Source organism: Excalfactoria chinensis, chromosome 1 (assembly GCF_039878825.1).
Source record: "Excalfactoria chinensis isolate bCotChi1 chromosome 1, bCotChi1.hap2, whole genome shotgun sequence".
NCBI classification, from domain to species: domain Eukaryota; kingdom Metazoa; phylum Chordata; class Aves; order Galliformes; family Phasianidae; genus Excalfactoria; species Excalfactoria chinensis.
The window spans coordinates 66,655,013-66,772,359 of NC_092825.1; the positions used below are offsets into that span (position 1 = coordinate 66,655,013).

The 117,347-nt window shown below is 44.7% G+C and overlaps 2 protein-coding genes and 1 pseudogene across 18 annotated transcripts; 2 read left to right on the top strand and 1 right to left on the bottom strand.

Annotated features, from left to right (window-relative positions):
- The first annotated feature begins 1,302 nt into the window (after nt 1-1,302).
- Nucleotides 1,303-79,662, top strand: PRR5 (proline rich 5). Of its 17 annotated transcripts, none has more exons than XM_072346046.1 (11): nt 1,305-1,617; nt 1,779-1,856; nt 21,534-21,670; nt 34,824-35,086; nt 44,378-44,458; nt 50,773-50,821; nt 51,482-51,539; nt 53,747-53,838; nt 56,009-56,149; nt 75,385-75,523; nt 78,534-79,659. In XM_072346046.1, the coding sequence occupies exons 4-11, from the start codon at nt 34,956-34,958 to the stop codon at nt 79,079-79,081; spliced, it is 1,239 nt and encodes a 412-aa protein (XP_072202147.1). In that variant the 5' UTR covers nt 1,305-1,617; nt 1,779-1,856; nt 21,534-21,670; nt 34,824-34,955; the 3' UTR covers nt 79,082-79,659. The 17 variants fall into 17 exon arrangements, with proteins under 17 accessions (XP_072202249.1, XP_072202147.1, XP_072202139.1 ...); XM_072346038.1 differs by having other exon boundaries at nt 1,305-1,495; XM_072346073.1 differs by having other exon boundaries at nt 1,306-1,617; nt 34,973-35,086; nt 78,534-79,658.
- Nucleotides 79,663-91,218: 11,556 nt separating this feature from the next.
- On the bottom strand, nt 91,219-94,116 carry LOC140250804 (PHD finger protein 7-like). Its single transcript, XM_072333874.1, has 8 exons — nt 94,032-94,116; nt 93,800-93,891; nt 93,610-93,708; nt 93,239-93,363; nt 92,686-93,051; nt 92,397-92,507; nt 92,124-92,245; nt 91,219-91,958 (listed from the first exon to the last, which is right to left on the bottom strand). The coding sequence occupies exons 1-8, from the start codon at nt 94,114-94,116 to the stop codon at nt 91,219-91,221; spliced, it is 1,740 nt and encodes a 579-aa protein (XP_072189975.1).
- An 11,594-nt stretch (nt 94,117-105,710) lies between these two features.
- On the top strand, nt 105,711-108,121 carry LOC140250886 (uncharacterized; annotated as a pseudogene).
- Nucleotides 108,122-117,347: the final 9,226 nt, after the last annotated feature.

Consider the following 117,347-nt stretch of genomic DNA (forward strand, 5'->3'; position numbering starts at 1 on the left):
ATGCAGATACATGTTCCCAACCCCCAAACAAAATAAAAACCCAACAACCTGAGGTATTGGTTATTCACAGTTCTGGAACAATCACCCAGTTCAGGCTCCTTTGCATGTCAATTAACTGAATTAACTGTTGGTGGATTTTTGTTTTGTTTTGTTTTAAATCCTTTGGTTTACATTTCTACAATGGAAACAACTGATGAAACTGATGCAAGCATCTCTTCCAAGGCTTTCGGTTTGCCCTACAGACTTCTGTATGAAGCAAATAAATAAATAAACCTGTGGTATTGAAGGAAAAAAAGCATCAGCTCTGGGGAGAAAAACTGCTTCACGATCCCCATGGACATGTCATAGCCTTCATAGTCTTCATTCTATGATTCTATGATTCTATGATTCTTTCTCCCCAGGTTCAGAAGGGCAATGTTACCTTACCCAGATTTCTGTGGTTGGTTAAGCTAATGAGAAACCATGGCTTCCTTCCACGCATGAATACAGTTCTGCACGCTACATGATTCTTGCACAACTTTGCTATGGCCTCAGTTGTCCATTCAGTTCACTACATCAAGCCACTGACGTCCAGAAATTGGGCAGCAGAACATGTGAGCAGCTCCTCCCGAGAGGAGGAAGAGCAGGCAGCATGAAGCTGATGGAGCCGTGACATGGGCTGTAAGCATGGCCACCCTGACACCCTTTGGGTCTGTTGCATGGCACAGTCATTCCCTGTGCAGTTGAGCTGCAGGCGGTGTGAAGCAGAGGTGTGCCCGCCAGCTCCCCGAAACGAGCTGGCATCTGATGCAGTGAAACCGGGGCTGGGATCGATTTGTGTAACACCTGCTTTGGTTTAAACCCCGTTAACTCAGATCAAAATTACCAACGGCAGACCAAGCAAAACCTCAAGCTGTGACCCGGATCCTCAGGGCACACTCCAGCCTGGCAGCGTTTTGCTCTCCCTGCTTCGGGCGCATCCTCCCGCACAGCCTCGTCCGGCGCTTCTGCACACGCGAGTCCGTGGGGCGCGGCTCATCCCGCATCTTCCCTGCAGGGGTTCAGCGTTCGTTCCTTTTGCCATTTCAGTCCTGCCTACAGCTGCCTGTGGCAGAAGGGGTGTCTACCCTGCGGGCGGCAGCTGCCCCGCAGTCCGGCTCGGCGGCTTGAGGAGCTCAGCCCCGGCTGTTCCCCGGTTCCACGGGGTATCGCACCGGGGCATCCTCGGCACCGGACGGGCGGTGGGGCGGGAAGGGGCGGCCGATGAACGACAGCAGGGCCCCGCGGGCGCTGCGGCATCGGGGACGGCGAGGCGGGGCCGCGGTCGGGGCGTGGCGGATTTGGGTTGCGGGGGGTTTAGGGCTTTTTCTAATCCCCCCTCCCAGCGGTGAGGCGGCTGCCTCGCTTCCGCGGTTCTCTCCGCCCCGCTCCGCCCTCGCGGCCGCGCATTGTGCGGCGCGGCGCGGCCCGCACTGAGCGGCCACGGGAGCGCAGCCGCTGCTCGCGGCGGAGCACGGTGAGCGCGGAGGGTCTGGGTCTGACTCCGAGTCCGGATCTGTCCCTGTTCCTTCCCGGGGGACGGCCCCGGTCCCAGCGGGGGGAGCGGGGTATCCCCTCGATGTTGGGGCTCTCAGCGAGGTGGGTCAGCTCCGGGCTTTGTTCGTTCCATTGGAAGCAGAGCCACGTTTCCCCCTAGCGTGGTGCTTCTGTTAGTTCCAGACCTCGGGCACGCAGTTCTTGCACACCGCGGGGTTTTTGGGTTAGTGTTTGTGCAGACGCTCATCTCCTTTCTCTTGCAGTCTGAAATAGCTGTCTCAGGTAACGAGGCTCTAAATGTGATTCCTGTGGGTTGGCTGCTGTGAGCCTTATTCACGCAAGTAAGATCTGTATGCATGAGTAAGATTTTTTTTTACAGAATGATTTTGCATGTTTCCATCCCGAAGCGTGTAATCATCTCTGATAGCTTCTGCAGAAGATGGGCTCGCGTGTTTCAGTTTCAGTATGTGTGTGTGTGCGCGTGTGCAGGTGCTGATAATTTTGGCAGCTTATTGCTGATGGTTGATAAAGGTCCGGTGCCTCCTTTCTCTACAAGAATACATTAAGTTGGATGCAATCTAGCGCTTAATATTGGAGAGGCAACAAGAGCAGGCAGCCTGAGGAAGAGGATCAGGGAGATGATTTAGCTTTTCTACTGCTTCTAATTCCCAGCAAGTGTTCTTTTGAGCGTTTCATTTCAAATCACAGGAAATAATCCATTTTTGCATTTATCAGCATGCTGATTAATTATCAAAACCTGCATTTAAAACAGAATGTTGATGCTTCATTTAAAGTAAGTGATTTCTGTTTCGCTATGTCTCACACATCTATTAGCTGTTCAGAAAGAATAGTTGGTGATGATAAAGCAGCCTTCTTACAGTTTGAATAATAGAAGTTGTTCTGTATAGGTCAGCTGTGAAAGAAAGCAGTCTTGGCATCTAGGACATAGGTGGATTTATGACGGTGGTGCTGCCTTGCAGAACTGTTCCTTGGTCGTAACTTCCCCCTTAGCCAAAGAATAACTCCTCTAAAGCTTAGTTCTAGGAGTCAAATGAATTTTACTCTGGTTGTTTTATTCCATGTTAGTCTGTTAATGTGTTCCTAGAAACACGTATTGACAGAGATTTCATACTTGTAACACACGCTATTGATCGAGTGACTTAATGCTTCATTTTTCTTACTAATAATCTGACTAGGGGAAAACTGTGGAAGGAGTGTGGAATTAAGACGTGTTCCCAGACAGTGTGCAGCAAACAGGCAGTGCAAAGCAGTGTAAGAGGAATATCTGAAAGAACTCAATGCCCAGGATGGAGCTGGATTTTTAGCACTCCTGTGCTCCAGAATAAACTGTTCTATTCTCGATGCTTTCTCTAGTCTCTAGTTCACAAGCTGTTGTATTTAGAGCTCTTCAGAAGATCTTGATGGAAACATATTTGTGTCAACCAGGAGTGCAGGTCAAGTTCTGAGTCTTCAGAAAAAACAAAAACTTAATGTAAAAACCACCAGGATTAATGAACGACTCCATAAACACGCACGATAAAATGCAAGATCTGTAAGAGAAGTCAAAGATGGAATTAATCTTTTAGGATAAACAATAGGTAATGGCTAAAAATAGCGTTTCCTGTTTCAGCAATAGAGTTAAATATTGTAGTGGATATTAGCTGAAACAAGGAATATTGGTTCAGCACCGAAGGCTCCAATAATTTGTGCCAGCTGACACGCAGGCCTACTTCTTTGTTTTCCTTTAAAGCATCATTCTTGCGTGTGTATTTGATGATAAACCACAAAAGCAAAGCAAAAATTGTTCTCCAAGGGGAAGATTGGAGCTTATTTATTTAGTTAGTTAGTTAGTTTGGCTGTACAATAGTGTTATTATAATTTCTGAAGTGTATTCTGATCTCTCATAACTCAGTGTGGGATGGCTGAGTTGTGTTCGACTTGTACCTAGATTAACCCTGTAAATGGGAAGGAGCATCCTCACACCAAGAGGAGAAAGGTTAGATATGGTTCTGGTCATCTAATGGTGTTTAAAGTTCTTTAGCCATGACCATAGAGTCTGAAAGAACTGTTGAATTACGAGACCTGGTAATTGGCTGCCTATGTCTGTGGTCCAGGACTCAGTGACACTGAACAAAAGAAGAGAGGAAAATGACTAATGCTTGTTCAGAAACCTGTCCTCCTGCTACCATTTGCTTTCCCCATGGTTTCTTAGGACAAGAATGGTGAGTTTGGGGTGTGGAAAAAGGAGTGATTAATTAGCTCGTGCATATCTAGCCCTGAGAAGATGGGAACTACTACGAAGCTTATGAATTATCTGAATTAAGTATTACTCAAATTGTGCGTTTCAAGCTGTTGGTGATATTGAAGTGTTGCGTAAACTGTGGTTTAGGTCTGTTTCAGCAGAAAGGCCGATGAAAGTCTTTTAGTAGGGAAAAATATAATAGGTAAAGATTTTTTCTGTTTGAGTATTTATTTTAGTGGCTGTGATATATGCATATATGGGAGGAAGAAGAGGGAGCTGAGTTAGAAGCTGTGGTGTAAGGTAAAATTCTGATATTCTTTTATGCCACCTTGCAAATACATTTGCATTAAACATTTTCAGGCAAGCTAAACTGTAGGACCGGTGCAGAATGCTAAACAAAACCTGACCTCTAAATCAGAAAATGCCATATAACGATCCTGGCCATTCCCATGCTCAGACATTTGAGTTTAAGATTGTTACTTGTAACGATTATTGATCTGAAACAGAGATATGTTTGAGGGGGGCAGGGGGAAAATGAAACATCCATTTTATTCCAAGCTATTTTCATTTCAAAGATGTTTACATTCTGTCACATTATCCTGTGACTGCTTGAAGGCTCTCAGGAACCCAAACCCCTTCCTGCCTATCAGCTAGCCACAGTATATGCCTTTGTGTTGGCTGGGCTGAAATTCTGTCCGCCTTAAAAGCAGTTTGGGGCTCAGCACTGGACTGAAAGATACTAGGTATCATGTGTATGCTCTTCATACTGCTTGAGCGAGCAGGCAAAGCTGCAGCTCTTTTTGGAAACCCGGTGTGGATGAGAATAAAGTACATTTGTGCTCACTGCTAGTGTAACGTAAATGCCAGTATGATGACAATCAGGAAAGGGACATGAAAGACTTCAGAAGAGCTTGGTGCATCTTACCTGCAAACATGTAAAACTTCAGTGCCTGCAGCTGCTGGATGTGAACCTTCCTTCAGTGTTGGCAGACGAGCAGCGAAGAATGAGTAGTCTGGGGAGTGGAACAGGGCAATAAAATGAACAAGGCTAGTGTGTGCAGTGGGTGTGTGAAGGCATACTGAAAGTCACGGGGCTAAAACAGATGAAGGGCTGTGGCAGTAAAACAGCAATGTAAGGTGGTGCATTTGGGGTGTTCTCGTTGCACATAAAAGAGTAATGTGGGTGCTTTGGGTGCAGTGGGCTCTCTGGGTTAAACAGAAAGACTCCTGTGTTTTGGAAGCTTGGGAGGGAAGGGAAAAAACTGACCAGGAAACAGAGGAAATGCTTAGTGTTGATTTAAGGTGTAGATACCTCATAGAGCATCATTTAGCCTTTGCAAGGCTTCCCAGGTGGCCAAGAAGGCCAATAGCATCCTGGCTTGTATCAGAACTAGTGTGGCCAGCAGGAGCAGGGAAGTAATTGTCCATCTGTACTCAGCACTGGTGAGGCCACACCTTTAATACTGTGTCAGTTTTGGACCCCTCAGTGCAGGAAAGACATTGAGGCCCTGGAATGTGTTCAGAGGAGGGCTACAAAACTGGTGAGAGGTCTGGAGGAGCAGCTGAGGGAACTGGGTCTGTTCAGTCTGGAGAAGAGGAGGCTCGGGGGAGATGTTACTGCTCTCTGTAACTACCTGAAAGGAGGATGTGATGAGGTGGGGGTCAGCCTCTTCTCCTGCATAACTAGTGACAGGACTAGAGGGAATGGTCTCAAGTTGTGTCAGGGGAGATATGGATTGGATGTTAGGAAAAATTTGTTCTTCAAAATAGTGAAGTCACTGTCCTAGAATGTGTTCAAGGAATGGTTAGATTTTGTACTAAGAAATGTGATTTAGTGGGAAATTACGGGTGGCACGTGGACTGTTGGACTGGATGATCCTGGACATTCTTTTCCAACCTTGGTGATTCTGTGATTCTATATAGTCTTCCTTAAAAAAATCCTGGTAGTGCTGTTGGTTTGGGTATTTTTAGAGCTTATAGAGAGCCCAGGAAGTTGTTCTGCGGGGCTGGCAGCTCAGTAGTATGATCTCCCTGGCTGAGCCTTGCCTGGGGATTGGGATGGAGATGTCAGAAATGAGAGTGTGCAGCTAAGAGACCTACTGCTCTGCTTAGAGCCCGCTCCTAGATCACCCATGCGGCCTACTGAGAGGGACAGGCCGCTCCACCAACCTAGGCAAGGCACTGTGGGGAGGGACGGGAACTGGATGTACTGATAGACCCTGTGCCATCTTTAGCTCATAGGAGCCTGCAGTCCAGGAAATATAGGAATGCATGTCTTGCTGGCAGCTGAAATGTATGCCATTACTTTGTAAAACAAATGCTGTAGCATATGTTAGGCCTTGCTGATCACACCGCAAGGAAAGCTAGTAGGGGGAAGGAGGTGGGGGGCAGTTTCTGGTGGTGCACACAGCAGGTCAGGCTAGAAATGTTGCTTTGTTTACACTGATTTTGCTATTTTGTGTTCTTGGATCTGTGTTATTTTCTCTTGAGGAAAATCTGTAAAGTAAAAGACTCGGGGCATTTTCCTGCTTTAAAAAAAAAAAAAAAAAGGATATTATTGGAATGTAGTTACCTCTTTGCTGAGTCCTGTAATAGACACAACATTGTGTGCTTGCTGAAGTGTGAAAAGCAACTTCAAAGGGGCTATTCTAGAATCTTGGGCAATGCACAAACAGATCAGAAGGGCTGAGGGCTGTGATCCGAAACACACTGCAGTCAGGGGAGGGATGGCTGCTTTGGATGAACGCCAGGGATTTTTCAGTCCAAGATCTTATTTTTGCTTGCTTGAATTTAATCAGTTTATTTGGGTTTAAGGTGTTATTTAGAAGATGGTTCCAAGAATATGAAAGGATTGTGATTTTGAACAGAAACCTAATGAATTTTGTCGTACTACTGTATGGAAGTTGTTATTCTGTTCCTCTCTTCAGATATGTAGCTGATCTGTTAATGGACAGAGAAAACTGAATGGCCAACTAGCATAATAACGTACCACTCTCAGGTGGTTTGGTGTCTTTAAGATGTAATCTTTTCTCCACTGCATTTCTTGTCCATCCTGGAATAGTCTAGGGTTGTATAAATTAGATGTGCTCTTACTGCAAGTCACAAATGCTCCGAGATGGTATGTTGCTGCAGGATAGGGAGAAGTGTTTCTATTCTGATTCATGCTGGCTGCTTTAAAAATTGGAGATCATTTGACTGTGTTCACCGTGAATGGTTTATTGGAATGTAGGCAGAGTGAAAAACAAACAAATGGCATTTACAGAACTGGCTTACAGATGACCCTCCTTTAATTATGTGTAACTTGAGTCCCAGACTTTGCTCATTGGGAGACTTCGAACCAGTTCTTTGCTTCCTGCACTGTCCATTTGAAGTGGAAAGTAAGAAGAAATGAAATTATTACTATTATTATTTTTTTAAATTTATTTTTTGTCTTGGTTTCAAAGGAAATCAGGCGGCTTAGAAAAGTTGAACATTCTTCCAGAAAGTGCATTAATCCAGCTTGGATGTGCTTATCCAACCCCTGTATGAAGCAGTACTGCTGTTTTTACTACTGTTTCAATTTTTCTTGCCATAAAATGTCCTTTCAAGGACCTCTCGAGAAAGACTAAAGACTTCTCTTCCTTTGATTACCTCCTTGTATCTGATTTAGAAAAAACACCATCAAACTGGCTGAATGTGGCAATTTTTGTCGATTCCAATGAATAAATTAATTTCACGTACATTTCTAAGAGAAACATCCACTGTTGCCAGCATTATTGTCTGCATTACTTTATATATGTGATTTGGATTTATAGTGTTAATTTGCTATTAAAATATGGGCATTACTGATTGCATACAGAGAGCGTTGATTCACTCTTAATTGCTCCACTGGTTGGCAACAAGGCATTGTGCTTGTGCAGGAATGGAGGTGTTATCAGAACTGAACACTTGTCAAAGGCCATTAGGACTTTTTGGTTTGGTTTTTAAGTTATCTCTGAAGTACTCAGCAAAAGCCACTGACAGTGGGTTATCAGACTAAGTAGATGTCTGGGTTGGCTGGCTATAACAAAAGCTAATCCTAAATAAGGCAGTATTCCTGGCCTAAGTTTTCCTTCGGTGTATCCTATCAGTGAGGCCTATTCAGAATGCCAGGAAAAAGACATTCTTGTGGTAATTTTGGCACCCTTGGAGATAGGAAGTTATGGAAAATTTGAAAGTGAGTCTGTTTTCATAAAATATCCAAGCTGGTTTTGTGTAAGTGAAACACTTGGAAAGTTCAGATATGAAGCCAGAGGTTGGCTCTCGTGTGTGAAATTTACTTGTGTGGATCAAATTTGGCATTACAGCATGCTTCAAATTTAATTCTGTAATGTGCAATTCTAGCATCGGTCAGGTTTTGTTTTGCTTTGTTTTTTTTCTTTCCATTTTATTCTACATTGCTTTTGTTCATTCATCACTATTAAGCAATTTCCTGGGGCCGCTCAGGCTTAAGGGTGTGTTTGCATGACTACCAGAATTGTCTGTGGTTATACAGACGGGGCAGAAAGTATTAAACAGGGCTGTAAGATATTTTTTCCCTGTCTACAGCACTGTATACACTTTGTTACAGTCATGATGGGTTTCTCAACATATTCCAGAAAATGTAATGTGAAGAATGGTCCCTGTAAGGAAAGAGATGGAAGATAGGATGTTTTTAGGACCAAGTTTTTAACATTGGCAACACGCTGCTGGCACTGCTGCTTTTTACTCTATTTGCTGGGAAAATAAGTATCCGAAAGAATATCTATTAGCTGATTTCAATTCTATTTTCCGTTCATAGAGTTTTTAACGTTGTTTAAGGAGAGATGCAGCTGAATTGCAGAGCTATTATTCTCCCCCTGAATGCACTGGGGTCTCTCCTGAGGTCCTGCGAAGGCTTTCTGATCCCTCACATTTTAATCCTGTCCCTTGTAATTATTTTTTGGCTTATGAGGAGTCCTGTACATACTAATTCTGGAAGTCTTCATCATGCTTATTTAACAAATGCTTCCAATCCCTGTTTATCTGTTTTTGTATCTATTATTTATTGGCATTTTCTTATTGAGTCTTTAAACCCTTGGTTTCAGGAGCTAGGACCACCCTGCGTTAGGCAGTATACAAACAGGAGGCAAATTCTCAGCTGACACTTCAGCAGCATTTAGCTATCCTAGAGAGTGAATATCCACCACTGTTGCAAAAACAAGCTTTGTGTCCTATGGATATTGAGGGCTGCAAGGAGTTAGGTTTTACAAAGCCCTCATTTCATCTGTGTGCTTAGGCAGAAACATGATGCTTTTTCTCACTTCTCTCTGCTTTGCATTTCCTCATTCACATAAAGGGGCTGACAAATGCTGAGGCAAAGTGAATGCTTTAGGCAAAGCTTGCCCCTCCTATTGTCTTTCCTATTTGCTTGCTTGTTTTGACAGCTTCTCTATTCAGTATTAAACAACAGGAGAAGGGAATCACTGCTAAAAATAAAGATACTCTATTTTCACCTAATCCTGTGAAAAAGAACATTCTGTTTCCTGCATGAATGGTCAAACTGTGAGATTCCTTGCTGGACCTAACTTTTGTAATGGCAAGAAAAACGATGAAAGCCTACTGAAATTAGGAACTGTGGCACTGAAGAATGCGCTCTATGTATAATACTTAGTACCCTCTGAAGACTTGAGGTGGGACCATGATTTTCTTGGCATTTGGGTTTAAAGCAGAGCTTGGGGGTGTCAGAGGGCAGTTAGCTGAACCCAGGCTCTTCCCAAAACATTTTTTGTTTTCCCCTTGATTTTCTATATGGGCCCTCACCTGCATGTCTGGACAGACCTTGGCATCTTCTGTCCTTTCATTCCCATTGCCAGCAGGTGCCAGGAAGGGTGGACATGGCTTAGACACATGTAAAGGGATGTACCCTTTAATGCTTCTTGCTTTGGACTCTTTAAAGAAATGCAGGTAATGAGACAGATGACATATGTATCTATTGGGATTCCTAGTCTTTCAATTTGAGCTTTCCAGAGACTGGCTAGATACATCTGGCTGAGCCCTGAAGAGTGGCGTTTATCCATGTCTTCTACTGAGCTATATTTACATACAATGGGGCTAGATTACCTGTGGTTTGATCTTTGAGTGCAACCCAGCTCTACTGCTGTATGATATATATAAAGGCTAGAGGTGTGGCGTGCTGTGGTTTAGGGTGGCCACAGTGATGAGAAGTGCTTTTGGAGGGACCTAAGGGCAATTTTTGCCACCACTTTGGCTGGCTCCTGCCGCTCTGGGCGTGTGTTTCGAGATCTCAGATACAAACCAAATCATTTGCTTACATTCTCTCTCTCATCCTTTTTGTTTCTAATAAAGTTCTCTGCATCTGCTGGGCTGCGCGCAGTCTCCTGCCTGCCTCTGCAAATGAGGCAATAATAGAGCAGATTTATTAAGATGATAGATTAAAGAACAGGAAATAACAGTGGATTTAGTGGAATTTGAAGACAGTTTTGACCTCTGAGGAATACTGTGGTGTGCTCAAATAAAGTCTGGATGGTGCCAGTGGTCAGGGTGGCCAGAGTCATAGGGGAGATTTGAAGTTAGTTAAGAGCAAATCGCTTAGATTTTAAAAACAACTGGTTGTTTTGCTGATTCTGCAGCAAAGCCCCTATCTTCTCAGCATGGAAAGGGAAATAAAACACCTTTAGCCTGATGCAGATCCTTTCCAGGCAGCAGTCTGTTTAGTTGTGAATTTACAACTTCTTTGCTTACTGCGGAAAAGGAACCCAAATGTTTTGTTGTGCTCTGGGGCTGGCAGATGCAGATGTGTCTTGGTGCTGGTGGCTTGCTCTGTAGCACTGAGCAGAATGTGATGAGGCAGGACTTATGTATGCTGTTGTGCTAGCAGCTGGGCTGAAGTCTGGGAAGCATTTGAGAAAGAGTTTGTCAGAGCAAGTGCTGAGAAGGTGAGTAACACTCACACGTGTAGAGTAGCTAAAGGTATTGATTCTTTTTGCACTGCTTTCCTGGTATAAATTGTGTCCAGGGCAGCACTGTGTACCCTTTCCTTGGGGCATTTGTATGCAAACACTGCTGTCTTGTGCTGTAACTAATGCCTGCAGCACTGACAGTTAACTCTTGTGCTGTCCTAATTCCTATCCTGTCCTCTTTCTCACCTTCTCCAATTACTTTTCAATTTTGTCTATTTCAGAGCTGTAAATTACTACAGTAAACCTGTGACTCTCAGGAGATATGTTTATCTGTGGCTGATGTTACTGAATTACTGAGTGGAAATGTGTAGAGGTGTAGAAGATGAGACCATTTGTATTGGTGAGGTCTTTAGAGCCGAAGGTTGGCTCAGTGCGAAACAAGCGGGGTCCGCTGGTCTTTTCTGGTGCCTGGCAAAAGCCTTTTTTCTCACTTTTTGTTTGAAAATGCAGGGATACAGGGAAGATTTTTTCCTTTCTAATTCCATGTTGTCTAGCTTGCTGCCATGAGATGATGTGGAAACTCTTCTGCTACTCTAATTACCCACGATCGGTTGTGCCTAGAACATATCCTGGGAGAACATATGCTTCTGTTTTTTTGCCTCTGCTAAAACAATCTCTTTTTGTGCTGCCTTCCCACATCACCTAACTCAGGGAGATTTTGCTCTACGGCTGAGACCCCCACAGTTTAATGCCAAACATTAATTATACGACTTATAAATACGACTACTCGTACGCTGTTTTTTGAATGCTTAGGAGCCTGCTTGATAAAACTTGGAGGAAAAGAAATGCCCAACTAGTAGTTAATTTTTACTGAGCTGCAAGTGCCTGAGATTTTCCCTGAACCAAATGCAATGCCTCAGCTTGCACCAATCTCCTGAATAGCTTTTAAGTTTGGGGTTTGTGTTCCTTGGGGGGTTTTCCCTGACACTTTCCTTGCCTGTTAACCCCTGGCAGCTTTCCAGCATTGTTCTCTGAAAGGGTAGAGCAGCGCTTTCACTGCTAATTCAGCAGAGATTGAGTGATAGCACTAGTAGAGGCTCGGGACTGCAGCTGGAGCAGCTTCAGGTTGCAGTTCCTTCCCATTAACATACGTATTCATTGCTTATTGAAGAGAACTGCTGCCAGTGCTGTAAGAGCCATGGTTGAGCTGTGCTGTTGGATCTGAGATCTGAATTGTGTTGCTGTTCAACGACTTGTGATACTGTATCTCCTCTTGTTTTCGTGGAAGCATGAAAGTAACCAGCTAAAACTCATCTCCAACTGGGCCACCTTTTGCTGAAGAAGCATTTGTTCTGGATGTAAGTGACTCCTGCTGCTTGCACAGGGTTGTTACCTGGTTACGAAGGAGTTGTGGAAAGGTGTGAGCACTCAGTGTTATATTCAGGTTTGTACCTTTGCAATCTTGGTGCAACTCTTGAGTGGTACGAGGAAGCCTCTGCTGGATTACTCAGGGGAGGTACACTGTGTGGTCAGACGTGTCCAAGCCTGCTATAGACAGTTTAAATACAGAGCCCCTCTTTTCCCCACACAGTTGCTGTTGTTCCTCTGTCATGAGTTATTCATGCACGTGCCTGTATTGCTGGAGAGGATGGTACTCTCCAACCCAGTTCAGCTATGGGTGCTCTTCTGCCCTGCTCTCCAGCTTTGCTGGAGCTGGTGCCTGCTTAAACCCTGCTACCTGCATCTGCCAGGGGACGCGCTTGCCTCTTGCTCCCCCCTTGCAGTCATAGTGTCTGAGCAGGAGCTTGGATGGATTTCAGTACCTGCATTTCACACCAGTGTAGCAATTGTGCAGGGGCAGAACTGGAGTGATGCTGTGAACCTGATGAATGCATTCGTTGGCAAAATGTTCATTTTCTCAACGCTCAGCGTTGGTTTTCTAACAGCTCTTTCCTTCTGCTTCGTGAAAAGCTAATGTTTGGGAGCTTCATTTGTTTTGTATTTCTACCACATATTTTGGTACACAGTCTGAAAGTTCATGAAGCTTTGTGCAGGTAGGTAGGCAGCATGTCTTCCTTGGCTGGAAACAAATTCATCCATCCATTCATGTGTAAAAATCTTAACTGTCATGGAAATTTTGGTAAGAATGTGACACTGCAATCAAGGGTCAAATCTCTCTGGAACACATTATGGCAAATTAAAGAGGGGTTTTTGTTTGTTTGTTTATGTTACTCTGGGTGATGGTATCTTTCTCTTTTGAAGTTGTGTAAAACTTGAGCCTTGTTAGGAGCCCGCTGGTTGTCTGGGACAACTCATTGCTTTTATGGAATGGAAGAGAATGGGGAAAACTTCTTGCTTTTTTCTCTCTTTTTTATTCATTTTTTTTGGTGTTTGGTTTTCTTTTTTATTAGCACTCAAAAGGCTGTTACATTCATATGCCCTTAACAGCAGTGGACAAAGCAGTGCTGTGATGGTTGACCAAAGTGATGCTGTATCTTAGCTGTGGAGTGACAGAAGGCAAACAGTGCTACAACTGCTCCTGCAGTTACTTTGTGGTGATAGTCCCTAAGCCACTTATGAACAGGACTATACAGTGTTAGGCTTTATTTAAGTACACAAAAATACATACTCAAAAAGTACATGTATACATGCACATATATATGTATATGCATTCCCAGTTAATAGAAAGTAGGAGGTCTGGTGAGGAGGCTGTTCACAAGTAGCACTGGTGGGAATGCTGTAGCTCCCTTTGATTGTCTGATGTGTTCCCATTGTTGACTGATATGGTCTATGTCTTAACGAACAAGTATGCTTTAAATTAGTCTCTGATGAGCCACCAGCCATCCTGCAGGAATGACTTACAGACTGTGCTCTCTTTGGCTGACAGTCTGGGTTTCCTTCCTGGATTCTGTGGGGTTGGTGAGCCAAAGGGACATCCCACCAGCCTGCTGTTCACCCGCCAGCCCTGCCTGTGCTGGAGCAGCTGTGCAGCAGCAGTTGCCATCTGTCTGAGTGAGGACAGATTGCTCATGCAGAGAATCAGGAAGTAATTATAAAGCGAATCTCATTTGCTCTTTGAACATGTGGCGGTCCGACAAGCTGTCCCTCCCCCTCTTCCCCCCACACACAGGAAAGGGAAGCAAATGATAGGAGTGAAATGCAAGAGAGGAAAGGTACAAACTGCTGTTTTCATCATCCATCCGCCTAGAGCTGCTCAGCTGATCTGCTGCTGGCAGATTGCACTCTCCTCATCCAGTGGAGATGGCCATGGGGGCTGTGCAGACAGCTCCAGGCCCTGGAGGCTGAGGTTGATAAACAGCCTGCTCAGATTGCACTGAACCCAAAGGCACAACTTCTGGTTGCTCTGAATCCTTCAGTATCCTCTTCTACCCCTCATTCTGGGATTTGCCCAGAATTTGGGAGCCAAATGTTCTTCCACTACAGGTGCCAGAAAGGATCAAATCTTGTGCCTCTGAATACATCATAATCAGTTTTGGAGCATTAAGAGGTTGTCTAGAAGTATAGGGGAATTGCCAGCTGTAGTTGCAGTGAGACCACTTTTGTCCTAGGCATGTGGAAGAAGCACTCCTTGTCTTTCATTGAATCATAGAATCACAAGGTTGGAAAGGACCTACAAGATGATCTAGTCCAACCATCCTCCCATTGCTATTGCTACCACATGACAACTGAGTGCAGTGAGGTCTCCCCTGAGACTCCTCTTCTTGAGACTGAATAATCCCAGCTCCCTCAACTGCTCCTCCTAAGACTTGTGCTCCAGACCCCTCACCAGTTTCATTGCCCTTCTCCGGACATGTTCCTAGTCCTTTGTGAAGCTGTATTTTGTATTTACTACTGTGGAGACAGGCACATGTGGCCTTCAAGGTGGTGAATACTTAGGAACTAAACAAAAATACTCAGGGTGTGTTTGTGCTTCTGAGAATGGCTTTGGATACATTCCTTGACATCTCAGATGTGAGGAGTCCACCTCTCTTCCCTGGAGCCACACACTCTTCAGTGAGGTCTCAAAAAACCCTGGCTCCTGACCCAGTGTTTTTTGGTGGCAATAAAAAGTACCTCATGTACCCAATGTAGAAAAAGTAAAATCAGCACAACACTATTTCTGGTTTTCCTCACATGGTGTTACTAATGATCACTGAGTCACTGGCAAGTGTCCCTTCCTGAGCCTGAGCACCTCTCAGGCAGTTGTTAATGCCCAAGAATATCATCTCCACACTGTAATCATTAGTGAAAACAGTTATATTTATTAGGGGCTCTGTGTGCCTGTTCCCTCACTGTCTGAAGAGGTGATGTTGGGGGAACATTACAGCTCCCTTATATTTGCTTTAAATTATCAAAGGCACGAAATTATGACTGCTTTCAATCTAGGTGAATTTTATGATGGTCCTGTAACTGTACTTTTGTTTCTCTTTTTGATGTCATTTCCCACAAAGACCTTCCCTCTATACCACACCCTGTCCTGACACAGCTGCAGCACATCCAGCCTCTGGCTAGTTTCAGGAGGAAGGATAAAGCCATCTGAGATCCAATCTATCTCCTCCTGATGCTATTTTACACTCTGCTATCCAGGTATATTGTCCTCACTAGTAGAAAACTTAGTTCGTATCATTTTCTCCATCTGTTCTCCAAGGCTTTTTGGGGTCTCAGGTATGCATTCTGAGCGCAGCAGCAAGTGTAGACTGCAGAGCTCTGCTCTCCTTATATGGGTTTTGGTCAAGAAGCTTTTGACTAAACATCTGCTTGTTGTGTGTTGATAGAAGTCTACTGAACATATAGTAGAAACATCAGAGGAAATTTAAGTCACTGCCTTCAGCTATTTGTTACCCTTCTTCAAAATCAGCAAGGCTCGTAGAGCAGAAAGCATCTCCCTATTGCATCTGGCAGCACTACCGGTGCCTCACTTTCCTTGGCAGCAGACCTGCAACGGTAGAGCTTTGCACAGAAAGAGACCCACATGACATGTCCCCTCTGCAATCTCTGCTTTGGTAGAGGAGGGGAAGGGATGATAGTGTTCTGATGTCTTAAACTTCTCTTTCCAGATGAAAAACATTTTTAATGCATGTATTGTTGAGTATGCATGACTGTGGGGTACTATCCATGCAAATACAGGACTCTTTTTTCCAGCAGTCTGGAGAAGTTCCTGTTAATGTCGATGGCCCATAGAGCATACTCAGCAGGGACTATGGATTTGTGAAAAGAGAGAAGTAAAGTTGTCAAGGGCGATCACAGGTTGTGACCTTGTCATTCTTTTTTTTTTCCTGTGCAGATTCAGTATTATTACTGCATTGAAAGTGGCTTTTGGCTCTGTTTTGCTCTCAGATGCCTCTCTCTGCCTCTCGTTTTGCTTCTTCCAAAGCTTGCTCATTGCCAGAAGCCATGAGATGGATGAGAAGGCAGTGATTTGTTCCTCTTAGCTGCTCATGACTCTCAGTTGCCTGGGATCTATCAGCCCCTTAATCCCTCCGTAGAGGCCTGCTGTTGTTCTCATAGGAAGCTGCTTTTTGCTGTGGTTGTTTTTTGCACGTGCTTCAGGAGCAGCTGCTATAAATGTGCTCTGGCACTTCTGCAGCTGGAGGCTGAGCATGGGGTTTGCAGGGGTGCCATGGTGAGGTGGGCTGTGGGCAGAATGGCTTATGAATAGCTGAGGGAAATGAAAATGTCCTTCTTTTGCTTTTCCACCTCACTATAGTGTTTAGGAATGAGGATGGAGGTGAATAAAGAATGCTTTACTAAAAAGCAGACGCAGCTGAAGCAGTGTGCCTCTGTACTTTGAGGAGAATGTTGGACCTTGCCTGAATTTGCTCAGTTTTCAGATAAAGGGGTAAATGAGGTGATGGTCCCTATTGGTGAGATTACCCCAAGTGACTGAGTCAGCAGGTACTCAAGTGAAATCCTTCCCGAACATTCTCTTGCATACACTCAACTGCATCATTTCTCAGTAAAACCATTCCAATGCTGTGTCAGAAATTCATGACTTTTGAGTGCTTTAATGGAAGCAGAGGAAAGATCTTTCTGTTTCACCTTAGAAAGCTGAAGGGAGCTCACTGTGTTTAGCTATGTGGTGTTTCCCACAAGAACTCCACCCTGAGCTACCTGAAGCTTATTTTTTTGTATTAGAATCATGGGACACTGAATTTCTGATGGGAGCTCTATAAACGGGCTACTGATGAAACCTAAGCAGTAGTACAACAAATAGGAACATAGATGGAAAAGATTCACATGAATAGGATTTTCCAGTCTTTTTCTGCAGACACTGTTAAGTATTTTGCTATAGAGGTCACTAAAAGCAAAACCAGAGCAGTACAGAAGGGTTTAGAAATGGCAGTCTGCAGGGACATTTATGATCTTGAGGAGCACTGCTGTTGGGTTGTGGGGTTTTTTTGCACTGTCTTGTCAAGTGGCAGTCACCTCTTCACAAATGTGATGCTGTTTTACCTCTGTGATGCAACTCTCACTGGCAGCGTGAGAACACTGGCAGTGGTGCAGCTGCGTTTTCAGCTCCACTTATGAAATGTTTTTGCTTAAGTAACATCGATGAAACATTTGCGTTATTGGGTAACAAATCAAGGGATTTACTGCACAGCTCAATTTCAGCAGTCTGGCTCTTTTCCTGTGGAATTGGTCCCATTTGTAACAGACAGAACCCCATGAAAACACCACTTGGGTCTGTGCTGTTTGTGCTTAAGGTTTAATGGCTGGCAAACAAGGAATGAAAGAGGTTTTAATTAGGAGTTTTGAGGATAGAGAACGTTGTAATCTAAGGAAAGAGAGGACATCTTTTGGTGTTTTTGGACTAGGTTAATTCTATTGATAGCCCCTTAAATTTTGTTCTTGCTCTGTGGTACACATTCTAGTTTTTTCTTTGTCCCTGTGGAATAAAATTTGACACATTTTGGTGCAGAGCTTTCTACGACTTTTCCTCCATCTTCTTGTAAAGGTAACACCACTCCGAGGGTTTTGAGGAGTAGTTATTCCTTTTGGGTTTCTGTCTTTGTAAGCTTGATGTCCTCGGAGATGCACAAGCAGATTGTCACTAGTGCAGCTGAAAACTCGGAGAGATACATGGAACAGAAACAGATGGCCAGCAGAAAGATTTCAGCTACAAGAAGTCAGTATTAAAAACAATCATTATTTGTCTGGGGTACAGCATTGCCCCAGGGAAAGTCAACAAGGGTTTTCCTGTTGATTTCTGTAGCCAGAATTCATCATAATTCAGCCTTCTGTTATAATTTGAATTTGTGGCTTGAATTCTAGCTCGATTAAAGTGACATTTTTTTTTCCCTTTAAAAAATTAATCTTGAATTAAAGTACAGAGGAAGTACGGATATCTTTTATCTCTGGCAAAAAGAAATACACACATAATTTTAACCTACAAATCCTGCATTAGTCTGAAAAAAAAAACAGTGAGTGAGGGTGCCTGGGTAGCAGCTATAGCATATGTTGAACCGTGCAGTTTAGATGCTTGGAACCAGCTGTATGCTGGTTTGTTAAATAGCCAAGGAAGGGAATGTTGAGAGCACAAATGCCACTTGCTTCATAGTCTGAAATGCTACTTATCCACCACCAAGAAAAACCCACACATGGATAAAGTGGAGAGTACAAACTGTATTTTTATATCAGTGCCTTCTTGCTTCATTCCATGCACTTATTTCCGCACTTCTGGTCGATTTAGCTGAGCTTACAGACCTGAAGCAGTGACCCAACCTTTGCATTTCCAGCCACCAGTTACTGAAATGTTGGGGGTTATTTGACAGTCACTCATAGCTGAGTTGAATGACGTGCACAGTAATATCACAAATTGGTCCGTGACTGATTCCTCTGACTGCGGCTGGCTATGCAGGGGCATCACTGGGCAACTGCGGCAGCTCAACTGAAACAGGGATTTACTGCAGCCCCTGTTGTCAGTCCTGAGTAGGAGCCGGCATTCCGTTGGCCGAACAAGTTCCTGTTGTTGGAAAAGAATGAGTTTCACCCACACTCCCAAATAAGCTAGCCATGTGGATAAGGAGGGCAGTTACATTAGTCTGTGTCTGTACTGCACCTGTGAGCGTGCTCTGGGATCTGCACTCCCCTGGGCTCAAGTTTCCTTCTGTGCTGACTGGGAGATCTCAGGCCCTGCTGCTAAGTGATGGCTGTGTCTGCAAAAGTGTCTAGGGTCATCCACAGTGATTTTTATTGCTGCTTTCCCTGTAGCAAGGCGTGAGGGCCTGTAAGTGGTGCTGTGCCTTAGAAAACAAAAATGATTCTAAAACTCACCTCTGGGAAGTGCTGGATTTCATGCATGGTGTCAATGCTTGGTTACAAAAGGCTGTATGGATTCCTGATCAGCTCTACTGGCCCAGACTATACACTGATTGCTCCAACGGTGTGAGAAATACACTTAGTTACAATGACCTACTTCCATACTACAGCATTGTGGGCTGATCTGCCTATCTATTTGGTTGTTTGTTTGTTTATTTTCCTCATACATTCTCATTTTCCATTTCCTCCAAACCTACAAACGGGTGGAAATGTACAGGATATTAGATGTGAGAACGGTAAATATAATTCACAGGTTTGAAAAGAAGTGATGCTTCATATAAGGATTGGCTGAGCTTTGATCATCAAAGTGAGATCAATTGCAGTAAAAATGGCTGAGGATCCTTGCCCTGAAGTACTCCCTCCCCCATAATCCTAAAAAACTGCAGTGTGGTTTTGGTTTGTTATTCCAGCTAATCAAATTACCACAGGTTATAGGCAAAGTGGAAGATGTTCTTACTTGCTGGCATTGAAGTGTCAAAGCAGAATCTCCATGCACAAGAGTATTTTCATACCCATAAGCATCTAATCTGCGAGCCAAATAGCTCTTATTGCATTTTGTGTCCAGTCTCAGTGGGAATTCTCATATACTTTAAATTAGAAAGGAGATAAATAAATATATATATATATACGTGTGTGTGTGTGTGTGTATCCAAATTGTCTTTAAATCAGGGTGGAAATAAAACCAAAATCCATGGCAACACCTATTATTGTAGGTAGGTGCTTTGATGACATCCACTTTCAGCAGAGCTGAGCTGTTTATGGCTTTGAAGGACCTCTGTGTCCTGACCACTCTGGCAGTTTTGGCAGGTGCTCCTAGTACAAAGCCAGCTGTACCAAGAAAATTCTGCCCTGATACAGCTCCCTTTGCTTACAGCGTTTTTTCATGTATTTGGACAACACCTGTCTATGTTTGCAGGAGTTTTGTTGGCATAGGATGTTCATAAGCAGTGTATGGTGTTCTTACCTTTTTTAGGCATTTACTTGAAATATCTCACATGAAATATGTTCATTATTTGTCATCTTTAATATGTATGAGCGTTGCTGAAAAGGCTGGTTTCTCTGCCTTGTCCCGCACGTACTCAGAATGCCACTTCCTGGCTCTGTAGCCTACAAGCTTAGATAATTTCTCCTGTTCTGCAAACTGTGTACTGAGCTGCTTGAGTGTGCACTCCTTAACACATTGCAGTGTAAAACCTCTGGCTTTGTGCACAGTTATTTAAACTAATGCCTCTGACTTGGACTAAAACAAGTGGTAAAAGAGTGAAGCACACCCCTAGAGCAGACAGAAGGTAGGAATATAAAGTGATTAAGGATTAAGGATGGGTGGATGGTGATAGGACAAGGGAGATTGGTTTTAAGATGAGACAGGGGAGATTTAGGTTAGATATTAGGAGGAAGTTTTTCACACAGAGGGTGGTGACGCACTGGAACAGGTTGCCCAAGGAGACTGTGGATGCCCCATCCCTGGAGGCATTCAAGGCCAGGCTGGATGTGGCTCTGAGCAGCCTGGTCTGGTGGTTGGCGACCCTGCACATAGCAGGGGGTTTAAAACTAGATGATCATTGTGGTCCTTTTCAACCAAGGCCGTTCTATGATTCTATAATTATTTAGTTCTTTCAAAGACACAAAAGATTAGAGTACAACTTTTTTAAACACAGAAGTTAGTTACAAAGTGTGTATGCGATGCTAGAAAACTAAAGCTGGGCTGTTTTGTGCCCAAGATAAACCAAGTTGAGAAGGAATTCTGTATGTTATGGCTAGTTACATTTAGCAGCGTGGTGGAACTGGTATAAGTGACTATGCTACACACAAGGTGCTGAAGAACCAAACTCAGAATGTGTGTGTGTGTGTGTTCTGTGTCTGTGTATATGTGATTTTTTTAAATTATTTTTTTTAGTATTTTTGATATATATTGGCCAGTGATTTTAAAAAAAAGTAATAAATATAATAATTATGAAGGTGGTTGTGTTGGGATAGAAGTCATATAAGAATAAGTTCTGTGCTGCAGGAAGACTAGGGTTGTTTATTATGTTTGTAGGCATCTCAGAGAGGCACTTCAAGACCAGCTGTGGGCAGGCAGTGACATTACAACCTTTATTTGAAGCCATAAAGAGAAAATTTCCATTATTTTTAAATGAGGCATTCAAGACTTTTCTGGGTCTTACAGGACAGCTGCTCTCCAAAGGTGATCACTGAAGACTATGAAGCTTATTTCAAACCTTCCTTTTGTTTTGGGACACAGATCTGCTTGCTGTGTGCGTGCTGATGGAAAGTGTCTTGTTCACTTCAGTGATAAGCGCAGCTCTTAGTGCTGGTGTCAACGAGTTGGTTCCATCTTAAAGAATATGAATCATGGAAAGGAAAATCAAAGAAACGTTTACTTGTATCAGTGATGATATGTGTAGCAGCTGAGTATTGCAGTTGTTTCACTTCTGTGCGTAGCGCAGTTGTTTCACTTCTGTTTGCATTGTGTGTGAGGTTATTAGTGCACGATGGAGTAACAATTCCTAGAATAACAGCGCGTGCAATGCTACTTTTTGTTCATCTCTTTATTGCAGAGCTGCCTATTTTACAAGGGGATGAATTTTTTAACCAAATTCTGTCATCTGTCAAGAGTTTTCATGTGATTCTTGGAAACCTGCTACAGAGTCTTCACTATCAGTTATTCAGTCCTGTTTTCTTCTCCCTTCAGCAGGTAAGCAAAAGATCCTGCAGTGCTCTCTGCGATGGGAAAATGTTTCCAGTTTTGGGTACCTAGAGAGTTCCTTTTGTTGGACAGAGTAGGGTTAGCATCTCCCTTCCAATATGTCATGCAGATCCTACTGTGTTTCATTGCTATTCAGATCAACTTGTATGACGATGCAATTCTCTGTGATTTTCAACATCAGCTTGTGTCTGTCAATCTGTCCCATCTAGCTTTAGTGCAGCTTAAAAAATGACTTGCATGAACTTTCTGTTGTGAATCTGCTTATGTAAAGCTGAATAAGGGCTATGAGCAAGAAGTATAGGAAATTGTTTTAATTTCTGCTCTCTGAGAGGAGCCTCTAAATAATTCCTTGGGAAGAAAACCTTGAAATAGAGAGTCAGCACTGGTGGTGCAAAAGCTCCAGTGTTCCCCACCACGGCAACCATGAGCTGAATGAGTCAGATCCTGCTCACCAAGAGCACAGCCAGACAACCATTGCAGAAGCAGATTACACCACCCCAGCTGCCTGTGCACTGAAGTGTGCAAGGAATTCCCAAATGACCTATATGTGATTGATAGTTATATACAGATAGATACATATATGTAAGTGTGGGTGGGGTGAGAAGCAGCACCAAACAGCTGAGTAGTAGTAATAGTATCTTAAACAGCTGCAGCTGTTTCTGCAGAGGTGCTTGGGCACAGCCATCTCAGATTCCTGAATGATCAGAGCTAGAATTGGGTTTGCATTTGAGGGTCAAAGTTTTTGGATCGGGAGGGAAGACATTTTACAGATTTATTGAAATACCTTTCAGTAAAATCAGTCATGAATGGAGAGCGTGTATGGGAGTGTGTGTGTGTGTGTTTATGTGAAAGGAAAGTAAATGTTCTTAATCTGTCCTTGAGGTTGTTCTGTTTTTCTTTAATATTATCATCACATATGGCAACTTTTATTTTTTCAAAGTAACTTTTAAGTTTTCTTGGAAAGCAATTACCAGTTTCTTCCTGCAAAAAAGTTTTCTTTCCGATCATATTTAGGAAGTCATTTCCTCTTAGATAATTATTTAGTTTATCACTGAGCTGCAGGAGTTAAACTGCCATTACTTCAGGTTTTTGTTGTTTGGGTTGTTGTTTCCCCCCCCCCCCCCCCCCCCCCCCTTAATGTGATTATTAAGCCAAGAAGTCTTTTCTAAAGGGTTTGCTCTTTAAAACTTCAATTTTGATTTACTGGGCAGTAGCGCACACTTTCTTCCAAATTTCTGTCAACTCCTAAAGGGTGGGAATGTCTACTCCATACAACTCCATTACCGTGGAGTAAGAGTAGATTTTGCTACATTGGTTACCTTGTCTTAATCCGGGCTACCAGGGTAGCATGGTAATGATGCATCCTGCAGCTCTGCTGGGAACTTGTGCTGTAGTCAATGTACCCCCACTGTAGAATTTAGCTTCATTGTAAACTGGACACAGATGATAAGGCATTCATGGCCAGGCTGGATGTGGCTCTGGGCAGCCTGGTCTGGTGGTTGGCTACTCTGCAAATAGCAGGGTGGTTGAAACCAAATGATCATTGTGGTCCCTCTCAATGCAGGCCATTCTATGATTCTGTGATAAAAGGGAGATAAATCATTTTCCCTCATGTTGCATCTGTTTTCCAAGGATTTCCAGGCTGTTTTTATATATTCCTCGAGAAGAAAGTTAGGGGCACAAGTAGCAGAGAGGGCAACTTGGCAGCTGTGATGGATCTCAGGCCATGAAAAATGTGCATGTGGGCATTACTCTGAATTCCTATGGAAGTGCTAAGAGAAGTATCAGAGTATTCCTTGGTTATAACCTATGCCCATGGTATTTCAAGTGTGCTCAGGAAATTTCTGCCCCAGCACTTTGCAGCCTTCTCAAAAGCAAGTACCCACTTCTGCTGTGTACTAAGTTAGTAATCTACCAACTGATCTGCTATTAAACATGAGTTTTCCCATAAGCATCTCCAAATATTGCTACTAGGAGGATTCAGTCATTGCAAACAGAACTAAACATTGACCTCACGCTTAACTGACATGTAATTAATAAAATGCAGCAAAGGCTCCATCTTTGGTTTGTTCACTGTTAAACTTCTTTTTCTTGCTGTTGTAAATATCTGCATCTCAGAACAAACAATTGCACGTGCATGTGGCTTCTGTTCCTAGTAGAGAAATTGGGTGTTGTTTTTTTTTTCTGCTGTAAACTTGTTTATGAAACACTGTGCAGTCTGTAACCTTACTGTGATGGACAGGTTGATTGGAGTTCCCACCATGCAAGGCAATAATAGACATAGTGCCTCGAGCAACTCACCAGCACCCTGAGAGAATGTTTGCTAACTGAAGTGCCAGTACTTCATGAAAAAACCGTGCCTGCCTACTGTAAACCCAGTATTTTATAACCACTTAGTTTTTTTCACTGCAAAAGCCGTAACTTCTCACTTGCTGGCAGTATACTAGACTTTAAGTGATGCATACGGCTTTACGTGTAGCATTGTACTCCAATTTGATATTTCAACAGCGTGTATATTTTCACAGCTGTATTTATTACTTACTCTTGTGGTATAATTTAAATATCTTAGGATTCTGGTTCTGTTGTTGCAGAGACCATAGGAAGCACATATGTAACGTTTCAGGACCCCATTAGTTTACATCTGCGAGCCATGGCCATTGTAAATGTTTGTGCATTCGTTTAACTTTCTGAATGTGTCCAGTCCTATAGGAGTCAGTGGAAGTATCCCATGCTTCAAATCCAGCACGTGCAGAAGTCTTGACATGACAGGCCTAATTAGAAACAACAAGGTGATGTATTTGCTGTGCTTAGAAGGAGAGAGAAACCAGTCCTTTCATAATTAGTATAATGAGAAGTTCCTAGTAAAGTTGTAGCTTCGTTTGCACCTTTTATTTTTCCCCCTTTTTCAATAAAAAGAGGAAAATCTGGTATTATTTTCATTTATTGTTTAATTCCTGTCCACTCCCCAAGCAGGTGTTTTGCTCAGATTAATTCTTCCCTAAAAATCTCAGCTGATTCCCTCTCCAGAAGATGCTCTTTAATAGCAAAACTGGGTGTCCTTTCTGTCCTGTCTGTCCCAAGAAGGCTTATTTACTTGACCCTTTCCTTTGTGTCTTGTTATGCCTTTGATCAGTCCCAACAGAAGACTCTCCTGGAAATACTCCTAATTTAGTATCTCTCTTTTTGAAACACCAGCTGAGCCTGTGAATACAAGATAGCTCCCAAAGGTATGTTCATCCAGGGTTGGAGCATGTACTTGAGGAAGTGAAGCGTTCGTCAGATGGGTGCCAAATTATTTACACTAGTTTCATAATCAATGAGGCAGTAAGAGATGGGAGTGAAATTCATCTCCTCTAATTTTATATATTTACAACTTGGAATACCATATCTGTACTTGAATGATTCACATTACCTTCTCTTTGCAGTCAGGGGAGAGAACAGGCATGTCCTACCTCAGTAGTTTCAAATAGCTTGGTAGGATGTGTAGACATAGTAAAGTGCAGATAAATGCGCAGATATTCAATCTATTGATATACCTATCTAACCGTATCTAAAATAAAAGCATCACCTATGTAACAGCTGTAATCTTACATTTATTACCTTTAGTTCTGCTTTAAGTAAATAGAGAAGAAAATAGTAAGTTTCATTCCTCCTTTTTTTTTCCCCCATATCCACATAGATGCAACTCAGACTACCTCAGTGGAGGGCAGGTCGCCTCACTGAGATTTTAATAATATTCCAAAAGATAAAAAATGAGGGTTGTCAAAATCAGTCATAAAAAATAATGATTTCAGCTTGTAAATTATTATTATTATTTTATTTTATTTCTTTAGGAATTTGTTGTTGTTGTTGAGCTGAGTTGAGACTTCAGCTGTTTCAGCATTTGGCTTTGATGAGATAGCAGTTCTTAATAAAATAGTAGAAATATGTAGATAAATGCAAGTGGGTATTTGTCATGGTTTCATTAAACGTCTTAACTAGGATTTAACACAGCAGCTGTTAACAGAAGTTTAGGCCCTCTCCTAAGGAAAGTTGCACAGCATTAAGGATTCATCTTTCAGGCATTTAGAACCCTGTACCTTTTTTCATTACCATTGAGTTCTTTAAATAGTGTTGCAAGGCATTTTGCCTTTCCAGAAATTCTTTAAAACATTTGAACCAAGACAGTTTTCTGTTGGAAAGCATGGCTGGGAAGCAGTGTGTTACAGTAAAATGAACACAGAAGAATGCTGTCTTATTCCTGCAGAATAAGTTCAGATATGTTTACGTTTCAAATGACACAGTAAATTCATGTACTAAACAAAGCAAGAAAACTCATGTGGAGTCAGTGAACCAAAAACCTGGCTTTGAAGAGCTGTTTATGTCAGTCAGAGCTAAAAGTTCGATTCTGGATGCTCTCATTCCTCTAGTTATTCAGCTGAAAAAAAAATGGAGCTAATCGCTAAATGACCAATAAAGGTGACACATAACACACACAAACATATGCATGCATTCATCTCCTTCTTAACCTGTGTGTTAGTTCTTAACGTGTGTATTAGCTGAGGGCTGTTATAGATTGATATTATGTATGAAGTAATCCAGCCTTCCTTTCTCTGTCCTCTGTTCTTCCAGTCTCCAAAACTAGCCGGCTCCTAGTGCTGCATAGACAAATAAATACTACAGAAAGACAACCTTGTTTGTTGGGTGTTTTATTTTCTTATCTTGAGTTCATCAACCAAATTGGTTAAAAATGGATGCAAAGTGCATCCTTACACATTTTCTAATTACACTCAGCTGTGATTACAATCCCACCTACCCAGCAGGAGCAAAATACATTTTTTGCTTAATTTTTTTTCTTCTTGGTTTCATTGGTGATTTGCTCCCTAGAAGGGAGTGCCCCTTTTAAGGAGGGGAGAACTCAGTGGTTTCATGACCTTTTATTTCTACAGCAGAAATGGGTGAACTCACTTGGAATAAATACGAACCGAGCCAAAACGTTGCGCAGGACAAAATTAAATCCAAATCTGACCTTTTCTGAGTTTCAGAATGAAAAGAAAAAGCGGAGGGGAAAGGTTGCCTCCATTTATCTCCCGTCTGGTGTCCTACAGTTTGCAAGTACCAAAATAAAACAGCAGGGACTAAACCTTTATGGATGTGTGTTGTGGCAGAAAACAGATGAAGAACAAAAATTGAAGGTTTGCTGACACTGAGCTTGCTCCTGCGGCCTTTGTGCAGGCAGAGCTGCCAGGGCTTTCTCTGGAGGATATGATGAAGGTGATTGAGGAGCCTGTGTGGCCACTGTTGAGGCTTCCTGGCAGGTCAAAGTCTGTTGCCCTGATGGTGAGTGGGCTGGAACAAGAAAAGCAGTACTTAAAAAAAGCATCACAGTATTCTGCCTTCCAAGTTCAGTGCTGAGATGCGGGGAATAGGGCAAAAGCGAGATGTAGCGAAGGGGGCGTTCATTGGATTGGGGCGTGCAATTTCTGTGCCCTCCAAAAATGGAGTGACATATAGAAGCATCGAGCACAGCTGCCATCCCAGCTGCTTTGCTTTTTGCCTTACTACCCCTTTCCAGGAGCCGGGCAAAGCATTAATTGCCTCTGGTCAACTGTAAACATGATCAAGGGGTGACATTCAGTCAGGAGGCCACACTCTGTTTCACAGTGGGCTACACAGGCAGCCTTGCTGTGAGGGTCATGGTGGGCCAGGATCCTGGCTGCTATTCTGTAATGCTGCCTATCCTGCACAGCATGCTGCTGCCTGGCAGAGGGCACTGGCCTGCAGTTTTATACATATGCATCTGGGCCCATTGAGTTGCAGTGCTTTGGGATGCACTGCTGAGGAGATGTCCCAGCCTGACAGCATTGTTCCTTTGGGTCTGCTGGTGTTGTCAGGCTGAAGCTTGGCAGGCAGATTTGTGATCTTGGGCTAACATAAGAGAGCTTGTTTCATAAGAGTGAAGGTGGGCTGAGGCTGCTGTTTCTCAGTGAGGCAAAACTCTGTGCATTCTCCTTTTGTCTTCCCCTCTGCAATTGATGTTTCTTGCCTTGAAAACGTCAGCTTGGTGGCATTTGGTGCCTGACTACTTCCAAAGACCAAAATATCTTAAAAGGAAGTGAGACGCAGGTTTGAGTGTGGAGCTGACCACAGCTCCATTCATTAGAGGTCTTCAGTTTATCCTTCTTTCCATTGATGTACCCAAAATGAAGCATTTGTCACAGGAAGAGACTGAAGCAACTGCTGGCTGCAAGCCCAGGACCATTTGGCCTAGGATTTTCTGCATGAAGGAGCGGTGCATCATAGGAGTGTGTCCCAGGGCTTTCAGAACTGGGATCCCAGCTATCTGGCAAAGTGTCTGAGAGCAGTGCTTGAAATAAGTCCTTCCAGCTTTCTGTTTAGGAGTTGGGATCTCAGTCTGTGTGGGCTTCCAAGCTGTTGGCCCTATAGCAGCAAGCCTGATGGCTCAGGCATTTATGTGATGAAGGCCTTTTGTATCCTTGCTGTTTCCATGGCCAAGTATCTCAGTCTGCAGGGGCTGTTTCAGCGTGTGTATATGAAAAGAAGGCACAAGGTCACTATTTTTAAGTTCCTCGTGAAAGCTCTACCGCACTAAACAGTACAGAGTCCACTGTTCAGCCAAATGTTACAATTTTCTGCTATCTCTAAAAACTGGCAGATTTTCATTTAAAAAATACACTCTTGTGATCCCAAGGGAGAAGGATCAATTTTCTCTAAGAATCCTCTGTACCGAAGACTAGGCTTTTGTGACTTTTACAGGGCTGTGAGTTTTGTTCCAGAGATCTATGGCACCATTAAAGTAACAGCCACACAGTACCACTGGAGTCAGAGATCCTCTGCATTTGCAGAGTTGTCTCTTGCACTGCTTAGTGCTGGAGTGACCTTCCTAACTTATGCACAGGAGGTGGCAGTAATCTCAAGGCATGCTTCATGCTTCCAGCTATGCTTGCATTCTCATACACTAATAGTGAAGCCAGGATATCACTTGTAACTAACTGCCGGCCAGCAGTGCAGTTTATTAGGAACTCAGCTAGTTACCGGAGTGCGTTCTTTATCTTGGTGACCTTCCAAGACAATCAGAGACCTCTTGGAAGACCTTGAATAAAAAAATGTTTGGGTAGAAGAAAAATAGCCCTGCACAGCACACAGTTCTGATCTCCCAGGGTTCACAGATTTGGAAGGTACTGTACCATATATAACTGTAAATGACAGCACTGAGATACTGTAGCTGCTGGATCAAGGTCATGGCGTTCTGGGATCCAATTAAAATTATGCAAGATAAGCAATTTAGGAAGGAATTCACATAGAGTCCAGGAAGAAAAATTGTCATGTGCGTTATGAGCTCAGTTACTTTGTAAGATTAATTTTTCACTATCTCATGATCTGGTAATAAAAGCATAAAGTATTTTAAACACTTGATTTGCTTATTGATCAGAACTCTGAAGACCTCAGTTTCTAAATCAAAATTACAAGGCTGACTGCATTTAATGGTCAAGTTGTGTGCTTGCCTTGGAGTTCATATCAGTTGTATGATGTATGCTGTTTGCAATGAGTTGTGACTGGTGAGTAGGCAACAGTGAAACCTGACATGGGCACATATGCTCTTTGGAAGCCCACCTCATGCCTGGAGGAGATGTGAATGGAACACCATACTGGCACAGGTCCTGTAATCGAGAGCATCTGACCATTGTGCTCGTTTAGATTGCAACATTACCTTTAGTTCCCTGAACCTACATGATAGTTTAGATGATTTAGAATAATATGAACTGGAGGAACTGCCTGCTTATGGGAATCTTGATATTTTAGAAGAGGGTGTAGTGGGCCTGTTCCAGTTGTCTCCTAATTCCACTCTCCTGAAGGACTAAGATAAAAGATGTAGCTATTTTCTGTATTTTAAGAACTGATTATGTCGTTGTGCTTAGTAAACTGAAAAATTCTGCTGTCAAAGGGGGAGGGATCTTGTGGATGCGCTAAGCAAAGGTGTTCATCTAAGTATTGATAGATTCTTGATCCACCTGAAGACTCATTTGCAAGGACTGTGTTAGCACCATTTCAGTCTCCCTTTATTTTTTTTTCCTGTCTGTATTCAAACTTTTCCTGATGCGTTAGCCAACCAAGAAAGCAGGGACCGTGGCAACAAAGGATGATGGAGAAACAGGAAGGGAACAAGCTAGGGACAGTCAGTGAGCGGGTTATGTCTAGCAGACATTGACCGTTGTGTGGGAGGACATGGATGTTTGCTGTAGTTCAGATAGTCCTTTGCTCGCAGTGGAGGTCTCTGATTCTGCTAAGAAAGTCTCCTAAGATCATTCTTGCTGCTCAAGCTGCAAAGGGAATGCTTAGAAAGTTGGCCCTGATCTGCTGTGGTTTGTAGTGATTGTGGTTGTCCTTAGCTGGAGTAAGCTGGTTTATCCCCAAGGCAAGCAGTTCCTGTGGGTTGGCTCTGAAGTTCTGTAGGGTGAACTGCACTTCCAGGTGTTAGTGCAGAAGTGGCAAGAAGGACAGGTCACCCTTTTCTAGCAGAAGCCAAAAAGGCTCTTCCTTCTCCTGCTTGCTTAGGGAGGAGATACTGTTGTCCAGCATTTCTTCTTTCTAACAGTGTAACATACAAAGAAACCTTGTTTGTGCATGCCCCATGTGCAGCTGGAGGAGCAGCACTTCAGAAGGGTGGCACTGGTGGTTGCAGGATGCAGCAGTTCAGGAGGGCACAGGAGGTGTTTCAGAGGCTTAGGGGGCCCAGTAAGGCCAGGTGCCCCCTATAAATCAGTGCTTGGCTGTGATGAGGGCAGAAGTAAAAGAAACAGCCAGAAAAGCTGAGGATGTCCTATGACCAGTCTTAAAAATGCCAGGAAGAAACTGCCCTTGAGAGTTCCTTTATCTTCAGGGGCTGCAAAATGAGTGGGATGGAGGGGGTAGGGTGTAAATAGACCCTAGGTGGTTTTATACTTTCTTTATTCTCTTTATTCTTTGTATTCTGACCATAAAGAAGCTTTATGTGCCTACTGTAGCAAAGGAACTGATGAGTCATAAGGTTCGTTTTCCCTTCCACTCTTCTTTCTTTTCCTGACAGCCTCATCTCCCTCTGCCTTTCCGTGCTGTGCCTTTAAGAAGGGTGATTTTTCCAAAGCCTAATTCCTGAGCTTTGGCATGTGCTGAGGCATGCCCCAAGTTTTGTGGTGTGCTTTATGAAGAACTGCAGTGGGGAGCTTTTTAACTCCTTGCTGCCATAGGTGCGCTTTTCCTCCTTGTTCTTTGCTTGCAGAGTTTGCACTGTTCAGTATTTCTCTGAAGATTTCTGTTCTCTTCCCCCAAAGAGATGGGGAAATATATATATATATATATATATATATATATATATATATTCTCCAGTTAAAATTTGTATTTCCTCAGTTGCTTTTTACGTGCCAAGGCTGTGCTGAATAGAGCTGACATGGCAGATTCTCTTCCTCATTATGACCCCACGCTTGTGCCGTTGCTTCTGCAGTGCTAACCTGTCAGCAGAACAGCTGACCCACAGTGGTCACAGCATTGGCAACTTTATTAAGGACTTCAGATATATTGTGGATTTCCTAGTGTCCCTGCTCACGAACATTATTTATTGCTTTCTTTCCCTTCTCATCCCAGTACATAAGAAACTTGTGAGAAGCCAGCAAGATTGTACTGTAAAGACTGGTATAGTATTAAGTAAATAGGTTTGTTTTTCTTTTTTTAGGCAATTTTCTTATTTTTTCTTTTTGAAGCTGCATTTGGGGAGGTCTGCCTGGAAATTTGCTGACAGTTTCAAGGGGCAGCAGTGCTGTTTTTCAGCCCCAGCTCCCAACAGGATTGATTCAGGCATTACAGGCACATCAGCAGTAACTGGAGAGTTATGCTGGGTCATTATACGTATACAATATATATTGGTGTCTCTGTGCGTTGAGACCTGCAGGCAGCAGGCAGTGTCAGACAAGCAGTGATGTTGCCCTGCAGGGTTCCTGGCTTCATCTCAGGCAGTGTGGAGACTGGGGCATGTACCACAGTCATGGTATGTGGTGTGGACCCCATGGAGTGTGGGCCCCCATACGAAAGAAAGCAGCTCTGAGTAGAGACAGGCTTGGTTTGATGCTGGGGGAAAGGGTGGGAGCAGGTGCTGCCACTGGGTCTTCCTGCTGCACTGAGGCTTTGTTTAAATCACTTAACCTTTGAGCCACAGGCTTCTTGCAAGTAAAATGGCATTAGCACAGGGTACTGTGTGCAGGGATCAACTAAATTAATGGAATAGAGCTTTAGAGCTCTCCAAGTGTGCTGAGCCAAGTTGCTCTGTTTAAGAAGTTTGTTATCAAGCCCATGGAAGGACCCTGCCTGCCAGCCTCTGCCCCCCAGCCACCGTGGTCAGGGCTCTCAGCCCTCTTGGTGGCCAATAGGGAGCACTCCCTGCCATTCATTCCCTCAGTTGCTGGGCTGCGACAACTTCACAAGTAACTCCAGAGGAGCAGCTGCACTACAGACCCCATTGAGGAGTTCCATCCTGCATCACACTCTGGCCACCCTGGCCCAGCAGCATCCCCTGGGAACTTTGCTGGAACAAGTGCTTTAAGCCTCAGGCTCCATTGGCATCTCTGCTGCCTGCCTGCTCTCTGGGTGGCCCTGCAGTTCACCTCACCTTTCTCCTCTTCACTGGGAATACTAAAGTGCGAATCCTGTGTTCAGTCTTAGTTACCCAGAGCTCTTCAGGCTGAATTAATGAATGCCATGAAGTCAAAGATGTGCCAGGACGTACAGCACAATGTAAATGTGAAGTATTGCTTTGTAATTATGGGCGAGGTAACTGTTGGGAGTGATTAATTTTATCATAAGTCAACATTTGATCAGATGGAGTCATAGAAAGGAGCAGGAAGCATAGACCAGGCCTGCCCTCTGCTACCACCATCAGAAACGTTTCAGGAAACTGGAATGCTGCTTTTCCTTTGTGCTGTGTGCTTGCTAGATGCTGAGTCTAGTGCTGGCTAAAGATGGGGTAGCATGAAAACAGTCTGACTGCTGAGCAGCATTTCAACATACAGAGAGAAAAAGATTTATTTTTGTTTTTACAGGACAATGGGAGACAGGAGATGTTTAGGTTAGACATTAGGAGGAAGTTTCTCACACAGAGGGTGGTGATGCACTGGAACAGGTTGCCCAAGGAGGCTGTGGATGCCCCATCCCTGGATGCAGTCAAGGCCAGGCTGGATGTGGCTCTGGGCAGCCTGGTCTGGTGGCTGGCGACCCTGCGCGTAGCAGGGGGATTGAAACTAGATGATCATTGTGGTCCTTTTCAACCCAGGCCATTCTGTGATTCTATGAGGATTCTATGATTTTTCTTCTCTTGGGACTTGGTGCTTTATGAGTTAAAAGATTCCAGAGGTTTAATAACATTAATAACGTAATAACATTCGCAAAGGCTTCACAGCACGTGAGCAGCCCAAAAGCAACCAAGCTAGGTGGAAAATGAAATTAGATAGAATCCTATTGCCACTGGTTTGTCTAACTAGTTGTGTCCCTTAAAGGCGTAGGTGCACTTTTATCTGAAGCTTCACCTGAAGCTCAGGCTGAGTCATGCTCCCCTGTTCTTGCTGGTTGTGTTGTCCACAGAAATTGGGTGCCCTTCATCCTCTGTGAACAAAGCTATGTTCTGCCGTGCCTATTTTTGGTGTCTGATTTGTCTCATTCCTCAGAACACAGCAGTATATTGTTGTGTTTGTTTCCCTTAGTGGCTGTGTACATAGTAGATTGTTGTTTGTTTGTCTGAGGGATACACACATCTGGAAGAGACCAGGAACAGCAGTGCCTTTGTCCGTAAGTCAGATTTGGAGCTTCAGGTCCCTTCCAAAGTGCAATGTTACATATTGTCTGCTGCAGTGTCCGTTTGTGTACTCAGATTTTTGGGTTGGAAAGGGCAATGAGGATTAGCACTGACCCAAACAGTGGATAAGACTACTGCTACTAAAACTCATGCAAGGTAAAAAAGATATTTCAATAACTGATGCAGAGAGGGCAGATCTCATGATAAAATAAATAAATAAATAAATAAAATCAGTTCTCCTGTAATATCAGCCTTGAGATACTATTTGAGCACAAAGAAATCCACTTATAGCCTGGATCTAGACAATAAGTAATCACAGATGAAAACAGAAAAGGAGAAAGTAACTTCTTCTGTACTGCAGCCCCCTTCTCTGCAAGGGAGCAATTGCAGCTCTCACCAGATGCTTTGCAGCAACAGGGGGGGTCTTTGCACTGCAACTCACTCTGCTGCAGCCTGCTTACTTTTTCTGAGGGAGATATCACAGTCCTGTTGGCTCCTTCCCTTGGGCACAGAGCAGAAACTGGAGTGAGCGGCAGCAAACTGAGCGTGGTGGGATCTTGTAGCAGCACAGCCTCAGCCTCAGTGCTGTGCTCCGAGAAGTTTCTCCTTTGCAGATAAGGCACCTGGGGCTTCTATAGGAAGGTGCTGTGCCCCAAGTCATCCAGCTGCTACCTTATTCTATGAAGAGACAGAAAGACCAGGCATCAGACTCACCAAAAACTCCTCAAAAGAGCAAAACCACGCTTCCAGTTTCCATCCTGCAGCTGTTCTGCGTGTGACCGCTCTTGGTGCCGCGGTACTGTATGTATGTCTGTATGAGTGAGGCAGCGAGAGCGCATGAGTGCAGTGTTGTAACATGGCACAGGCAGTTATGAAACTTTCCAATAAACTCTCAGTGTGTCAGTATTGGTCGCTTGGGTGTTGTTTTTTTTTCACTTTCTTTTTTTTTTTTTTCCTTCTGTTTGTGTGTGTGTGTCTGTTGCCCTCCAGTTTCATTTCCATCACGAAAGCAGAGAGGCGGGCTGAGCAGTGCTGGCAGGGCTGGGCCCCAGGGGAGCGCAGGTCCCGGGGCAGGTGGAGCGCCCCAGGGCTCTGGGTCCTGGCTCTGGGGTGGGAACAGCCCTGTGCTGGGGGCCGTGGGCTATAGGGGCCCCTTCAAAGTGCCTAAGCCGCAGCCGGGAGCTCGGCTTTTGTTTTTTAAAAGGACTGGAGAAATTATTAACCACAGTTCATGACGTCAGAGTTGATCTGATTAAAGGTTTGTTTTCTTGCTGGCAGAGGTGTGCTCCGTAGAGACTGGTTCTCTCTTCTTTTTTTTTTAAGTTTCTTTTTTGAACAGCAAACGGAGGGAACTGCTCGCATTGCTGCTGCTGCTGCTGCTGCTCCAGCTGCGCGTGTGTGTGTGTAAACAGGATGGTGTATCTGTAGCTGCCACGCACAAACACACATTTGACCATGAGGACTCTTCGCAGGTTGAAGTTCATGAGTTCGCCCAGCCTCAGTGATCTGGGCAAGAGAGAGCAGGCAGCCTTGGATGAGCGGGGGACCCAGCAGCGACGGGCCTGCTCCAACGCTACCTGGAACAGGTAAGCTCCTGCACCGTGTCCTGCCATCCCTGTGCTGCCCCGTGCTGTGCCAAGAAGGCACAGGCAGCCTGGCTTGCTGGCACCCTGCATGGGTGAGAGCTGGCTGGGCTCTGCCTTGGTGTATTCCATGGGTGTGCACTCCAGCAAAAGACCAGAGCAGCTTGTATTCACCTTGCTGTTAGACTTTCTCTGCAGGCTGATAGCAAGCAGTGCTTCCTGCAGATGGCTCAGCCCCTCTGTTGTGATGGGCAAGGACTCCTTGCAGAGGATCCGACTGCATATAGGTCCTTGAGTCCATCTGGATATTCTCATTCAAAGAGGATTTGGTTTATTTTACTCAAAATTAATATATGCAATTACTAGAATTCATATATGTATATACATATATATATATACACACACACATTCATATATATATAAACAATTGTATATATACATTATATATAATATATATATATATACAGTTGTTAGAAATCATACATACGTTATTTTTATCCACGTGACTGTATTGCTGATGGCTGATGCAGTACGCAGTTTGTTCACTTCAGTGCAAAAAGCTGTTTGTGTTTGTTTCTCTTTGCATGTGTGTTCATGCACGTGCGTTTTGGGCACGTTGTGTTCTTATATGTTTGAATTTTATGGCTGTTTGGTAAAGACCTTGCAAACATTTGATCATGAATGAGCCACTGAGCGTAGAGATTCGATGAATGAAGAATGGAGATGAGTGTAAGTCTCTAAGTCCTGAGGCCTGTGTCTCTGCATGGGAAGTTTCACTCACGTTTTATAATTGTCTGGAGGTCACGGAAGAAAAATGTTGGGGAACCATAGACACATTTTTAAAGGTATTTTAGTTTTGAGCAATTATGATAAGACTTTAAAATATCATGTCTCCCATCCCTGTCACCCATCACTGTGTCTTATGACAAACGTGAGCGCTGAAACTCTACTGGTGACAGAAGAGGCTGGGTACCTGCCCAGAAAAATGTGCTGTTTGAATGTCGCAGAGATGCTTCCTGTGTCCTGATGGTGGTGGTACTTGGGGAGGAGTCAGCAGGGAGGGGAGGTGTAAGTGGAGGTGTCTGTGAGCCGCCATGCCACTACTCTGTGTGAACCCTGCCTGGCCTTGCTTTCTACTGGGGCTGCCTTTCCCCATGCACTGGTGGCTGTGCCATGTGTTCCCACCATTTGGTGGCATGGGCCTTAAGATACCTGGTGCTGCCCTGCTAACCAAGCAGGCATCTCCGTGCCTGCACTAGCAACTCTCTGCAAGCTGTGCAGATGGTGAGCAGGTTGTGCTGCAGGGATGAAGGGAAGGCCCTTTATTTCTGATGCAACAGCACACCCCAACAAAGAGCTAGCATGAACAAACTGCATGTGCTGCTGTGTTCTTTGCAGTACTGAGCACGAGATCTTGCTGATCAAGGAAGTCAGGACACACCAGAAGAGTTCGCCCCTCTCGCCAGTCCTGGCTGTGCTATATTTAAATGCACTGTCTGTTCTTGTTTTCTTGGGAGCAGCTGTGCCTGGGCGTGCCATGCGGGTATCTGCTTTGGAGAAAGGCACCATACCCAGTGCATCAGAATGGTTTTAGGGAGGGGGAATGCACAGCCTCATGGCAGGCCCTGCCTCTGCGTGGGGCTGGTGGTGTCGTGCTTTGAGATGGAGCAAGTCCAAACTGCAGTCACACTGGTGGGACCTTCTGTGGCATGGTGGGCCATCTCTGCCAAGCACCTGCAGTCCCTCTTCGGCCATCAGACTTTGTGTGATTGCAGCCTGGCTGCCCAGAGACATCTCCTTTGCTGCCTCAGAGCCCAGAGACTGCTGCCTTCTGAAGTCTAATGACAGGGCTTGCAGAGGGGAATGCAGTGCCTGTTGAGGGCAAGGACAGTTTCTTCCTCCGTAATACCTTTCCATCACCTCCAAATGGAAATGCTGTAAAAATTCTTGGCACTGTTGGATCATGAGAAATTGGGGATGAGCTGCAAATCAGGCTTTGTATCACAGCTTCTTCCGAGCCTGTGTTCCCACGAACCGCAGAAGATCAGTGCATCAGCTCACAGGTCGCATGTTAACTAGCAACCCGCAGCAACATAGTGGAACAATGCAGTTTCATTACAGCTCACAGAATTTGCATCGAATTAAAATAGCTCAGATTTTTTCACTAGAATTGTCTGCAATTCCTTCCCCCACTCCCCGCCCTCTTCTGCTTCAGGCAAAAGCTGAGGGCTGAGTGCTGACTAAACCAATCGGACCAAGAAACCCAGGGTTTGTAATCCTGAGCTTGCTAATGGGGCAAATAAAATGCAGCAAGTTTTTCTTTCTGAGCAAGCCAGCACAGACTGCCCAGATAGGGCTGTTGCTGTCCAGGCTCCAAGGTGGAAGAACCTCCAGTGGAAGGTGCTTCTGTCTTCTTGCTGTGTGAAAATGGGGAAGTCAAGGGGAGTGTAAAGGAGTAGGAGGTGGTGATGGAAAGGCAAAGAGCACAAACATGAGATGCCTGTTATGGCAGTGATGCCAGCAGTAAAGCCAAGCAGACATGCAGAATCAGAGTTTTATAGTTTGGGGTAATTTTTATAGGGTTGTAATGTGTGCAGTAACTTCCTGTAAAGTAATTTTTACAGTCACAGGAACCATATTTCATCTCCTAATTAAATGTGAGTGGTTTTTTTTTTTTTTCAGATCACAGTGAGGCTTCTCTAGTGGAAAAAACATTCCAGGCCTATTCCATATTCAATAGATATAGTTTGTATGGTAATAAGTACTTCTATTGGGAAAACTTCCTTCCTCCAGTATTTAGTATTTATTTAGAAATATTTTGAAATATTCCTGCCTGTATGAGGACGACTGGCTTCTTTTTCCTGTCCCTTCAGTGGGAGTCCTCTGGAGAGCACTTGCTTACATGGGTGAGAGCCAGAGGCAAGCTGCAGGGTGGGGAAAGGGACAGGGGACTTCCCATCTGGCCGAGCCCCTGGCACACTAGAGCAGCATGCCCAGCCTTAACTACTGCTCTAGGAAGTGGTGGTGGACACTGCTTCCCAGAGCTCTCCAGACTCATCTGTACTTGTTTGAATGCAGGGATGGTCGGAAGCCAGAATCTCTATAATCTTACACTCCATAAAGTATGAAATCTTGGGACGCCTCAGGGAAGTCCCTTCACCTGTCTTTCTCAACTTTTTCATACTTCGGAGCAGTATTTAGAGTTGGTGAAGTCGGGGAACTAATGTCTCCAAAACTCTTTGAAGACTGTTTTGCAGAACCAGCTTACTTTCAGTTGTGTGATCCAGTGAATAATTACAGCCTATCCCACTTTGCAGATTGCTTTACCTTGGCTAGAAATTTGAGAGACATCAGTGGGCTAGCAGATGCAATGTTACTTTGACAAGGACAAAGCCTGTGGAGTTCCAGCTGGACTGAAGCTGTTCTGAAAGTGGGATTGTCCAGGTTGAATTAAGCTAATTCAGAAAAATGAGTGTATCTTCTGGAGCTGGGGTGTCCTCAAGGAGTTTTATCAGGTTAATTATTGCAAATCAGCTATTCCATATACTGTCCAAAGGAAAAGGAGCCCTCAGTCATTTATTCCCTTTCAAAGACATTTCCATTTAACTCTTTGGTGCTAGCAGAGAGTGATTATTTATGTCATATTGTTTATAATCATTGATTTCACCTAAAGAAATTTGCAAACCCTGAATAAAAAATGCAGTGATATTTTCACACGTTCTGCTTGCATATGAAGCTAATGACTGCTTTAGAGAACAAAAATCACCTGTATGCTTTGCACAAGTAATATGTTGGGCCACACCACGTGCTTTGCCAGGTGGTCCCAACCTGAGGCTGTGATCTGGTTGGACCAAACAGGCAGTCACATTTTGCAGTTGTTTCTCAGCTCTGCAGGCAAACTGCTTCTGATCTGATAGAGTCAAATAATCACAGAATTGTAGGGGCTGGAAAGAACCTCTGGAGATCATTTAGTCCACTCCCTCTGCTAAAGCAGGTTCGGTACAGTAGGTTACATAGGAAAGTGTCCAGGATGGTTTTGAGTATCTCCAGAGAAAGAGACTCCATGTCACCCTCAAAGTAATTTTTCCTCACATTCAGATGGAACTTCATGAGTTCCAGTTCATGTCCATTGCTCTTTATTCTCTTGCTGGGCCATGCTAACTAGAGACTGGCCCATCCATTTGACTCCCACCTTTTAGATATTTATAAATATTGGTAAGATCTCAGTCTCCTCCTGACTGAACAGAGCCAGGGCTCTCAGTCTTTCCTCCTGGAGATGCTCCAGACTCCTAATGTTCTTTGTGACCCTCTGTGAGACACTCTCTCAAAATTCCCTGTCTCTGTTGAACCGGGGAGCCCAAAGCTGGACACAGTATTTCAGATGTAGACTCACCAGGGTAGAGTAGAAGGAAAGGATCATCTCCCTTGCCCCGCTCGTCACACTCTATTTAATGCATATTAGGATACCATTGACCTCCTTAACCACAGGGGCACACTGGTGGCTCCTGGTCAACCTGTTGTCCACCAGTACATCCAGGTCCTTCTCCGCAGAGCTTTCCAGCAGGTCTGTTCCTATGCTGTTGTGATGTGTGCAGTTATTCCTCCTGAGGTCTAGACTCTACACCTGCTCTGGTTGAACCTCACCAGATTCCTCTGCACCCAATTCTCCAGCATGTCCAGGTCTCACTGAATGGCAGCACAGCCTTCTAGTGTGTCAGCCACTCATTCCAGATTCATAACCAGCAAACCTGCTGAGCATGCACTCCATCCCTTCATCCAGGTCATTGATGAAGATAATTGAAGAAGACCAGGCTGAGTACCAACCCTTGGGAAGCACTGCTTGCCACAGGCCTCCAAACAGACTCTGTGCCACTGATTTCAACCCTCTGAGCTATGTTGGTTAGCTTGTTCTCAGTCCACCTCACTGTCCGCTCATCTATCCCACGCTTTTGAAGCTTCCTTATGAGGTTATTATGGGAGACAGAAAACAGTGTTTTGATCGCTGGTTTTTCCTTTTTGGATTCTTAAAAATGGCAGGGGTATTTCAGGGCTGGAGTAGCTATCAGTGGGGCAAAAGGCAGTGGTGTTGTCTGGGTGCTCAGCTAGTGACTCAGACAATGTGTATGTGTTGGTGATAGTGAGCTGCATGGGCAAGGGCTTTCTATCAGCTAAAAATCAGAAAAATAAGCCCCACCCTCCCTGCGTTGGCACTCATACTATTAGGGTGGTTGAGAGTGTCAACAGTTTGTCAAGCACAAAGGGATTTACATCTTCCATATCCCTCCATGTTAACGTAAACAGTGGGGAAGCCAGGGCTGTGTGCTGTGTGCTGCAGCTCTAGTTTTGCTGCTGCTGCCTTCTCTGCAGGGTCAGGCAAATCTGGAATGAGTGACCTCTCCAAGGAGCTGAAATTTTTTAGTGTACTGGGTTGATATTTTTCTGCTGTGAAAACCTGTCACAGCTCTACAAAGCTCTAAAGTTTTTGTAGACTTTCATTTTCTACTCAACAGTGATCTCCACAGTTCTCTCTGATCCAGATTATCACTCTTGGGCTCAGCCTACTGTGGGTATTCACCTCTTCCTTGCTCACACACTGGCTGATGCCTTCTCCCAGACTTCCTCCTGTTCCACTGCTGGTTTCTCAAAATGATTTCTTCTTGTGGTTACCAGCCGTAGTCTTCACCCCAAAAATGGCTCATTTCTTGTGTTTGTACGGAAAGGTGCTTGCAAAATGTGTCTCAGTGCATGGACACTAATCCACATTAAATAGCACATGTTAAATAACAGCCATATCAGTTTGCCCCAGGTCCTGCTAGTTGAGGGGCTGGCATATGAATTAATACTATACTCTCAAAAAGTGCAATAATCCCATAACCCAGAGATTTGTGTTTTCTTGCAGTATGGTGGCGTGTTTCACGTGCTTACTGCTCGGGTGCACAGTGCCTTCCAGTCCCCTTCTCTACTAGAAGATACTGATTGGGTTCTGCTAGAAACTGCTCATTTCCTTAAACTGGAGAAAGCACAGTAATGCAGGACTAGGAGGTTGCATGGGCAGTTATGTGGAAAACGCGTCCATCAGTACAACACAGCAAACCAGAAACATTCCTAACCTTGGACTTAAAATCATATGGGGTCTTGTCTTGATTGGAGATTCCAGCCTTATTTGGTACCGAGTATGGGTAACTTGGGAACAGATCCATTGGTTTCTTTTTGGCTCCATTTTGTCTTCTGTGCTGCACACATTTACATGCACTGCAGCTCCAGGGAAGGTGTTCACAGTAATATCAGTGCATGAGTACACCCATTATTAACTTTCATGATGTAAAAGAGTTAAAGAAGGCAGTTTACAAAGCATTTCCAATTTAGCATAACCATTAAAATGTAAGTTTAATTATGTACATCATGACTTAAACCTCAATGGAGGTTGGTTGCAGGCACAAGTGATCCACCCACCTCAAGCATCTTGCAGAACTCTTGTGTGTAAGCAGCAGCTCAGGCTTTCTTTTCACCAAAAGGTTGTATTGATCTGACTAAACCCTTTTAAACAATCACTCATTAAGGAAACCATAGCATTACTTTAAGCACAGTTGGATTTGCTGGCTTTTTTTTTCATTAGCTTACGTTTACCGAGAGGATTTATGATGGCTTTTTATTACTCTGACACCAGCTTACGCCATCAATAGCATTCCTCTTTTTCTGACTCCTCTGTATTATGCTGAGCAAACATTGAGGGGCAGACCACAGTGGTGTGCCCACACTGTAAGTGCATCCCTGCATCCTGCATGAATGCATTGCTGGCTGAGATGGGAAGGCAGGGCAGCAGGGCCAAGACTTGTCCTGTGGGTTAGGCAGCCATCCCTCACTGCAAGGAGGATCCCAGGGAGATGGAAGTGTCATCACTAGGATGTTTATAGGTGCTTGCAACTCATAGTTCTCATTAAAAAACCTTTCTTTGTGTTATTTCTCTGAGGGATTATGATGGACCTGCTAGGCTGGAAAGAGCAAACCTCCCCCTCGTTTAGAAAAGTGCCAGAGAGAAAGCGAGAGCATACTGGCTTCTAGGAGAGAGGTTTAGTCTTTCCTCTCTGCAGAAGGATGGCAGGAACTGCAAAGTTCATTTCCAAATCAGAAGAGCGTGTAAAGACTGCTTGTTTTATTCACTACATTAATTGTGCTTCGCATATTACTCATAATATTAAAATACCCAAGTCACCTCACTATATACTGGAGACATTTAGCTGCCAATTTTCAGATAGTTGTAAATGGAATGTGATTGCTTGAGCCAGCCAAAATAAACTGGGTTAGATTATCATGTATGTCTGTGTCTGTGCACATAAGTGCATGGGGGAAAGGGTGACCACTGCGTGTATGGGTGTGCTTAGCACCAAGGGAAAGAAGACAATAGCAATTCCTATTTGTATCTGCTTGTGCATTTCTCCACAGTGTGTTGTATCCTTCAGCTGCCACTTTTGATGTCCTTTACCCACAGATGAATGCGACTGAGCTTCTCTTTGCTGTTTCATGTTGTTGGGTCTGCAGTTCTATCTGCCAGCTCACTGCTCTGCTTCCAGCAAGGGCTTGTTTTATTGTGGACCTGAGGAAGTTTGATGTGGGTCTCTGAGATTCTCACAAACCCTCTGCGTCTTCTTCCAAGCAGCAAATACTACAAGCCTTGCTATGACACTGCAGTGATCCCTTGGCCTTGCAGGACACTGTTGAATGCGCCTGGAAATCCTCCTGAGATCATCTGCCAGTGAGAATCAGGTTGTCTCTGTCTGGAGACCTTCTGAAGAGAACTCACTTCATCTCTTTGTCACTAGATAGGGCAGTCCCAAATCCTCATACATCCTGGCTAGACAAATCTGTGTGCCTGTCAAGTAAAGGCTAAATTCAACCTTAATGAGATTGCTTGAAGGTGGTCCTTCCATCCCAGCTGAAACCTAAAAGCCCTTAGTATTTTGAGGATTTTAGCTCCACGCTTAAATGTGGCAAAAACTGCCAAGCATCTACAAGAGTGGGGATTAGCTAACAGATGGGAAGATGGTATCAGTGTTCTTTTCTTTAGGAATCAAAGATGAAGTCTGCTGTGAAGCAGTATAAGATGGAATTGGGATGGGAAAGGGAAGGAGACTTCTACCTTCCTTCTGCTAGTACTGGAACAGGTTTGGTCTCATCTTTCACTAGCATTTCTTTACCTTTGCCCTCAGACCTCAGCTCAGTGATTTAGTCTGATGTGTCATCACACTAATTGCATTCTGAGTGTTTCAGGAGCATCTCAGAGCTTCATCTGAAGCACTTGAACTCATTTCAGTAACCTTTCGAGGTGTGGTCTTGTTAAATTCATGGGTTTGGTAAGCATCTCTGCCAAACATGTGGATTGCTCTGTAAAATGTGCAACGCTTTGCAGGGGTTTGCCATTCAGCATCTTAGTATTTGTGGGGATGGTGGCCATGTGCTCCACTTACAGACAGTGCTGGATATGTGGCTCTCTGTTGAGCTAGAGAATTCTGACGCTCTCAATCATAGCTTCACTTGTGGCTGATTGCAGAAGAAAATCACCACCACTAAGAAACATCTGCTTCGGAACAGTTACATACATCAATGAAAATGAAAAGGGAGCATTGCTGTAGGACAGATGGTTAGCATGTAGTTCCGTTTGTTGCTGTCTGCCTCAGAAACTCTCCACCTGCTGTTCTTTTTATGCAGCCTTGGTTTTCCTTTAGCTGGAGCAAGAGCACAAATGTTTGAGAACCAAAACTGTGTTCTGTAACCGCTACTACTGTAAATGTTGCCCCTTTTCTATCACTCCATTCTTGAAAATGAACGAGAGATAGATTAAATTGCCTCAAAATTTATAGTTGTGTAGTGTCTCTGCCTTTTATGTTTTTTAAAGAGCTAATCATTTTTGAGATTCCAATAACCCTGCTCTAATAAATGAATGCTTTATTCATGAATTAAGCTTCAGGTTCAGTGTCCAGACTTGACAAATGCTTGTTTGTTAGAAAAAAAATCAAGTAATCATAACTCAGATGCTGACAATGCTGGAAGCTGATTTCAGGTGTGTAACTATTAAGGTTGTGACACTGAAAAAGATCAAAAAGAGATGCTTTTCAAAAATGTCATTTGTTTTCTAGAGAATAATTCATTTTAAGGCATCTGAGATATAACCGGCAGTCATCTATTACTTTTAAAAATGGTACCATGGTATCTAGGCAGAATAGTTTGCCTTATTGTGGAAGCGATACCTTTCTGAAACGTGATTGGGTGCTAATGACTCCTCCTGTCCTCTTTCAGTATCCACAATGGAGTAATAGCCGTGTTCCAGCGTAAGGGTCTCCCCGATCATGAACTTTACAACCTCAATGAAGGAGTCAGGTAAGTGACTCAGCTCTTCACAAGGTGTTATTAGCTGGCACGCACAGTACGGTTTGCTAGGACTTGCAGTTGAAATCTTCTACAGAAATATTGTGGGTTGTTTTTTTGTCTTGTTTTGTTGTTTGTTTGTTTTTTTTCCCAGTAGTCATTTCAGTCAGTACAATCCATTGAGGACTGGTGAATAGATGTGCTGATGTACAGCACCTTGATGGGTAGAGACAGCTGGGTTCCTCCTTCTGCAGAGGGCAGGCTGGTTTATGGGGAGAATGGATCATTTCAGAGTCTTGTTATGTTGGTTTGAAACTAAGGAAAAAACAGGATCCCATCCTGAGTGCATAGCAATGCAGCTCTGTACCACTGCAATTGTGCTGTTGGTGCTAAGCCTATCTCTAAGGTGCTTCCTTTGCATCCATGGAGGATGTAAAACCTCCAAGGACTTGATGCAACAGGACAAGAAAAGACATTGTGCCTGGGAGTTCCTCCATGCTATCTTTTCATCTTTATCTGCTGTCTTTTCAGCAGAGCGACATGAGTAACACAACTTAGGGCTCCTGTTTCTCCCTCATGCTGTGCTGATACTGTTTGCAATAGACTAAATACAGACCAGTGAAGTGTATAATGTTGTAGGTTGTTGGGTTTTATTTTGTATAAAGAAAAGGTGAAAATCGCATCATTTTAGTCATTTAAGTTTTTGTTACAAAGAAAAATCTACCAACCCATTAGCTAATAACATGGATTTACAGCATCTATTATTATTTACAAAACTCAGTCTCACTGACAAGAGCAAGGTAGGGCATTTCCTTTTAGAAACGTGTCCCATTGCTTTGAAGAGTAAGCAGTGGAAAACAAGCTGCATTTACAAAAGACAGACAGCTTATTGTATTCCCTCTCTGCCTTCAGATAAATCCTCAGTGACTCCCTATCATTCAATAATTATTCCTGCTCTGTCTGTGCACCATGGTGTGACAGTATCTATAGAATATCCAGAAAATGCTGGCCCAGTATGGATAATTGTGGGAATATCTTCAGAGAAGTCCGGGCAGATTACACTTGGCCAATGAGCTCTCACTTTTTTCCTCTTTCTTTGTCTTTCTGAAATTAAAATAAACTTATTCTTCAGTTATTTCTTATTTCACTGGGGAGAAAATGACATGCAAAGAATAGATTTTGTAGGATGGCTGTCAGTTAGCATGATCCATCAATCATTTTGAGTTGGTTATTGGAATAATGGTTGATCATTACTGTAAGTGAGGCTAGGATTCTCCAGCTTCATCTGAATGACAGAAGATGGTTGTTCTGGGCTGAGATTTCCCGGTCCATTGCACTTGCCTCGGGATGCTTGTCTGCTGGTGAGGAACAGAAGAGAAAAAGGAAATTATCCGCTGATGAGACAAGTATAATCTTGCATGGACCAATAAACAGAAGTAAAATAGCTGTTACCTGTTGAACAGTACCCAGATTTTGCATTCATTCACCTGAGTGTAGGCCCTGTGATACTTGCTAATACAGCTGTGTTTAATTGCAACATTGGAGGCAACAGAACAGGCAAACTGACTACAAACAGTATTTTTCCCCCTGTTTGTGATGGATTATGCTGCTGCATGACAGGCCCATTTCCTTTGTTAGCATAAGAATAATGCTGCTGCATTGTCATCTTGGCTGATCATTCAGTTTTGCTCTGTTTTGGGAGGAACTGTGTCTGGTGACTCACAACTGAACTGATGGACAAAATATAATGGAATTTAACCAATCTAGAAAGGTGCTGCCATAAACAAGACATCAGCAGCATCACTTGCGATGTGAGTGAATGTGTGATGGTCTGCAGCATGGCTTTTGTGGCTGGTTCGCATAGTTGTGTCCCTGCCACAGGTATTTGATTCCCAGCAGATAAAATCCAGCCCCGAGAGAGAATCATGTTCAGTAAATGTATGACCTTCTCCTTATAGCCTGGAAAGGAAGAGCAGGTTACTTAAAGGAGCCCCAGCCTAGAGGTTGTTCCCTCTCACCTTCTACTTGATTTGAACATCCTTTTAATTCACTGTCAAATTCCACCCTTTCTTTCACTGATTGATTGGACTTCTTGGTGAAGCTTCTCGGTGTGTGTCCTGCATGCAGTTCATTCATATGGCATTCTGAGATGAGAAAACAGCAAATGGACTAAGAGTGCAGAAAGCTTTGTCTATAGAAGAAAGCATGGTAGTGGTATTTTTTGAGCCTGTTTGTGTATAAGTCCAGATGTGGCCTCTTTCTTGAAGCTGCACTCCTGCTGGCTTCTTCATTTTATTGCTGATCACAGTTATTTACTTTGTGGGACCTCCTGACTTGCAACTCAAACCTTTCTCTTCAATTAAGTTTAGCTCAAGCCGTAACAAAGAAACTACCAACTTCACAAATACAAAAGGAATCTGGGTTACTATTATTGGTATTTAATTCAAAATGCTTTATTTTGGTTAATACTAGTATTCAGTGTAAAGATATCTAGTTCATAAATATGACCTCAAAACTGGGACAAGTCTGTGTTTGCCTTAAGACAGTTTTAGATGCATTTGCCTAAGAAGTACATAAACAAAATGAAACACATCACCCTTACTTCCATGGAGAAAAATTTGAGTATGGAAGTGTTTGGGTTATCATTAACCTAATGTCCATAAACTTCTTCAACATTTACTGAATGGTAAAATAAGTTTTTGTTTTGACACTTTAATTGGAGCAGATTCTGGAATATTTTCATAGTTAAACCTTGAATACCCAATTGACTCACAGACTAAGTGTTAGTATTTGAGCGCTTTCATCACACCTGTGTTGTTTGTGCACCTTCATTTTGACTCGGGAGTGTCACAGTGTCCAATTACCATGTATCATGTACCTGGGCAAATACTTACATACAGCTTCCTAGCCTGAATACACATGTAGAGGCTTTGTACTCTGATTATTTATGTGCTGATTGCTTAGTAAGGGTCAATGGGTACGAGTCTGTACAGTCTCACTTACTAAAGTAAGGGAAATGCAGAGAAAGCACAATATCCTGTGTTAATACACATTTATAGCTCCCTTTTTTTGAGTTTCAAGATAATGGTTTGATGCAAACAGCACATTTTGGTGGTGTTTCCTCTTTTGTAGCAAAAGTTCAAATCCAGTAAAATCACATCCTTATACTTGCTTCTTATAGTCTAATTGCTATGAAAGTTGTAATCATTTATAATACTGTCTTAGACTGAGTAGTGTTTCAAGAGAATCTCAAAATGAATCAAGGAAGCAGCAACAGGAAGATAAAAAAAAAGACAGGAGCTATTTTAGTGTATTTTATGCACATTTTTACTATCGTATTAATTTATGAAGTCATTAAACAGGCAATGAAAGTCTGGTAATAATGATATACAAGCATCATAAAACTGCTTAATGACTGTCAGCAAAATCAGATGCACTTGAATTCTTCTGTCTGGTCAGTGATCTCTTATAGCTTTAATCAGTTTTTTTACCTGGATTCCACCATGACATCCACTTATCTAGATAAATTTACTCAGCAGTCTGAATTTTCCAGATTCTGACAGATGACGATCTAATTGATTTTTGTTAAAGGAAATTAAATTAAGATTGAAGAATAAAGAGCAAGCAATATCTTCTGTCCAGTTTTGTTGTGGATCTCTTAGATGAATGTGGTGCTGAGAACTTCAAAGAGCAGTGCTCTGTTGTGGCCTGAGGGCCTCACTGTTTCACTAGAAATTAATTAAGCAGTGTGAAGTGTCTGTATTATTAGGGATTCAAAGGGCAAGATGCATTAATTGTGCTGTCAGTTTTTCTACCCTGTAACCAGAGGTGTTAATGTAACTGTGCTGCTGATTAGTGTGAAGCAGTCCAGTGCATAGAATCACAGAATCATAAAATCACCAAGTTTGGAAAAGACCTACAAGGTCAGCCAGTACAAATGCCCACATATCACCAATATTTCTCACTAAACCATGTCCCTCGGTACAATATCTGAACATTCCTTTAACACCTCCAGCACCATCAGCTGCATTTAATTCCATTCACCACCACTCTCTGGGCCCAGCCCTCCAGCCAGTTCTTTACCCAGCAGAGTGTACATGCCCAAGCCATGGGCTTGTCAAAAGCCTTGCTGAAGTCTAGGTAAACCACATCAACAGCCTTTCCCTCATCTACCAGACGGGTCACTCGATATAGAAGGACGTCAAGTTGGTCAAGCAGGACCTGCCCTTCATGAATCCATACTGGCTAGGCCTAATCGCCCTGTTGTTCTGCACATGCCATGTGATCTCCCTCAAGATGATCTGCTCCATAACCTTCCTTGGCACTGAGATCACACTGGCAGGCCTGTAGTTCCCTGGATCTATTTTGATGATTCTTGTAGATGGGAGTCACACTGACAAGTCTCCAATCCTCTGAGACCTCTCCAACTGACCAGGAACACTGATAGATGGTGGAAGCTGGCTTGCCTATCACCTGTGCCAGTTTCCTCAGCACCCTCTGGTGGATCCCACCTCACCCCATGGACTTTTGGCAGTCCAGGTGGAGTAGCAGGTCTCAAATTGTTTAAAGACAGATGTAAGGAAGGCATTGAGAACCTCAGCCTTTTCCTTATGCTCAGTGTTTTTTTTTCCCCCCGCAGCATCCAGTAATGGATGGAAATTCTTTTTAGATCCTCTTGCTGTTAAAAAAAAAAAGTTTTTCTCTTTTAAACATGATTCTATGATCTAATTAACCACAAGCTTTTTGTTCAGTTCATTCACAGCTGAAAATTGGAAATGGGGTGGGATTTTGTTTTATCAGAGGGCCAGTTATCAGATAAGTAGAACATCATTTTGTATTTCCTGCTCTAAATGCCAAGAATTATCAGTAGAACCTAAAGAATAAAAGGGAGAAAGTATTTGCATATCACCTGTTAAAGACTATGAGGAAACTTGGACTAGACTTCAAAGAGCTGCTAGCTTGAGGAAAGGGTAGAAATTTAAGCAGAATCCGTCAGCATGAAGTACCAGTTCTTTCTTGAAACAGCAGCACAAAGATATACATTGGAATAAATTGTCACTAGAATAGTAGAATTTAAAGCCACAACTTTATTGTTATTCTAACATAAAATTGTTATTAGTTATAATAATTTAATTACTTATTTCTTTACTAAAGATGTAACCCAAAGGGATGGATGATAACTTGCTACCAGATGTGTAGTTTACGTAACTACACAAGTGATCAAAGCATTGAGTTGCCAGGCTGATGTGGGTCTTTAGATTTTGAGTTGAATTTTACCTCATTTCTTCTGGATACCTGAGGTGGTCACACAAAGGCAGATTTCCATAAGAGGTCAAGTCAAGGCCAGACTGGCAAGTGCTCAGAAATTCCAGCTGGAGTCAAACTCTAAAGTGGTCTGACCTCTTGCTTGTGCATCTGAACAGTGACATAAGTGCAAAGAAGTGCTAAATGTCTAGCATTGAGTATGTGAGACTTAAACAATATACAACTCTTCAGCTTTGTGGTGACTTCTGTCTGGATGGAAATGTTGGGCTCGTGGGTCTGGAATTTGTTTATGGTAGTTTTGTTTTGTTTTGTTTTGTTTTGTTTTGTTTTGTTTTGTTTTGTTTTGTTTTGTTTTGTTTTTTAATGTGAATTTGGTTTGCTCCGTGAGATGAGTTTGTAGGTTTTAGTGCAGAGGACTCCTGCAACACAGAGTTGAACTGTTACATTTCTACCTGCTTTTTTTGCTGAAACTACATGAAACTTCAGCTAAATGGATCCTGACTTGGAAGATCATGACCCCTTTCAGAAAACTCGCCATATTTCATACTTGCAACAAAACCTGTAGATCATCTTGTCTCAGGTTTCTCTCTGACATTTTGTCATGGCGCTTTTTGGAGAGTTACACAGAACAGATTATCTGGCTGTGAGCACACCTCAGCTCTGTTATGTGCCTGTTTGTTGGCTCAGCCACATTGACAGAAATCCAAGACTTCTCCCACACTTGCAATGTCAGATGCCAGTCCAACCCTGGTACAGAAGGAGAACAGCTCAGGCATTTTAAAAAAGGGTTAGATGTGGGATGGAATGCATCCTCTTTCAGTTTCTTTTCATATGCGTTCATGCAGTGAACCATCTAAAAGAACAGCAGGTGTTTTGCACCTCACAGAAATGCTGGTTAAGCGTCTTAGTATTGTTGGCCCTGTTTGTTAGAATTTTAGTTAAGCATCATTGACAGGCTGTATGAAAATATTTTGTTATTAGTATCTTCCCCTTTTCCATGCAGCATGCAGCTAATACAGTTTGTTGATTACAGAGGTCCTTTTCTTATTCTTTTCATACAGGCAGTTATTGAAAACAGAACTGGGATCCTTCTTCACCGAATATTTACAGGTAGGTGTGTGCTTTCTTTCATTTAAATCAGATTATTTTTTTTCTGTACTACTGAGCAAAATCCTTTCACCTGCTCTAAATGCCAATATGGAGTCACTTGAAACCATTTAGAGATTTCCATTGACTTCTTTGTTGATATTTATGAGTAAGTGAGATCTGGGGTTCATATACACATTAGATAGTGAAAGCCCCGGTGCCTGTAGTAGCCTTGTGCAGTCAGTGTTTTTGTACGGCACTACCATCTTTCAGCAGATTTCAGACATTCACTCGTAACTTAAAATTTAAATTCCTGAATAAAGCAACTAATTTCATTGTAAGTATGGTTCCTAGGAAAGACAGTTAGTAATAAGTACCTATTGTGTATTGAAGCAGTATTCTTTTACAAGACAATATATGCAGTGTGAGTCAGCCACTTGAATTCAAGGAGCACTTTGCACTGCACAAAGTGGGTGCTGCGTCCTGCAAGCAGTAGGAGATTGGAGCGTTATTTGAAATGCGTCCCAAGCGAGTTGGACATGGCAGGAAAAGTCCTCCTGTATTTGATCATCAAAATGAAACCTTGTCTACTGTCAGAAATTAAGAAAAATCAAATTATGAAATATGGTGGCTAGAGGGAAGTATACAGTTGAGTAACTTTAGTCTCTATTTTATTCTTTACAGAATCAGCTGCTCACAAAAGGCATGGTGATCCTAAGAGACAAGATCCGGTTTTATGAAGGTATCTTGAATTTTAGTATAGCTATCTATGTCTGTCAGAGGAGTTTTAGCAATGCATCCTGAAGGCAGCTCAGTTCTTTCTGCAAATTCCCTTGTACTGTGAATTAAGAGGATTTAGTCTATTCCTCCTGTATGTTGTTTTGACGTACGATGGTATTCCCGTTGACCTTCATCAGGGAGAAGTGACCACCCAGAGCAGCTAGAGAGCAAAGAATTAATACCTCAGATGTAGGCACTTCCTTCTCCAATTATTGTCTACTCAACATTAAAGAAAAGAGGAAAGACAGAAAGATGTATTTTAATAAACAAAAATCTAAACTTTGGGATGCAAATAAGTTGAAGCACCTGTCAAAATGCAGAGCAGTGCTGTGGGTTGCTTTAAGAGTTGTTTTGGATTCATGCTTACATAAATGAGGTCAGACGCTGTCTCTTTTTCACTGTCAAGGCTCCATTTATCTGCCTGCACCTTCTGGAGGTGTCACCTTGTGGAAGTAAACATCAAGGTGGTTTCTTTTATGTTTGGAACAGTCAAGTCCAAATTTAAAATAGATGAGTACAGAGGCAGGGGATGAATTTGTGAGTAAAAAACAATTTCTGCTTTATTTATTTATTTATTTATTTATTTTCATTTGTGTCTATGCAATTCTAGAGAAACGTGTCCATTAGAATTAGTTCCCACTGATACAATTGTATTTTTCGCCCAATGGACATTTTTGGGTCCACTCATTCTCTTTCCTTTCAGTGTAAGCACTGCAATGAAAACCTGAGCCAGAGTAGTTTTTGAATGAATCTATGTGAATACAGAAAGAAAGGTACCTTCTCAATGTGCTAGGGGCAGTGCATAGGAAAAACACAGCCAGGGCTTGGTTTGTCCTGTCAGCTTTCAACCAATGCTTCCTTTGATGACCACCTTCATTTCATGTCCTGTGCTATTCTGCAGCTTTTAGATGTGTTATTCAATATGCTGTTTTGTCTTAGAAATCGGCTAGGCATTACAGCATCAAAAAGTGACATGATTTTGGAATATTTCCAAGGATTATTCAATATGTAAATTGTCTGAAGATCTTTGAAGAGTCTTTTTGAAGAAATGTGGCTTTCCTCAAGCAAAGCTGCAGTCATAATATCACTTAATATAAATATACTGTTTTACCAGTCGCCTGGAGACATCCATTTCCGTTTGTTTCAGCTATCTGTAAATCTTAAATGTGACCTTTCATTACTGGCAGCACAGTTGATGGGATTGAGATGGTGCTATAGGATCCAACTTTTCTGATAAAAAGACTATGGCCCAGAACACAACAGAAGGAGAACAAATTTCACATTACAGTACTCCGACTCTTCTGAGGAGAACACTGAGTTCTTCAGTTATATGAAATAACAGCTTGGAGAGCACAAATAGAGCTGTAAGGCTTTCAAGGTCTTTGTAGCTGCTTTGTAAATCACAAAGAAAGTCATTTTTAAGGATCAAATTGGCAAATTAGATGCAGAGAGCGACCGAACTCCAATCCCTTGTTCTGAAGGTTTTACTAGCTTGAAAATAAAAAAATAATACCACTGATGTTTGATGTCTGTGCTGAGAAAAAAAATAAAGTGGAATGTAAGACCACTAAGTGGATTTCAAATATAGGAGTGTTTTTATTAAATACAAAATTTCAGCAAGCTGGAATTTTTTTATATATATATATTTTAATTTTTTTTTATCTTTTTCTTTTTAATTTGGTGAATCATTTTGTGTTTTTCTCTTTAAAATATGATCAGAACTGCTGGTAACTATTAAGTTGACCAAACACATGCTTGGAAAAAATACATGGAAATGTCAAGTCACTAAAGGATATGGGAAGGTAGCTGCAGTTCAGGAATCTAATTCAGAGGCAGAGATCTTTCAGGCAGAAACTTTTATGTTACCTTATTTATTGAGTTTCTGGTCAACGTGTGTTTCTAGAGCTGGAATCTGGTTTTCCTAGCATCAGAGATGCAACGCTGCAGAGTCCATCCCATAGTTGGTGACCCTGTGCCTCTCTCAAAATACCTGCCACAAATCTGGGAGCCCAAATATTGAATTATTTGATGTTTTGAAAGGATTACAAATCCTTTGCTACTGAAAGTATCTGATAAATGATTCGTCTTCATATAGAGCTAGCAGAGTCACGTTTTCAGTTAGCTGATTAAAACCAAAACAGTTGAGTAATTTGTTTCATGTTTTTGCAGGGCAGAAACTGCTGGATACCTTAGCTGAAACCTGGGATTTTTTCTTCAGTGATGTCCTGCCCATGCTTCAGGCTATTTTCTATCCTGTGCAGGTGAAAAATTACACTGTTACTATAGAATCTTGAAAAACCAGAAAAAGCAACCCTACTTGTTCATCAACAGATTGATGCAATCCTAAACTCTCTCTCCTCAGGCCAACCTTCCATTACAGCTGTTCTGTATAGACAAGTTATGCAAATAAGTCACTTATGCAAACAGAGATTTGAAGTGCTCGGGTGAGAACGATGAAGGGGAACTTTGAAAATAGGTATACAGTACAGGTAGCATGACTTGTCCTCATGTCAGCTCACACTAGAAGTCCACAAAGGGCATGAACGATAAACTAAAATACACACACAGGGAAATAAGTGGAGCTATGTGGACTTCAATACACACATTTCCTCCTCTGCCATAAGAATATCTGTGAAGTACCTCCACTTTTGAGAAGGAGGTCAAATTCTATACTACTTAAAATGGAAAAGAGTAGTCAGTAAAATTAGACAAGTTAACCTGAGCTAAGAGTTTGACTCCAGTAATTTAAAATCCATGTTAGGTACTTGGTCTGATTTGAATGAAGGCTCAAACTTCTGACTTAATGATGGTCAAAAGAGTGCTTTTACTGATGTCCTAGGGGAATGTGTCCCAGATAGTTATAAGTGACTTTCTAGAGTTACTCTTGGATACCTATAGATTTTATTTGGGAGTTCAGTGCCTAAACATATTTGGGAAGGTTTAGGAAGCTTTCTTTAATTTTGCCGAATGGACATGATGCCTAAAGTGATTGTGCAGAGGTCATCAGTATTACCATTTTGCAATTGACTGAGTTAATTGCAGGCGTGAAATATGAATTCAGTGGGGGAGTTGCAACTTTACAGCAAATTTGATTCTGAAAGAGAAGTGCTCTGAAATCGTGTATAGTGCTAGTTCACAGACTTGTGTCTACCCAGCAGAGAGTTTAAAGTGGTTGAGAGAAGCTGATATTAAAATCTGTTAGAACAGCGTGGTTTTACATAGTGACACATAAGCTAAATCCAAAGTGCTTAGGAACCTAGTAGTATAGGTAGGTTCTCAACCTGATTTTGAAAAGTGCTTAACTAAATTAGAACTCAGATGTATTTGAAGATGGCACCAAACAACTCTTTTCAGTGTTGTATTCTTGAGACGTTTGAGAATAATCTCCCAATGCAAAACTTTTCATTTTTCAAAAGGAAATAATAACTTTAATTTTCAAAGAAGCCTGAACGGGATAAAAGCCCTAGGTCCCAGGTAATTTCAAATAGATCTAGGTTCCAAAAACCTAGCTGATGTTTATGTGCTCTTGGTAATTCTATTCACTGGGAATTTAAGCAGCTTTGGGGACTGTCTTTACATTAGTATAAATACTTACACAAAATAAAAAGGTATGGAGGAGTCAGCCTTTGTTCTAAGTTAAGCTATGTCAATACTAACTGAAAACCAGACTTTTCAGAAGGTTTGGTATTTGAGTGGCAGCACTCAAAACTACAGGCAAGATTATTTATGTACAGCTACATATGTCCAAGGAAAAAGTCCTAATCCCAGCAACTGAAACAGTTTTACAACTTCTCATTGGGCATAAAAGATGTGTTGTTAATCTTTGTGGGCAAAGCTAGCATCACATTTTTCAGATCAGATTTTTCTAAGCAAGGTGTGATTCTTGTACTGTAAAAAAGGTATCTTGGAAAATGCAATATGAGACTTCAGCTCAGTTCTTGCCTTATATTGAAAACTCCAAAACTGAAGAGAACATTTGGACCCACAGGTGGGTCAATTTGGACCCACAGTCAGGAATTATACCATAAATTGAAGAGAGTACCCAGCCACTACTCAAAATCTTGAGAAATACTGGAAATCCAGCCCTGCTTTTTCCATCCCTAATTTCTTTTATTTAACATACCATATGTTTCCTTGATGTTAAAGTACAATATGTTATTATATATCTTGCACTCAGGTAAGATTTCCACACCTCCTCCCCCATATCTCATGATCTTCATATATAGCTGTACTCATTCATTGTCTGCAGCATTCAGAACTTCTGAATCAAATTCACTGTGCAGATTTGTGGGCTGCTCCGTGTCCTTTGTTGTATTTCCTCTGCTTTCCACTCAGGCATACCATTCTTGTAATCCTTCAGAAGTGGAGGAAAGACATGGAAACTTGTTTTCACAACATTCATTATTCATTTTTCTTTCTTTCTGTTCCAAGGGGAAGGAACCCTCAGTTCGGCAGCTGGCTCTTCTGCACTTTAGGAATATAATTACCCTCAACATTAAACTAGAAGATGCATTATCACGTTCCAGAGCAAGAGTTCCACCTTCTATTATTCAAATGCTGCTAATACTCCAGGTACATCAATTATTTCTCTGACTGTTTTCTTTATCTGTCTTTCCTTACTGTATTGCTCAAGACTGCTTTAGTGGCTTCTGCTTTTAATCCTTCACTGAAATGTTCTTTCCCAAAATTCCATAGCTTCTATGTAATTAAATTTAGTCTTGATCATATCTGGAACTGCAGAGTCTCAGATTGCATGCCTAAAATTCAGGGGCTCCAAGAATACAGAGTGGTTTTGAAACCATAAGGCTTAAAATAAGAAGTTTTGCAAGAAGGCCAGCGTATGTAGTAATAACATGACTTTAATGAAGTGCAATGTGTTACTGCATTAGCTGTTCTGGATAAGAAGATTCACATCTGGAGTAGGCAACAAAACAAATACACAATTTACAATCATATTTGGTCACTAGAATGAAATTTAATCGGAACTGTGAATACAGTAACATGAAGACCTAATACTGGCACTTGCCTTCTGTGTTAAAAGGTTTTTAGTAGTGAATAGAAACACAAGGAGGAATTCAGGTCAAAAGGCAAGTGTATAAAATATATTTTCTTAATTAAAGAAAGGCATGGCCTTGTGTTGAGAAGGAGGGCAAGACAGAGAGGGAGACCCAGGAGTGGATTTCCTATGGAATGGGAGAATTTTATATTTTCTTGACTGGTTATTTTTTTAATAAACAAATAGATTTACAGCAAACAAAAGGATATGGTTTCTCACACTTAGAATTATTCTTTGCTTTTCACCGCTATGAATTAGTACTGCATCCGGAATGGTTTTAAAGGGCTTGATAACCTAAAGGCTAATGATGAAAACGGAGCAAGAAGGACGATGATCTTCACTTAGTCAAGAAATGGTGTTTCACTCAGCTGATTACAGAGTGCATTTGTTGAGGTGTATAATGGTGTTTTAACTTAGTTTTCTCAACAAAAGGTATTTACACGATAGGACAGCCTGGTTGCCGCTTACTACCTCTCTCACCAAATGTTTATTGAAACTACAGGCTGATTGTGACACACTGACATTGATATCAGAGATATTAAGATTCCTATGAGTTCCTTGGAAATTAATGTCTGGAGAGAGGAGTGGAACCTCAGGGAAAAAATGGAGTATGAGCTTAACTGCATAATGAGACTTCAAAGAATTCACATAATTAAACTGTGAACCCAACTGTGTTAATAGACACCAGAGACTCCACATGAGAGAATACCATTATGAAAATCTTAATCGCAGGAAGGTTTTCTACCAAGCCTCCTCTCTTAGACGTAAGGTAAACTGCCCATTGGAAACCAGCTTCAGAGGTGTTATTACTGACAGATCTGCTAGCTTTGTTGTGGTTTCTTCTTTAAAGGATCCGCATTAGCTATGGGCACGATCCTGCTTCAAATGAATTCCATGGTGAGCTAGGAAATGAACAACATCCTGATTCAGAAAGTTCTTGCGGAGTCCCTTGTGAGGATCAGTGCTACAATAAACTGTTGACAAATCTGCTTCCTTCAACAACCAAAAGAGTTAACAAGCTGGATGCCTGGTGAAAGGACAGATCCATTCCCATTGCAAAAATATTGGTGGAAATCAATAAAAAAATGAGAGGGGATTTGCCCCTGGGTGTTCATTTCTGCATGTGTTACCTACAGTTTTGTGGTGGGGATGGTGAAAGTTCTTTATTGGCAATGGCTCTGCCAAACCTGTGGTTTAAAATCTAATGGAAATTGCAGGAAAAGATCAGAAGAAGATCTGGGAAAGAGCTATTTACATGCTTAGCCGTGTTGGTCAATAATTGAACTTCAGAGCAAAGACTTTTTCCCAAGTGCAAAGTCACATTAAACAAAAGCAGTTTTTATATGCTTATGACATAATAATGGAATTTCCTCGAGATAGATTAACTCAATATGTGAACATGGCTGGAAGCGAGAGAACACTTCAGCTGCCCAAAAAGTACATGGTGATCTTGTGTGTATAAATATCTCAGACTGAGAGAAAATGCTTTGGTGTAGGCATTGTTTAATCCCTATTCTGTCTGCTATCTATATCACTTTCATAAGAAACCCGGTGATACTGCAGCAGATTCCCATGGCTGGAAGATAATTCTAGTGGTGTTGGCCCTGGACAAAGTGTTGAACTTGTCATGAAATTTCCCCATTTCTGTCCCTGACTGTGTTCTGCTGTTATGTTACCTAATTAAAGAGTAGATCATACTCTTCAGGACAGAAGCAGTAATGTCAGCTGAAGTTCACAGTTTGACAAATGCACGTGCTTACATATACCAGTCTGGCCTGTTAGACTCAATTGAAAAAGCAGAGGTTTGGTAACTAGTACAGGGTCCATCTAATACTGCTCATGCATTATCTTGTCACAGTGTAAAGGCAGAACTCTGTCAGTCTGGCAGAAGCCGCTCTCCTTATGGAGAGAGAAAGAAGCTTTTTAAAGAGGAAATAGAAGCAGCAGCAATCTTTGAACTTTATTCAGGAGGCAGGTTGCTGATCAAGCAAAGCCCAGTGAGCAATCCTTTTATCTGAACGTGGTTTGCTTCATTGGTTTCAGCACGTGAGCAACTTTGTTGGCCTCTATGTGGTTACTGACCTATTGCAAGTTACACATGTTCCTTGCTTGCTCAGCTGGCCCCACTCTAGCAAGGAGATTAAAGCAGTCTCTGATGAAGACCTCCTGGATAAAAGGTACTGAGATGAAGTTGATCCCCCTGCTTCATTGTTTGAGTGATTGTTTTGCCTTCTTTACATCAAATCTTACATCGTATCCAGAGTGAACTGTTTGCTGGAAACATGTCTACCAGCTATGCATTTAATACTGTAGTATGGAAGAAGCGCCTTGTACCACTGACACTTTCTGCTGCCAGCATGGCCTGACCCAGTTACAAAGCATGAACTGAAATGATAATCCTCTGTGGCCACTTAAGCTAAAGCGCCTCCAGGATGTACCCTATTTATCTGGTAGAACCTTCAAGAACAGATTTGTGATCGAGGGAAGTAAAAGAACTAAAAACTGCTTTTGAGCAGTTTTTTGCATACATATGCAAAAATATATATATATATTTTTTTGCATACATATGCACTGGAGTTCATGTCAATAGACTGTGTTACCAGTCTCACCTCAGTGACCTTTCTTTTTGGGTGGAATTAGAAAGGTGGAGAAAGAGGCGTAAACAGAGCAAGAGATCAGAAAAGGATTTTCTCCTGTATATTATGTGAATCAAAGAGAGCAAAAATACCACCAGAGTATTTCACCAGAGGGAAAACAATCTGCTTTATTTCCCAAAACCCGTACTGTCAAAGAAGACGTTTGCTACTGAAACTGGAACATCTCATCTCCAGGTATCTTTCTCGAGATGAGAAGGTCAGAAGTGGAGAATTAGAGTGTTTACCTGCATCTCTTGGTTGACATCAGGATTATTTGAGCTCACGGAATGTCTCTAGGTCACCCAAGAGATATTTCAAAACTATAGAAAAGCATAGCATAACAATTCATGCTGAGGGATGAGGCCTCACTGAACATAAGATCTAAAGAGAAAAATAAAACCTGTGGTTTCCTTTTTGGCTTCTCTGAGCTTCATTTGAAATGCCTTGTTCGTTTGCTCTCTGTAAAAGGAGACAGTCTAAATACTTAAAATCACCCACTGGGACCTGTTTGTTATCTCTAGAGTGTTCTAAACATACATGCAACTCCTCACACTTAAAAAGGGGTGGAAAAGCACATTGCAAGACCTGAAAGTAGATACAAAGACTGCTGTTTTTCCATCTCAGCAACCACACAGCAAACCAGAGACAGCACAGTGGTTAAAAACAAAATACCCTTTTCTATTGGAAAACTGCAGGGGTCTGACTGTAGGAAAAGTAGAATTTCTAAAAGACCGTGGTGTCTGTAAATGGGAGTCAAGTCACTGTGGCCATTGGATTTTGAATTCAGTGATAGCTTTTGGGAGCTTGTCCTACCACATCTTTTGGACCTGAAGCATAGGGTGAACAAAGAGCTGTGGGTGTGTGATTTATGCATACCTTTACTTTCTTTGTTTCTTAGTTTCAGCTGGGACAAAATTGTTTTCTTCAGAGTGTCTGGTATGATGTTTTGTTTTTATCCTCAGAGAAAGACAATGTTAATAACACACCGATGTTTAGAGTTACTGCTAGGCAGTGGTGTACAGAGCCAAAGCCATTCATAGTGAAGAGCCCAAGATGCTGGGAGGGAATAGTATTAGGACAGCTGACTTAAACTGGCCAAGGGATATTCCTTACATGACATCGTCATGTATGAGTGAATATATAACAAGTGATGCACAAGCAATTGCTCACTATCCTCTCACTGATGCTCTGTTCACCCCCTAAGCAGTGGAAGAGAGTGAAATGAACTCTCACTCCCTTCAAAACTCCTTCTGCATGATGTCACATGGTATGGAATATCCCTTTGGCCAGTTTAAGCCATCTGTCCTAATACCGTTCCCTTCCAGCTCCTTGGGCCCTTCACTGTGAATGGTGAGTGGTATAAGATGCATATATATGTGTATATATGTATGTGTGTATATATCTATATACACACAGTCTTAACTATTATCCTTTTCCTTTTCTCTTAATAAGCAGTTCTATCTCACCCCACAAGTTCTACATTGTGTATTTCAATTCTCTCCCCCATCTCACTGGGAAGAGGGAGAGGAGTAATCAAATGACTGGGTGGTGCTCAGCCACCTGCTGGGTTAAACCACAACATTTCTCTACTTTCCCCTTAATTTCTGGTTTATAAGACAAAAATAAAAACAAGAGGAAAGCTATAAATAAATATATTGCAGACCCTACAGAATCAACAGACAGAAAACCCCTGCTCCCCCAAGGTAGTGCAAGAATGTGTCTTCCTCCTTCCCAGTGAAAAAATGCTTTGTCTGTGTTGTTTGCATCAACCTCACAGACATGTTTCCTTTATATTGATATAAAGGAAACTGAGATTTCTAAGCAATGTTCTCTGTCTTATTCTGTTGAGTCTGTTGTTTCTGAAAGGGCAGTTTGTAGCAATGAAATTGTCGGGAGTTTGTTATGTTGGAATGAGTTTGTATGACCATGATTTTTTTCAAGGCATACCATTCATTTTTGGTAGGAAAAAGATTCTTTTGAAAGCAGATCTTGGTGTTTTTGCTAGTGAGGAGTACTTTTCATGTTTGATTTTGCTTTTCTTCATACGATTTTTATTGCTGTGTTAGTTTGCAGATGCTGGGATATATTTCTACATGGAAGCAGTAAAAATGCTGCAGTTATTTCATCTGTGTCTTGGAGTATTAGTTCAAGCAGGTTTGGACGTGCTGTGCTGTGGTGGCTGGGATGAGGAGCTGGGAGTATTGATGGAAGAGTTCTAAAAAAAAACATCAGCAGCAGCCTCAGTGTGACGCAGAGGAACCAAAAAGGTCTAAATGTGTGTTATAGTACTGCTGACACTTCTGTGGGCACCGTGGTGCAAAGACAGGAGTGCCAAGTAAACCATGTGTCATGTCAGTGAAAAGTGATTCCCCTGCCATAGATAGGGAATACAGCAATGTAAGTGACAAGGCCATGAGCCAGGGACAGTTGAGGGCTATCCTTTTTCTAGCTGTAGATTTGTAGTTAAAGAGAGAAACCACATCAGAAGCATATTTCCCTTCTAATGCTTTTAGCTCAGTTTCCACCTTGCGCTTAGTTTGAGGCTTGCCACAGTGCTGCTTTCTTTAGGTGAAGAGGCAGGGAGGTGGGCATGGATGCTTCTGAGCACGCCATAAGTTTGTCTTACAATGGTCTTCTGCAACCATAGTTGCAGCTCAGTAATTGCTTCCACACAGCAGACTTGGAAAGGTGAGTGCTCATGTGGATCTTCCTTATTACCACAGTGGTGAAAGTCCAGGGCAATAAGTGAAAAGAACAGATTGCATGTTGAAACTGAGCGCTCACTAAAACTAGCTGTCAACACTTGACAGCACTACGTGTTGCCATTTTTCTCACTGTAAGCAGTGGGGAAAAAAAAGGAAAGCAGCACAAAGTGTTCTGTTGGCTTGCTGCATATGAACTCGTCTCATGAATACCATGGCATAATCCTTCAAACGTGCATCTTGTCCATCATCTTAACAGAAAGGCAGTGTAAGTCAGTTCAAGACAACATGACTATAGCCTTGCCTTTACTGATTAAACACAATTATTCTGTTGGAAGGCAATTTGCATTGTGCAAACTCCCTTTGGGTGTGTGCTCATGATGCATTTTGAAAGTACCTTGCTTTATGTAAAATGTCACTTCTGTGAGGAATGCCAAAGGCACGGCTCTGAAGCTGTCTGCCCTGAGCTAGACTGTTCCCATCCTTCCAGAGTTGCAGTGACTGCCTGCACCCTGTCTTGCACTGTGGCATTATCCTAAGATGGAGATGCAACTGCTCAAGCCAGGTTGGTACATGTTTAACCTAAGCTACACCCAGCAGTCCTTACTAAAATACATTTATGCCCTGGAGTTGGCCTCCATTGATGAGCCCAGCCTATTAAAACCAGTGCAAGTTTATTTGTAAGCAAATCATGAACTGATAAAATAGAGTTAAATTGGTAAAATCATTTTTAACTTGAATTAGAACATCCCTGCAAGCTCCATAATTTTATCAAGTGAGAGGTAGAATGCTTTACCTAATTGCGTTAGTTCATACAAATGCCTTTTGTAGACTGACTCAGGCTAGTGGACTAAACACAGTATAAAAGACAGTATAGAAATTTTTACCATTGACAACTGAGCAGGGAGTGTTCCCACGGTGCAGGAATCCTTTGAGGCATGGTGCTTTAGTAGTGCAATTCATGGCTTGTCTACAGGGGGAATGTAAGAAAGTTTAGCTGCCTTTTAAAGAAGATTAATTAAACCTCATTAAAACCCCGTATGGATACTAATTCTGAGAATTAAATAACTAGGAAGAATGGCAAGATAAATGAATGACACTTTAATTCTAGTTCAGCGGCCAGTGCACAACTTATCTAAACAGGTTCCTGTTCTCAGTGACTATTTCTTCACTTTCCTGAGTGCCTCCAGGTAGACAAACAAGCAGCTGGTTCCCAGAAGCATCAGTCACTTCCCAGCCCTCACAGCCATTGAGCTGTGAGCTGCCCAATGACACCAGACCTTATGTGGCACCTGCCAGCTGCAGCAGTGGTGACACTAGGCGCTATGTGAAGGAGGACAGCGGGATCTCCATGCACATGGTGTTTTCAGGCAGGTCACAAAGCCAACTGATGCTTTGGGCAAGGCCTCTGCGGGTAGCATCTCTTGTTTGGATTCACCTGGCACTTCTCACAACGAGGTCTGCTTATGTTGCATTCCCCACAGCAGAAAAGCTGACCGCACAGCGTTGTTCTGTAGCATTGTGTATGTGGACTTGGTCACTGGTTTTCAGGGACAACTCTTCAACAGTTTCCAGTTAGATCTGTGAGTACTAGGCTATCTATACATGACCTCCTGACTCTTTTCTTCCCCTGACCCCATCCTGTTTTCCCATAGAAGAGAGAAAGTCAGAGAGGGAAATAACTGGCAGTGTAGAGGCCAGCTGGAAGCTTGTCCTTGCAGGAAGCTCTTTCTCTGACCTCAGTTTTCCTCTCCCATCTTTAATCATGATGTTAAACTGGACCAGGCTCTGGGAGCAGCCTATTGCAGTGTGCCAGGACACACAGCAAGACCCATTAGGTGTTTAAGACTGATGAACATCTCTTGGTGATGCCCAAAATGCTGCCCTCCCAGAGGCAGCAGCGAGTCACAGGAAGGCAGTAGAAATACAGGCACAGTGAAGTGAGCAGCCAGGTGGTTTGGGGGCAGATAGCTTGGCCAGCACTCCCAGTTCGAGACACAGCTGTCCCCCAGTGGCAGTGTGGGAGCAGTCTGCCTGAACCAGTGTGAATGGCAGTATGGTGGAAAAATCCCACATATGTAATTAAAGAGTGAAAAAAAAAAATCATTTCCTGTGTGAACTGTTTGGAAGCAGTTCTGACAGCTGCTTGCTTTCCTTCAGGAATGATTTCTCCTGGGGTTTCGTTGTTTGCCTGTTTCTTCAACTATGCTACAGGATTTTATAGTTATGGGAAGCTATAATTTTCCATTTAAACCGACAGGGTGCGTAAAACAAATTGCACAGATTTTCCTCGCCTCTAAAATCTCCCTAGAAGATGCTGTGCAAAAGGCAAAGAGTTGTGAACGATATGGAAGCTCCTGCACTGAAATGCTACCCAAGCCTGTCCCTGGGCCTACTCTTGCCCCTTGTGTGGTAGCTAAAGCCAGTAGTCCATGGGACAGTGTGTTGCAGGCTGGTGACATGGAGGCTTGTATGGGGGGTAATAGGTTTGTGGTGTATTTCTTCCAAACTAAAGGGCTGTGCGTTGTAATCTGCAGAAGATAGAGGAGTGGCTGAGTGAGTCTCCTGGAGTTGTCCTCTCTCTCATGGCAAGTGGGGAGTGTGAAATATCCTCCGTCAGGAGTTTTGCAGCCTTACCCTGAGCTCTGTTGTGGCTGCAGAAGTAACAACTGCATGGCACAGCGATACGCGTACTGTGAAATTCATTAACTTGCCACTACCCAGTAATTACAAGCAATTAAAAGGCAAACAGTTAATCATGTGACTATGCAGGCTTTGGATTATGCTCTTTGATTGAAATCTCGCTGTTGCCAGCCATCTGTTGTTGCCAGTGAGCTGCCTACTCCTTGCCACAAATCTTCCTGGGGTGCAGGGTGGGATGGTCCTGCCTGGGGTCAGGCAGCTGGTCACTGTGGGGAGGCCCCAGTACTTAGCAGCTTTGCTGAGGCTGTGAGTGAGCTGGTTGGCCTTTGAAGCACAGTTTTAGTGAGACTTGACCATTTGTCTGAAACAGGATGGGAACTGCAGTGAGAAGAGGCGTGAGGAGGGGAGGCTGCCTTGCCCGCCTCTCCCTCCAGAACTGCTGCTTTTTAGTGTTTTCTAATCCAAGTGCAGTTTTGGAAAATGCAAGCACACTGGAATTGAGCAGACACTGGCCAAAGAGTCACAGCTTAACCTGGCTCAAGTCTGTTAGGAAGATACTTTGCAAAATACAGCTGTTGAGCTTGGAGTAGCTCTCACGTAACACCGGTTTACTTTCTATTGCTTGTAAAGCTGAGAGCTGTCAGCTTCTGCTGCTACGGTACATCTCCAAGCTTCTCACCAATATGGATAGGTGGAGCCTTCTTGTGTAGGGCACTGAATAAACACGATGGAAATATGCTCTCTGCAATAAAGATTGCACAGACTGATAGGAGACGGGAAATATATGGATGGGCAAATGGATAACATAACAAAACAAGGAGTCACACCTACTTGTACTGATCTATGGCACATAATTCCTTGTTGTCCTTAGTGATCCAAATGTCATATAGAGAGGGTAATGAGGTCACTGTCCTCTGTAGGCTGTAGGTCGCCTTTTGAGTTCCGAGAATGAAGATAAATCTCTCATTCCTCCTTGTATCACTCATGAGCCTTTCTTGTGGTTTCGTTGTTCAGCTACAAAGAACAAAAGCCTTGAAGAAGCAATGGGGTATTTCCACTTTTTCTCCTAGTGTCTGAATCACACGAGACTGGCTATTTAGGCAGCAAGAAACTAATGCAGCTTGACTGAAGCCCCCGTTTTTCTAGAGGCAAAACTGAGCAGCAGTGTGGTCTGAAAAGTTGTATAATACGATTATGTATTTTTCAGAATTGCTAACATTTAAAACAGAAGCAAGTAGAAGGATTGTTCCAGCAGGCAGCTGCGCGTGGTTATGCAGATTAACTTCCAGCATCAGACAGCTTTGAAGACAAATGGCTTTCGTTTAAGTAGCAGGGCTGTATCTTCAAGAGGTACATCAGAGGTTCAATTGACGTCAACCACACTTTTTTTTCCCCCCACATTAATCTACCGCAGTTATTGCGAGAGCTGCTTTGTCACTGATGTGCTGCAACGTGGAGTCGTCAGTGTGACAGGTGGCTAGGATAACGAAAGGATGGGCAGCCTGCCTGGCCGCTTAGGATAGATAGGGCTTCTGGAGGATGCTGCCTCCTGGTTCCTGAGGGTGAGTTGGTGGGCATGGAAATTGTTACCATCAGAAATAACAAACATGGAAAAAAACCCTCAGAAGACACAGTTGACTTGTTCTCCATTAATTCTATTCTTGAGTCCCCTGGAAAGGTTGAAGTGTCAGGGAGGGTGCTGAGGGATGAATACCCATTAATGATTTAAGAGAGGAGAGTGGCTGTGAAAGGCAGCATCGGAAACCCTCACAGGTAGGTAACAGCAGTCAAGTTAGTGTGTGCAGAGCTTCAAAAGCATTTCTTAGATGTCTCTTTAAAAGAGGCTGGATGCACTGAGGGAGGGCTCTACCATCTTTTTGTCTGTTCAAGTCCCCACCAGAAAATAAATGCGTGATGGATTTTCTTATAATAAATGTTCAATGAGGAGAAACTCAGAGACAAGACTCTGTAAAAGACTTGAATGTTTGGAGTTAAAAGTAGTGAATTCCCCAGCAAGGTGAGATGAGCTTAACGCGTACAGTTCAGAGAGAACTTTAGGAGGGAACCTGGAAGAAATGAGAGGTTTCACTCCCTTGGCCATTGAATGTCACATCTCATTATTCAGTGATGCACAGGGTGATCTCTGCGTGGGGCTGCACTTGCTGTTCTGTGCATGCCTGTGTTTGCCTCTGAGTCTTATGTGGCAGTGCCACAGCATCTGGAAACGCAGACAAACTAACTCCAGCTCGAGTTTATTCCATAAAGAGCTCTTCAGAGACACTCGCTTATGCATAGATTCATTTGATGTGTTGTCAAAGTCACATTAATTAGCTTATTTGACTGGAATGATTGCATTTCTTATCAGTGCCCAGAGGAGACACTTAGCTGGGAATCAAACGACCTCCAGCCCTAAAACTATGATAGTCGAAATACATAATATTATTATTCTTTGCTGGATCTTTTTTAGCAGACTGGCTGCTCAGCTTCTGCAGGATGCTAACCCAAAGTCTCAAAGTGACTTCCTTACTTCTAATCATTTTATATCACTTGCTTATCTTCAGTCTTTATCTTCTGCTTTGGTTGCTTTTGGGTTGTTCTCTTTCTTTGCAATTTCATATAACATTTTCAAGAAAAGCAGTGTATTAGGTTGCTGTGGGTCAGAGGAAGACTAGCCTCTTCTCAGTGTTTGATCCTTTCTGGAAAGAAAAATCCCACTGCTATCTGTGTACAGATGAACCACTGGAAAAACTCTGAGCTGCCTAACACAAACCACTGTCTGCTGCTTTGTCTCCCTTATCTTTTGTCTATGTCTGAGTGCCACCACTGAAAGGAAGAGAGAGACAGCGCTGCTTCTCACGCTGACAGTGACAGAACTTGGCACTTGCTGGAGATTAAAGTGAATATGACAAGATCTTTATTTCTGAGGCAGTCAGAGGGATCTGAAGTGCTGACTTCTGTCAATGCTGCATTGGCAAGCCGTTCTGCCTCTCCCTTTGCGAGCACTGTTGCTATGAGAAAAGCGAGAGGCAGAGATAAGATCAGATGTGTTTAACCCTTGAAATATTTGAGGATTTACCAGGGTGCCAGTGATTGAAGCTAGAGCAGTGTGAGGAGGAAATGATTTGAGGCAATACTGACAGGGACTCGTAGGCATACGACCATCACTTGTGTGGATGTATCCTTTCAGCACATGTGAAAAAGCTACTGCTGCTCAGAAATGGACATGTCATGTGTGGAGCATGGCCTTTAGTGGTTGTAAAACAGTATGAAACCATGAAAATAATGGGGGCTGTTCTGATTCTGGATGATTCATGCACAAGACCAATTTTTCACATTACTTCCAGGCACCTGGTATACTTGGTTGGGCACACATACTACTGAAAACAAATTATCCTGTGTTAGACATGAATTATTGGCCTCCTCCCCAGGGGTGAGGGCTGTATCAGAGAGGGGAAGCAGTTTTCTTTTAGCTCGCTCTCATCTGCAGAAATGGGCTCTCTATTTTTCCCAGTCCAGCAGCCTTTGGGCTGCTGCAGAGGAACCCCCTTGGAAAGGAGCACACATAGAATCATAGAATCCTAAAATCGCAAGGTTGGAAAGGACATAGTTCAGGTGGATCAGGTTCAGCATTGTCAACGCAGATTCAAAGCAGAATGTAGTCTCTGCTTGAAGCAGTTTTGATCCTTTTTTGTGTCTGTTTCCTAAGGGCTAAAACTGTCTAATTTATCTGCTTGGCATGCAAGTAGCATGAATCATTGGGGAAACCCAGGAGGAAGTAACTGGAATTTTTGGTCCAGGCTGGCAAATGCAGATGAGTAGGACAGCAGAAGAGCTCAGCATTGCACTCGTGCAACCACTCAAGAAAAGCGCTTTGCAAAAGTGCTGAAGAAAGCCATTCTCACCCCTGCTCAGAGGATTCACTAGTTAATCTGTTTTTTTCCTTTATTTTTAGAAACTATAATCCTATCAATTATTCACCATCTCAATTTCAGTGGTTAAATAGTATCTAGCACAGATTCTTTTTGCTTAGGAGCTTCTGCAAATTGCCATACAGTGGGTTTTTATGTCACTGCTTCCTAGAAGCATCGGTATTTTCTACAAGAAAGGCCTTCATGCACACACTGTTTCCTTTTTTGCTCTTCCATGCACTTCACACACTGTCACTGTTAGTGACAAAATGTTGAATTTAGTGAACTTTTGGTCTGACACTGAGCGGTAAATTCTATGTACTGCATTGCCCTTAGTGTCAAGACTGGGGAAGCTGAGAAGAATCAGTTATCACATTTGATACTGCAGGAGCTTACTCATGAGTTTGCCTTTATTCCATGTGTCAGTGAAGGCAGATGCTGTTTCATGAATACAATTCCATTTGTATAGCACAGGGGAATCCTCTCTGTGGGGCTGATTCTCTGTGCATAAGGTGGGCAGTTGAAAGCACAGTGTATCCAGCTTAGGGCATCCTGATTCTGATGGGAGCCCCAGGCAGTTGTGAGAACAAGGTGAGGGAGTTTTTCAGTAGAGTGTTGTGCAAGTTAGATGATGGAGGAGGTGCGAGGTGGATGGGCTGATATGGTGCTCCACTATGCAGTAAGAACAGCTGTGCACAGGAGGACAGCCCAGCGGCCTGCAGTCCGCACGCCCCACCTGCAGTGATTTCATGCCTGCTCTGAATCATGATTGCTTCTGTGTTGCTTCAAATCTGAGAAGGCTATATATGGCTCCATGAAAAGTGTTACGCTCAAGCATGGTGAGAAGCAGTCATGGCCTGTGAGGGCACTTTTTCACTCATGTCTTAGTAGCAAGGCTCCTGCTATTTCACTGACGGAAATAAGAGGCAGATCTTGCTGTCATGTGGTCACCCGGGTGTACACTGCAGTCTGTGCACTCTTACCACTTCTCCACAAGCAGGACTGGCTGAGTAATACATGTTTTCACTGTAGATACTGTTCTGTGTCTGCCTTGTGGTATGACTTGTGACTTTTAATTGCAGCTTTCCTTGGGAGTATCTGGCCAACTATTACTACCCAATATTTGTCAGGTTTCATGCATGTCAGTCATCCTGATGTGGCCTTTTGCCAGTGAAAGAGAGAAATGCATTTCTTAGTGCATTTTTCTTTCCTCCAAAGTATCTGCTGGGCTTTAGCAGAAAAGTGCAACATTTCTTAGCCATTTTCCTGTGTGGTTGAGACAGGGTGGTTTACGAGGCTGGGACCTCATTTTGTATTTGGGCCTGATGCCGTGAGCACCTCCGGTCGCATGTTTCCTTCCATGCAGGACAAGGGCAGGGCTGTTTTTTATTGGTAGGGGTAAGGATGCCCCAGCAGATCCAGGTTGAGGATGCCCCAGCAGCATAATTCTCAGGGAATGTTGTTTGGCCATAAGCTGAGACATGTACAGTTCCTGCTACAGCTTCCTCCCCAGGAGCTTCACTCTTGTGGATCATCAAGACACCAAGAGTAATGATTGCTATGATTACTTAACCCAGAAGTCTGGTTTTTGCTTCATTTCTGGAGTCCAGAAGTCAGTAAAGTAGGATCTGGCTTGTGGCTGTTTTTACTTTGTGTCCCCTGCAGTAGTGCTGCTGCCCAGCAGTTTGCCCAGCAGTTTAATTACAAGGCAATCTCCCACACCACTATTTAGTCATGTAAATGTGCTGATCAGCTGAAACATTAAATCTGAACTTAAGAGTACTATAGTCGTGTAATCAATGACAAGCGTACACTTGACCATATCTACATTTGCATGCTGGGCTGAGGTAGTCAGCCCATTAGGTCAGCATTATGTCCAGTTGTTAGGATACACTTAGACACTGGAAGTATATTTTCATGTATAATTTGTTAGGTAAATGGTCCTATAATACTCTGTGCTAAAGAGAGAAATGAAAAGCAACTGACTGAGACCTCCATTTCTGGGTGTTCCTAGCTGTGGAAATTATTAGTCAGAACTGGAAACTGTAAAGGACCTGTCTCCTTTCAAAAGTTCTGAGCAAAACTCTTCAGTTTCTGTTGGTTACTTAGAAGTGGTTTGGTGTTCATGGTTGTTTGTGCATGTTTTCACACACAGATGAGTGAGGAGTTACGTGGGCCAAGTTTCAGTAGTCCAGTACTGAAGCAGCCTGCAGTCAAGATGAATACCAAGGTCTCTGCAGAGAAGCCCAGCAGATGGTGGGGAGCTTGTGCAGGGTCTGAAAAGGGAGCTAAGGATGAATGTGGGGTTTTAGGAGGGTGTGGAGGCAATAGGATGAAACTAAGGGTTGAATCGAGAGGAGCTGGGTATGAGAGAGTGATGGCCATGTGGAAATCCAGCTAAGATACCAAAGTGGAATAACATGAGCCAAGCATCAACAAAAAAAAACCATCCAGGAGAATCTGGAGGCAGCCAGCAGCTAGCTTTGTTCCTACCATCTTGGCATGCATGAGACATTCCTTTCAGGTGTGCCAGATAAGCAGAGGACATGACAGCTTTCGCAGTAGCATTTTTGACTCGAGTTATTCTAATGTATATATTCAGTTCTCTGATCTGTTACCTTGCCTGCCATCAAGAGGGTGATGCACGGCAGGATTTTTAGGATAAGCCATTTCTGAGCCAAAATAATTTGTCAACCCCCAAGATTTCAAGAAAGTTGGATGACGTGATGAATAGACCACACTTCTGCTTGTGGTTGCTCTGCCCAATAGAAGTAATTGAGAAGAAAATTAAATCTTTGTTCTGCTTATTGCTGTGCCAGCAGTGATGTGTGAGCAGGCTGCAATTCATGGAGCAGCAGTGCAGAAATTCCCACAACCTGCTCTTTGGCTTCTAGTCCTAAGGGGCTGTATGTCATTATCAGTCTTCCTTATCAATAGGAGAGATTTGTTACCACTTTCTGCCAATAAACAGCACAGATTTTGGCATCGCTTTGAACCTTAATACCATTAAAAAGGGGACATGCGGCTTTGCATCCAGCTGTTGGGGTGAGAAGTGATAGACACAAAAGCTTCTCCCTTTCTGATGCACATCAGGTATCTCAAACCAGCTCTTTTCCAAAAGAAGTCCTGCATCTGCTTACAGGAATATGGGAAGCCTAAAATTGTACTCTTGTTTTTAAAAATGAGGCTGAGTTTACTGTATTAGTTTACTAAACCCCACACCGTTCTTCTGAATGTTTATTAGCAGTGCCAAGGTAAGTTTATCACCTATTTGTCCCCCTGTGCTTTCATATGAAGTCCTTGTGTCTTTTAAAAAGGCAGTGGGAGTTGTGACTAGCTTGCTGCACTGGCAGCAATGGAAACCTGAGTAGTTCAGTGCCTCTGTCCCCACTGGGATGACATGGTCGCTGCTGGTCACTGCAAGCACATGGATGGGGCAAGCTCCAGCAGGAAGGGCAGGAACTTCCTAAGAGAGCTACCAATGACCAGTGGTCTTCTGTGAATATGGCCCTTCTGGAAGGATGTATTATGGATATATTTTCATGTATCAAAAGCAGTAGTGCATAGTGTCCTGTTAATGCTTTTTAACTACTGTATACCATTCTCTGTTTCTAAATGTTCTGATTGTAGGTTGATGAAGTCAGGGATTTGGATACTGCATTAGATGCAAAATACATGTCTTCATCTGGATGCTGATCGCAAACTTTTCCTGTTTGCGATGCTATTCAGACATTCAAGACTCAAATCCCCATTATCCATGCCTTGGGAGTAGGGCGAGCTTGTCAAAATGGTACACTGCAGTCCTTCCAAAGATAATGAGGTAATAGATACATCTAATGCTTTCAGAGAAGCATGAAACTCTCCTGCTAAGATGAAATTGAGTTCACGAAAGGGCAGAGTTATCTTCTAAAGTAAGTTTTTGCATGACTGCAGAGCAAATACTGCATTAAAGATAAGGCTAGAGCCCCTGTTTTACTGATAATGTTCCAAGTTCTCTTTTTTCCTCCAAATTATGATAGAATTCCTGCAAGCTAAGCAGCCGTCCTGCTAGATCTGATTATTGCTACTTAGTGGCATGACAGTCTACTAAGACATTAAGAAATACATGTAAGAAGAACCATGAGTTGCTAGCATAACAGGAAAATATTCATTGACAACTTGGAAGTTCTGCTATCCATTTCTCAGAAACTATTGTGAAATGGATCACAATCACAAGCCGGCTTTAATCTAAAGCTGATTTTGTCATTATCAGCACAATTGCCTACACATGTGGCAAAGGGCCTATAGTAGAATTTACAGATCTTCCTGTAGGTATACATATCTATGCAGACAGATGTATTGGTATTTCTATATGTATGTATAGAAATCTGTATAGATATATGAAGCATTTATAAAAATATTTTGCTCCATCCTAAAACCTCCATCAGAAGTTAAATGGAGGCCTGGGGGTATAAGTTTGTTGCTGAATAACACAGCAGAAAGAAATGCTAGAAAAACACCATTTTGACATGCTCTGTACATGCTCCGTTTGTGGTGTGAACTCCACTGCATGTTCTCTCATAGAAGCTACAGACTGCTTCTGATCTGTGGTTTGGAGGAGCTGCCTTCAGGAAGGCTGGCCTGGTCTGGTGGTTGGCAACCCTGCACATAGCAGGGGGTTGAAACTAGATGGTCGTTGTGGTCCTTTTCAACCCAGGTCATTCTGTTATTCTATGAATAGCTGCCATGGGAACCAAAAATTCAGACATGTGAAACTGATAGCAAATCTGGCAGCATTAAGATACCATTGAGAAAGGATGCTTTTATCACTCCCACAGTATCTCAGTTCTTCTAGTGTTCAGGGTTATGTTGTGGACAGCGTGGTACTAGCGAATTACTGGGTTTCCTTCTCCACAGCTCATGTTTTAGCTTCCTTCTTTCACCAAAAATACCTACTACTCAAATTCTGGCTGCAGGCAATGCTAAATATCACTCACCTTTCCCACCAGTTTTATGTTTCACATTTAGGAAATTGGCTCCTGAGGTAACTGAAGCGGGCACCTGGAGTGAGTGGCCTAATGTTTTGATCTTTGTCAGCTGGTGTTATGAGTGAGATGGGGTCATGAATGTTAGGGTAGAAGGCGAGTTACCTTTGTGAGGACTGGAAAGATCTTGGCTAACTCCCGCCAAGACAGGAGATGGAGCAGATCTCACTATCAAAAAGAGTAGCCTTCCTTCTGTTGTTTGAAACCTTTTCTCTGGTGCAGGCCTCAGTGACTTACAAATAGTACATGCATCTTCACTAAGCCTTCTGAATTATCCCTGTGTTATTTCTGTCTGGTTTTAGTTGGTTAGGTAATTATGGGTTTATCCTGAAGTTATTTTGGTGTTTGCAGGCTTACAGATTCACAGCATGTGCGCTTGCATTCATATTTGTATTTGTGAATCTCTAAAAGTTTTACAGGACATAGCACATCTCCAAAGGTTGTTACTCATTATCTGAAACCCACTGAATTGGAATCAAGATTCTGCTGGATTGTATTTGTTTTCCATTCATAAGCTCCTGTCAGGGAGTGCCAGCTGGCATTCAGGCCTTGCAGCAGCCAAGGGGTGAAGCAAACATTTACAAACACACTGCAGGCTGATGCCCATTTGTGGATACTGTTTGGTGAACCATGCTGAGCAGCTAATACCTCCAGAACATCAGGATTCTATCACGTACTGGAGGAAGTGTTGCAATTTTAAGCATTTGATCTGCATCTGGTTCTCAGGAAGCTTTTATCCCAATGTGTTGTTTCTTAGTCTTTTTACAACATTCTGGAATCCAACTCAATTCAAGAAGAATTCCTGTTGGTACGACATTTGGGATCTTAATTGTGCAACAAGATTTGTCACATGTACAATATAGCTGAGTACACGTTAGGTAGGATGAGGAATCCTACACGTGAGTAAATAGAGCTGTGCTCAGCACAGGAGCAGACACACTAAGTAGAAAGGAGACTGCAGATCCATAGAGTTTGCCTGTCACCTCCTCAGCCTTATAAGCCCATTTGTGAGTGGAAGTGCGGAGTTAGTTAAGATCTAAGGGCAGTGGGTTTTGTCTTTAGGGGATTGTTGCAGTTGCTAATTTTAATGTGAATTTTGCCTGGATTTAATGATTTTTTCCTCACTTGCATTCACAAATTAGTGAATTATTAGCTCCCATTAGTGGGAGCTATTGGTAATAGGTGAACGTTTGGACTGGATGATATTTTAGGTCTTTTCCAACCTTGGTGATTCTATGATTCTGTGATTCTAAATAAAAGGAAGGAGGGAGGAAAGAGATATAAACCCCTTCACTATAGACGTGGAGTTGTTTGTGGCTTTTTTTTAATCAATATTGTGGAAGAAATAATTCTTAAGAGTTGGTTTCATCTTTTCCTTTACCCTGTTGCATTACTTACACGGCAGTGCCACCGTGTGGCACCAGCTGCAGGTGCTGGGTTTGATAGTGAGCGCTCATCAGGAAGTTGGTATAGGATTGCAAATAACAAGAACTCTGGGGCTAGTCTAATCGATCTTCACAGACATCATCCTCCATCATCCCAGAGTGCTCTTGTGCTAGCCAGGCCACTTCCAAAAGCCAGCATTTTCAACACCTCAAAATAGTTACTGCCTCCTTCTGAGAATCTGTGCAGTGCTACATGGTGATTCTCTGGTTCAATTTGCATCTCTTGATTTTATAGTCAGACGAAGCAGCTGTAGAAAAAAAGTATCACTTTACAGTTTACCTTGGCTGTGCAATTTACTGAACATGCTTACTGCCTCCCTGCTTGCTGTGGTGAACAAGGAAAGCTTGTGGTTGGAGAAGATGGTGTTCATCATGTTGGTGTTTCTCTTTCAGGGGGTTCATGAGTCAAAAGGTGTGACTGAAGATTATTTGAAACTGGAATCTCTGATCCAGAAAGTGGTTTCACCTTATTTGGGCACCTATGGTCTGTATTCAAGTGATGGACCCTTCACACACTCTTCCTGTATTCTGGGTAAGTATAACTGCAGCTTGGTTTGACACAGTACAGAGAGCATCACCAAAAGCTTAGTCCACGCAGGACCAGGGCCTGCATGTAAAGAGACAGAGTCACAGAGAAAAGCAATGAAGATATTGAGGGAAATGAAGCACAGGTCTTTTGAGGAGTGCCTGAGGGAGATGGGATTGTTCAGTCTGGGTAAGAGGAGTCTCAGGAGACCATGCTGCCTCCTACAACTATTTGAAAGGAGGTTGTGGTGAGGTGGGGATTGGCCTCTTTTCCCAGGTAACAGTGATAGGACTAAAGGGAATGGCATCAAGTTGTGTCAGGGGAGATTCAGGTTGGACATTAGGAAATCTTCTCTGAAAGAGTGGTCAGGCACTGGAACGGGCTGCCCAGGGAGGTGGTGGAGTCCCTGACCCTGGAGGTTCAAAAAAGTATTGATGTGGTACTAAGGAACATAATTTAGTGGGTAGTACCAGTGATAGGTGGACAGTTGGACTGGATGATCTTGGAGGTCTTTTCCAACCTTGATAATTCTATGGTTCTGTGAGACTGAGCAATATGATCACACTGTTTTTCTGAGGTCATGCAATATGCAAAGTCACGATGATTTGGCAGTGGCAGATGAAACCATCACTTACTGCTTTAAAGCTTTGAATCTGGAGTGTGTTTTGCTTTTCCATTCTGCCTTTTAGGGAGTGAGTTTTCACACAGGATGCTTTATGGACAGAGAGAGGAAGAAGTAAGAAGCAATTACTAGAATGCTGAATATTGTGTGTTCACTAGCAAGCAAAGATTTTACAAGGCTATTTAAAGCAAGGAAAAGTGAGAATTTGTCTTAGAAGAGACAAAGTGATAAGCTTTCAAATACGTAATAGGTCTCTGCAGAGTGGAAGATAAAAAGAGTAGTGCACATATCAAGAGAAATTCAGATTACATGTGAGGGAAGATCTCTAGCATTGCATTGGTTAGGTGCTGGAGTACATTGTCAGTGTAGGCTGTTGAACGTTTACTGCTGGAGGTGCTCTTTATTTGTCACAAACATAGGCACCACAAACTGGTTAAAAATGATCCTGCCTGATGGCAGAGTCCCTTCCAACTTACTGTCTGGAGTTCCCTGTGCTCTGTTATGTGAAGGCAAGATTAGGCCAAAAGGAAGGCCTTTTGAAAATCCCTCTGAGTGATGCAATCTGTTGAAATTGCAAAGGGGATATTACCAGCGTAAGTCAACAGGGAAATGTGGGAAACTGAATATTTTGATGTAAATACTGTGATGGCCTACCTGAATAGAGAAAATAGAGGTGTAACTAAGTTAAACTGCATGATTTCTGTGCAGTCCATTTTGTCTGGACGCTAATTTTTCTCTGAAGCTGAATGGAAAAACACTTGTGTTGCAGTATGCCTTTAAGAAACAAATATGTTTTATGTGAGTTAATAGAGGCCGGTTATTTATGGAAAATGGTTTAGGATTACTACTTTGTGTTCTTGACATTAAACAGAGCCCCAGATTGTTTTCTGAATAAAGGCTCTTATACATCAGGACAGAGAAAATACACTCAAAGAGAATAGTCTAGTCCAGCTTAGGTCTAGTCTTGTCCAGCTGTTTTTTTTCCCATCTAGTGAGCATACCCAGCCTTCCCCTCCAGTCAAATTGTGGTGTGACCAAGAAGTCAGAGTTCGTGTAGCAAGGCTGCCCCTTTTCTGTGTGCCAGGTAAAATTCCTAAAGAAAAAGTCTCTGAATGAGCTTGGCTCAGTTGATTTTACTACTGAAGCTGAAGCAGCTGTAAATTGAGATCTTAATTACAGATACTTTTTTAATTTGTGTGATTAGCATTTGTATCCAGGTAAGCACGAAAGTGTAACGGTAGAAAAGAAAGGCATTGCTACAGGGAATCTCGTAGTTCGGAGCTGAACATATTCCAAGCATCCTAACTTCAAGCATGGTTATTTCTTTACTTATTTTCAGTGGCTGTAGTTGACATCCAGCCTATAACCCAATTCCCTCCTCCAGCCTTGCCCTTTTCATGCGGATGGGAAGTGTGAGTGGCAGGGAGGGAACTTCAGAAGATACACCGCTTTTTTATTTGTTGCACAAGTGAGGCAGAGCAATGAAACAGGCAAAACATTTGCAGGAGGAGAATTTTGATCTAGCTGCAGAGAACGCTTCTGCCCTATAACACTGATGGAGGATCTCCGTGCTCACTTGCTGCCACCTGCCGTTCATTCTTTGGAAAGAACACGCTGCGTTGACACCGGCGTCGTTATAACTTCTGCTGGGCTGAGAGCAGCTCTGTTTCCCAGTAAGGTGCTGTGGGCACTGCCATCCGATGACCATTTCCAAAGGCTGTTGGTGTTTTCTCATTGTGTGATCTCCAAGTAATGCTTTGAATCAAAGTTTTTTTCCAAAAGTAATTTAGCAAAACGTGTGTATCTTAATCCTGTATGCCCCAAATATGAAGAGATCATATTTTCCCAGGGTGGGTGTTTGGTTCCCTGCTTTCTTATGTGGGTTGGTTCTACTGTCTCTGCAGTGCACTTTGGGATTTGACTGAATTGATGAAAATCTGAAGGCACAAAGGGAAGTGAAGTTAAATAGAAATCAGTGCCACCAGTCTCAAAAGTTAGCTTTCAAATACTTGAAATCAGTGATGATCTTTACAGGCAGAACAAGAACAGAACTTGGCTTTCTGGTGCAGCTTTAAGAAAATATTTGCAAGCACACATCGAGTCTCCTGCAATATTTACTGTTTTACTGCAGCCATTGAAACTGAATGACTGCAAGGAAATTCCAGCTATTTTTTAAATAGATGTGAGGCATTCAGTATGATAAAGAAAGCTAGGAATCTGAATGCTATGGATCTATGAAACCGGCAAAATATAATATATTTAAGAAGTTTCTGTCACACAAGGACAGCTTCTTGGTATTTGGGCCTTGACTTGTATTTTGAACACTCATCACTATGAATACCACAAAAATGGGAGAGTTCATAGATTTTATTCTGGATCTTTCTTTACTTACAGAGAAGCGGTTCTTCAGGCGTTCCAAGTCAGGTGACATCCTCGCCAAGAACCCCGTGGTGCGATCGAAAAGCTACAATAATCCACTGCTGACACCAGTAGCTGAATATGAAACAGAAGGTATGGCTGCCAATGGGACAAGCATCCGAAGACACTCCGTTTCAGAAATGACTTCCTGCCTGGAGCTCCAGGGCTACTCCAACCTCACCACCATCATGGACAACGGTTCTAAGAGCTCCATGACGGCCACAAAAAACTTGCTGTCAGACCAGGAGCGGTCCAGTGCTGGGTCAGCACAGTGCTCTGGCAAACTCAGCACAGTGGAACAACAGAAAGGACACTTCCACTCGATGGACGACTCACGTAGGTCTTTTGAGCTGGACAGGGACCCTTCCTTGATTCCCGTTCCTTCTTCTAGCCCTGAAAACATAGTGGATCAGATTTTAGAGTCAATTGACTCTGATTCTGAAGGCATTTTTATTGATTTTGGCCGAGGCTGTTCCAAATCATCAGCCTACAATGTGGACGTGAACAGACAGAGCGTCTTGTGAAGGACAATGCCTTGGGTTTTAGTATTATACGAGAAAGCTACTAACATGTTGAGTCAGACCATGGGCAGAAACTATATGTGTCTAGGGCACAACCTCAGCTGTGTTGAAGTACAGAAACGCAACAGTTTACAACAGGCAGGAATCAGCTGCCTGGAGGGAGAAACTGTGATGATTTCTCCCTGTCTCCATCCTCTGCATTCTGATTTCTTACTGTCTTTCTAAAGTTAGGGATTCACAAACTAACAGGTGTCTGGTAAAATGCTGTTACTACAACGGGCAGCGTCTACTCAGTAATGCCACTTAGGAAATGACTCAAGAGATTCCTGTAGAAAGGCAGGTTGTTCTCTGGACTGTAACACATCAGCTGGAGCACAGAAAGTTATCCTTTTAAAAAGAAAAACAGAAAAAAAACAGACGCTGTGGTCCTTCATACCACAGAATACAGTGATAAAGAAGTCTCTTTTAATCTTTTCTTGTACATCTTGTATGCACTCCTTTGCCCATCGGTGAGTTAAGAGTTCTTAAAGAAAGGCAAATAAATGGAAATGTTCTACCTGGTGTCATGCGATGCCTGATGTCTTCTATTCTGCTTCATGGTTGGTGCTTTGTGTCTGTGAGAGGGTTGTCTTGAAACTGGTTCTTAAGACCGTGTTAAGACGTGGCACTTTGAAGAAATCTGTGCGCTGCTGACTCCTGGAGCATCCATTGAAGGGAGAGTTTCCAGCAGAGTTCAACTTAATTGTTTTTACTAAGCAAATAAAAATATGGCATCTCGGTGGGCATCTCCATTATATATTTATGTTCTCAAAGGAATTCCATTATGCATGTACTGTAAAAAACAACAGGTGATCACACTGCGCACAGAATCATAGTAACATAGAATGGCCTAGGTTGAAAGGGACCACAATGATCATCTAATTTCAACCCCCCTGCTATGTGCAGGGTCACCAACTACCAGACCAGGCTGTCCAGAGCCACATCCAGCCTGGCCTTAAATGCCTGCAGGGATGGGGCATCCGCAACCTCCTTGGGCACTCATGAGCTGCTTTCTGACTATGGCAATGCCTCTCTCCTCCTACGGTGCTGCACTGGAGCACACCCAGTTGCACTTTACTCCTACAAAGCAGAGCAAGCTGGCAGCTCCCTCTTATCTGAGGCTTTTCAGGGTCCTACCAACTATTGGTACATTTGCCAACTGATGGTGGTGCTGCGAACAGGTGTTTGCCTATGCTGTCCTCAATGAGTGCAGGAAGGCTACAGTCTCAAGGCCATATTTGTCTCTGTATGAACTGCAGGAGAGACAGGAGGTCTTGCTGTAATTTGATCTGGTATCACAGGATTGGTGACTACCAAAAGTGGAGAGCTCAAGTTTTCTTCCCTTTTATCCTCCCGAACCATCACAAGCTCCCATGTTACTGCCCCCAGCACCTGCCCTCATTCCTTCTGGCAAATGCTGTCCTGTTTCCCAAATTACTGTTCAGGTAAGAGAAAAAGAGTATCTACTGTCTTCTTCTAAGAACATGATCCAGGGTGGAGCAAAGGATTGGAGTCCCTACAAGAACATTTTAAAAACAGTGAAGCAAGGCCTCTGCACACCTTATTCCTTTAGGAAACATTAAATGTAATGAGAGTCGTAAGCTTACTTGATCACCAGGGAATACTTAGACTTCATTTCAACTCAGAAAGAAAGAGACTGCTAGGGGCCTTCCCACCTGAGCCTCTTGCACAGTTAGGGCCCTCCTCCATGACTGAAGATTCTGAATCCCCTGCTGTGCTGGAAGTGAACTAGCTGCTCCCACTCTGCATGCACATGAAAATCCTCCTTCAGCTGTTTTGAGGGGATATTTAAGGAGGGGGTTAAAGATGGCAGCTGCTACTGCAGAGTATTTTGTCTTTGTAACCATGTGGTTTGAATTGAGCTTTTACACTCCTAATTCTTACACTTAACATGGATTGTTTAGGGTCAAAGCTCTAGCAGCAGAAGGATCTTCTGTAGGCATGTAGACTCTTCATCAGGTACGGACCGAATAAAACAAAGCAAAGCCAAACAAAGCAAAGTAAAGCTAAAGCCCAGCCCAGCACACAAACCTCTGATTACCAGCTGTAATTGTGTTGAATGATTATTTAAGGAAGTTGAGTGCAGGGCTGTTGGGCTTCACCATTAGTTCTTAGGGGTGGTGGTGTGTACTGTAAGCTCTCGTGCTGAGCAAAAAGGATTGTGTTTGTATTCATTTTTAGGATGGAGAGGATCTCAAATGGCTTGCATTTAAGTACGTTAACTGAATGATGCTCTTGCTGTGGTCTAGAGCTAGCTGAGCTAAACTGGCATCTTTCTTAGTAAATGAGGTATTCAGAGAAGCCCGTTTTGGCTTCTAGTGGAGTAATGACTAAAGAGGGAGCAAAGCCATTCTGCCTCTAAGGATTCAAGCTGCAGTTTCAGGACTATTTGCTTAATTAAAGGAAGCATTGGGCTCAGCAGGCTTGCAAGGTAGAGCCTGAAAATATGAAGCTAGAATGAAGTTCCTTACTGCAGCGGTGGTAGGCTGGCTTTTTGTCACTCCTTCAGTGTCAAAGCATGCAGGCAAGTATGACTGCAAACTGAAAAACTGAATGTGGGGGTCTACATAGATATGGGACCGTAGTGACCTGTGACTTTCCTACTGGTAATCTAAATGTGATCAGATTAGGGGTGTGCTATTCCTAGAGACAAGCCATGGAGGCATTCATGCTTCAGCAATGGAAGAGCTTGGAGCTGTCCGTCTCCTACTTCCCTGAGTATACATACTTGCATGCCTATACGCTTATAGGCATGCAAGTATGTGAATATATCTGGTCTGTCTCCAAAGTTCTAGATAGAGGTGTGTGGATTGCCCCTTTATTAGAATATATCCTGTGAGAGAATCTCCAAAATGATGACATCAGAAAGGCCTTTGTGTTAGGTTTGGCAGCAACTGTTTTAATGATGTCTTGCAGTGTGAAGCAACACAAAATTCTTGGTAACTCTACAACTGACAGGTTTGTGTATGTCTTATCGCAGTGCTTCCAGAAGCACTTAAAGGCTGCTAGAAATCTGTTTCCATCCATCCAGGAACTTTTCTTAAAGCAGCAAAAGTTTGAGGAAAAATACCAGATAAAGCTTGAGCTGGCAGTGCTGCAAACAGCATATGCAGCCATTTTAATAATACATAAATCCTCACCTCCTCTGGCAGAATAAAATGCTTATTAACAAATGGAGTCTTACTTGCATCTCTCAAAAAAGGAAATCTTAAATGGGAACGTACTATGCCTGGAAGTGCATTCTAACATTGCTGTCTCTCCAAATTGCTGTGTTCAATGGTTTGCAAGCACAGGACCAAGCAACCGATTGCTGTAGTTGCATGCTGCAATTCCTATCTACTCTGAGCAAAAAGCACTAGAAGTGCAGGTGCCTGGTAGCTGGACCCATTCCATGGCCCATCAGTACCATGGCCTTCTTTATACCCCTGTGTCCTGCCATGAGAAGCTGAGCTCATGCACTTTGTACAGTTTCTGGATCCCTATTTCTGTGCAAAGGGAAATGATGGCCCTTGGGGCTGGTGGAGCACGCCACTGACCTACTGTCTAAGTGTCATAATTACACTGGCATTTTTAATATTCTTCAGGCAGGTTAAAGTGACTGCTAATTAAATAATTGGAATGGCCCCCTATTTCACGTGTTGTACCCTCGGGTCTTGCACAGTATAATTGGATTAGCAGCAGGCTGGCTGCTGCCTGCCCATAGCAGGATTACTGACCTGGGATGGGCTGCCAGCAAGCTCTGCCAAAACCAAAGAGAAGGGAAAGGTGAGCAATGAGTGGCCACAGGGCTGCTGGTGACTGTATGGTTGCTGCCTTTGGAGAATCAGGTATCTGAGGATAAGTTTATATTTCTAATACGGAGAGTCTATGTCAGTGCTTTCACCCTGAAGACTGCTAAGTCTTCAAGATTATTATTATTATTATTATTTTTACTATTTGGGGATGAAGTAGTCATTTATTTTATTTTATTTTTTCAAAGTAAATAATTTTGGGAAGACATTTAGCTAGATTTCAAAGTACGCTCCCTTTACAAACCCTATTTTGATTTGGAAATCGGGATTCACAGGGAATACTTAAATCACTCTTAGTGTCTTCACAATGAAGATTAGTCTCAGGATCAAATTGCCACACTGGAACTGGGAGAGCAAAATAGCTTAATTCCATGTCTTCAGCAGGCTTTTCATATGGCTTTAAGTCACTTAATAACTCTGTATGTCAGCTACCTATTCAGAACATGCGGATAATGTTCTTATCAGTCTTCAAATTGTCGAGTGTATTGTCTGTTGCTCCAGCGTTTCATAATAAAGCGTGCTTGAGGAGAGGAGACAGCATATTAGGCAATGATTAAGTGTAAATTAACAGTGCGATCCCAACTTCTCTCTATTTGTTGCCATCATATCCTTTTAATGGAGCTGCACCACTGAATTAGGTCTATACAGGCTAAGTAATTCTTACTTATGATCCATCCCCTGTCTATCTCGATGCATTGTTTGGCTTTCCTCTTTAACAGCAATCCTCGCTGACAGGCTTACAATGGCACTAAGCTCTGTTCCTTTACCCAATAGTGTGTATATAATAGAATCATCATAGAATTATATGAGATATAAGAATGGCTTACGTTGGAGGGGATGTTAAAGATCATCTACTTCCAATCCCTCTGGCATGGACAGGGCTGCCAACCACTAGGTCAGGCTGCCCAGGGCTCCATCCAACCTGTCCTTGAAAGCCTCCAGGAATGGGCAGTCTGTTCCAGTGCCTCATCACCCCCTGAGTAAAAAATTTCTTCCTAACATCTAACCTAAGCCTATCCCTTAATGTATATATATGTATATTATAAATACATATCCCTTCATATATAAATATATATATAAGTGAAGTGCTCAGAGCTCACAGTATCATGTATGTGTGTATGTATATACATATATATATAATATTGTAAAGGGATATATATGTACCTATAAAATACCGTGAACTCTGATCGCTTCACTTTTTCTTTTTTTCCCCCTTGGATACATGTTACTTTGTTGTTAGCAACATCAAGCTTCTTGCTGTACATTCTTCTAAATAGATTAGGTCCCTATTCTGTCCTGAATATCCTCAGTGACTCCCAGGAGCAAATATCTCTGCTTCATGCTTCATCCATCTCTTTCAGCTGAAAAAATAAAGGAAGGCATTAGGCTTGATTTCCGAAGAGGAAAATTTATCTTCCCACTTCCAGTAGTTTTGTGGAAAATTGAGATCATAATATTATATTCCTTATGATCGCTCAAACAGATTTTTGCCAGGTAGAGATGTGAAGCTTGCTCCTGTGTAAGTGCCTGGCTTATAACCTCTGGCATGTGATAAAGCACAGGTAAGGTGCATATGTTCCCCAGCACAGAGGCTGTCTATCATATAAGACTTCATCTACTGTGAATTATTTAGCCACTTGCACCATAAACCTGATGGATGTGCAATCATCTGGAACAGTGATATGCTGCAGCTGGTCACCTCCTGGGATGTTCGCTGGCAATCTCATTGCGTGGTAAAGTAGAGGTGAAGTGGAAACACTGCACCCCAAAAATGGAAGCAGAGTGGTATCTGGGTAGTAAACGGGCTGAAGATGAGAAACTTCTAATGGAAAACTGAAGCGACTTCAAATGCAGCTTCAAATTGTAACTTCCTTATTGTTAAATCTTGTTTCTTTCTCCTTGAGGGAAAAAGGCAAAGTTATTCAGAGAAGAAAACTGCAGAGCTGAGTTGTTCTGTCAGACCCATCTACATCCAAACGCATCTATGGCATTGCTGGTCCCCCACCTCCTCTTTTGTTCTATTTCCTCTAAAAGTAAATTCTTCTAGTGGCAAACAGCTCCAACAGCCTGAAATTGGCCTTGCGCAGCTCAAGGCTTTGAAAATACTATAGATCTGTCCAGAGTGTATGGATCCATCCGACATTACCACGGATATGTGGAGCAGCAGAGAGAGGCCTCTGTAACTGGAGACTGCAAGAATCTGGCCCTGATAGTCTGCAGGGAGTATATGATGATGACATGGAACAAAACTGATGGCACACTGAACAAAGAAAGAAACAACATGGTGATGCCTGCAGCTGGCAAGTGCAACCCGGAAGAACCTTGTGCATGGTTACTGTGTGTATTGGAGCAAATCCAACTTCCTGTCAGCATGAACTGCTCAATGATTTGCTCAGAATAAAGAGCTAATTGTTGTATTCTACCTTCTGCACCTTCCAGGAGTTATTCTTTGAGCTTTGTGAATGGGTTTTTGCCTTGCATGCTGCAGTTTTAAAGGATTAGTAGTAAATGCTTGTGGCGGATGTATCAGTCTTTGTTCAGGGGCAGGAGCATTCAAATATAGCATAAAGTTTTAGCTAAGTGGTCTTTTCCAATACAAATGACTATGCCCTTTTCATTTTTCCTCTATAGTAGCACTGCCAGCTAACTGGCCAGGATACCTGTGTCTGCATGTGAAGAGGTGCTCCCTCATCCTGTGCCAGTGGCTGTGCTGCAAATTTAAGGATGGAGACATAAATGAAGGTGGTACTACTCAAAATAGCTGTGTTTCTTGTTCCTTCTACCTGCAGCACTTTCTATTGGGATGAAAGTGTCCTCTAAATGTGCTCTCCAGGTGAACATACCTGAACCGCAGCATCTGATCCAATGTACCCACTTCCCTGCCTCTGGTTGTTGGCATTCAGGAAGTTACTACACTCTAAATGTGTTCCCTGACCTGCTGTGCAGGGCTTACTCCAGGCTTCTGCTCTGAGCAGCGTGATGCTGGGCTTGGTGCCAGCAGAAATGTGGACGCTCTGTGTGTCACATAAGATCATTCATCAATAGACATCATTGCTGCTGTCCAGGCTCACTAGCATTGCAGCTTCCTTTATTTGCATCCTCCCTTTTTGCAGTGGATTGATTTGTACAGTGTTACAGTGTTAATATCCTAACTGGCCACTGGATTGCACCATTGCTCCAAATAAAAGCACCTGAGAGTTGAGGATCCAGCTCTGCATACAAAAGGCTGTTTGTGTTCTCGCTTCCCTATGTCCCTCTGAGAAAACTGCTGTTCTGGGCCGAGTTTGCCATATAATCAATCTGATCAAATTCATGTCTTCAGTTGTGAGCTGACAGGGCCAAGAATCAGCCACACTTTGTTTTCCTCAGGCCTCGGTTTCTGTGGCATTCCCAGAGGCTCTGGTGTGGAGATCCATGGGAGCTGCTATGTAGTGTTTCAGTTGAACGCCTCCATTTCAGCCACTCACCTCGTGCCCAGGTTGAAGAGATAAAGAAACTTGGAGGTTATTTTTTTTCTTCTGAAAGGTTCTGATGAGAGGAAGAAAAGTGAATGGGGCAGCTCAGAAAGGCAACGAGAGCCCTGGCTGACCCACACAGCCATCATAGCATGGCCAGCTCCCAGGATGCAGAGAGCTGGGCTATGGAAAGCTCTACTGAAGAACTAGAGAGAATAGCTGTTACAAGCTGTCTAGTTTCCCCTCTGGAGGGCTCCTCTCCAACCCTAGGCATGGCTGGAATTACTGATAATCTCCCTGTGCCTCAGCCCAGGAGCCAGTGCCTTGAGACAAGGAGCTGCCAAGGTTTAGGAAGAACATATGGTGCATTTCCACAGAAGTGTTGGGTGGTCTGGGGGGAACCTCCTACTGAATTGTACCAATCTCCATGTATGGATGCTCTGTCTAGCACAGGGCCAAGAGCTGAGGGCCAGATGTCCCCAGCAAGTTCTATTTCATGAGGACGTCAGGGTGCAAAGGTACCTTGCAACTAAGAGGGAGTTTTTCTTGATCTCCCTGATTTCAAATGGCGTAAATGGCATGCTTTCATGACGAGGGGAAAGCATAGGTTTGAATCTCAGCTACACAAGGTGGTTGACTTCTTTGTTTCACAATATCTTTGCCCAGAACCCATAGTTTCATATATAGCAGTTATGAATGTTTTTTGTATGTGAGATCAGTGGTCGTTATCGTGCTTTCTGTCTGACTGAGCACTCCAGCTCACTCCTCTTCTTTTTCTTTCTTTTTTTCCCCTTCCTTTTCTGCCTGTGCCAGAGTGATGCCCTTGTGCTTCTGGCTGCCTAGGCTGGGCTTTTTGTGTCTTCATGTCTCATTCATGCCTTGCTCATATCTCCTAGTTCAGTACAGAATATTACCTCTTTTCCTCTGGTAGAACTGCTTCTCTTACAGGTGTTAACTTGATTGTCTGTGTCTGAAATTTACAATATCATCTCTGTAAACCATTTTTTATAATTAAATCTCCACCACAGACCCTGCCACACTGATCAGAAGCTTAAAGATGAGGAAAATCTTCAAGTTGATGATCCACCTTTGTGGCTTCACTGGGAGGTGAGGAGGCCTTGAAACTGCTTGCACAGAATCAGTATGATTGTGGGAGTTGAAGAAGAGGTGGAAACATGTGAGGAGCTTTGCTTTGCTTCAGGTGGTGCAGTTGGCCAACACAGCCAAGAGACACCTGTTCCCTTCACACAGAAGTAAGGGAGTGATTACCATTGCTGTTTTACTTGTATATAGCTCGTCTGAAGGCCAGGCTGACTTCTGCCTAGCAAGACATCTTCATTTCTCTGACACTGCGCCCCAAGACTGACTAAATTAAGAAACTGCTCACTATAATGAAAGTCAGTGGGATGTTTGTATGTACTGAGAATCCAAAAACTGTTACTTGTATGGCAAACTCCAACACTGTTATTTTCAGAAATAAGGGTAGAACACGCATTTATTTTACTGAAAAAACAGATATATTTTGCGAACATGAAGGTTGTACTTTGCAGTCATTGAGTTGTAGTTTTAAGATGCCCTTATGAAATGCTGAGCTCAAAAAGAATCTGCATCTTAAAAATATATCCTCAACATAGATAGGAAATGACTTAGTTTTATAACTTGCCAAATAGCTGTGATTCTTTGAGACTACTCAATATATGTAACTGTTCAGACTGTTCTCAGGGATGTTTGGGATGGTTCAGTGGGTTCCAGATAATTATTTCAATTTGGCTTGAAAGAAAGTTTAACAGTTTGTTGTTGCCAAAACATCTACGCTGGAGTTCCTGGCAGTAATACAAAGAAAGATATCCAATAGTTGTTTCATGAGTGATTAAATGTAATATATATCTTAGAGCATCAGATAATTGTTCTTGTTCTTTTAGTTAGATGCCATTAGTGCAGTAATACACTAATATGTATAACAGCAGCTCTGTTTCATGCATCTATCTTGAGAAGCAAAACTATAGTTAAAACGTTGACATTGTTGAATCAACTTTTTATATAGTGTGAAGGAGAATATCATGTTCAGTTTCTTAAATTACAAGAGGAAGGAAGGAATAGACAAAGGCAAGGACAAATGTAGACCTCTTTTGTCACTTTGCAGTAGCTAGAGGTATATAGGGAGAACAATCTTGCACCTTAGGTACGCTGTAATATTAATATTATGTCCTTTGGGAATTTCTGCTACTCCTCCTAAACAGCCAGCAGAAATGATTCAGAATTTCAAGGGCTTGTCCAAGGCTATAAGGAGGTCCAGTCTGAATTCATGACTGATGAGATTGTTTCATCATCCACTAAGCAACCAGTCCTCCAGGTTCAGGCATGGAATAGCTGGGAGATGCAAATGAGAATGGAGAACACCAAAGGACACTTCTCAAGTAGCTGCAAGCTTCCATTAGTGGAGGGAGGTGAAATCCTATGAAGCCAGACCTTTTTCCTGATGACAAAGATCATAGAACAAAGCTGGGTTTTATCTGTCTTGCCCGAAGCCCTGCACTGCAACCAGTTGTACAGAGAGAATTCTCCAGAGGAAGCTCAGTAAGCTTTCACTCAGCTAATACAAAAGTCTTAGGGAGGCATGGGGCAACTTGACTTGTGAGCAAAAATAACTGTGTATGATTCTAAGGTCCTTTGCAAGGTAATGGCCATTTCTTGTTGCCCAAGTACTCCTCTCATTTTCAAGAATTTGTTCTTGAAATCTTTATTGAACTTCTTCAGTGCATGCACACATATACACACTAAGAAATGTAGTTGAGATCACAGAATCACAGAACCACAGAATTGTAGGGGTTGGAAGGGACCTCAAGAGATCATTAAGTCCTACCCCTCTGCAAAACAGGTCCCCTACAGCAGGCTGCACAGGTAGGCATCCAGGCTGGTCTTGAATATCTTCAAAGAAGGAAAACCCACAACCTCCCTGGGCAGCCTGTTCCAGCGCTCCTTCACCCTCACCGTAAAAAAGTTCTTCTGCAAGTTAGTATAGGACCTCATACATTCAAGTGTAAGGCCATTACTCATTGTCCTGTCACTACACACCACAGAGCCTGGCCTCATCCGTTTGCCTCCCACCTCCCTTTAGATATTTGTAAATATGTATCAGATTCCCTCTCAGTTTTCTTTTCCCCAGACCAAAGACCAAGGTTACTCAACCTTTTCACATACGGGAGATGTTCCAGGCCCTTTATCATCTTTGTGGCCCTTCACAGGGGCCACACCTTTTAGGAGATCCCGGTCTGTTTTGAACCGGGAAGCCCAGAACTGGACACAGATGTTTGATGTCTGAAAATGCTCCTTAACCAGAAATTTGGTGTCCCAATAAGCCTGAGTTGGGAGATAAACTGATTCCTAATGCTTCTAGATTTCATCAGGCTTTCCTAGCAAATAACATCAGAAAATACTTCCATTACATCCTAAAAGCTCATTTGTTGTTATCACTATTATTTCAAACTTGGAGGATGATATTTTTCCAACAAGATGCTTCCCCTCCCCAGAAGTCTCTCACATAGCCTGAGGTTTCCCTGATGGTTCATCCACACTCTGTAGGCTCCACAGCTAGCCCCGTGGCCAGACTCAACAACTTCATTCACTTTTAGTTAACCAGAAAGGTGAGTTCAACACCATCCTTAAGCCTCTTGAACTTCAGCTCTCCCAACTCATAAGTTGGCTTATTTTCATCTCTTTCTGAGTTTTCCCAAATTAATGTGATTTTTAACCCTCTCTTTTCTGGTATTTGTCCAGTATCTAGTACAGTGGAGCCTTCAGATGCTGCCTGCACTACCCTAATAATTGAAGAGAAACAGAGCATTATAGAGTGACTAGCTTCTTTCTTCCACACTGCAACTGAGCAGAATTTTACCACGATAGTAAAAACAGACAGACAGTAAGGGTACAAAAACAAAAAGAAAAACCAGGCATAGAAACACAGGATCCATAAATTCTTCAATGCCTACAAAACTCAAAGAATTTACTTCTAACATAAGCATGTTATTGTCAACAGCTGCATCACTATTAGGCTTGTTCCCTTTCTTAAACATTCCTATTATTGTCATTTCTCATGGTTGTCATATTCACTGTCTTGACAGCACAGACACTACGCTGTAAAAACTGCCAGAGAGGACAGTTGATTTTCTCCATCTTCTGACACTCACAGGTCTTTAATATCAGGCTGTCATAATGCCAAAAATAAAGGCGGGTGCTTCCTCCTTTGGAGCTGCTCACGTGACTTACACACTTTAATCATTAATCTTACACTGCTATGAAATCCTGGCTTTTGAGCCATGGAGTCCCACCCTAGAAAATGCTGCTGGTAGAAACCAAGTGCAGAGTTACATTATTCAAATTTATTCTACAAAACTGATCTAGTTTTCTTTCTGAAACTTTCTTTTTGTGGCCCCTTTTTGAGAGGGCAGCCGCCTCCCCCCTCCAGCCCCTCCATCTCCAGCTGCAGCACCATTCCCTCATGGCCAAGGGCATCTAGACGTGGTGCATGACCACCCACACCAGCCCGGAGTGACCGTGGTGCTGCTGCACACCGAGGGGCAGGAAGACCCCAACGAGGTGCGTGCAGCAGAGGGGGGTCCCAGACACCCCATAAAAGCAGAGTCCCCAGTAACCAGATCTGTGTGCAGGATGACGAACACAGCGATGCCTGGAAAGGCAGAGAAGAACCAAACTGACAGTGGCATAAGGGAATTAAGTTTTATTGAGATGGGTTTGGATGACATTGGATAGGATTAGGGATGGGGTTTAGGGTAAGAGGTTGGAACGGAGCTTGTAGATGGCTGCTCCCACGGCTTCAGCAGGGCCGGCCGGTGATGTGCTGGGCCCCACGTGGTACCCGGGAGCGGCTCCGCCCCTGGGCTGGCCCTCGCCGCCTGGACCGGCTGGTGCGGCGTCTTCGGGGCTGGCTGTCAGTGTCCGCAGCCCGGCGATGGAGAGGCGAGCGGCTGCGAGTGCGGGCCCGCCCCGGATGTCTGCATGGGCTTCCGTGGTCTGTTGGGGAAGCCCTGGAGGACCCCGGTGCTGCCGGTGTGCTGGAGCTGCGGGTGCAGCTCTGAGCACCTGGGGTTGCTGTCTGCCGGCTCCCACGGTGTCTCTGGGGCCGGCTCGGAGATGCTGGGGCCCGGCGCCGCAACGGAGAGCGGCTTCTTGTCCGGGCCCGCTGTCCCTGCCTGCACCTGCGGTTGTATCTTAGTGCAGGGCAGCGCCTCGAGGACCGAGATGTCCCCTGGCTGGCAGAGTCTGTGCTGCTGCTCCCGGCAATCGGGGCAGCATTGCGGGTTCTTCCACGGCGTCCCCGGGACTCATTAAAGCTGTTTGCATCCCGGCGTGCACGTGGAGTGATTCCCCTGCGGTCTGTCCTTCGCTGGATGGACAGGCCGCTGCTCTCAGGCACACCGGAGCGGTGAGCTGGCCCCGGTGGTGCCTGGCTGGAGGTGCCGGAGCTGCTGCTCTCTGTTGAGGATCCTCGGGATGGCCGCAGTCCCTGCTGGCTGGTGGTAGTGAGGCCAGCAAGACGTGATCTGGTGCTGGAGGCTGTAAGGGGAGGCAGGAAGGTGAGCAGGATGGAATTCCAGCCATGGGGTGGAACTGGCTCCCGTTTGTCCCGGGCTGGAGGGATTTGAGCAAGGCCGCTCTGAGCAGCCGCTGCCAGGCCTCGCCTGTCCCCAGCCCAGCAGCACGCGGCTGTTTGCCTCTTACCGGTGCCCTCTCCAGCAGCACAGCTGTCGCACTCCCAGCTGGTTGTGCTGTTACTCAGCTGGGAACAGCGGCGGTGTGTGGCTCGTGCAGCACAGGAGCTGCAGAGGAGCATCTCCCAAGGTCTGTGGAAAGCAACGGGTTGTGGCCGTGAGCACAAAGTGCCCTGAGCCAGGGAGTGCCCGGCACAGCTCTGGTGCTCAGTCTGTGCTCCCCCAGCCTGTGGTGAGGCTGCGATGCCACGCAGAGCCCCAGAGGGCAGCTGAGCTCACTCACCCCTCTCCTGAATGCCCTCTGCCAAGGGGGTAAAGGCAGTTGATGGCCACGCAGCGCTCGTACCGAACACCCAGGGATGAATAGGTATAGTTGTCATCCCATGTTGGTTTTCTGCCAGAGAAGGGAGGGAATGTGATGAGCACTCACTGGCCCAGAACTGAAACTAACCCATGAAATCCATCCATCCCCATCCACCTTATCCCTGCTTTCAGCTTCCCAATGATGCTCAGGCCCACGTTAATGGCTGCCAAGGGCCAGGCATCTCAAGAGCTGTCTGAAGGACACCAACCTGAATGGGATTCGGATCCCCACATTCAGCATCTCTCGTAGAAAGGACTCCTTGTCTCTGCAGTGGGGGCATCGGAAGCAATAAATTCCAGCGCTTAGTGCCTGTTCCTGCAGCAGAAACACAAGCAGTGTGGGTGTGAGCTGAGTGCTGCTTGCTGCTGCTGAGCGCCTGCGGTGCCCGCGAGGCGAGGGGAGGGCTTCTACCTGGACGCAGGCCCGGTGGAACCAGGCGTGTTGGCAGGCTGGGCACACCATGGTGCCGTACGACCTGCTGTCACCCACAGGCTCCATGCAGATGATGCAGGTCGTGTCCGGCGCCGGTTCTGCCTGCACTGCCTGCTGCGGGCTGTGCTCCCAGCAGAAGGCCCTGGGGGAAGATGGAAGGGATGGGCGAGGTGAGAAGGGCTGCGAGGAGGGCAGAGGAACGGGAAGGAGCCCCAGGCCTTGGCTCTGGCTCTGTCAGGCTGCTGGGAGGTTCACAGCGCGTTCCTCGCTGCTTTGGCTGGTGCTGACAGCAGGGTTGGAGGCCACAGGCCGCACCTGGCAGCTCTTACCTGAGCGCTCCGAAGAACTGGGTGACGCATTGACCCTCATAGGCACAGGGGAGATGGAAGCTCTGCTCACATCCCGGCTCTGCGCAGATGACGGTGGCCCCCGAACTGCCACAGACGAAGCAGAGCTGGAAAGAGCAGAGCAGCCCCCATCAGCTGCAGGCTCAGGGCCTACGCAGCGGGCCCCGCACCTCTGGGCAGGGCGCAGGATGCGGGCAGGGCTGGGTGGCACTCTGCAGAGCTGCCTGGTGAACAGGGCTGGTCTGCAAGAGCAGGAATGTCTCCTGGAGCTGGGAGGAGGGGCTGGGATTGCTTTCTTGGGACCAGGCTAAGCTCTCCTGGCACCAAGCTCCCTGTTCTGGTCTAGTGCTCACCGTCTGCTCTGCCTCCCTCACTGTGCGTGTGATGTCTTCTGCACAAAAACGTGCCTCATTGCTGCCTTCCATGTATTGACAAAGGCCATTGGCAAATATCTGTACAAGGGGAAAGAGCATGGTCTAGTTGGGGCAGAAAGGAGGGAATCACTGTTTGGAGGCAGGTGGCAGGAGCCACAAGGGAACTCACCACACAAAACTCATGGATGTACAATCCATCAATCTCTACTTTGCAGCCAAGGATGCCCGAGTCCTCATCCACTCGGCCACAAAGCACGCATGCTGGAGAGGAGAGAGTAACAGCAGTGAGCGCCTTGCGGGGCCAGGTGCCCCCTGGGCTGTCCCAGGGGCTGCTCTGTGCCGGCTGTGCCAGCTGAGGGGCAGGGCCGCAGGCCGCGCATGCAGGGATACTTGGCTCTCACCTGGCTCTTCCGAGCCGGCAGCCTCCTGTGTCTCCGCACACGCCGTGCGCGTCGACCGCAACCACTTGCAGAGTTTCTGACCCATCACTGCTGGGCTCCGTCCTCTGCGTGCAAACCTATGGGAGAAGAGGGACGAGGCTGAGTTGCCGGCTCAGGCCCCCGAGCGCTGGGGAACCGGCCTCCCTCCCTCGGCAGCCTCAGGCAGCCCCTTCCTCTCTGCTCACCTCACCAAGTCGCACTGAGCTCGGACTGAGCCCCGCAGCCTCAGCTCTGCTCCGCAGCCCGCGTGTCACAATGGCCGTTCCATTCTGATGTCATTCTTGGGTGCCCTCAGCCCTGGGAGGTGTGATGGCGTCACAGAGGGTGGCACGGAACGGCCATTGTGACACGTGGGCTGTGAAGTAGACCTGAGGCTGCGGGGCTCAGTCCCAGCTCAGTGCGACTTGGTGAGGTGAGCAGGGAGGAAGGGGCTGCCTGAGGCTGCCCAGGGAGGGCGGCCGGTTCCCCAGCGCTCGGGGGCCTGAGCCGCCAACTCAGCCTCGTCCCTCTTCTCCCATAGGTTTGCACGCAGAGGACGAGGCCCATCAGCGATGGGACAGACACTCTGCTCTTGGTTTCGCTCCACACAGGAGGATGTCGGCTCGGAAGAGCCAGGTGAGAGCCAAGTATCCCTGCATGCGCGGCCTGCGGCCCTGCCCCTCAGCTGGCACAGCCGGCACAGAGCAGCCCCTGGGACAGCCCAGGGGGCACCTGGCCCCGCAAGGCGCTCACTGCTGTTACTCTCTCCTCTCCAGCATGCGTGCTCTGTGGCCTAGAGGATGACGACTCGGGCATCCTTGGGTACAATCAGAGCTTTCGCAGATTGTCTTACCACGAGTTTTGTGCGGTGAGTTCCCTGGTGGCTCCTGCCACCTTCCTCCCACCAGTGATTCCCTCCTTTCTGCCCTAACTAGACCGTGTTCTTTCCTCCTGTACAGCGATTTGCCAACGGTCTTTGTGATAACGTGCCAGGTAACAACGAGGCACCTTTTCATTTTGAAGACCTGACGCGCACAGTGAGGGAGGCGGAGCAGAAGGTGAGCACTGGACCGGAACAGGGAGCTTGGTGCCAGGAGAGCTTAGCCTGGTCCCAAGAAAGCAATCCCAGCCCCTCCTCCCAGCTCCAGGAGACATTCCTGCTCTTGCAGACCAGCCCTGTTCACCAGGCAGCTCTGCAGAGTGCCGCCCAGCCCTGCCTGCATCCTGCGCCCTGCCCAGAGGTGCGGGGCCCGCTGCGTAGGCCCTGAGCCTGCAGCTGATGGGGGCTGCTCTGCTCTTTCCAGCTCTGCTTCGTCTGTGGCAGTTCGGGGGCCACCATCACCTGCGCGGACCCGGGCTGTGAGCGGACCTTCCACCTCCCCTGTGCCTATGAAGGACAGTGTGTCACACAGTACTTTGGGGAGTTCAGGTAAGAGCTGCCAGGTGTGGCCTGTGGCCTCCAACCCTGCTGTCAGCACCAGCCAAAGCAGAGAGGAACGCGCTGTGAACCTCCCAGCAGCCTGACAGAGCCAGAGCCAAGGCCTGGGGCTCCTTCCCGTTCCTCTGCCCTCCTCGCAGCCCTTCTCACCTCGCCCATCCCTTCCATCTTCCCCCAGGGCCTTCTGCTGGGAGCACCGCCCGCAGCAGGCAGTGCAGGCAGAACCGGAGCCAGAAACGACCTGCATCATCTGCATGGAGACCGTAGATGACAGCAGGTCGTACGGCACCATGGTGTGCCCAGCCTGCCGACACGCCTGGTTGCACCGGGCCTGCGTCCAGGTAGGAGCCCTCCCCTCGACCTGCGGCACCGCAGGCGCTCAGCAGCACCAGGCCCGGCTCACACCCACACTGCTTGTGTTTCTGCTGCAGAGAATGGCCCTGAGCTCTGGGATTCGCCGGTTCCACTGCCCCAACTGCAGAGACACGGAGACGTTTCTGCAAGAAATGCTGACTCTGGGGATCCGAATCCCAGTCAGGTTGGTGTCCTTCAGCCAGCTCTTGAGATGTGAGGGCACAAGAGCTGTGCCTGCCCAAGGACTGCCCCGGCAGGCCTGGCCCTTGGCAGCCATTAACATGGGCCTATGTGTCAGTGAGAAGCTGGAACCTGGGAGAAGGTGGATGGGGATGGATGGATTTGAGGGTTAGTTTCAGTTCTGGGCCAGTGAGTGCTCATCACATTCCCTCCCTTCTCTGGTAGAATTCCAATATGGTGGGATAACGTTGCCTATGCAGGACTGGCAGTCTGGTACCGACGCTGCGTGGCCAGCGACTGCCTTTACCCCCAAGGCAGACTGCGGTCAGGAGAGGGGTGAGTGAGCTCAGCTGCCCTCTGGGGCTCTGCGTGGCATCGCAGCCTCACCACAGGCTGGGGGAGCACAGACTGAGCACCAGAGCTGTGCCGGGCACTCTCTGGCTCAGGGCACTTTGTGCTCACGGCCACAACCCGTTGCTTTCCACAGGCCTTGGGAGCTGCTCCTCTGCAGCTCCTGTGCTGCACGAGGCACACACCGCCTCTGTTCCCACCTGAGCGACAGCACAACCAGATGGGAGTGCAACGCCTGTGCTGGAGAGGGCACCGGTAAGAGGCAAACAGCCGCGTGCTGCTGGGCTGGGGACAGGCGAGGCCTGGCAGCGGCTGCTCAGAGCGGCCTTGCTCAAATCCCTCCAGCCCGGGACAAACGGGAGCCAGTTCCACCCCATGGCTGGAATTCCATCCTGCTCACCTTCCTGCCTCCCCTTACAGCCTCCAGCACCAGCTCAGGTCTTGCTGGCCTCGCCACCACCAGCCAGCAGCCATCTGAGAGCTCTGTGACAACAGAGAGCAGCAGCTCTGGCACCACCAGCCAGCAAGGCCTACAGACATCTCCGAGCTCTTTGTCACCAGAGAGCAGCAGCTCCAGCACCTCCAGCCAGGCACCATCGGGGCCCGATCACCGTTCCTGTGTGCCTGAGAGCAGCGGTCTGTCCATCCAGAGCAGGACGGACCGCAGGAGAATCTCTGCACGTCAGCGCCGGGATGAAAACATCTTGAATGAGTCCCGGGGACGACGTAGGAGAACCCACAGTGCTGCTCTGATGGCCGAGAGCAGCACAGACTCTATGAGCCAGGGGACATCTCGGTCCTCGAGGCGCTGCCCTGCACTAAGATACAACCTCAGGTGCAGGCAGGGACAGCGGGCCCGGACAAGAAGCCGCTCTCCGTTGCGGCGCCGGGCCCCAGCATCTCCGAGCCGGCCCCAGAGACACCGAGGGAGCCGGCAGACAGCAACCCCAGGTGCTCAGAGCTGCACCCGCAGCTCCTGCACATCGGCAGCACCGGGGTCCTCCAGGGCTTCCCCAACGGCCCACGGAAGCCCATGCAGACATCCGGGGCGGGCCCGCACTCGCAGCCGCTCGCCTCTCCATCGCCGGGCTGCGGACACCGACAGCCAGCCCCGAAGACGCCGCACCAGCCGGTCCAGGCGGCGAGGGCCAGCCCAGGGGCGGAGCCGCTCCCGGGTACCACGTGGGGCCCAGCACATCACCGGCCGGCCCTGCTGAAGCCGTGGGAGCAGCCATCTACAAGCTCCGTTCCAACCTCTTACCCTAAACCCCATCCCTAATCCTATCCAATGTCATCCAAACCCATCTCAATAAAACTTAATTCCCTTATGCCACTGTCAGTTTGGTTCTTCTCTGCCTTTCCCGAGGTGGGCAGCTTTAGGGCCTGGATCCATGGGCTCCTCTTCCCCAGCACCCAACCCATTCCTTCCTCCCCGCAGCCCGGTTCATGCTGAGCTGGGTTCTGGCCCCAACTCCAGCGGGGCACAACGTTTCCAACGCACATAGTGGAGGAGGCCAGGCTGGCAGCTGCAGCCCCGTTCTGGGGCACACATCTTCCACACACTCTAGAAACCTCCCAGGCTGCTGCTTGTGCACCGTTCTGTATTTTCAGCATAGATCGGGGAAGTCGAAGTCTTCCATGGGAACAAATTCTGCCAGCTGCTCATAGAGCGCCTCGTCCATTTATTCATCCTGGTTAGGTGCTCTATAACAGACCGCTACAAGGCTGTCAGCTTTGTTGGCTTTCCCCTTGATCCACATGGACTCAACCTTATTATTCCCAGGCCCAAACTCAGCAACACACTCTTATAGAGCCCTTATGCCCCTTCTTCCTTGCCTCTCCCTTCTGAAGAGTTTATTGCCCTTCACTGCAGGAATACAGTCATGGGAATTGTCCAACACTGTCTCATCAATGGCAACAAACTCACAGTTTGCCTGATGCACAATGGCTTCCAGCTCCTCCTGCTTGTTGCCCATGCTTTGTGCATTGGTGTAGAGGACTCAGCTGAGTCACTGGCCTCCCCCCCAAACCCATCATTGCTCCCTCAGGCTCATCTAGCAAACCTCGTTTCATCCCTTTCCCCCTACATACCTAGTTTAAAGCCCCAGCTCCTGGGCTTGGGATCCACTTTTCCTTTTGAGACAGATGGAACCCATCTGCAGCCATCAGGCCAGGTGCCAATTCAATCACCTCGTGTCAAAAAAACCCTGGAATTCCTGCAATTGCACCAGCCTCTCATCCACATATTTATGAGATGGGCTTTCCCGGTCCTCTTACAAGGCAAGAGGATGAAAGTGCCAGTCTGCCTTGGACTGAAGTGGTAGCTGATGCTGCACAGAAGAAAGGAATGCTCTCTCATAGAATGTCACAATTCCGAGTAACCACTGCAGAGATGAACTACGTTAGTCTAAGTGGAAAAGAGCTTCCAGGCAACTTTATAAGAGTGGGAAAATGGTGGTTTGAGTCACAGAGGTGGGATTCTGAGAATCTGAGAGGTGAACTCTTATGAACAGTAAAGTCATGCAACAGCTTTAGAAATGTGAATCTTTCAAATTCAAGGCTGAGGTCCTGGAAGCTCCTCACTCATTTGTCCAGGAGCTCCGTTTGGTTTTAGCAGCCAGGCAGAGATGTGCTAATTCCAGAAGCAGTGCAGTCTAACAGAGAGGAGACCACAGCTGTGTCCAAGATTCCCTCTGTGGATTTGGCAAATAACTTCATTCACTCTGCTTACATTTCCCTATCCCTATGGAGATGATGCTTTCACAGGGTTGTTCTAAAGGTAACATCCATACATGGCTGGGATGCGCTCAGTTTACTACAGCTGAGCTGCTGAGCACTGGCTGAGGACACGGTGTGCGTTCTGTTAATTAATCAGATCCAGTCTGTGTCAGTGCAAGGCTTCCCCACACAAGATGTTAGACCGTCCTGAGACAGGTTAGTTTTACCCTACTGATGATGTGTCTTTGCGCTAGTAATCCTAGCCACCCAATAGCCTGGAGGGCAGGGGAAGCCAACTGGACTGCTTGTTGGAGGCACTGAGCAGAAACAAGAACTGTCAGTTCTGCCACTTACTCACTATTTGACTCTGGACGAAGCATCTACCCTCCCCACACCTAATTTCATTAAAAACAAATCAAGGCGGTATGCCAAGGTTATTGTTTTCCTAATTACCCCAGAGTCCTTGCATGGAAGGCCTTTCAGAGAAGAGATTCGTTCAGAAAATAGTAACCCATCATTCAGGTGCCAAGAAATCACAGAACTGCAGGCTGAGCCATGAACAAGCTGTGTCACCAAAGCATACTTCTGCTTTAGTGTGACAAACACCTGAGCAAACCAGCTGTGGGAATAAACATAATCAAAGGTTATTAGTTAATAGGGACCAATCGCCCACAAACGCTTGGGTACTGAAGCAGGCTCTTTCAAAAACACAGGTTTGGTTGCAGAAGGAGTTCAGCTAATCTGGAGTTTGTTTTCTCCTGCCTGCAATCACACACCAGGTCTTCCTGGCAAACCAGAATTGCTTTTGTTGATGTCCATTTCTCCATCTCTGCTCAGAAGCAATCATGGGTTTGGATGTGCTTAGATAGCATCACTCGTATGGTAAGCACCGCTCAGCCTGCTGTCATGTGGGGAACTGTGCAAACGGGACCATGTGAAAAACAAAACTCTTCAAAGAGGTGAATCTGTATCTTTTGGGTGATGTGTTTTACACTATGGACCTTTGAAAAACTGCTCTGGTGAAACAGAGGGGATTGTGAACTGCAGCATATGAGAGCTGACAAAGCTGTTGTGTTGGCCATAGCTATGCAGGAGAGAGAGCAACCGGTTCTGCTCCCTAACAGAAGACAGCCCCTGCCTCCTCCTCCGTATCTGTGCAACAGGCTCTAAGGCTGCTCCCCACACCAGGTAAGATGCTCATGTGCTTACGAAGGAAAAGCTTTTGTGTGTTATTTCTGGCTGCCCATAATTGTTCCAGCGCGAGCCCCACAGCAGCAGCACGGAAGGACCTGCCTTTCTTACTGAAGCCCACAGGACTGCCCACGAGCCTCAAGTCAAACCCATGCTTAGGTAGCTGTTACATCAAGTCCCACCACAGCTGGGGACCCCCAACCTCTGCATCTCAGCTCGAAACACTCTGTTGCCAACAAATGCAGCTTTTTTAAGAATTAACTCCTCTAACATCAGATGGATTTCATTCTCTTTCCACAAAACGAGGCGATAGTAGCGGGCAGAGATCCTAATGCCATTTACCAGCATTAGTTTACGCTCTTTGTGGAAATCTCCTTTCTCGTGGATTACAGCAAAGCAGAATTTGTCAGGACTGCAGAGAAGCTGGGGGCCTCGCTTTTGGTTTCTGATCACAGCTCTACCTTCCTCCACCAAGAAAGCAGCAAATGATTAGTCATGTAGCGCTTATTGATTTAGTAGTCTTCGTTTTAAAAATTATGTTTCCCAGGATTGTTCTTTTTTTTTATTATTATTATTATTACTGAAGCAAATTGTAACACACTGAATTGGAAGCTGGTTAACCCCTTCCTATCTCTGCTTTTATAGCTCATTTTCTCTCTGATTGAACAAAAGTCATAAAGTGAGAACTGTTTTCTCTAAACACAGGAAATAAAAGGCAGGCTTCATAAGGACGTGTCATGCTCAGCTTGTTTGTGCTTCCTTCCTTCTCACCACCTGCTGCAATTCCTTCCCTTCTTTCCCAACTGTTTTACCCTAATCCTTATGTGAGAATATCCATTAACAGAATCATACAGCAGATAACTGATTAAACAGGACATTTGGATAAACAGTCACACAAAAAAAGTTTTCTACACCTACGACCAGGAGGGAGATAACAGTTTGGCTTGTCCTCCAGATCAGAGCAGGACCAGATAATCTCAAAGCCTTGCTCCCTCTGCTCTACAGGTACACTCCTGCTTTTCAAGGACTACTGGGATAAAGTACAATGGGAAGCTCCAGTCTGCCTTCCATGCAGATGATTCCAGAGATTCAGGAAAAGAAAAGAACATCACTGGAACAAGGAGCACAGGGGGACACCCTGCACTGTGCCAGGGCAACGGGTCAGGAAAGGGTCTGGAAGAAGAGTCCCATGAGGAGCGGCGGAGTGAACTGGGATTGTTCAGTACGGAGAAGGCGCAGGGGAAGCCTCACTTCATGTAACACCCTGAAAGGAGGCTGTAGCCAGGTGGGGGTCGGCCTCTTCTCCCAGCTAACAGCGATGGGACCAGAGGGAACGGCCTCAAGTTGCAGCAGGGGAGGTTCCCATTGGATGTCAGGAAGAACATCTGGGCTGAAAGAGCGGTCGGGCACCGGCACAGCTGCCCGGGGAGCTGGGGGAGTCAGCGCCCATGGAGGTGCTCCAGAAGCGTGGGGATGTGGCCCTGAGGGACGTGGGCAGTGGGCAGCTGGGGGATGGTCGGTGGGACTTGGTGATCTTAGAGGTCTTTGCCAACCAGATATATTCTGTGATTCTGTGAGTCGTTTATTGCAATGAGTGGTACAACTATCAGCGGGCAACAGCCCACAGGCAGAGCCTGGAGAACATCACGGCAAGACGTAAACGCTCGACTGGGACACTGCTGGAGCCACAGGCCCCGTAGCGTTCAGGTGGGGCCAGGAGGGTGGATGTGCCGCCCAGTGCCTTCGGCAGCACCAACACGCCGGGTTCCAGCAGGGCTGTGTCCGGCACCGGGCCCCTCACTGTGCGCTGGCTGCAAGAGCCGCCTCCCCCCTGCAGCCCCTCCATCTACAGCTGCAGCACCATTCCCTTATGGCCAAGGGCATCTAGACATGGTGCATGACCACCCACACCGGCGCTTGGCGGAGCTCAACCAGGCGAAACCAAGCCGAGCCTGCAGCTGTGCTGCTGTAACTGTGCCACCCTCTGTGATGCCATCACACCTCCCAGGGCTGAGGGCACCCAAGAATGACATCAGAATGGAACGGCCATTGTGACACGCGGGCTGCGGAGCAGAGCTGAGGCTGCGGGGCTCAGTCCCAGCTCAGTGCGACTTGGTGAGGTGAGCAGGGAGGAAGGGGCTGCCTGAGGCTGCCGAGGGAGGGAGGCCGGTTCCCCAGCGCTCGGGGGCCTGAGCCGCCAACTCAGCCTCGTCCCTCTTCTCCCATAGGTTTGCACGCAGAGGAAGAAGCCCATCAGCGATGGGACAGACACTCTGCAAGTGGTTGCGGTCGACGCGCACGGAGTGTGCGGAGACACAGGAGGCTGCCGGCTCTGAAGAGCCAGGTGAGAGCCAAGTATCCCTGCATGCGCGGCCTGCAGCCCTGCCCCTCAGCTGGCACAGCCGGCACAGAGCAGCCCCTGGGACAGCCCAGGGGGCACCTGGCCCCGCAAGGCGCTCACTGCTGTTACTCTCTCCTCTCCAGCATGCGTGCTCTGTGGCCTAGAGGATGAGGACTCGGGCATCCTTGGGCACAAACATAGGATTCAAAGATTGTCTTACCACGAGTTTTGTGCGGTGAGTTCCCTGGTGGCTCCTGCCACCTTCCTCCAACCAGTGATTCCCTCCTTTCTGCCCTAACTAGACCGTGCTCTTTTTTCCTGTACAGCGATTTGCCAACGGTCTTTGTGATAACGTGCAAGATAACAACGAGGCACGTTTTTGTTTTAAAGACCTGACACGCACAGTGGCGGAGGCAGAGCAGAAGGTGAGCACTGGACCGGAACAGGGAGCTTGGTGCCAGGAGAGCTTAGCCTGGTCCCAAGAAAGCAATCCCAGCCCCTCCTCCCAGCTCCAGGAGACATTCCTGCTCTTGCAGACCAGCCCTGTTCACCAGGCAGCTCTGCAGAGTGCCACCCAGCCCTGCCCGCATCCTGCGCCCTGCCCAGAGGTGCGGGGCCCGCTGCGTAGGCCCTGAACCTGCAGCTGATGGGGGCTGCTCTGCTCTTTCCAGCTCTGCTTCGTCTGTGACATTTCGGGGGCCAGCATCACCTGCGCAGACCCGGGATGTGAGCGGTCCTTCCACCTCCCCTGTGCCTATGAAGGACAGTGTGTCACACAGTACTTTGGGTTGTACAGGTAAGAGTTGCCAGGTGTGGCCTGTGGCCTCCAACCCTGCTGTCAGCACCAGCCAAAGCAGCGAGGAACGCGCTGTGAACCTCCCAGCAGCCTGACAGAGCCAGAGCCAAGGCCTGGGGCTCCTTCCCGTTCCTCTGCCCTCCTCGCAGCCCTTCTCACCTCGCCCATCCCTTCCATCTTCCCCCAGGGCCTTCTGCTGGGAGCACCGCCCGCAGCAGGCAGTGCAGGCAGCACCAGAGCCAGAAACGACCTGCCTCATCTGCATGGAGACCGTAGATGACAGCAGGTCGTACGGCACCATGGTGTGCCCAGCCTGCCGACACGCCTGGTTGCACCGGGCCTGCGTCCAGGTAGGAGCCCTCCCCTCACCTCGCGGGCACTGCAGGCGCTCAGCAGCACCAGGCCTGGCTCACACCCACACTGCTTGTGTTTCTGCTGCAGAGAATGGCCCTGGGCTGTGGGCTTCACCATTTCCACTGCCCCAACTGCAGAGACGGATACACGTTTCTGAGAGACACGCTGACTCTGGGGATCCGAATCCCAGTCAGGTTGGTGTCCTTCAGCCAGCTCTTGAGATGTGAGGGCACAAGAGCTGTGCCTGCCCAAGGACTGCCCCGGCAGGCCTGGCCCTTGGCAGCCATTTACATTGGCCTATGTGTCAGTGAGAAGCTGGAACCGGGGATAGGGTGGATGGGGATGGATGGATTTCATGGGTTAGTTTGAGTCCTGGGCCAGTGAGTGCTCATCACATTCCCTCCCTTCTCTGGTAGAATTCCAATATGGTGGGAAAACGTCGCCTATGCAGGACTGGCAGTCTGGTACCGACGCTGCGTGGCCAGCGACTGCCATTACCCCCATGGCAGACTGCATTCAGGAGAGGGGTGAGTGAGCTCAGCTGCCCTCTGGGGCTCTGCGTGGCATCGCAGCCTCACCACAGGCTGGGGGAGCACAGACTGAGCACCAGAGCTGTGCCGGGCACTCCCTGGCTCAGGGCACTTTGTGCTCACGGCCACAACCCGTTGTTTTCCACAGGCCTTGGGAGCTGCTCCTCTGCAGCTCCTGTGCTGCACGAGGCACACACCGCCTCTGTTCCCACCTGAGCGACAGCACAACCAGATGGGAGTGCAACGCCTGTGCTGGAGAGGGCACCGGTAAGAGGCAAACAGCCACGTGCTGCTGGGCTGGGCCAGGCGAGGCCTGGCAGCGGCTGCTCAGAGCGGCCTTGCTCAAATCCCTCCAGCCCAGGACAAACGGGAGCCAGTTCCACCCCATGGCTGGAATTCCATCCTGCTCAACTTCCTGCCTCCCCTTACAGCCTCCAGCACCAGCTCAGGTCTTGCTGGCCTCGCCACCACCAGCCAGCAGCCGTCTGAGAGCTCTGTGACAACAGAGGGCAGCAGCTCCGGCACCTCCAGCCAGGCACCATCAGAGCCAGCTGAACGATCCTGTGTGCCTGAGAGCAGCGGTCTGTCCATCCAGCGCAGGACAGATCGCAGGAGAATCACTGCACGTCTATGCCGGGCTGAAAACAGCTTTAATGAGTCCCAGGGATGCCGTGGGAGAACCCGCAGTGCTGCCCCAATTTACGGGAGCAGCAGCACAAACTCTACCAGCCAGGGGACATCTCGGTCCTCGAGGCGCTGCCCTGCACTTGGATACAACCGCAGGTGCAGGCAGGGACAGCGGGCCCGGACAAGAAGCCGCTCTCCGTTGCGGCGCCGGGCCCCAGCATCTCCGAGCCGGCCCCAGAGACACCGAGGGAGCGGGCAGACAGCAACCCCAGGTGCTCAGAGCTGCACCCGCAGCTCCTGCACACCGGCAGCACCGGGGTCCTCCAGGGCTTCCACAACAGCCCATAGAAGCCCATCCAGAGATCCGGGGCGGGCCCGCACTCGCAGCCGCTCGCCTCTCCATCGCCGGGCTGCGGACACTGACAGCCAGCCCCGAAGACGCCGCACCAGCCGGTCCAGGCGGCGAGGGCCAGCCCAGGGGCGGAGCCGCTCCCGGGTACCACGTCGGGCCCAGCACATCACCGGCCGGCCCTGCTGATGCGGTAGGAGCAGCCGTCTGCAAGCTCCCATCCAGTCTCTAATCCTAAACCCTAACCCTAATCCTATCCAATGTCATCTAAATCCATCTCAATAAAACTTAATTCCCTTATGCCACTGTCAGTTTTGTTCTTCTCTGCGTTTCCTGAGGTGGGCAGCTTTAGGGGAGTCAGAATCCATGGAGGTGCTCCAGCACCATGCGGATGCGGCACTGAGGGACATATGCAGTGGGCTGTTGGGGGGGATGGACTTGATGACCTTGGAGGTCTTTGCCAGTCTTCATTCCTTGACACGAGTATCCGATGGGTTTGGGATACATGTTTACCCACCTTCACTACTACTCACATGGAAGTCTATGCAAACTCAGCCTTAGATTAGGTGAGGCTCCCACCAAGAATGCGTCCAGCCAGGGTAGTGCAGCGTTGTGGGAATAAAACACCCAGCTGAACTTCGTGGTTTGGTGGTACAAATCCAAGCTAAGGGCTCTGAGCTGCTGTCAGCCCACGCACTGCTCCACAGCCAGGAGTGCCCAGCCACAACAGCAAGCGCAAAGTATGACAGTGCACGCTGTGCTTACATTGGGACCCCACTGTGTGCTGCCACTGCTGCATTTCAGTAAGTGTAAGCGACCCATGCATCAGTTTGGGGGTATTCTTTAATCGCTCTGCTCAATTAGAAACCCCACGTTGTGCCAAGCATCTCAGTAAGTGAAACTGCTCTTAAATATCACATCTCCCCACACACGGAAGGACAGAGAGTGTGCTAAGTTTGGACCCCTGACAGCATCCTTGTGAGCAAACAGCTGCGTGGTGATGTGAGCGACTGCAGGCCAGGCTGTCCTGCCCTGGATGAGCCCCAGCCAACCCCATGGCTTTTGCACAAGTGCAGTGCAGGCTTTGGAGCAAGCGTCCTTTTGTTTGTTCCTACACAGTCTGATGCTTTCTGGTCAGTTCTGCTACACTGCAACATGCAGCATTTTGAAGTATGATAAATGTCAGATCAAGCCTTCCCTCGAGACGTTGCTCAGCAGAGAAGAACCATTTGGATATACAAGCTTGAAAAGGTTCATTCTCCAGCTCAACCTCTATGGCTTCTGCAAAGTGCCACAGGACATGGAAAGATCTCCATCCCTTCCCAAGTTTCTGTCTGAGGAAGAAGCCACTGCTGCTCATAGGAGGGTAAGTGCATCAATGGGTCCCCCTGCAAAAGAGCTCTCACAGTAAACTCACAAGATATCTTGTTTCAGTCAACCAGAACTGTAGCACAGAAGTAACTGGTTGCTGTGGTTTGACCCGGCAGGTGACTCAGCACCACGCAGTCAGTCGCTTTGTTGCCCCTTCCCAGGGCGACCTCAGGGGCCAGAAGTAGGGGGAAAAAAAAGGAGAGCTCCTGGGTTGTGATGATATAATTTTTACTAACAAAGGACAATGGTTATGCCAGAATATGTATATAAGAACATGTATCACGAGTGATGCGGAAGCAATTGCTCACCATCCCTTGACTGAAGCCCATCTCGCTCCTTAGTGGTGTAAGAGAACCAGAGGAATGCCCATTGCCTTCCAGACCCCTTTGTTAGATGTCATATAGCATGGGATATCTCCTTGACCAATGTAAGTCAGCTCTCCTCATTCCGATCCCTCCCAACTCCTTGGTCCCTTTTCTGAGAATGTCCTTGGCCACTGCATGGCAGCAACTACACACATCGTTGTGCTGTCAATGTTGCTTTACTCCCAGAACCAACCATAGCATCATACCAGCACTCTGAGGAACATGGTTCCATCCCATCTGAAACTAAGACATTTGTAAGCCTTGTTGGTGCCCACATTTGTCCTGAGCCATGAGAAGCCCTATTTCTTGTACACTGCTGTCCTTCAGCCCCACACTGACAGCACCTAACTCTCCTCCTTGACCTTCTGCAGTTACTCATCTACTCCAGCCCCTTCTTCAGGAGAGATTACCCACGGCTGCTGCAGCACTGCAAGCATAGAGCAGCCCAGAAGAGAAGAGCCGTGGCTTCCCCTTGGCCCTGCCCTGTAGGAGGCTCTGAAGGAGTGCCCCCAGAATAGCAGCCCATGTGCCTGGGCCACACAGGGAGCGGCTGGCAGGCCAAAGAGGAGTTTGCAGGCATTGGAGCCACAAGGCATGCAGGCATCAGCACCCCTGGGGCACCCACCAGCCAAGCTCCTTAAGATTGACCCCCTGTAAGCCCAAGGAGGTGATGCTCACATCCTGCCAGGCCCTGCTGCAGCACCAGCACAGGAACAGTGCCAGGCTCTCCTCCACTCCATGCTGTCTCTAACCAGCAGCCTGAAGCTGGCTGTCACTTGTTTTCCTCCACCACAGGGCACCTTGCCCTTTGTAGTCCCTACTTTCACACCTGGCCCTCCTCAGCAGGAGTTCCCGCAGCACCCAGAAACACCATAGCTGCAGGCTCCCTGGGCCGCCCTGACTTTCTTGGGCTCCTACTTTGCAATGGCCATGAGGGCAGCAGCCATGACAGTGACACCAGACTGGCAGCCCCAGGCAGCCCCGCACTGCCCAACATGCACCTGCAGCCAGCACTGGGCAGATGCAGGCCATAGGATGGCCCCATCGTGCTGGACACATTGCATGCAGTATCTCAGCTGCACCTATTTCCTTGTCCCTACTTTGTAGCTCATAGGTGCATAGTTTCAGAAATAGCATGTTGTAGTTATTAGTCTTCTCCATTCTTGTGCCCCTCTGTCTGTGTATTCCAGTATTTATTCATTTAATCTTTCTGGAAATTAAAGGTTTGAATATTAAATCCTTTCACTTGCCTTGCTCTTTTTAAAAGTCATCCCTTTATTTCATGGTGAAATCTCAAATGGAATTTGTCTTCTGACTCACAAGAGGCAATAGTAGCACTGCTTCTGACAGCGGTGGAATCCTTTTCTCTGAGCATTTCTGCATAAATTCTTTGCTGTAGAATAAGAGACTGGGTCACATTTGCACATCTCACAGTTTGGGAGAGATGCTCCTAATCACAGAGGCATAGAACGGCTTGGGTTGGAAGGGACCTTGAGGATCACAAATGTTCAGCCTCCCTGCTACTAGATCAGACTGCTCAGGTCCCCATCCAACCTGGCCTTCAGTATCACCAGGGACAGGTAGGTCATCCATAGCCTCTTTAGGCAGCTTGCTGCAGCATCTCACCACCCTCTTCACAAGAAACTTCCCCTTGTCATCGAATCCAGATCTCCCTGCCTTTAGTTCAAAGCCAGTGCCCCTTATCCTATCACCTACACACCCTGGTCAAATGCTCACTTCCCTCCCATGCTCAGTCTCCCTCTCAGTGTTGGAATGCTGCCATGAGGTGTCCCCATCACCTTCTCTCCTCACTTTTCCCTTTTGCCTCAATGATTTTGCCTCACAAGAAACACAGGAGTCACAATAGAATACTTCTATCATTTGTACTCAATAGGTGCAGGTACATCTGCCTCAGATTCCACATATATATATATATATATATATATATAAAATTTGCTCACTTTGGCCTAAGAAGTAATGGAATATATCTAAATTGGGGAAAAGCAACTGAAAATTAGGCAAAGATCTCACTGTTGAAGCTAATGGTGGGAAATGGGGAAGAAGTAGGTGTGCATTCATCCACCCTATTTACGATTAAGTATGCCCAAAGGGACATTAACATGTATTAATGAGTCCTTGAAAAAGCGTGAATATGTATGCCAGTGTACTGCATATGTGTCTTAACTGTTCAAACATAGAACTTGAACTCTAAGGGATTATGCTTACTTGTCAAGTCGCCCAGTACCTATCATGAGGAACAAAAGAATGCCACTTTCTAACACCACATTGGAGTTAAGAGTGTTCTTCCAGGATTCTGGATGACAGTTCTTTAAAATGCAAAACTGAGACTGAGACTGAGACCGTCCTAAGCAGTTCTACACCAACAATCAGTAAAAGAAACTGATCCATTTTTCAAGCACTGCCCTCAGATGTACCATCTATTTCTCACCCCCCTTATACCACTGCTTTTGCTAGTACAGCTATCAAGATCTGATAGCTTGCTCCTTAAACCAGTTAGTCAATCTACTGGCATTACTCTAGCTTGACACTGATTATCCTATCTAAAATTAACCCTCTCTTAACCAGAAACAAAGTGTTAAGTACTTCTTATATGGCATAAAAGATGAAACCATAAAAATAAAAAGATAGGGTTATCTGTTCTTTTCTCTCTCTCTCTTTTACTTTTCTTTTCTTTTTTGCCCTTTCGTTATGAAGTCTGAATTTTACAGCCTCATTTCTGTTGTCCATGGGAGACGAAGAAAATCAAATGAAATAATTTCTCATGAAAAGTGATGAACTCAGTGTAACTTTCTGATTAGTGTCTGATTTGTTCTGACGCATTTAGCTCCTCCTGATGCAAATGAGTTGTATGCAGTAATTCAAACACAGCCCTATGTATTTAAGGGACAGGAGACACCAAGGTCTCCAGATGTACTTTGCATGCCTTTGCAGATGAAACAGCAACTCTGTGTTTAATGCTCCATGTTATTGTGCCTTGTTACATCACCAAAGTAGGTGGTGCTGAAAAGCACAACAGCTCAACTATGCTGTGCTTTTTTCAGCCCATCATCTTTCAGAGAATATATTTAGCAGGTTGTTTAATGCTAAGGGATGTGGAGAAGTGGGACAAGGGATTGTTGCTACTGTTTTTTTACCAAAGGGCCACAAAGATGCCTGGAAGCATCTCCTTTTTGAGTAAAGGCTGAGTAACCTGGGTCAGTTCAGCCTGGGAAAAAGAAGACTGAGAAGGGATCTGATAAATATCTAAAAGGATGTGGGAGGCAAATGGATGATGCCAGCTTCTTCTAGGTGATGTGTAGTGATAGGACAAAGAGTAATTATCTAAAACTCGGGCAGAGGATGTTCCATACTGAGATCTGGAAGAACTTCTTTATGGTAAGGGTGATGGAGCACTGGAACGGCTTGCTCATAGAGGTTATGGAATCTTCTTCTCTGGAGATATCCAAGACCCATCCTAGCTGTGCAATCTTTTGAGGTCCCTTCTAACACCTGAGATTTTGTGATTCTCTGGTTCTGTGAAATTGACTGATTTACCATTCAACAGATCTTTATATAAAGAGCTTCATAGGATCCTCCAGACAGTGAGTATCAGAAAAAGAAAATGTGGCACCCCTGGGTCAAGGTTAGCCTTTAGGAAAGGATTACCACGAAGAGAAAAGGGTTCAAACAACAATTAGCATTGGACTATGTTGCCCTGTTAAGAGGAAAAAGTAAATTGCCGTGTTAAGCCAGGAGAAATTCTCGTTAAGCTCTCCTAAAAATCTGAATTAAGCCCCTGTCCTGCCTGTAAATAGGCACTACATTATCAACATGGAAAACAATATTTTGCATACAATGGTAGAAGTTTTAAAAAAATAAATGTTTTTTTATCCTATGTTGATTTTCTTGAGACCAAAAATATTTAAATAGTCACCATGCGGAGGAAGAAAAAACACATTTTGTGGTGTTTGTTTAAAGAAACACATAAAAAGCCCAGGCCAGGGATGAAATTTGGAAAACCTTGTCCCTTACTCCATTTTGTCCCCACTTCCATCTAAATGGCACTAATAACATGCCAGCACTAACACAAGAATCCCAAACTGTGCTCAGATGAGGGTGCAGTGCTCCCTGCCTGCCTGGCCCTGTTCCTGTTATTTTCTAAATGGCAGGACTAATTTTGATCTCTACACTGAAGCACGACAACATTTTGGGTTATGTGTAAAGAAATATTTATCTATTTTAATATGCTTCTTCCTCTCCAAAAAACTTCTTAAGCTGTATTTTCCTTTCATCACCAAAGGAGGAAAGGTGCTTTCATCTTCCATCCCTAGTTATAGTTCCCTCACTTCATCTTTATTAAAGCAAAAAAAGTCCCCTTTTAGTAGCAGTGTTGTTCAGAACTTCGTTGGGAAATTCTTTGCCCTTGGTAATGCCTCTGACTCCTGAAAGGAAATGGGTAAACTCTCTAATTTCAAAATATCCGTGATAAAAAAAGCTGTGCTCAGCTCGTGGGGAGCACAAAGACAAATATATACTGCACAGTGTTGGCCCACACCCTGCAGCACCTGCAGAACAGAGGACGGAAACCAGAAAGCAGAGCATTTCTCACAATAAGAAAGTAGCAGAGATCTTGCAAACAAGTTTGATGATTATTTTGTTTTACCCTCAAGAGAAATACATAAAGAGAAGGTATGAAAGAGACTACAGAAAATTGCAGGAGTCTCTGAAGTCTCCTTCAGAAAGCCTTCACAGTACGGAGGCCTGCTACGTTCCTGTATGTCACACCAATGGGGTTGTTGTAGATTTCATTTCTGAAACTGTTCTTTCACAAAATGGATGTTCAATTTCTTTGGCCTGAATTAACTTTTTTTTTTTCAAGACTGTAAAAGGATCCACAGTCCTTTTCTGGTGGTAAACGAAGAAAGAGCACCATTTTCCTAATTGCTCTAATGAATACTGAGGCACCTTGAAGCGTATGCAGCATGAAAATGATAGAAAACAGAACAGTTTCTTGTTGTTACACATGCAGATTTCTATACATTCAAGAGTGTGTCTGGGATTGCTTACCCACCTCTAAACAGCCTTCTACAGGCATTTTGCCATTGCAGTTTTTTAATCCTATACCCTTTATATAAGGCTTAGTTATACATATAATGATAATATACAAATGCTTTTCTACAAACACCTGCTAATCAAACACCTTCAATATCTTGAAGACTGGGATAAAATTTTCCAGTTTTGAAGATAGCTCCTTTTTTTTTCTTTTTTTTCTTCCTCCACCTCATAAACTTCTGAATTTGGCTCTATTTTATTATTTCAGTTGACACCAGGCCAGTGCAGACTGTTGCTAACTGATATCAGCTGAACTAAAATAAGCTTGATTTCAATTAAAATGATCACCTTGGCAGTCTTCTGCACAGGCTTGACTGAATATGTTTAAAATCATCCATCTCAGCAGACCTTGCTTATGTGAGACACTTATAAGCCAAAGGAGACTGAGCCAAGGATAGGTTCTGGATTTCAGATAGAAAAGCTAAAAATGCAATAGTAAAATTGGAAGAAAATGAAAATGAAAAGATCCAGGTTACATATTTACTAATTAAATAACTATTGGTAGTTTAATCTTAACAATTTTTCCTATCAGAGATGTTCTATATATTTCTGACTTGCAACTCACTGATTCTTTCTTCCCACCCCTGCAAGCCTCTTTCCTTGTCTGAAGCCCCAGTGCCTGTGATCTTGCATTCAGAAAATATCAGCTGAGTCTTTTTTAGCATTGGTGTAAATAGCTGAATTCAGGGCTATTAAATCTTTTCAGCTTTGTTTTCACAAGTTTTATAGACATAGAAATGCTATGGCATATTTCAACTCTGTGATCAGTTTGATTGTCCTGATCTTTTTGTTTAATAAATACACAGTGTTCACTCTGCTTTGTCAGGTTGTGGGTATGTGAATGCGTGTGTGTGAGAGGAAATTCAATGAGCTTCAGTGCTGAGAGCAGCATGTCATTTCTTTCTCCTCTCAAAGCAAATAGCTGTGATTACAGTTCATGCCCACGAGGAGTAAAGGCTCTTAATGTGTGTCAGACTTGGGATTCTCAGGTTGCTGCTTTGACACCTGACATGGATAGCAATGTGTGGTGTTTCTGAATTTCTTTAGTGGACACTGAGCAACACTTGCAGTCACAGTGACATTCTCTGCACACTGTTGATTAGCACCTCAGTATAACAACTACATCACACAACCAAAAGCAAAATTACTGAAGATGAAAACCAGTCACAAAATCTTGAACCCCTATTCTGTGTGCTTAAATAATCTCAGACCAGACATAGTTCTTAATGCATCACATGCATTGACAGATGAAACCTTCAGTTAGCCTAAAGGTTTTGATTCTGAAATAGAAACAATGATGACATGAAATAAAGTTCATCTCTTGAAGGATAAAAACTTATTAGAACTTTAGAATTCTAGGTAGTGATTTGATGATCTGGAGATGCAATGCATAAAATTTGTTATTAAGTCTTAGTAAATCTTTTTTCTTTCTGGCACCTGGAAATCCATGCATCAGTTCCTTGGTGCAGTTCTGGAGACTGCTTCCTCACTTATTTATGAGCTGACCATCCTTTTTGTTTTTGTTGGCTATTGCAGCACAAAACGCATATAGTCTGTTTTGTCTGGTTACCCTGGGGGCCAAGATCTGCTCAACCTCTTCTTTCATCTGGCTTTGGCAGACAGCAAAAGTAGGCTCATTACAACGTGATGCTGAGCCTCCTGCTGCCAGTGAAAGCTTTTTATTTTAAGCAATGATGTTTTCTGCATTGCAATGCTGAAATGAAATGCTGCCAGCCTGAATGCGGTGTACTTGTGTCCTCTTCACCTCAGCTACATAACTCACCTCTTCAGTACAAACTTTCTTTTTTTTTGTTCTAATTTCCACATAACACTTCACCTCCAGAGTAAACCCATGAGAAGAAAAGGTAGTAATCACACAACTGATGCTTGCCAGCACCTTCTCTGTGCAGCCTGCTGGGCTACAGATGCACTCTACAGAGCGCTTTGCAAGGCAAGGATCTGTCCCCGAGTGCTTGTTATGCACTGCAATCCCACTGTTCATTAAAAACTTTGTGCCAGCTGAGGATATTATTATTAGCACTAATTGGTGTATAGCTCAGCCAGCTTCGCTTGACATGAGGATGTTCATCAGTCTTAGATGCTGAAGAATCTCTCTCTTTGAGTGTAACAGCACTTTGCGCAACTTTGCTTAGCCTCTCACACCCGCCAAATGCATTTGCAACATCATCAAAAAGCATCCCCTAACTTTTGATCATCATAATAATATAGTATGAGTTCCAGAAGAGAATTTTGTTTTTCCTAAATAGGTTTTAGAATAATGCTGCCACTCGTGATGCACACTATACTATTTTTAAAGATCACTTTCTAGAACAAGTATCCCAGGGACTTCAATGTGCGAACAGAGATCAATGTTTTACATACTGGAACAAGTTGTTTCAGCTATGCCTGTGTCTTGCCAAGAAACAGCAAAGCTAAATGAAAATGCTAGTACAAAAATGATAGCACAGAAATGATAGCATTCTCTTCTCTTGCCAAAGACTCATTTCTACTCCTGTGTGTTCTTTTCTTGTGATGGAGTCCTCAACAAATCTCATTTCTTCTTTACCACAGAAAAAGAGATCCAGTGAGATGGCATTCTTGTCCTGCATTCATATGTGACAAAAACTTAACATAAGCAAATGGGACAAAAATTGTAATTTCAAGAGAATTTGTGTAACATATGAAAGATGGATCCACTTCAGTGTCTATGATTACAGGTCTCTTTCTGCCCATAATTACCTAATGTACTTGAAAGATGGGTAAATCAGTACAGGATGGTGTTTGGGGTTTTTTGTTTGTTTGTTTGTTCATTTTGGTCAACATATAATTGATGATGGACTACTTAAATAGGCTTTTGATTCGTATTTTAAGTTTCAGAGCATTTCTAATGGTGACTGACTATAATTTACAGCAATGGATAACAGCAATTCCTAGAAAGCAAGCAGTGCCATTGATTTTGACTTTAGCTTTCAGTTGGCAAGTTACCAATTACTTCTAAAAAGGCTTCAACCACTCTGTGTGGAAGTACATAGTGCTGGCCCTATGGCAGTATGAGATGGCTAGATAGCCAAGGTATCAGTTCCGTTCTGCTGATGCAACTCATGCTGCAGCACAACTTACAGGTCTGCTTTGAAGGGTTTTGATCATCTCAGATTTAATGAACTTCCTGAGCAGAGAATTTTATGTGCATATATTATTTAGCAGTAACACCCAATTGGCAGCAGACACAATAGATGCTGATTGATGGGTTTACAAAGAAGTGTACTAACTACAAACTGTGCCCAAAATTCCCTCTCTTTGGCAAGAACTGATCAAACGTGAAGTAAAACAACACAAATATCAAAGCACGTTCGTCAAATCTTGAATGAAAATCTAAATGAAATTCACCATGCAATGTTTGAATATATGTATGGGCCTGGAGATTTTAGTGCAAAGCAAAATACTGATTTGCAAGTTTGAAGCTGTGCTTCCTGTCTCAGCCTTTTTTCCTGAGTACTGAGGAACTTACTAGCTTACAGCTTTCAAAGATAGTGTACAAAGGCTTCTAAAGCCACCATTAATTGCAGTAAGCAGATTTGCAAAATCCTTTCTCTTCTGCGCAAAGATCTTCATCAAGCCTCCTATTCAGCTACCTGGAAGGCTATTTGTTGTTATCTGATATTGCTGGAAACTCAGATGTCTTTATTGCTAGAATCAAACTCAACAAATAAGAAACTGCTATCACGCACTAAAATGCAGGCATGCAGACAGGATAAGGAATGTTAGAATGACACATGGATGAGGCTTCCTTTAGGCTGTAAGGTATGCTCAAGTTATTTGATCATAATTGTATTGGCTTGTGGATTTTTGGCAGTGACACAGGAGATTGTACTCAGCCTGTGCTCTCAGGAAGACCTCCTAGTAAGGTTGTCTAACTCATTGTTGCCCCTGCATTACTGCCTGGTTTTAACAGGTTTCTCAGATTTTAAGTTACTGGGGAGCCAATTCACTCTTGTTCTACATTTGTGAAAATTCTAGCACAGTGAAGCCCAAGGCTTGCATTCCTACAGTGTATATAAAGGAGTAAAATGCTACAGCCCAGGGTTGATTAACAGCATCTACAGAGCATGCAATTTCCCTTGTAGATTTGAAACTTTCCGAAAGAAGTTTCTGTCTAACCACTGTAATTTTCAGAGAATTTCTAAGGACTACATACCTTCTTTTTAGTTTTTCCTGCTTTACTTTCATTGGCTCTTGCCTTTTTCAGATACAGCGGTTGTTCATGGTAATAAGCCCTAAGAGACAAGACAGCGTAATACTTCTGAAAATACAACAGATGCTTGTAATATCACTGCTCTCTCTGCAGGGATTTCTGTAAACTGATTTCTTGCCTCACTCAGCATGTTAACATCCAGGAGCAGAATATTGCTTGTTGAATTTATAATGGAGTCGGGCATTCCAAAAATTGATCCATGGGGCCATAGAAGTATAGAAATTCCAAACTATATGTCATCAAGCTGCCTTTTCTTTGCTGGTTCTCAAAGATAATTCAGTTTGCATTTGCAGGCTACTCTGAATAATCTTTACTCCATGCATCCTTAGCAAGAAACTGTCAAGAAGAATGATTATCTGCTAAGTACTGACATGTTTGGGAATATTCAGCATGAGGTTTAGAGTGTTATTCAAGTGAATGATTTCTTTTGTCACCCTTGAAATATGCATTGTCACTTTGGCAGCCTCTGGGTCCAAGAAGGTGTGCAGTGCAACGAGACATGTAAGCGAACTTGAATCAGGCAGAACAGTGTGCATGATAAATGAGAAAAATAAGTCACCAGGAAAGCCTGGGATACCAGTAGGAGGGACAGAACATTCTCTCAGTTTTAGGTGAGCAGGGAAGATGGGGCTGATTTTATTTTCTACTTCCTTTACAGATTTCTTGGTGCATGAAAGGGATTAGAGAGAAAATAAGTATGAAAAATATAAAAGTCCATGGGAAAACAAACAAACAAACAAAATAACCCCACTAAAGTCTTGGCTTCCAACATTCAGTTCTTTTATAGCATTGTTTTGTCTTCTTCATCTCCCCAGACTTCCTATGAATAGGGTCACTCCACAGTGCTCTGACAAGCTGTGTAGTTGCAGTCACTGTTCTTGTCCAGAACACCGTATATGTATTTCAGTGTATATGTATTGGATACATACATGTATTCCATTGTATATGTATATTGTAATGTATTCAAAG

What these genes read in the sequence shown, in the direction of transcription:
- PRR5 (XM_072346032.1), top strand. Translation starts at nt 1,598, where the DNA reads ATGTTGGGGCTCTCAGCGAG. An exon ending in ATGTTGGGGCTCTCAGCGAG is followed by an intron (nt 1,618 to 34,972) that starts GTGGGTCAGCTC and finishes GACTCTTCGCAG; the next exon opens with GTTGAAGTTCATGAGTTCGC. An exon ending in AACCTCAATGAAGGAGTCAG is followed by an intron (nt 44,459 to 50,772) that starts GTAAGTGACTCA and finishes CTTTTCATACAG; the next exon opens with GCAGTTATTGAAAACAGAAC.
- LOC140250804 (XM_072333874.1), bottom strand. Translation starts at nt 94,116, where the DNA reads ATGGGTCAGAAACTCTGCAAGTGGTTGCGGTCGACGCGCACGGCGTGT. An exon ending in TGCCGGCTCGGAAGAGCCAG is followed by an intron (nt 93,892 to 94,031) that starts GTGAGAGCCAAG and finishes TCTCCTCTCCAG; the next exon opens with CATGCGTGCTTTGTGGCCGA. An exon ending in TGCTGCTGGAGAGGGCACCG is followed by an intron (nt 91,959 to 92,123) that starts GTAAGAGGCAAA and finishes CTCCCCTTACAG; the next exon opens with CCTCCAGCACCAGATCACGT.